Raw genomic sequence first — 144,179 nt, 5'->3', positions numbered from 1 at the left:
CAGACTGAGGGCTGCGAACTGTCTAACTGCACATCTACAGGAGCAGATAACTCCGGGTCTAGCGGAGACCCATGGCCCAGAACTAGGGCATGTGGTTTGGCATGTAGCAATGAGAGAGCTGACTGCTTGCTGACTGAGGCTGGGAGCTGCCGACTAACTGAGGGCAGATGATGCAGACCTAGTGGGGCAGAGAACCTATAGCCTGGCAGAGCAGTGGACTGAGGGATGACTAGAGCTGGACACAGCGAAACTAGAACGGCTGAAGGCTCGGAGCCTAGTACTGATTACTTTGGACCTGACAGGGAGATTTGACTCTGAACCTGACAGGGAGATCTGACTCTGAACCTGACAGGGAGATCTGACTCTGAACCTGACAGGGAGATCTGACTCTGAACCTGACAGGGAGATCTGACTCTGAACCTGACAGGGAGAACTGACTCTGAACCTGACAGGTAAACTGGTCTTGGAAAATAGTAGAGCTCTGGTCCTACTAGAGAAACTGGTGCACCCGAGTCTAGAGGGGCAGGAGCCCGATGACGCACCTGGGCTAGGGACTGAGGGGTGACAATGCTAGAGACAACAGACCTAGTCCAGCTGGGGACCAATGACCTAGTGCAGCTGGGGACCAATGACCTAGTGCAACTGGAGACCAATGACCTAGTGCTTGGGACTGAGGGCAGACAAGGGCTGATGACTGAGAACCTAGCACAGGTAACTTGTGGATTAGCAGTGCAGGAGGCTCTAAGCTTTGTGAACTAAGGAGATGTGGGCTGACTATGTCTAGAGACTGCAAGCCTAGTACAATGAACTTGGAGCCTAGTAAGGCAGGAGGCTCTAAATCTGGTGGTATAGGCAACTGCCTAACAACTAACACAGGGGGCTGGGATCTGAGTAGGGCAGGAGATTGCAGACGGGGCAGCTAACTTATGGCCTAGCATGGCAGGCAGCTCTTAGCCTGGCGGGATAGGATGCTGCATACCCAATAGGAAGGGATCTGTGGTTCATACAGGGCAGGACATACTAGACCTACTTGAAGGTCAGGACATACTTGGCCTACTGGGAAGGCAGGGAACTCTGACCCTACTGGGAAGGCAGGGAACTCTGATCCTACTGGGAAGGAAGGGAACTCTGACCCTACAGGGAAGGAAGGGAACTCTGACCCTACTGGGAAGGCAGGGAACTCTGACCCTACTGGGAAGGAAGGGAACTCTGACCCTACTGGGAAGGAAGGGAACTGTAACCCTACCGGGAAGGATAGAGACTTTAAACCTACCAAGGACGCTAGATACACTGGACCTACTTGAGGGGCAGGAAACTCAAAGCTTGGACACTTTACACCTGCCAGGTAGGCCAAAAACTGCAACTCTAACCCTCCCGGGTGAGAAGGGAACTCTAACCCTACCAGGAAGAAAGGGAATTGTAACCCTACCAGGAAGGAAGGTAGCTCTGACCCTACCAGGAAAGAAGGGAACTGTACAGCTAGGTCAGGGGAGACATCAGGGATGACTTCTGGTGGGTCACCCGGGGTGATGTCTTGCAGGTCCACTGAGGCGACGTCTGGAGGTAGCGGGACCCTCGGGCCTTGAACTATCACAGTGGTAGCAGGTGGGGCAGGGCAGGGACTCCAGGCCTGGAACCAGCAGGTCCCACCAGGCTGTCACTGAAGATGCCCCAACATCTGGGCTGTACTTGACCTCAGCAGTAGCCACAGGCTGTGGCTCCATTCAAGGAGCAGGCGACAAATTCAGCGCAGGCTTGGGCTCTGGGCCAGGGGAAGTGAGGGGCTCCTGAGGGAGAGTAGGTGGAGTATTGAGGCTGAAGGTTCCAGGGTAGCAGACAGTCGAACCTCGGGCACCCGAGCGTCTGCCTCGACTAGGAGGGGATCCGCACTGGGAGGAGAGGACGACTCTGCAACGGCAACCAGAACAGGCCCCATGGCAGCCGCTGGCTGTGGCTCCATGACTGGAGCGGGAGTCGAGGAGCTGGCTGAGGAGGGTGCAGACCTTGGTGTTGTGGACTATGCACTCTGGAGTCTTTATCTGTTTGGGAGCTAGGCCGCTCAGGGGAGTAGAAGTGGTCCCAACACTCCAGTGCCTCTAGCCGGTGGGGCCTAGAGTGATGTCGGTCGGGAGAGTGGTTGGACCACCTCAGGGGGAGGTGGTGCTCCTGACGCTCTGGCAGATACGACGTAGGCTCCAGCCGGGTAGGCCTGGAGCGACGAAGATCTGTTGAATAGCTGGGCCACTTCGGAATGTAGTGGGGGTCCCAATGGTCCCGTGGAGGTGGTGAACACTCAGGCCGGGAGGGCCTGGAGTAGTGTCTCTCAGGGGAGTAGCTGGTCCGACTCAGAGATTACCGGCAGTGATGGCGCTCCCGTGGCAGTGACGATGGCTCTAGCTGGGGAGGCCTAGAGCGGTGGTGCTCAGGAGATTAGCGCCGGTACCGGTGTTCCCGCAGCATTGACTCAGGCGGGAAGGGCCTAGAGTATGCCCTCCTGATCTCTTGCTGCTCATGACACAGGTACACGTATTCCCTCATCAGCTCCCAACTGGTGAAGCTGTGGTCACTCCTTGACCACTGAGGCGTGGTTGCTAAAACTATTGATCACTAAATCCGGAAAAATTACGGACCATGTAAAAAACTGTTGGTCACTAAATCCATCTAGAAGGACCACGTAAAAACAGTTGGCTGATATGCCCTCATCCGTCTGAGTGGACGGCTGTGAATGCCCTCACCCGCTATGTACTTATAACTGATTGGTCTGGTTCTGTCCTCTATAGTGCTGTCTGTTTAGAACATGATGTTGAGGCTCATCACTGTACTCTTGATAGTCACTATCACACACACACATGCAGAGAGAGAAACAAATTGCTTGGATTGACAAAGGGTCACGATTTATGGCACCTTTTCTCTCCAGCCTTGTATAAGAATCTGCCAGTCTGAGACCTTATCAGTTCTGCCCTGGCGCCACAGGGTCATAAATTACTCTGCGGATGAGCAAGCTCCAAGAACTGTCTGGGATGACTCTAGAAGCTCACCCATGCCAGTACAATGAAACACCTTAATAAAGGCCACTATGGAAAACGGTGTGATAGCGTGTGCATGCAAAATACTATGTTTATCAATACAATAATTAAACAACTTCTGCAAAACCAATGGAATAACACTTATAGCAGTATGGAATAATACTGCGTATGATAAGCAATACGCAAAGCAGTATTGGCAACTGTAACATTAAAGATACTAACAGGCATACAGTAGGACATATGGCTGAAACTTATCAAAGTAACATGAAGTAATTAGTGGTAATTACCTATTATTACACAGCATGTAAAATCCCCAATAAAACCCCACTGCAACAGTGGCGATTTTAGCATGTAAATCTTGGTGGGGCAAACTCCCTCCAAAATGTGTAGATGCATGCCAGCAAAGCCACTACACAACACAACACTAAACAATACATTAATTGGACTATAACGTGACAAACGGTCGCCACAAACTGTTAGGGCCTACATAAAGCTGTCCCAACAACAGAGTCCCAACACCTTACCACTGTTACACTTGGCTATCAGCGGAGCCTTGTCTGGCAGCAAAACAATTAATTCTGCCTCATTTACTGCCTTTAAAAAAAAACAAAGCTCAAATGGCTGACTTGCTTTAACAAATATTGTTTCTACTGACAATTGAGATGTACAAACAATGGCATAAGGGGACGACGAGTGGATAAGAGGCAACCCGTCATTTTGATTAAGACATTAATGAGCGTGCTAAAACGGACGTGGTCAATATAACTATTTGTTCAGCACTTTTTAAATGTACAGCGACAGAATTCAGAACATGGCCCGTTCTTACACTATTCTCTGTGTACACCAAGTCAGAACCGTAGGATAAATAAAGGGGGCATATAAGCAGACATTGAAAGCTCTTACAATATTCGATGATGATATTTCTCTAAAACAGGCTATAGGCTACATGTGCACCACCAAGTCAGAACAATAGGCTGAACTATGAGGGGAAAAGGGACCAAATTATTAGGGTGAAGCACATGGGCTACTAATAGATCACTATACAACATACACTTAGTATTACATTCTTAGCTACAGTATACCGTTGAAGTCGGAAGTTTACACACTTAGGTTGGAATCACTAAAACTAGTTTTTAACCACTCCACAAATGTCTTGTTAACAAACTATAGCTTTTGCAAGTCTGTTAGGACATCTACTTAGTGCATGACACAAGTAATTCTTCCAACAATTGTTTACAGACAGATTATTTAACTTATAATTCACTGTATCACAATTCCAGTGGGTCAGAAGTTTACATACACTAAGTTGACTGTGCCTTTAAACAGCTTGGAAAATTCTAGAAAATGATGTCATGGCTTTATAAGCTTCTGATAGGCTAATTGACATAATTTGAGTCAATTGGAGGTGTGTGTACCTGTGGATGTATTTGTCACGATCGTCTTGAGGATAATGAGTGGACCAAGGCGCAGCGTGTGAAAAATACATTCTCTTTTATTTAGAGACGAGAGAAACACGAAGCGAACACTAAAAACAAAACAAAACAAAACAAAACAACAAACGACAGTGACGCTACAAACGTAAGTGCAATACAAAAGCTACAAACGTTCTACATAGACAATTACCCACAAACGCATAATGCCTATGGCTGCCTTAAATATGGCTCCCAATCAGAGACAAATGAAAGACAGCTGTCTCTGATTGAGAACCACTCAGGCAACCATAGACATACCTAGACACATTTACTAAACACAACCCCATACACTAAACCCAACACCCCCTTTACCATATAACCCAAGACAAGACAAAAACACAAACATTCCCCATGTCACACCCTGACCCAACTAAAATAATAAAGAAAACAAAGAATACTAAGGCCAGGGCGTGACAGTATTTCAAGGCCTACCTTAAAACTCAGTGCCTGTTTGCTAGACATCATGGGGAAATCAAAAGAAATCAGCCAAGACCTCAGAAAAAAACAAGTCTGGTTCATCCTTGAGAGCAATTTACTGTACAAACGCCTGAAGGTACCACGTTCATCTGTACAAACAATAGTACGCAAGTATAAACACTATGGGACCACGTAGCCATCATACAGCTCAGGAAGGAGACGCGTTCTGTCTCCTAGAGATGAACATACTTGTGCGAAAAGGGAAAGTCAATCCCAGAACAACAGCAAAGGACATTGTGAAGATGCTGGAGGCAACAGGTAAAAAAGTATCTATATCCACAAAAATAGAACTGTTTGGTCATAATGACCATCGTTATGTTTTGGAGGAAAAAGGGGGATGCTTGCAAGCTGAAGAACACCATCCCAACCGTGAAGCACGGGGGTGGCACCATCATGTTGTGGGGGTGCTTTGCTGCAGGAGGGACTGGTGCACTTCACAAAATAGATGGCATCATGAGGAGGAAAATTATGTGGATATAATGAAGCAACATCTCAAGACATCAGTCAGGAAGTTGAAGTTTTCCAAATGGACAATGACTCCAAGCATACTTCCAAAGTTGTCGCAAAATGGCTTAAGGACAACAAAGTCAAGGTATTCGAGTAACCATCACAAAACCTTGACCTCAATCCTATAGAAAATTTGTGGGCAGAACTGAAAAAGCGTGTGCGAGCAAGGAGGCCTACAAACCTGACTCAGTTACACCTGCTCTGTATGGAGGAATGGGCCAAAATTCACCCAATTTATTGTGGGAAGCTTGTGGAAGGCTACCCAAAATGTTTGACCCAAGTTAAACAATTTAAAGGCAATGCTACCAAATACTAATTGAGTGTATGTAAACTTCTGACCCACTGGGTGTGTGATGAAAGAAATAAAAGCTGAAATAAATCATTCTCTCTACTATTATTCTGACATTTCACATTCTTAAAATAAAGAGGCGACCCTAACTGACCTAAGACATGGGATTCTTACTAGGATTAAATGTCAGGAGTTTTGAAAAACATAGTTTAAATGTATTTGGCTAAGGTGTGTGTAAACTCCTGACTTCAACTGTACATACACTGGCTTGCAAATGGTTTCCCCCCCCCTTGGCATTTTTCCTATTTGGGGCCTTACAACAGGAATTAAAAATTGATTTTTTGGGGGGTTTGTATCATTTGATTTACACAACATGCCTACCACTTTGAAGATGCAAAATATTTTTGTATTGTGAAACAAACAAGAAATAAGACAACAAAACAAAACTTGAGCGTGCATAACTATTCACCCCCCCAAAGTCAATACTTTGTTGAGCCACCTTTTGCAGCAATTACAGCTGCAAGTCTCTTGGGGTATGTCTCTATAAGCTTGGCACATTTAGCCACTGGGATTTTTACCCATTCTTCAAGGCAAAACTGCTCCAGCCATTTCAAGTAGGATGGGTTCCGCTGGCGTACAGCAATCTTTAAGTCATACCACAGTTTCTCAATTGGATTGAGGTCTGGGCTTTGACTAGGCCATTCCAAGACATTTAAATGTTTCCCCAAAAGCCACTTCAGTGTTGCTTTAGCAGTATGCTTAGGGTCATTGTCCTGCTGGAAGGTGAACCTCCGTCCCAGTCTCAAATCTCTGGAAGACTGAAACAGGTTTCCCTCAAGAATTTCCCTGTATTTAGCACCATCCATCATTCCTTCAATTCTGACCAGTTTCCCAGTCCCTGCCGATGAAAAACATCCCCACAGCATGATGCTGCCACCACCATGCTTCACTGTGGGGATGGTGTTCCTCGGGGTGATGAGGTGTTGGAATTGCACCAAACATAGCGTTTTTCTTGATGGCCAAAAAGTTCCATTTTAGTCTCATCTGACCAGAATACCTTCTTCCATGTGTTTGGGGAGTCTCTCACATGCCTTTTGGCGAACACCAAACATGTTTTTTTATTTTCTTCTTTAAGCAATGGCTTTTTTTCCTGGCCACTCTTCCGTAAAGCCCAGCTCTGTGGAGTGTATGGCTTAAAGTGGTACTATGATGGTCTGTGAGTTTTGATGGGCGGCCCTCTCTTGGCAGGTTTGTTGTGGTGCCATTTTCTTTCCATGTTTTAATAATGGATTTAATCGTGCTCCGTGGGATGTTCAAAGTTTCTGATATTTTTTTATAACCCAAACCTGATCTGTACTTCTCCACAACTTTGTCCCTGACCTGTTTGGAGAGTCCTTGGACTTCATGGTACCACTTGCATGGTGGTACCACATGCTTGGTGGTGTCCCTTGCTTAGTAGTGTTGCAGACTCTGGGACCTTTCAGAACAGGTGTATATATACTGAGATCATGTGACAGATCATGTGACATTTAGATTGCACACAGGTGGACTTCATTTAACTAATTAATGTGACTTCTGAAGGTAATTGGTTGCACCAGATCTTATTTAGGGGCTTCATAGCAAAGTGTTGAATACATATGCATGTACCAATTTTCCGTTTTTAATTCTTTTTAATTTTTGATTTCTTTTAATCGTTTCACTTCACCAATTTGGACTATTTTGTGTATGTCCATTACATGAAATCTAAATTAAAAAATCCATTTAAATTACAGGTTGTAATGCAACAAAAAAGGAAAAACGCCAAGGGGGATGAATACTTTTGCAAGGCACTGTATCTCCCTGGCATATTACATAATTTATGCAGCAGCATACAAGATTTTTGGACCTTGTTGTGCTCACTTGAACAGGAAGATGGAGCGACGATCCTTCGTGGGCAAATTGTGTCATCAAAATCTGGCATTCTCTGGGTTTATTGTGCTTTCAAGACAACTGGGAACTCTGGAGCTCTAGAAAGAGGCCCAAGTTCCCGACTCAAAATTCGGAGTTGGATGACCGTTCAAAACTAATTTTCCCAGTCGGAGCTCATTTTTCCCCCCCAGAGTTCCCAATTGTCTTGAACTCACTGAAGTTTCACCGAAGAGAACTTGATCTCAACTGGCCTACCTAGTTAAATAAACAAAATAAAAAGTCTGAGATTTCCCAGTTCCAAAAGCAGCAGAAGTCATGCTGGATTGACAGCATGGCCAATGTTGAATGTTTATCCTCTTAAGGTTGGAAAAGAGACCCTTACACCCAGAGTTGGACCACACATCCACTCCACTGAATAGAAGGCTAGTGATCGCTTTGCAATGCTTGCAGTTAGCCACTGATTCCATCCAAACCACTCATTGTTGAATGTTCAATTTACAACTTGTGTAATGTTTATGTCCAAATGTCGATGAACACCGATACGTTTTATCTATAATTTCTCTTCATATGACAAGGATTTGCCAGTAGATTGTCATCTTGATTCATGATGATGATTGCTAGCTTGCTAGCTAACATTTTGAAAGTATGATGTATGGTCAGTCCAATCAAAGCTACTGTAGATATAACGTGATTTGACGTCATTCTATCTGTGGCCAATGACCTTGAACCTTCTTGGATGGGCACTTCTAATGTATCTCTATGGCAGCACCCAAGGGGCTTGAATTTTCGAGCTCTCCCCATATATTTTGTGGTGAAGTAGTGTCCCCATGAGTGACAGAACACTGAGCCAATCACGGCGCAACTAGAGAACATTACCAACCCCTACGCTCCGTATTTTCCGCTTGCTGCCCCACCACTACAGAAAGCACTGAGCTGAGCTGAAGCACCTGCATTTTGGCGCTGCCTTACTCAAGAAAGTAAAAAAAGAGACCATGTTTGTATGCGGCTTTATTAACTCAGTAATACATTTTTTCAGTAATACATTTTTTTGCAAACTGATGTGACACGTATTCATGTCAAAATAACATATATACACACAAACACAGTGCATTCGGAAAGTATTCAGACCCCTTTACTATTCCCACTTTATGTTAGGTTACAGCCTTATTGTCACATTCCTGACCTGTTTTCTGTTATTTTTGTATGTGTTTAGTTGGTCAGGGCGTGAGTTGGGGTGGGCATTCTATGTTTTGTGTTTCTATGTTTAGGTCGTTTGTAATTAGCCTTATATGGTTCTCAATCAGGGACAGGTGTTTGACGTTTTCCTCTGATTGAGAACCATATAAAGGTAGGCTGTTCACACTGTTTGTTTGTGGGTGGTTGTCTCCTGTGTCCGTATATGTTACCACACGGGACTGTATCGTTTGTTTGTAGTCTGTACCTGTTCGTGCGTTCTTCGTTATATGTAAGTTCACATGTTTTAGGTCAGTCTACGTTCGTTTGTTATTTTGTAGTTTGTTGAGGTGTTTTCGGTTTTTCGTCTTTACTTTAATAAACTTCATTATGTCAAATCATCACGCTGCGCTTTGGTCCAATCCCTACTCCTCCTCTTCATCCGAAGAGGAGGAGGACGACCGTTACACTTATTCTAAAATGGATTCAATCGTTTTTTCCCCTCCTCATCATTCTACACACAATACCCCATAATGACAAAGCAAAAACAGGTTTGTAGAATTGTTTGCAAATTTATTAAAAATAAAAAACAGATATCACAGCTTGTATCCATTAAAAACGGGGGCTGAGGGGTTTTACATTGCAAACTTCCCTTGCTTGGCTAATCATTTGGACAGACCACAAATATGGCCGCGGGGATTCCCCCAAGGGCATAAGGTGAGGGTAAGTGGACGAGGGTGTGTATTTTATGAGTTTGAAACACAGCCTTTGAGGAGTAAAATTGTGGCTTACTATCTACATTCCGATAGAGTTGGGGAGCAGGTTGGCAAAATATAGCCATCTGCATTGTACTCGCTCAAGCTCCTTCTCTAACTATTTGGTGCAACTGACAAGCTGAACATCACCATACTCCAGCACAGCATACTTGAATACATGAGCCCTTGTAATATTGTTATAATATTCTTATACTCCATATACTGTATATCGTCACCAGGTCAAATTCCTGGTACATGTAAATGTTCTTGGTGAATAAAGTTTGCTCTGATTTTACAGCCCATTGTTACAAAGTTAGTTACAAACTGAAGCAAAATCCCCATATTAATAGCAACACAACACAGTAACATAACAATAGTGTACCGCATCAGCCAACATATCATGGAAACAACCTCACTTGTAAGTCCTAGCAATAATCAGTGGAGTAGGTTCTCAGTGTGTTAATGGCTAAGGGCACAAAGCTTATACTGAAACATGGCTTATTGCATCCTGGATGTGAATAATGTGACATCAGTATCATCTACCATAGGGTTTACCTTGCGTGTCATCTTGTATTATGCCTTATTTATTATGGTTCACTTATATGAAATCTGTTATATATACTGAGCCATATATAACACTGGATTATGATATGTCTTATGTTTTGTCATTCTGTTCTTAGGACAAAGAAGATCATCCATTTCTTCTGATCAAAGAGAGGTTTTGAAAGCCTTATTTAACCAGGGAATAATCAGGAGAGGGTTGCCTCTGCTGGCTAAGGCACCCACCAAAACTGGACTGTCGGAGGTGGTGGAGGTGAGGGTCATATCAGGTTTCAGGTATGACCCAGATGCAGACAGTGTCGAAGAAACAAAAGTGTATTTCTAGTACAGGGGCAGGCAAACGACAGGTCAAAGGCAGGCAGAGGTCAGTAATCCAGAGAGGGTGCAAAAGGTCCAGAACGGCAGGCAGTCTCAGTGTTAGGGCAGGCAGGGGTCAATAATCCAGTGAGGTGGGGCAAGGTATAGTACAGCAGGCAGGGTCAGTGCAGGTAGGGGTCAATAATCCAGTGAGGTGGGGCAAGGTATAGAATGGCAGGCAGGCTCGGGGCAGGCAGGGGTCAATAATCCAGTAAGGTGGGGTAAGGTACAGAACGGCAGGCAGGCTCAGGGTCAGGGCAGGCAAAACGGTCAAAACCGGGAAAGACTAGAAAACAGGAGCAAGAACATACAGGAACAGGGGAACAAACGCTGGTAGGTATCACAAAACAAACTGGCAACAGACAAACAGAGAACACGGGTATAAATACACAGGGGATAACGGGGAAGATGGGTGACACCTGGAGGGGGGTGAAGACAGGTGAAACAGATCAGGGTGTGAAGGTCATTCATGTTCTGTTTTGTATTCTGTGAACTTAAGAAATGTTTTTGTCTTTTTGTAATATCTCCTGTGTTTTGGCAAAACATTTGGTTTAGGATTACTTAAGAAACTTCCTATGGCTTTACTGATATTTCACCTTTTAAATAAGACATGAATTGAAAACATCCTAACCTTCTGCTTCCTTGGGCGGTATGGCTTGGCAGCGTCAAGTCTGAAAGCATCCCATCAATCTACAAATCAAGAACCATCCAGACAATTTTACTAAGACACCCACACTATATGACCAATACCAACTGCTGCTGTCAGGTCGAAGGTTCCTAACCTCACACTGTAGAACAAACCGGGGACATGAGTCATTCCTATCAATCCATCCTCTGCTGTTGTGATAATAATGGTGATTCTTCTGTTTAAACTTTTTCCAGTACCTATTTGTGTTTTGCCTCTAGTTTCATATTGCCCGGTAAAAGCTAGATTCAAAACACCCCTCACTGCCCCTCTGGTTGTGACACAATGCAGATAATTTAAACTTTTTTTAAACTTTTTTTTAACTTTTAACTTTTTTAACTTTGGAACACTTTCTAGAACCCCCAATAGCTAACCAGCTAATAAGCTACAAGCTAATTTAGCCATTTTTTTGCCACTGCTAGCAGCTTTTACCTTCTGCACAGACACCAGCCCTGTTATTAGCCTGGATATTACTCACCAATTTACCAGCATCGGACTGTCTCTCGACAACAACGCCGGATTCCTGCCGTAATCCCTGAGCCACTACTTCTGATCCTCACAGCTAGCTTGCAGCTAGCGCAGCTAGCGCCACTGCCACGAAGCTAGCACCAGTTAGCAAACACAATTCTACAATTCACAACCTCTCTTTCGCCATCGCCATCCAGCTTGGATTCTCTGTCGACACGACCACGTCTGGTCTGCAGACGAATACCCCATCCGCTGTGCCCTCAACCGGCCTCCGTCTGAGCAGACCACCCCCCGGGCTACTAACTTTAAACGCCGCGTGCTAGCTTAGTGGAGGCCTCCCTGCTCCATCTACGGCTGCCCCCTGGACACTATGATCACTTGGCTACATAGCTGATGCCTGCTTGACTGTCCATTAATTCACGGTACTCCATTCTGTTTATTTGTGTTTTATCTGTCGGCTCTGTGCTTTAACTCAGGATCTGTGTGTACTTAATCCGACCCTCTCTGCCTAGTCGTCGCCATTTCTACCTGCTGTTGCTGTGTTAGCTGACTAGCTGCTGTTATCTCACCTGTTGTTTTAGCTAGCTCTCCCAATCAAGACCTGCAATCACTTTATGCCTTATTGTATGTCTCTCTCAAATATCAATATGCCTTGCATACTGTTGTTCAGGCTAGTTATCATTGTTTTGGTTTGCAATGGACCCCGTAGTTCCACTCTCCGTACCTCTGATACCTCCTTTGTCCCACCCCCCACACATGCGGTGACCTCACCCATTGAGACCAGCATGTCCAGAGATACAACCTCTCTTATCATCACTCAGTGCCTGGGCTTGCCTCCGCTGTACCCGTGCCCCACCATACCCCGGTCTGCACATTATGCCCAGAATCTATTCTACCACGCCCATAAATCTGCTCCTTTTATTCCTTGTCCCCAACGCTCTAGGCGACCAGTTTTGATAGCCTTTAGCCGCACCCTCATCCTACTACTCCTCGGGTGATGTGGAGGTAAACCCAGGCCCTGCATGTCCCCAGTCACCCTCATTTGTTGACTTCTGTGATCGAAAAAGCCTTGGCCTCATGCATGTCAACATCAGAAGCCTCCTCCCTAAGTTTGCCTTACTCACCGCTTTAGCACACTCTGCCAACCCTGATGTCCTTGCCGTGTCCGAATCCTGGCTTAGGAAGGCCACCAAAAATTCGGAGATTTCCATACCCAACTATAACACTTTCCGTCAAGATAGAACTGCCAACGGGGGAGGAGTTGCAATCTACTGCAGAGATAGCCTGCAAAGTTCTGTCATACTTTCCAGGTCTATGCCCAAACAGTTCGAACTTCTAATTTTAAAAATTAATCTCTCCAGAAATAAGTCTCTCACTGTTGCCGCCTGCTACCGACCCCCCTCAGCTCCCAGCTGTGCCCTGGACACCATCTGTGAATTGATCGCTCCCCATCTAGCTTCAGAGTTTGTTCTGTTAGGTGACCTAAACTGGGATATGCTTAACACCCCGGCAGTCCTACAATCTAAGCTTGATGCCCTCAATCTCACACAAATCATCAAGGAACCCACCAGGTACAAACCTAAATCCGTAAACATGGGCACCCTAATAGACATTATCCTGACCAACTTGCCCTCCAAATACACCTCTGCTGTCTTCAATCAAGATCTCAGCGATCACTGCCTCACTGCCTGTATCCGCCACGGGTCCGCGGTCAAACGACCACCCCTCATCACTGTCAAACGCTCCCTAAAACACTTCTGCGAGCAGGCCTTTCTAATCGACCTGGCCCGGGGACCCTGGAAGGATATTGACCTCATCCTGTCAGTTGAGGATGCCTGGTCATTCTTTAAAAGTTACTTCCTCACCATATTAGACAAGCATGCTCCGTTCAAAAAATGCAGAACCAAGAACAGATATAGCCCTTGGTTCACTCCAGACCTGACTGCCCTCGACCAGCACAAAAACATCCTGTGGCGAACTGCAATAGCATCGAAGAGCCCCCGCGATATGCAACTGTTCAGGGAAGTCAGGAACCAATACACGCAGTCAGTCAGGAAAGCAAAGGCCAGCTTTTTCAAGCAGAAATTTGCATCCTGTAGCTCTAACTCCAAAATGTTCTGGGATATTGTAAAGTCCATGGAAAACAAGAGCACCTCCTCCCAGCTGCCCACTGCACTGAGGCTAGGTAACACGGTCACCACTGATAAGTCCGTGATAATCGAAAACTTCAACAAACATTTCTCAATGGCTGGCCATGCCTTCCTCCTGGCGACTCCAACCTTGGCCAACAGCCCCGCCCCCCCCGCTGCTACTCGCCCAAGCCTCCCCAGCTTCTCCTTTACCCATATCCAGATAGCAGATGTTCTGAAAGAGCTGGAAAACCTGGACCCATACAAATCAGCTGGGCTTGACAATCTGGACCCCCTATTTCTGAAACTGTCCGCCGCCATTGTCGCACCCCCTATTACCAGCCTGTTCAACCTCTCCTTTGTATCATCTGAGATCCCCAAGGATTGGAAAGCTGCCACGGTCATCCCCCTCTTCAAAGGGGGAGACACCCTGGACCCAAACTGTTACAGACCTATATCCATCCTTCCCTGCCTATCTAAGGTCTTCGAAAGCCAAGTCAACAAACAGATCACTGACCATCTCGAATCCCACCGTACCTTCTCCGCTGTGCAATCCGGTTTCCGAGCCGGTCACGGGTGCACCTCAGCCACGCTCAAGGTACTAAACGATATCATAACCGCCATCGATAAAAGACATTACTGTGCAGCCGTCTTCATCGACCTGGCCAAGGCTTTCGACTCTGTCAATCACCATATTCTTATCGGCAGACTCAATAGCCTCGGTTTTTCTAATGACTGCCTTGCCTGGTTCACCAACTACTTTGCAGACAGAGTTCAGTGTGTCAAATCGGAGGGAATGTTGTCCGGTCCTCTGACAGTCTCTATGGGGGTACCACAGGGTTCAATTCTCGGGCCGACTCTTTTCTCTGTATACGTCAATGATGTTGCTCTTGCTGCGGGCGATTCCCTGATCCACCTCTACGCAGACGACACCATTCTGTATACTTCCGGCCCTTCCTTGGACACTGTGCTATCTAACCTCCAAACAAGCTTCAATGCCATACAACACTCCTTCCGTGGCCTCCAACTGCTCTTAAACGCTAGTAAAACCAAATGCATGCTTTTCAACCGTTCGCTGCCTGCAAAATGGCTGCTCTTTGTCGTTTCATTCTTCTTTACATAGAATTACATTTCTTTTTAAATTAAATCACCCTTTTAGCTTAGATCAGCTTTGTTCAGCCCGACTAGCATCACCACCCTGGACGGTTCCGACCTAGAATATGTGGACATCTATAAGTACCTAGGTGTCTGGCTAGACTGCAAACTCTCCTTCCAGACTCATATCAAACATCTCCAATCCAAAATCAAATCTAGAGTCGGCTTTCTATTCCGCAACAAAGCCTCCTTCACTCACGCCGCCAAACTTACCCTAGTAAAACTGACTATCCTACCGATCCTCGACTTCGGCGATGTCATCTACAAAATAGCTTCCAATACTCTACTCAGCAAACTGGATGCAGTTTATCACAGTGCCATCCGTTTTGTTACTAAAGCACCTTATACGACCCACCACTGCGACCTGTATGCCCTAGTCGGCTGGCCCTCGCTACATGTTCGTCGTCAGACCCACTGGCTCCAGGTCATCTACAAGGCTATGCTAGGTAAAGTGCCGCCTTATCTCAGTTCACTGGTCACGATGGCTACACCCACCCGTAGCACGCGCTCCAGCAGGTGTATCTCACTGATCATCCCTAAAGCCAAAACCTCATTTGGACGCCTTTCCTTCCAGTTCTCTGCTGCCTGCGACTGGAACGAATTGCAAAAATCCCTGAAGTTGGAGACTTTTATCTCCCTCAACAACTTTAAAAATCTGCTATCCGAGCAGCTAACCGATCGCTGCAGCTGTACATAGTCCATCTGTAAACTACCCACCCAATTTACCTACCTCACCCCCCATACTGCTTTTATTTATTTACTTTTCTGCTCTTTTGCACACCAGTATCTCTTCTTGCACATGATCATCTGATGATTTATCACTCCAGTGTTAATCTGCTAAATTGTAATTATTCAATTTATTGCCTGCCTCATGCCTTTTGCACACATTGTATATAGATTATCTTTTTTTCTACCATGTTATTGACTTGTTTATTGTTAACTCCATGTGTAACTCTGTGTTGTTGTCTGTTCACACTGCTATGCTTTATCTTGGCCAGGTCGCAGTTGCAAATGAGAACTTGTTCTCAACTAGCCTACCTGGTTAAATAAAGGTGAAAAAAAATAATAATAATAATAATAATTCATAGGATATAAGAGCACCTTTTTCAATCTCCTACAAGATAAAAAGCTGCGTTGGTGGAGCAATATTTTTGTGTCCACTCTTTCCATGACATACAATAGACTGACCAGGTGAATCCACACACACCTCAACCACTTTCATCTTCTGAATTACTGTCCTCCGATTTACTGTCCTTCTCTACATCTGTGCTGACTGAGCCATCACCAGCCAACATTGAAAATGCTTGCTGGAGCTTTAATATGTTCTGCATTTTATTATAACAGCACAGAGGCACCCAGGTGAAAGCATGTTGGCTCGGCCTCACACTGCCCAAGAGAAACAAGGACCTCTTCCAAAAGCCCCAGCTCTCTCTGGCAATACAAAAGGCTATTGTGTAGGTCTGCCTGTACAAAGGTGCCTCTCCTCTGCTGTCCTACGACACATGTTATGCAGAATTACTGCACCCTGCTTTGCCCAGAGCAGACTGCCACCCCAGCTGTTGTACACCTGGGACCAGACTGGATGGTCTTGCTAGAGAACATCCACATACTCCAGTCTTGGAGGGAATTGAGGTGACTTGTTTCTTCCATTGTAGGCGGTGATCTGCTGTTTTTTCCCTCTCCGATGTCTGCTTGATTTTTCTGGAGAGCCACACAGCAGTGGTTTGTCCATCCTTCTTTTTTAAATTTTAAAATGAAAATCTTGAAGTTTGATAGAAATCTTTCATATAGTTCAAAACACCTGGGTGAATGAGACTTAGATAGCAACAGCAGTGATATCTCAGGGTGTGACGACACTGAATTGGCTGCAGTACCTGCATACTTTCTGACCAGGCCACAATAGAAAGAGCGCTCCAGGACAGTGAGTCTTCTTAGTCTGCAGAGTTTCCAAAATTGCTGCACAGTGTTGAAGAGACCAGCGTACAATCCAGTTTCTCTTCTCCATGCCCTTCAACCTTTTCTCCAGGCTGAAATGTGAAAATATATGTTAAAAGGTTTAAAACCTATATTAACTAGCCCCAATACAGTGTGGCAAATATGATGGAGACAACATCCTAAAAAAGTGATTTACTTTTCAAGCCGAGTAGTCAACTGAGTGTTCCTATCATCAGTGACTGACGGGGACATCACCTCAGATCTAGAAAATATTATACAAATATATGAGCAAATATATAACAGTATGAAAGCATCTCCACATAAAACTAACCAGTTATGAAGGCAAAATCCATTTGAGTGTAGATTTGAGTGTAGAGTGGATTATGCAGCAAGAAGTGTTGGCACACAGGTTAGAAGACTTCATGTAAAATAGATTAAGCAGGGGAGAGGGGCACTCAGTCTCTGGGATATGTAGAGGAAAAGAACAAGTGAGGGCAGGAGGTGGTGATAAGAGTATAAAGTAACAGGGAGTAGCTAAGCAGATCCAGGAGATGGTGGGACCAGGATACAGGACACAGTAGGTTATAGGAACGTGTCAGTCATGACTGGTAGGGCTAAGCCAGACAGAAAGGGCTGTTTAGAGATGGGGTAAAACCTAAGGTCAGAGATGTAGCAACTAATAACGCGACTCGCTGTTACTCTGCCAGAGTTTCCACATCTCTCTCCTGTCGGGTAAGGGACAACGTCTTCTTGTTTATGAGGGTCTTTTTAATCTGACGGGTCCAAACATCCATGTCCGATTATGTGCTGCCTACGACAGGAGCCTAATTAAATATATTGCAGAACAAATAAAACCACACTGCCAGTTTTGTGCTGAGTTCTACATGTGCAACTCACAAGCTACAGAAAAATCTCTTATTGAAAATGTTAGGAATTTGACTAAAATATTGAATTGTCAGTGAAACCACAGCAAGGATTTCATCATCGAATCAATCAAATGTATTTTATAAAGCCCTTTTTACATCAGCAGTTGTAAAACAGCATCACAAAGTGCTTTACAGATACCCTAACTAAATCCCCAAAGAGCAAGCAATGTAGAGGCAGAAGCACAATAAAAGCGGTTCATGGTGTGCGTGTTTATCAGACTAATTGATAACCAGAACAGGATAGAGCACACAAAAACACGTTCAAACGCAGATAGATGACCAGCAGGGTCAAGGGAAAAGACCATAATGGCTATAGAGGGTGCAAACACTTCAAGACTAGGGTCAGATAGCTTTCATGTTTTAGGAAGTCAAGGTTTATGGGTGGGGTGGGTTGTGGGCCAGACTACACGCAATCATAGGACTAACAGAAAAGTAATGTCTTCCATCTAGACTTGTAGGTTGAGACCGAGTCTGATTCTCTCACAATGGCAAACCATTCCAGAAAGAGGCGCTCTGTAGGACAAAGCCTCCAGCTACTGAAGCCCTGCTTCTAATTCATCTGATTGAATTAGTAGAAAATAATCATTACATATAAACAAAAATTATGAGCAAAACACATGGAATCTAAAATGGAATGCTGTTTAGCAACACCATCAACTCCTCTTTTGCCTTGGTTTCCTCCTTCAGGACCTTCCACCGACAGAGTTCTATTGCCGGTGCTATAATATATGAAGGTGAAGATACATTTCATGTATTGTTTTAGGAGGGCATCAGTGAGGGTGTCAATACGATGAGACGGTGTCATCTCTTTTGTGATCTTCCCACATTTTCAAAGGTAGGACCATAACCCCTCCATCTGTTCTCCGTCAGCAAGCCCACTACCAGTCACATACCTGGTACCATCAGTGGCTTGAAATGGAAAGTACAATCAGAAACCATAATGAGCATTACAATGGGTGATGATGATTAATTAAGGTACTAGAACAAATTACAACTAGCTGTTTCTTAATACTGTCAGGGTAACTGTCTACAACTACAAAGAAGTGGTGTTTAACAGAATAAATGATAAAATAAAAAAATATTTGTTACCTGATAGTCAGCATCATGAGCATAGGCATGAAAGGCTCGCACTGCAAATATGGTGTTTCAGATCGGGACTGTTTATCAAAATGCCAAATCAATTTAGTGTACGAGCAGTTATTTTGGTGCATTTTTGTGTAAAACATTACTTATGATTACAAAGCAGGTATGGAGCGATCTGTTTCAAGCCATTCATAAAACCGTATCAAAAGATTCATGAATCTCTTACTACAGGGTGGTGGTTAAATATTCAATCAAATCGTATTTGTCACATGCGCCAAAAACAACAGTGAAATGCTTACTTACAAGCCCTTAACCAACAATGCAGTTTTAAGAAAATACCACAAAAAAAAGTAAGCGATAAGAATAACAAATAATTAACTTTTTAGGGATAGGGGGCAGCATTTTCACTTTGGATGAATAGCGTGCCCAAAGTGAACTGCCTCCTACTCTGTCCCAGATGCTAATATATGCATATTATTATTACTATTGGATAGAAAAGACTCTGAAGTTTTTAAAACTGTTTGAATGATGTCTGTGAGTATATCAGAACTCATATGGCAGACAAAAACCCAAACAGGAAGTGGGAATTCTGAGGCTGGACGATTTTCAACTCAACGCCTATTAAAATCCCAGTGGGATATGGATCTGTTTGCACTTCCTACACCTTCCACTAGATGTTAACAGTCTGTAGAACGTTGAATGAAGCTTCTACCATGATGTTGAGCCGGATGGGAGCTGTTTCAGTCAGTGGTCTGGCAGAGTGCCAGGTCCTGCTCACGCGCATTCCAAATGATATCGACTTGCGTTCCATTACTTCTACAGACACAAAGGAATTCTCCGGTTGGAACGTTATTGAATATTTAGGATAACAAGATCCTAAAGATTGATTCTATAGTTAGTTTGACAAGTTTATTCGACCTGTAATATAACTTTTGTAAATTTTCGTTCGACGTTCGCCTGGACTTGCACGAGCGTTTTGGATATGTGTACTAAACACGCTAACAAAAGTAGCTACTTGGACATAAATAATAGACATTATCGAACAAAACAACAATTAGTGGAACTAGGATTCCTGGGAGTGCATTTTGATGAAGATCATCAAAGGTAAGGGAATATTTATAATGTAATTTCGTATTTCTGTGACTCCAACATGGCAGAGAATTTTGTTTTCTATCTGAGCGCCTTCTCAGATTATTGCATGGTTTGCTTTTTCCGTAAAGTTTTTTTGAAATCTGACACAGCGGTTGCATTAAGAACAAGTGTATCTTTATTTCTATGTAAAACATGTATCTTTCATCAAAGTTTATGATGAGTATTTCTGTTATTTGATGTGGCTCTCTGCAATTTCTCCGGATATTTTGGAGGCATTTCTGAACATGGCACCAATGTAAACTGAGATTTTTGGATATAAATATGCACATTATCGAACAAAACATACATGTATGGTGTAACATTATGTCCTATGAGTGTCATCTGATGAAGATCATCAAAGGTTAGTGATTAATTTTATCTCTATTTCTGCTTTTTGTGACTCCTATCTTTGGCTGGGAAAATGGCTGTGTTTTTTGGACTTGGCGTTGATCTAACATAAACATATGTTGTGTTTTCGCTGTAAAGCATTTTTTAAATCGGACACGATGGGTAGATTAACAAGATATGTATCTTTCATTTGCTGTATTGGACTTGTTAATGTGGGAAAGTTACATATTTCTAAAAAATATTTTTTAATTTCCCGTGCTGCCTTTTCAGCGGAATGTTGTCGAGGGGTTCGACTAGCGGAACGTGTGTCCTAGAAAGGAGCAGGAGTAAATAACAATAGTGGGGCTATATACAGGGGGTACCGGTACAGAGTCAATGTGTGGGGGCACCGGTGTCGAGGTAATATTTACATGTAGGTAGAGTTATTAAAGTGACTATGCATAGATAATAACAGAGAGTAGCAGCAGTGTAGAAGAGGGGGAGGGGTGAGAGAGAATGCAAATAGTCTGGGTAGCATTTTTGAGTAGCTGTTCAGGAGTCTTATGGCTTGGGGTAGAAGCTGTTTAGAAGCCTCTTGGACCTAGACTTGGCGCTCCGGTACAGCTTGCCGTGTGGCAGCAGAGAGAACAGTCTATGACTAGGGTGGCTGGAGTCTTTGACAATTTTTAGGACATTCCTCTGACACTGCCTGGTATAGAGGTCCTGGATGGCAGGAAGCTTGGGTGGCAGGAAGCTTGGCTTGGGGGTAGAAGCTGTTGAGGAGCCTTTTGGTCCTAGACTTGGCGCTACGGTACCGTTATATAGGTCCTGGATGCAGGAAGCTTGGCCCCGGTGATGTACTGGGCCGTACGCACTACCCTCTGTAGTGCCTTGCAGTCGGAGGCCGAGCAGTTGCCATACCAGGCAGTGATGCAAGCCGTCAGGATGCTCTCGATGGTGCAGCTGTAAAACCTTTTGACAATCTGAGGACCCATGCCAAATATTTTCAGTCTCCTGAGGGGAAATAGTTTTTGTCGTGCCATCTTCACGACTGTCTTAGTGTGCTTGGACCATGTTAGTTTGTTGGTGATGTGGACGCCAAGGAACTTGAAGCTCTCAACCTGCTCCACTACAGCCCTGTCGATGAGAATGGGTGCGTGCTCGGTCCTCCTTTTCCTGTAGTCCACAATCATCTCCTTTGTCTTGATCACGTTGAGGGAGAGGTTGTTGTTCTTGCACCACATGGTCAGGTCTCTGACCTTCTCCCTATAGGCTGTCTCATCGTTGTCGGTGATCGGTGTCGGTGATTGAATACATTATCTAATCGCATCACCAAGGATAAATGGCTTCTCCTGATATTAATCAAACCTTTTAATGTCTCCAACATTAGCCCAGCTGTTGGTTATACACACAAAAACACGTCACACAGAAGAGGGCTAGTGAAACTAACTGATTGTGAGATACATCACATTCTTCAAAATCCAGTATACCTCAGTTGGTGTGTCGGATGCTCTTCCTACAAAGCAGTTGACTTTGTCTTGGTCAGAAAAGAACTGCCCAGCATGTTTGGGACCCTCAATGCTGGTCCCAGATGATATTTTCCTGGCAAGCCCAAATAGGGCATCAGTTGCAATAATTTGATAAATAATTAATTATACAATTATTAGGGATACAGGGAAGGGACATTTGCAAGGGCGTTACTTAAACGCTTTTGCTCTTTGGGAAGCATAGGTAATTTACACTGTAGGTCAATGAATACGGCTGCACAGTATTGTTTCTTATCGATGGCGGTTAGGATATCGTTTAGGACCTTGAGCGTGGCTGAGGTGCACCCATGACCAGCTCTGAAACCAGATTGCATAGCGGAGAAGGAATGGTGGGATTCGAAATGGTCGGTAATCTGTTTGTTGACTTGGCTTTCGAGGACCTTAGATAGGCAGGGCAGGATGGATATAGGTCTGTAACAGTTTGGGTCAAGAGTGTCCCCCCCCTTTGAAGAGGGGGATGACTGCAGCTGCTTTCCAATCTTTGGGAATCTCAGACGACACGAAAGAGAGGTTGAACAGGCTAGTAATAGGGGTTGCAATTATCTGCAGATAATTTTAGAAAGAAAGGGTCCATTTTGCAGCTCTTTTAGAACATCAGCTGACTGGATTTGGGAGGAGAAATGGGGAAGGTTTGGGCGAGTTGCTGTGGGGGGTGCAGTGCTGTTGACCGGGGTAGCCAGGTGGAAAGCATGGCCAGCCGTAGAAAAATGCATATTGAAATTCTCAATTATAGTGGATTTATCGGTGGTGACAGTGTTTCCTGTCCTCAGTGCAGTGGGCAGCTAGGAGGTGTTCTTATTCTCCATGGACTTTACAGTGTCCCAGAACTTTTTTGAGTTTGTGTTGCAGGAAGCAAATTTCTGCTTGAAAAAGCTAGCCTTGGCTTTTCTAACTGCCTGTGTATATTGGTTTCTAACTTCCCTGAAAAATTGCATATCACGGGGGCTGTTCGATGCTAATGCAGAACACCATAGGATGTTTTTGTGTTGGTTAAGGGCAGTCAGGTCTGGAGTGAACCAAGGGCTATATCTGTTCCTGGTTCTACATTTCTTGAATGGGGCATGCTTATTTAAGATGGTGAGGAAGGCATTTAAAAAAAATAACCAGGCATCCTCTACTGACGGGATGAGATCAATATCCTTCCAGGATACCCCGGCCAGATCGATTAGAAAGGCCTGATCGCTGAAGTGTTTCAGGGAGCGTTTGACAGTGATGAGTGAAGGTCGTTTGACCGCTGACCCATTACGGATGCAGGCAATGAGGCAGTGATCGCTGAGATCTTGGTTGAAAACAGCAGAGCTGTATTTAGAGGGCAGGTTGGTTAGGATAATATTTATGAGGGTGCCCGTGTTTACGGCTTTGGGGTGGTACCTGGTAGGTTCATTGATAATTTGTGTGAGATTGAGGGCATCAAGCTTAGATTGTAGGATGGCTGGGGTGTTAAGCATGTTCCAGTTTAGGTCGCCAAGCAGCACGAGCTCTGAAGATAGATGGGGGGCAATCAGTTCACATATGGTGTTCAGAGCACAGTTGGGGGCAGAGGGTGGTCTATAGCAGACGGCAACGGTGAGAGACTTGTTTTTAGAGAGGTGGATTTTTAAAAGTAGAAGTTCAAATTGCTTGGGTACAGACCTGGATAGTAGGACAGAACTCTGCAGGCTATCTCTGCAGTAGATTGCAACACCGCCCCCTTTGGCCATTCTATCTTGTCTGAAAATGTTGTAGTTAGGAATGGAGATTTCAGAATTTTTGGTGGTCTTCCTAAGCCAGGATTCAGACACTGCTAGAACATCCGGGTTGGCAGTGTGTGCTAAAGCAGTGAATAAAACAAACATAGGGAGGAGGCTTCTAATGTTAACATATATGAAACCAAAGCTATTACGGTTACAGAAGTCATCAAAAGAGAGCGCCTGGGGAATAGGAGTGGAGCTTGGCACTGCAGGGCCTGGATTCACCTCTACATCACCAGAGGAACAGAGGAGGAGTAGGATAAGGGTATGGCTAAAAGCTATGAGAATTGGTCGTCTAGAACGTCCGGAACAGAGAGTAAAAGGAGGTTTCTGGGGGCGATAAAATAGCTTCAAGGTATAATGTACAGACAAAGGTATGGTAGGATGTGAATACAGGGGAGTTAAACCTAGGTATTGAGTGATGATGAGAGAGATATTGTCTCTAGAAACATAATTGAAACCAGGTGATGTCATCGCATGTGTGGGTGGTGGAACTGAAAGGTTGGATAAGGTATAATGAGCAGGGCTAGAGGCTCTACAGTGAAATAAGCCAATAAACACCAACCACAACAGCAATGGACAAAGCATATTCACATTGAGGAGAGGCATGCTTAGTCGAGTGATCATCATGGTCCAGTGAGTAGTGAGGTTGGTCTGGGTAACGGCGATTCAGACAGCTAGCTGAGCCATCGGTAGCAAGCTAGCATAGGATGGAAGTCTGATTTTAGCCACCTCGTGCGTTTCCGACGGTAGATTAGTGGGGTTCCGTGTGGTAGAGGGGATCAATCCAATTGGCAAAATAGATATAGTTATAGTGACCCAAGAAAAATTGTCTGATTGATAGACCTATTCAGATAGCAGCCGATAAGACAGCTAACGATTAGCAGCCCGCAGATGGGCGTTCAGGTAAAGTCGCGACGGAGGGGCCAGTTGGATAACTCCCTCGGGCAGATAACGTCGGTAGTCCAGTCGTGAAGGCCCGGTGGGGCTCCGCATCGGCAGTAAAACGGCTCCGGATAGGTGATTGTAGCCCAGGAGTGGCTGATGGAACTCTTCAGCTGGCTAGCTCTGGAATAATTTATGTTTGCTCCGGGATCGACGTAAGCCAATAGTCACACTGATAGCAACTAGCTAGCTGCGAGATCCAGGTGTAAATGTCCAGAGCTTGCGGTTGAAATCCGGGGATATGGAAAGAAAAATAGGTCCGGTATGTTCTGGTCTGAGTCGCGTTGTACAAAACTGGCGATAGCTTTTCGAGCTAAAGGATAGCTGATGACCACAAACCGTGGTTAGCTGAATACTAACGTTAGCCAGTAAACTGGCTAGCTTCTGATTAGCTTCTGGCTAGCTTCTGATTAGCTTCTGGCTAGCTTCTGTTTAGCTTCTGGTTTGCTTCTGGCTAGCTTCTATTGTGGATTTCAGATTTGAGGTAAATAATACTTTAAAAAAATAATTGGTGAGGCGGGTTGTAGGATAGTGTTTTGAAGTTTAGTTTTTGGAAAATAAAATATATAAAAGATATGCGAAGAAAGATGTAAATATATAGACGGGACACGACAAGACGAGGATAAAGGACGTCTGACTGCTATGCCATCTTGGGGCATTTAGAAGGCCAGCATCCCAGAGTCGCCTCTTTACTGTTGACTTTGAGACTGGTGTTTTGCGGGTACTATTTAATTAAGCTGTCAGTTGAGGATTTGTGAGGAGTCTGTTTCTCAAACTAGACACTCTAATGTACTTGTCCTCTTGTTCAGATGTGCAGCAGGGCCTCCCACTCCTCTTTCTGTTCTGGTTAGAGCCAGTTAGCACTGTTCTGTGAAGGGAGTAGTACACAGCGTTGTACGAAATCTTCAGTTTCTTGGCAATTTCTCACATGGGATAGCCTTCATTTCTCAGAACAAGAATAGACTGACAAGTTTCAGAAGAAAGTTATTAGTTTCTGGCCATTTTTAGCCTGTATTCAAACCCACAAATGCTGATGCTCCAGATACTCAACTACCGTAATTGCTGGACTATTAAGCGCACCTGAATATAAGCCGCACCCACTGAATAAAAAAAAAAAAGTATTTTGTACATAAATAAGCCGCACGTGTCTATAAGCCGCAGGTGCCTACCGGTACATTGAAACAAATGAACTTTACACAGCCTTTAAACGAAACACGGCTTGTAACAAAAATAAATAGGCTTTAACGAAACACGTCTTGTAACAAAAATAAATAGGCTTTAACAAAACAGGCTTGTAACATTTTTTTTTTTTTAAATAGCAGTAAACAGTAGCCTACCAAGAAAGTCCTTGGTCACTATCTTCCTCCTGTGCACTGAAACCACTGAAGTCATCTCCTTTGGTGTCGGAGTTGAATAGCCTCAGAATTGCTTCATCCGATGTTGGATCGTTTTCATTGTACTCTCCTCACTTTCATCCGGAGGCAAATTCCCCGCTGAGCTTATGCTGCCCTCTTCAATACGCAGCAGCTCCACGCTGTCAGGACCCACTGGCAGACTTGACCATAAGTCGCTCTTCGCATGCGGCCCGTTTTAGTGAAGGATTTCTCCCCACTTGTCATCCAAGCCTCATTTTCTAGTTCGGGCCATCTGCTTTTCTTTCCTCTGAAAGCTTTTGTTGTCTTTTTGCACTAAGTCAGTTTCTCACGCTGCTGTTTCCAACGTCTTATCATCGACTCATTAAGGCCAAGCTCCCGTGCAGCAGCTCTATTTCCTTTTCAAACAGCCAGATCGATCGCCTTCAAATTGAAAGCTGCATCATATGCATTTCTCCGTGTCTTTGCCATGATGAGGGTGACAAAATGACTACCGTAATCAGAATGATGGAAAGTTTGAGCGCGCTCGATTTACTTCACATTATGTGACCTGCTCAGTTTTTTTGGCAGCATGAATTTGTGAAAGCGGGAAAAATCCATAAATTAGCCACGTCATTGTATAACCTGTCTAGGATGAGCGTGCCGCTAGCGGCACACCCCCCCCACCCCCACTGAAAAGGCAGAGCCGCGAAATTCAATTTTTTTTTTTTTTTTAAATATTTAACTTTCACACATTAAAGTCCAATACAGCTAATGAAAGACACAGATCTTGTGAATCCAGTCAACATGTCCGATTTTTAAAATGTTTTACAGGGAAGACACAATATGGAAAGATGTACATCTATTACCTAAAAACACATTAGCATAATCCACCATCTTTTATTTGTCCACCAACACCAGTAGCTATCACCAATTCGGCTAAACTAAGATATTTATAGCCCCTAACCAACAAAAAAACTCATCAGATGACAGTCTGATAACATATTTATGGTATGGGATAGGTTTTGTTAGAAAAAAGTGCATATTTCAGGTAGATGGCATAGGTTACAATTGCACCCACCGTCACAAATGGACTAGAATAATTACAATGAGCAACGTGTTTACCTAACTACTAATCATCAAACATTTCGTAAAAATACACAGCATACACGAATCGAAAGACACAGATCCTGTGAATACAGACAATATTTCAGATTTTCTAAGTGTCTTACAGCGAAAACACAATAAATCGTTATATTAGCATAGCACATAGCACATAGCAGCCCAGCATTGATTCTAGCCAAAGTGAGCGATAAAAGTCAACATCGCCAAAAGATATTAATTTTTTCACTAACCTTCTCAGAATTCTTCCGATGACACTCCTGTAACATCATATTACACAATCCATATAGAGTTTGATCGAAAATGTTTATATTTAGCCACCAAAATCATGGTTAGACAATGTGAAATGTAGACCAGCTGGTGAGAAAATGTCCGTGCGCCACTTAGACAGTGATCTACTCTTATACATAAATACTCATAAACGTGACTAAAAAATATAGGGTGGACAGGGATTGATAGACAATTTAATTCTTAATACAATTGCGGAATTACATTTTTTAAATTATCCTTACTTTTCAATACAGTTTGCGCCAAGCGAAGCTACGTCAAAAAACATGGCGTCCTAAGCCACTAATATTTTTCGACAGAAACACGATTTATCATAATAAAAATGTCCTACTTTGAGCTGTTCTTCCATCAGTATCTTGGGCAAAGGATCCTTTCTTGGGAGTAATCGTCTTTTGGTGGAAAGCTGTCCTCTTGCCATGTGGAAATGCCAACTGCGTTCGGGATGAACTGAAAAGCGTGCCCAGCTATTCACATCGTTTCAAAAATAAATGTCCCAAAATCGCACTAAACGGATATAAATTGCTATAAAACGCTTTAAATTAACTACCTTATGATGTTTTTAACTCCTATAACGAGTAAAAAGATGACCGGAGAAATATAACAGGCTAAACTAACGCTTGGAACAGGAGCGGGTCGGTGTCCTCCACGCGCGTTACGCACCAAGAAAAGACTTGCTAGCTACAGGGTTTTTTAATTTATAGGGCCTGTGAACGCGCAATCGACCCCGTTGAAATCGTCATCACGTAAAGGCATCCAGGGGAAGACGTAAGCAGTGTCCGTATAGTCATAGCAATAACAGTGCCCTTTTAACTGACTCCAGAACAGTGGCCAACATTTCTGAAATCTGACTCCATGTCAGGGAAATTGCTGTAGAATGGGCTCTGTTCCACTTAGAGACAAAATTTCAACTCCTATAGAAACTATAGACTGTTTTCTATCCAATAATAATAATAATATGCATATTGTACGATCAAGGATTTTGTGGGAAGCCGTTTCAAAAATTACCCAATTAGCATAAATAGTCACAACAGCGCCCCCATCCTCAACAGGATAAAGCGCAAGGTTCATAGCGTGGGAAAAAAGTAGCGGCTTATAGTCCGGAAATTACGGTAATCTAAAGGACAGTTTTATTGCTTCTTTAATCAGAACAACAGTTTTCAGCTGTGCTAACATGATTGCAAAAGGGTTTTCTAATGATCAATTAGCCTTTTAAAATGATAAACTTGGATTAGCTAACACAGCGTGCCATTGGAACACAGGAGTGATGGTTGCTGATAATGGGCCTCTGTACGCCAATGTAGATATTCCATTAAAAATCTGCCGTTTCCAACTACAATAGTCATTTACAACATTAACAATGTCTACACTGTATTTCTGATCAATTTGATGTTATTTTAAAATGGTAAAAAAGTGTTTTTCTTTCAAAAACAAGGAAATTTCTAAGTGACCCCAAACTTTTGAACGGTAATGTAGATGATGAGTACCTTAGACAGAAAATCCTAGGAGTGGTCAGTGCACGTCGCCTGACCCGTATGGTAAATGGATGGAAGGAGAAAAGCCTGTGGATATTATTGTTGTTTGAGTAACTCTACCTGAATATGTGAAGCTTGGATATGTGAAGTATGCTGTGAGACTGTCTGTGTCCAAACCATTACAGTGTGGAAATTGTAAAGGATATGGTCATGCGTCAAATGTTTGCAGACAGGAGAAGTATGATATTGAATAATATGTGAATGGAAAATGTTGCAACTGTGGTGGGGATCATACTCCGGACTTCAACGAGTGCCCTGTTAGGCTGAAGGAGGTAGAGGTGTCTATGATCAGGGCTGTGCAGCAGATCTCTTATTTGGAGGCGGTGAAGAGGTTCGAAGGGGCAAGAGACAACAGCGTTGAAGATATGGCAGTGGATACATTGCAACCAGCTGCTAGTGTTTTAAGTCAATCAGGTGATCTCGAAACAATCATTGTGAAGAGGGTGGATTTTGTGTCATTTATAGCCACAGTGATTAATTGTACAGCACAAGTGTCTAAGAAGCTAGATATCATGATATCTGCAGCCGATACGTTTTTGGGGCTCCAAGACTTTACAGAAGCACTACGGACTTTTGTCGCTAGGAAATGTCTCGCTCTCAGAAGAGGCTTCTGAGCCTGTGTTGGGACCTGATTAGAATGATTTTTTAAATTTTTTTTTACAGAAAAGCAGATTGATTTTGTTTAGTAATTAATTATTTTTTGGTAGTTGGTATGATATTTTATTTATTTTACCCAAATATTTAAATTTTGTTGGATCTTTATTATTCACCTACAGGTGGCGGAATGCACATTTAATGTATGCTAAATCTATTATACCATAGAAGCAGAAGCAGGATTATTATTTTTGCCTACTCGTAAATTACGATACAAAACGTTGACCCTTCTGAACAAATACTAAACCAGGCGGCGCCCTACTATCTGATTCATATCGCGTGATTTCTGTATTAGTGTGGACGAAGCGAACTGGATGTCCAACAGCACAACAATTCGAAGGTGCGAACGGACGGAGGTTAGCGCGATCCGCTCATACTTACATTTCTAGCACGCTGTGGTTTTCTGTCAAATTCCTAAAGATAACAACGCATGGAGAAATGGGTCCCGAGCGACATGGTAGGAAAATTCGATGCGTACTTTGTAAAAGTTCCAAGGAAAATCTGACAACTGGACCGCTATCGACGAAAGATTCCGTCACCGCTCATCAGAACTGCTTGGTAAGATTCGAAAAGCTCTGCCGTGACCTGTAATTTTGCTTTGGGGAAATAGTTTGGCACTGCTAGGCTAGCCACGATAATTTTTGGAAAGGAACTAAAACGAGTCAATCAAATTTGCAGATTTAGTAGACAACAGCATGTGGTAAACAGCTGTCGATTGACACAGTTAACAGTGGGGCTCTGACCCTACCTAGTGTTATGATTTGTCTATTGCAGCCAGGGGTTCTCAAAGTGGGGTTCTCAGACCCGAGGTACTGCATTAAAAAAAAATTATATTACTAACAGATTAAACGAATTTTGGCAAAGGGATTTTAGGAATAAGTTTAGAGTTATACAATGTAATATTATATACAATTGATGTTATTAACCCTGGGCAACATGGGCCCGGAAGGCTCACAGGGATATTGGTATCCACAGTACTTATTAATTTGACATCTCAATTATTTTTATATTCCCCAAAATGTTATTGTATTTTTTTTTTATTTTTTTTTACATAAATGCACTGTAATGTAAGCTTTAAAACTGAAAAGTTTTCTCTGCCTCATGGCAAAATGTGTAGAATTGCAGGATATTAGGTTTAAAGCTGCAACAACAAAATATCTCTCTGCCCCATGACAAAATGTGTAGAATTGCAGGAAATTAGCTTAAACTGCAATAATTTCTCTACAATGCCAAGAGATGGGCCTTTAAAATGTTACTTCCCAGGGCCCGAGACTTGGTTCGTCCGGCCATGCACTGACAGTCATAGTAGAACTTCTTGTATGCTATTTATCTCACTTGAGTTGTGTTCTGATTTATGAGGGGGTCCCTGAAGAATTTGATATCACGAAAGGGTTCACTGGACTCAAAAAGTTTGAGAACCCCTGGTTTATTGACTCAAAGGGAGTGAACACTACAGAATGACACCTTACCTTATATGATCGTCTTTGTCGTTTCCTTTCCCATTTAAATCCTGAATGCAGTTTGTTTGGGGACACTGATTTTCCTATTATGATAATATAATTGACATGCCTTATGAGCCATCTTACCCCATCAGAACCCCAAATAACATTGTATTTCTTTGTTTATAAACAATGTGATTTGTAAACAAACACTGTATATCTTCAAAACATGGTTAAAACTATCATTTTGATCCCATGAATGGCCAGTCCATGCATCCATAGCTCCATCTATGAATTTGATTGGTTGCATAATATTTATCAAATAAAACTGTTGGGGCTGCCATTTGGTGTTTGAATCCCAGATTGCCCCTTTAACTCTTCCATGTGTTTGAATTGCAGCTTTATTCATCTGGGGTTATTTGCCAGAACTCGCCAGAGCTTGACGACTTGTTTGGTTTCACTGTAAAAGATGTCCAGAATGAGATGAGGAGGGGAAACAGACTGGTGAGGTTATTTTAATGTTTTCCTTAGTTGTTTGAACAAATTAAGTCAAACACTATCATGGTTTGAACAAAGTTTGAAGTAATTAAGTCCTGTGTGTGTTATATTTCAGTAATGTCTGATGGTTTTATTGGCCTAATGTCACTGTACAAGCAAACTGTACCCCCCCCCACAGATTTGCTACAGGTGTAAGAGGAAGGGTGCCACGGTGGGGTGTGAGGTGAAATGCTGTCAGAAGTCCTACCATTACCCCTGTGCTGTGGAAGACGGGGCCCACAACGTCGAAGACCGTATTGAAGGGAAGTATACGTAAGTGCAAGGCATAACGCGTTTTCTTCCTAAACAACTGTGAAATATTTTTTTGAACTTCATTGTAAAGGACAATGGGTCTCAACTGACCAATTTAATAGATAAAGTTAATGAACATGTTATTGACTGGGTCTCTATGACCGTGTCTCTGTGTTTGTTACAGGGTGTACTGTCAGAAGCATAATCCCGAGATAGCAGGTGAGGTGGCTGCTGGTTAGTTTTATGTGTCCATCTGATTCATGCCTGTAGGCTAGTTTGAGTGGTATCCAGATTTCCAAACCTTCAATACCATTCTCCTATACCATACTGGGGAATACGGTATTTCCAGCAGTGCCCACATCTCTTAAACTAAATAAAAAGCTAAAAGCTAACAAGCGCTAGCGAAAATAAACTAAATGCAAGGACAGACAACCCAGTGCATAAAGTTGTACAATTATCTCAAAAGGCTATTCACACTTGATCCAGGAGGGGATTGATTTTCTCTGCTGTAGCCAAGAAGCTTGATCTTGCAAGCTAGCCACCTATAGCTAGCAAACCAAATAGACAGCTGTAACCCTGAGCTGGAGAAAATGTACGGTGCCTATAGAAAGACTGCACCCCCCTTGGATGTCTTCATTTTATTGTTTTACACAGTGGGATTAAAATGGATTTGTCCTTTTTTTTGTCAACGATCTAAACAAAATAGTGGAATAAAGTCTCACATTTTTTCAAGATGAATGAAAAATAAAATGCTAATATACCTTGATTAGATACTGTAAGTTTTCACCCCCTGAGTCAATACATGTTAAGGTGTTAAGCTCATCTTGGCGGGTCATGTTTCGGAGGATGCATGACTCGACATTCGCCTCTGCCGAGCCCGTTTTGTAGTTGCAGCGATGAGACAAGATCATAACTACCAATTCCATATCATGAAAAAGGGGATACAATTATTATAATTTTTTATAGAAAATATATTAAACAAAGTAATAATACTTGACTGAGGGACCTTACAGATGTTTTATGTATGGAGGACAGAGGAATTAAAAATGTATTTCACACAGAGGGAGTCCAGATAACGTATTATGTGACTTGTTAAGCCAAATTTTACTTCTGAACTAATTTAAGCTTCTGAACTATACTTATGCAATGACTATATTTTTGTTTATTCATTTGTACAAATGTGTCGAAGTATTTTGTGTAGATCAATGACAAAAAATACAATTCAATCTATTCGATTACACTTTTTAATGCAACAAAATGCGAAAAAAGTTCAAGGGGTGTTCCGTTTGCTCCATGAGTTCTTTGTAAACAAACATACCATGTGACTGGCTCAGTATCATTTTTTTGGGGGGGACATGACAAAATACATTGGGACGTTATTGAAAAATCATACCGTCCGTATTTCAAAATACCACAGTATACCACCCAAGCCTATAGCAGGAATCAATTAATTGTCCATCCCAATACTCATCTGGATGTATTTAGTTTATTAAGTAGCTGTTAGTCCATCAGGGCAAATCTTCCTGGCTTGGTACACAAACACGCAGCCTCTGCCAGTCCAGCTGGCAGTTTCAACGAAAAACTATAAGTTAATGAGGTGTTACTTTGACTTGTTCTTGAGGATTGTTTCTGTCTCAACACAGCATCCAATGGTAGAGCTTTGTCCTGCAGCGGTGATTCAGACACAGAGAAGAACAACAATGGAGAAACATCATCCAAGGTCTGTATGCCACTGACTACAGTGTAATGTAAGAATTTAATAACACGCACACAGGTCATTTATGAAAATAGATAGTTAATAGCTAGGACTATGTATGGTTGATTAGCTGGTCAATATTCCAGTCGTCTGGTCATCATTGAACAACATCATCTAGCTGAAGGCTCAGAAATGAATACAAATCACATTTCTCCCTCCAAATAATGGTCCTGTAAACTCAGCAAAAAAGAGAAACGTCCCTTTTTCAGGACCCTGTCTTTCAAAGATAATTCGTAAAAATCCAAATAACTTCACAGATCTTCATTGTAAAGGGTTTAAACACTGTTTCCCATGCTTGTTCAATGAACCATAAACAATTAATTAACATGCACCTGTGGAACGGTCGTTAAGACACTAATAGCTTACAGACGGTAGGCAATTAAGGTCACAGTTATGAAAACTTAGGATGCTAAAAGAGGCCTTTCTACTGACTCTGAAAAACACCAAAAGAAAGATGCCCAGGGTCCCTGCTCATCTGCGTGAACGTGCCTGAGGCATTCTGCAAAGAGGCATGAGGACTTCAGATGTGGCCAGGGCAATAAATTGCAATGTCTGTACTGTAAGACGCCTAAGACAGCGCTACAGGGAGACAGGACGGACAGCTGATCATCCTCGCAGTGGCAGACCACGTGTAACAACACCTGCACAGGATCGGTACATCCGAATATCATACCTGCGGGACAGGTACAGGATGGCAACAACAAATGCCCGAGTTACACCAGGAACACACAATCCCTCCATCAGTGCTCAGACTGTCCGCAATAGGCTGAGAGAGGCTGGACTGAGGGCTTGTAGGCCTGTTGTAAGGCAGGTCCTCACCAGACATCACCGGCAACAACGTCGCCTATGGGCACAAACCCACCGTCGCTGGACCAGACAGGACTGGCAAGGTGCTCTTCACTGACGAGTCGCGGTTTTGTCTCACCAGGGGTGATGGTCAGATTCGCGTTTATCGTCGAAGGAATGAGTCTTACACTGAGGCCTGTACTCTGGAGTAGGATCGATTTGGAGGTGGAGTGTCTGTCATGGTCTGGGGGCGGTGTGTTACAGCAGCATCGGACTGAGCTTGTTGTCATTGCAGGCAATCTCAACGCTGTGCGTTACTGACATGACCCTCCAGCATGACAATGCCACCAGCCATACTGCTCGTTCTGTGCGTGATTTCCTGCAAAACAGGAATGTCAGTGTTCTGCCATGGCCAGCAAAGAGCCCAGATCTCAATCCCATTGAGCACGTCTGGGACCTGTTGGATCGTAGGGTGAGGGCTAGGGCCATTCCCCCCAGAAATGTCTGTGAACTTGCGGGTGCCTTGCTGGAAGAGGGGGGTAACATCTCACAGCAAGAATTGTCAAATCTGGTGCAGTCCATGAGGAGGAGATGCACTGCAGTATTTAATGCAGCTGGTGGCCACACCAGATACTGACTTACTTTTGATTTTGACCGGCCCTTTGTTCGGTGGGCCGGTCAAAATTATACCATTATACCATTATACCATTTCTGTTAGTCACGTCTGTTGAATCTTGTTATGTTCATACAAATATTTACACATGTTAAGTTTTCTGAAAATAAACGCAGTTGACAGTGAGAGGACAGATCTTTTTTTGCTGAGTTTATAACCTAAAATAATATAACCTAAAGTTAATCAATATTCATTCCCAATTGCAGCAGTTTTGTCTCATCTGTGAAATGAAAGAAGAGAGCGTCAGTCTAGAACACATCGACAGTGGCATTTTCAAGTGAGTATGAGGAATCTTTTATTCCAAAACCAATGGCTTTGCTCATTCATTTCTATCATTGATGTCAGTAAGGGTGATTTATTATGTTGTTGTAAGAGCCTGGAATGCCTCTGTCACAGGTTGTATTGTGAAAAGCATAAACCACTGTCGTTGCAGAAAGAGCTGAATGGTAAGTCATTCTGTCTCCACTGACTTACACCAACAGACTCTTCCTTTGGTTGTGTGTTACACAAAGGTCTTCTCTGTAGATCAGATACATCATTTACAAAAGTATGTTTTGGATATGTTTTAATTTTAAAGGACATGCACTGTCAGTTCCCTCATCTTGCAAGAGTGACTCCAACACGCCTGAAAACCAACGGCAGACACAAACACGCAAGGTGTGTATGTAGCTTTTAAACATGGATGCATATCTTCTGCAGTAAAGAAAGCCACTTAATATGTTCATGTAATGATATGAAAATATAGTGAATCGTAATCTCTTTGCTTTTGAAACAGAGACGGTTGAGCTTCTCTAGCAAGTAAGTATGGAATTGAGGTATGCATGTGGTACGGTGGTCTGGTTCTTTGATTCTGTCCAGCTGACCTGCTCTGTTCTGAGTGTGGAGTTCATGCTGCTTTATGTATATTCTTTGCTGACAAACAGTTCAGTAAATGTGTCTCTCTCATACATAAAATATGGACTGGATTCTTTGGGGTACTATTTTCTGAACACTGCGCCTGTTCTCACTTTTTTGTCAGACAGGAAGTGACATCATCAAGAAAGTCCAAACACAGGAGGATACTGGATAACTCCTCAGACTCAGGTTGCTTTATTGTTCCTGTAGCCTCCTTTTTAATTTCCTTGATTGTTGTCATTTTTTAAATCAAGTTTATACAAAGACATGAGTGACACATTGCATTGATTAGTATGTTGGTGTGTTCTGTGACAGATGGAGATGTGAATAGGATTGATATGGAGTTTTCCCCTCTGGAGTCCAATCTAGAAGACCGTCTCAACTCCGAACACAGGTAATGGTGATAGTGCTCTCATCTAGTTTCAATTAAACTACTTTCAATGAAGGCAGCGCATGTTTTTTAATTGTTTAAATTTTTTAACCAGGTAGGCCAGTTGAGAACAAGTTTTCATTTACAACTGCGACCTGGCCAAGATAAAGCAAAGCAGTGCGACAAAAACAACAGAGTTACATATGGGATAAACAAACGTACAATCAATAAAATAATAGAAAAATCTATGTAGTGTGCAAATGTAGAGACATTAGGCCATAGAGGCGAAATAATTAAAATGTAGCATTTACACTGGAGCAATAAATGTGCAGATAATGATGTGCAAGTAGAAATACTGGGGTGCAAAAGAGCAAAAAAATTCAATAATAACAATATGGGGATGAGGTAGATGCGTGTGCTATTTACAGATGGACTGTGTACACTGATCGGTAAACTGCTCCGACAGCTGATGCTTAAAGTTAGAGAAGGAGATATAAGTCTCCAGCTTCAGTGATTTGAATTTTTTTAAATAATTCGTTCCAGTCATTGGCAGCAGAGAACTGGAAGGAAAGGCGGCCAAAGGAAGAATTGGCTTTGGTGATGACAAGTGAGATATACCTGCTGGAGCGCGTGCTACGGGTGGGTGCTGCTATGGTGACCAGTGAGCTGAGATAAGGCGGGGCTTTACCTAGCAAAGACTTATAAATGACCTGGAGCCAGTGGGTTTGGCAACGAATATGTAGCGAGGGCCAGCCAACGAGAGCATACAGGTTGCAGTGGTGGGTAGTATATGGGGCTTTGGTGACAAAACGGATGGCACTGTGATAGACTACAACCAATTTGCTGAGTAGGTCGTTAGAGGCTATTTTGTAAATGACATCGCCAAAGTCAAGGATCGGTAGGATAGTCAGTTTTACGAGGGTATGTTTGGCAGCATGAGTGAAGGAGGCTTTGTTGCGAAATAGGAAGCCGATTCTAGATTTAATTTTGGATTGGAGATGCTTAATGTGAGTCTGGAAGGAGAGTTTACAGTCTAACCAGACATCTAGGTATTTGTAGTTGTCCACAAATTCTAAGTCAGAACTGTCCAGAGTAGTGATCCTAGTCGGGCGGGTGGGTGCGGGCAACAATCGGTTGAGAGCATGCATTTAGTTTTTAAAAGCAGTTGGAGGCCACGGAAGGAGTGTTGTATGGCATTGAAGGTCGTTTGGAGGTTTATTGGTTTATTCTGACAAATTTCTTTACCTACCAAGGCTCTCTGTTGTCAAGGTTGTTCAAATAGCATGTTATCATTTCAGTGTTGAGGCGTGTACGCCAAATGTTCAGTGAAAAGGGAAGGAGGTAGCGTACAGTGACACAAGATTATTAATTTTGCTCTCTTACTTCACAGTAATCATGCTGAGACCCCCATAGCTTCCACCACAGGTAAAACATGTCAGGACGGACATTAACACACCACATTACCAGGATGTTTAATATGAAACCTAATAATATCAAACCAACTGTCATTTTCCTTAGGAAATCAGCCAGCACCTGAAGATGGGGACTATACATTCATCGACTCAGTGAGTTACATAGCTTTATTTTTCTGACTACTTGTCCAATACTTCTCCTGTGGCATTACTGTATCTCTATACTGGTCCTAAACCATTGATTCAACCATAAGGTGCTACAGAGGTTGGTGAGTACGGCCCAGTACATCACTGGGGCCGAGCTCCTTGCCATCCAGGACCTCTATACCAGACGGTGTCAAAGGACCAAACATTTTTCTGACTCCATCCACCAAAGCCATACTGTTCTGTCTGCTACTGCACAGTAACGGTACCAGTGCACCAAGTCTGGAACCAAGAGGACCCTGAACACCTTCTAACCTCAAGCCATGAGGCTACTTTACAAGACTAAATAGCTAATCATATGTCTACTCAGCCTACCTTTTATTGTCCCTTTTTTTGCACTCTCTATGCACACACACACAGTCTACATAAACATAATATATGCATATTGAAGCCACACACACACACACTCACCACATACGCTGCTTCCTACTGTCCATCTATCACTTTAACCCTACCTATACAGTGGGGAGAACAAGTGTTTGATACACTGCCGGTTTTGCAGGTTTTCCTACTTACAAAGCATGTAGAGGTCTGTAATTTTTATGCTCTGTAAGAAGCATCTCAAGGTCCTGGAGTGGCCTAGCCAGTCTCCAGACCTGAACCCAATAGAAAATCTTTGGAGGGAGCTGAAAGTCCGTATTGCCCAGCGACAGCCCCGAAACCTGAAGGATCTGGAGAAGGTCTGTATGGAGGAGTGGGCTAAAATCCCCGCTGCAGTGTGTGCAAACCTGGTCAAGAACTACAGGAAACGTATGATCTCTGTAATTGCAAACAAAGGTTTCTGTACCAAATATTAACTTCTGCTTTTCTGATGTATCAAATACTTATGTCATGCAATAAAATGCAAATGAATTACTTAAAAAACATACAATGTGATTTTCTGGATTTTTGTTTTAGATTCCGTCTCTCACAGTTGAAGTGTACCTATGATAAAAATTACAGACCTCTACATGCTTTGTAAGTAGAAAAACCTGCAAAATCGTCAGTGTATCCAATACTTGTTCTCCCCACTGTATGTACATATCTACCTCAATTACCTCGTACCCCTGCACATTGACTCGGTACTGGTACTCCCTGTACATAGGCATGTTATTTCTACTCGTTATTCACTGTATTTATTCCTTGTGTCACTGTTTCTATTTTAAAAAATCTTTATCTTTAACCCTGCATTGCTGGAAAAGGACCCATAAGTAGCCATTTCACTGTTAGTTAACATCTGTTGTTTATGAAGAATGTGACAAATAGAATTTGATTTGATCTCTCTCCAGGATGCTGGGTCCCAGAGTCTTTTGCTGCCAGTGATGCTGTGTGTTGCATCTGAAGAACCCTCTCAGGCCACAGGTAGTTACAGCTCCTCACCTCTCACCTGTACGCTCACTTTTCATTTTACTAAATTCTTACATACAATCCCTCCCTACTAGCCAGGAAGGAAAAACTCAAATGGTTGAGTTCTCTATCATCTCGCTCCCTCTGTGTTCTCTCTATCCTCTCAGTGTGCAGTTCTGCGTCTTGTCATGGTTCTGTTCCGCACTCACCTGGTTCACCACACGGCAGCTCTCACTCACCTGGACCTGCTCAGGATCCCATCTTGCCTGTCCACTCACCTGACTGCTCATCCGTACACTCTGGTCCACTCAATTTCACCAGCACAGCTATTGTGTGTTATGGCCCAGTGTCCTCTCCATCTCCCGCTACTCCCTCTCCACACTCTGTCTCCCAGTGTCCCCTGGCAAGGCCTGGAGGCCCGGGTTCACCTGGTGGTTCTGGCAATGCAGCCAGCAGTGTGTTCTGGAGGAGGTGTAACGAAGCAGGCTGTACAGAGTCCATCTTCACCACCTTCATCTCTGACATGGTCGGCATCTCCAAGAGGATACTGTCAGATCAGGCCAGTCAGGAGGGTGAGTGGAACGGCTGGGGGGGTTGGCTGGTATATTAAATAAAACCGTCACCAATTGAACACTGTTAGGAGCATATAATCAGAATTGCAGGCTTCATTTATTTTCTTTCGTATGTTTTTGCTTTCTCTGTCTTCCTTCAGATTATGATCTCTCTCTGAGAGTGATTGAGGCCTCTGGAAAATTATCACAGATGCTTTCACAGCAGGAGAGAGGTGAGAATTAGTGGATTAATAACAGGGTTATAGGAGTTTTTATAGCGTTGTGCAAATGTTAAGTCTTCTTATTTTCAAAGCTTGTGAAGCCTGTATTCATATTTTTCTAGCCCACATCCCATTGTTTGTTGTATGCTCTAAGTTGCTATACATGCACTTCGTGTGCCTTTAAACAACTAAAATGATGCAAATATAAATCAAATGTATTCTCCCTCCTTTGTTCAGAGTTTAAGAAGAAGCAAAGGGAGCTCCAGAGAGCTACGGCAGCCATAAGAGAAGCCAGGTCAGCCCTGAAAAGATGAGCAGCACTGCCAGATAAATTAAAACACTCAAAGTTCAATTCACCTTTCCTCATTTTTAAAGGTGCATTATTCAGCCATAAATTTATCATTTGATTTCTCAATGTTTAAAAAAAAAAAAGTTGTTCCGCTTTCTTACCTTATCATAATACCAAACGCATAACCTAATATTATATTACCACCGTGTTCATATTTATATATAGTAGAAGCAATTGTCAAACAAGAAGAGGCTGGCTTTTTCACTTGCCAGAAAAGGGACTTTATAGCTTCACCAATGGAAAAAATGTATGTATGGAAAAAATGTACACTACCAGTCAAGTTTGGACACGCCTACTCATTCAACAGTTTTTCTTTATTTGTACTATTTTCGGGGGGTATTTTTTTATTGTAGAATAATAGTGAAGACATCAACTAGGAAATAACACATATGGAATCATGTAGTAACCAAAAAAGTGTTAAACAAATGAAAATATATATATTTTAAATTCTTCAACGTAGCCACCCTTTGCCTTTGACAGCTTTGCACACTCTTGGCATTCTCTCAACCACCTTCACCTGGAATGCTTTTCCAACAGTCTTGAAGGAGTTCACACATATGCTGAGCACTTGTTGGCTGCTTTTCCTTCACTCTCCGTTTCAACTCAAACCAAACCATCTCAATTGGGTTGAGGTCAGGTGATTGTGGAGGCCAGGTCATCTGATGCAGCACTCCATCACTCTCCTTCTTGGTCAAACAGCCTGGAGGTGTGTTGGGTCATTGTCCTGTTGAAAAACAAATGATAGTCCCACTAAGCGCAAACTAGATGGGATGGCGTATCGCTGAAGAATGCTGTGCTGGCCATGCTGGTTAAGTGTGCCTTGAATTCTAAATAAATCACTGACAGTGTCACCAGCAAAGCACCATCACACCTCTTCCTCCATGCTTCACAGTGGGAACCACACATGCGGAGATCATCCGTTCACCTACTCTGCGTATTACAAAGACAATAGCTCACATTTGGACTAATCAGACCAAAGGACAAATTTCCACTGGTCTAATAATGTCTATTGCTTGTGTTTCTTGGCCCAAGCAAGTCTCTTCTTATTATGGGTGTATTTTAGTACTGGTTTCTTTGCAGATATTTGACCATGAAGCCCTGATTTTACGCACGGACACACCTACTCACCCCTCTGAACAGTTGATGTTGAGATGTCTGTTACTTGAACTCTGTGAAGCATTTATTTGGGCTACAATCTGAGGTGCAGTTAACTCTAATGAACTTATCCTCTGCAGCAGAGGTAACTCTGGGTCTTCCTTTTCTGTGGCGGGCCTCATGAGAGCCAGTTTCATCAGCTCTTGATGGTTTTTGCGACTGCACTTAAAGAAACTTTGAAAGTGGTTAATGTTCTGCATTGACAGACCTTCACGTCTTAAGGTAATGAGGGACTGTTGTTACTCTTTGATTATTTGGGCTGTACTTGCCATAATATGGACTTGGTCTTTTACCAAATAGGGTTATCTTCTGTATACCATCACTACCTTGTCACAACACAGCGTATTGGCTCAAATGCATTAAGGAAAGAAATTCAACAAATTAACAACCACACCTGTTAATTTAAATGCATTCAAGGTGACTATCTCATGTAGCTGGTTGAGAGAATGCAATGAGTGTGCAAAGCTGTCATCAACTTAAAGGGTTGCTTACTTTGAAGAATCTCAAATAAAATATATTTTGATGTAACACTTTTTTGGTTACTACATGATTCCATGTGTTTTCATAGTTTTGATGTATTCACTATTATTCTACAATGTTTGAAAATAGTAAGAATAAAGAAAAACCCTGGAATGAGTAGGTGTCTTGACTGGTACTTAATAAATACAAATATATATTTTCCCCTAACCCTACCACCTCTCTCCTAATTGGAGTAAAGTAATGAACAACAACACTTTGGCTTCTACTTCCAATTTATACATACTATATACATTTTACGGAAACAATTTTCTTTAATCCCATCCTTCAGCTACCATCAACCCCTCCCATCTAGCTCCAGTTTGATTTCTATTTTGCCATATTTTTAACTGCTGTTTTACAAAAGTTCTGAAACTATATACATTTTAATCACACCCTTCAACCCCTCCCATTTATCTCTTATCATCCATGTTTTATTTATATTTGCCATATTTTTCAATTCAATTTTTCAATTCAACTTTCACAAAAGTTCTGAACCTTTCTATTTCCATAGTTTCTACAGATTGTAAATTAAAGAAACATTTTTGACAAAAGTATTGACTAGAACTTTTCAAATCACCAAGTAGTGCTATCTGCAGAGTTAGCTCCAGGTAAATGTTGCACTTCAACCATTCATGGACATGTGACCAAAAACAAGCTACATATAGACAGTACCAAAACAAACGATCTAATGATTTTGTCTCTTTGGACCAAAATCTGCAGAGCTGGGGAGGTTGTATTCCCCCATATATATATAACATTCTATTGGTCGCAAGAATTTTGTGTAATTTAAATTGAAAAATTCAGCGTTGTTTTGCGTATCGGTTCATAAACCATGTGTCTTGGAATCGGTACATCAAAAAATGTCTTCCCAACTATTTTGCAATCGATATGGCACATGTCAATTTTTTGGTCCTTAAATTAAACTGGTGTGTATATATATTTTTTATCACAATTTTCTTTGACCAATTTTGGTCTAATGCATGGCCAGCGGACAAGCTCCTTAATTTTCCCCTCTTCCCCTACTGTTCTGTGGTCTGGGGAAATGCATCAGCAAGTGACATTAGGAGGCTGCAGATTGCACAGAACAAAGCAGCAAGGATTGTTTTAAGGTGGAGATATGATTCTTCTGTTGTAGTCATGCTGCCATGCAATAAAGAAATTGAATAATTTATCTGAGCAAACCAGAAACCTTTCAATATATACATTGACACAATACAGGAAAATTGTGCTGGACTATGGTAGATGAAGGGTCAATATGTTAGTGTATTATGTCTGTAACAGTGTGTTATATATAAAATTATTTTCAAATAACAAAGTGAGAAGTAATCTGAATAAAGCGAAAAAGGCCATTCTTGAACACGGGGTGAGACATTCTTACTAATCTGCTAGAGAACCAGTTCGGAATGTAATAACTTTTGTATGAATGACGCCTTTAGTGAGGTCTAACGCTTTAATATTTAATCATTTCTGCCCTCCGAATTCAAAATCATTATGTAGGCCCGTTTCATTTTGTCTGGCTTGTCGTTCCAAGTAAAATTGAATATTTTTTGCTCATGTAATTTATAAAACTAGGTTTTATAAAGGTGTAGGCAAGACCATAAACAAATATGTAAACTGTGATATGACTAAAGAGTTAATCAGGCTGACTTTTCCTTTTCATGGTAGCAATATATTTTTGCTAACTTTCTATTAGGAGTGAGTTCATTTCTTTCTTTTGGGAAATATATACTGAGTATGTCCACATCACCATCTGACCATTTTATTGGTAAACTATACAGTAATGTAAAAGTTGTATTTTGTGATCCAATACGTAATTTAGTACACGTATCATAATTTGGTTTTAATCCAGAGAGGTTAGAAAAATTATCTAGATCGCCTGAGGTTGTGCAAGGATCCATACTGTTGATTTAAAAGAACATGAGTCGTCTGCGTACAATGACACCGTTATTTTTAAGCCCTGGCTTTCTAACCCTTTGATATTGTTGGATCTGATTTTTAATAGTTAATATTTTGATGGCAATAATATATAGATATGTCGATAGTGTACAACCTTGTTTTACTTCGACAGTTTAAAACTTTGAGAAGTAGCCATTATTTACATCTGTTACTATACTTAACTTTAACCCATTTTATAAGAGATTCTCCAAAATTGAAATATTTCAGGAATTTATTTATAAACTCCAGTCAACTTTATCAAAAGCTTATTCAAAGTTATGAATACCAGGCCATATTTTTCAGGTTTCTGTTTCCAGTACTTGTCTTATATTATGTCAACCATGTAAAAAAATGCACAATGCATCACAATGTTTCCGTGGTAGCGGAGACTGCATAGACGTTAAACGCTGCATATGTCGGCTCAGTCAAACTACCGCTATAGTGCTGACCTTTGGCGGTGGGATTGAATCGAGCCCTTGTTTTGCAACCAGTCTTACACCCACCTCCAGCCTACCACCCTTTTCTTTGACTCCACCCACTGATCTGTCACTTTAGGCTCTGCCCACAGAGCTTCTATCCAACAGATCAACTGTGTGCTGCCCTCAGAACAGGATCCAATAAGGACAACTTGGTCATATTGAGGAAAGTTAACTGGCACTCCGATCCACAGAATTGGCATAGTTATAGAAATGAATTACTCAGTTGGAATCATTATAAAAACTCAACTGGAATCTCAGCAGCTCCTCACAACAAAGCAGCCTTCACCCAGCTTTCTCACACTCAGTGTGTGTCACTAAATATCTACAAGTTGTCTTTAATGATCATAAAAATAGGTGATTATCATTTCTGTATAATAGTTCTGTACAGCTGAGATAGTGCAAACATTACTGAAAAGTAACAATACCGTAAATGTCTGAAGTCATCTGTAACATCTTTCAACATAGGCTGAAAATATTGCGTTCAAAAACCCAGCCAACCCAATGTGCTTCACAGACAATGTTCTCCAAGAACTCTCATGGAGTTTACATTGACCCTATGCACAGGTTTTTTTGTTACTCTTTTTAGGAATGATGTGATTTCACAAGTGGAACATTTGTATTGCTCAAACAGATTAAGGCCTAGATTGAATCAGATCAAGCGTTACCAGGCAATAACAGACACCAGTATAGCGGATGTTTTGGAGGTTGAACTGTGTTGGAGCCATTAGATCGGTGAGCAGCTGCTCTTGATCATTGTCACGAAGCCACACCTGTCCCAGTCGTGTTAGAAGTTCAGAACAAGAAGGTGGGCAGTCAAATTGAAAAATCATGAAACTAAATAATGAGGATTTCTATAGTCCTAATCGACGTGTAGATTACATCTCACATTCCAGTGTTCAAACTTGTACACAAGGCTACATGGGGTTACTGTTAATGGGACTCCGTGCAGCCAATGGCAATGTCCGCTTTAGGTTTAAGGCCGGGAACCACTTGTGGATTTGACAGCTCTAACGCAGTTCCACCTCCGACACCCCAAAAACAACCACTATGCAGATGTTGGCTAAAGCAGATCTGATTGAATCAATCCCTAAGACTGGATCTAATAACATGAGACCCACTGTTCAATTGGAACACTGAAGACCGCTATCTGTCAGTAGTGACAAGTTATATAATCAATCTCACACAGGCTTTCCCAGAACCCACTGCACCATATCAGAAAGTGCAAACGTGCTCCTCACTCGTCAAGAAGAACTCAATCCACACGTATGATTGGAAGGAAAAAATGGAAACAAAATACTTGCAAAAAAACTCTGGCCTCCAAAGCTGCAAGATGTAACTACCAACCCACAATGGGAGATGGAAGATTATATAACTATCTAGTAACACCCCTTATACAGGGTTTAGGGTAACTACTTAACATCCTTTGCCACCCATCTCATGTGCAGTAAACAGACAACCACTGGCAGGAGCTACAGCTAACGGAACAGCCTGGTGTCTCGTATCAGATGGCAGACCAGAGCGTGGTTAGCCTAGCGTAGCCCCCTGTGATGGAGACAGATGAGCCAGTTCAGCGGTCAGTTCTTGAAGGCTCCACAGCGGCTGGCTCGGCAGATGAACTCTTTGAGAAGGTTGCCTTCGATCTGCCAGAAGGCTGCAGTCTGGGTCACCTCCGTCAGGTGGTTCACACAGAACTTAAAGCAGAACTCCTCCAGGTCCTAGATACGCCACATGGTTAAACAGGAAATATGAAGTTAGCACTTGTCCAATAACAAACGCTCGTTTTAGTTTTCCTTTGCTATGGTGTGCCCCAATGAACACAACCCTGGTAGAGTAGGCTTGGTAGAAGTTGCTCCTAGCCACTGGTACAGGGTCAGATGTGTTAATCCACCTAAAGGTTAAGATTGGGTGAAGGGTTACCTGTTGCTAGGTGTGGAAGCGGGACTGACCTCTGCGTCGTAGCGCACGGCGGCAGCGAGCAGAGAGAAGGCGTTCTCTATGGTGATGCCTCTCTTGATGATGTGCTGACAGAGACGCTTCAGGCGGTTCTCACAGTAGGATGTGGCCAGGTCCAGCAGACCTAACACAACCATAGACAGTCTGGATCACTGTTGGCCTGGGATGTTTGCATACATTGTATCTGCATCTGTGTTGTTTCTGGACTTTTATAAAACAATGACCCTTGGTCTACAGATGAGGTACACCCCAATATGAGCTTGACTGGTAGCACTGTCACAGCCTTTAACCCTCCCCTATTGATTAATTGCCTTGTCAGTAAGGCATGGCTAGGTGTGGGACTGACCAATAGCATCCTCTGGGGGCAGGTCTATGTTGTCTGTGTAGAGGAACTCTAGGAAGGAGCGGTAGACGGGGTAGGTGAACTGGTCGATCTCTATCACCTCCTTCATGTCTTCATTCCAATGGGACTGGAACATGGACCTGAAGTGCTCACACCTAGCAGTGGAGAGGGGTAGAGAGGACAGCCGTCACTAAATATCCTCAATTTAAAGGGATTGTTCAGGGTTTTGGCAATGAGGCCCATTATCTACTTAGTCACGAACTTGTGGATACCATTTAAGCATGCTAGCTGTACCCAAACACTTTGAGTCTTTGTGCCAAGCTAGTTAGCATTGGCACATGAATCTACCTCTAACTTCCTTCATACTGGACGCAGATACATAGAAATATTATCCACAAGTTCACCTGACTGAGGAAGTAGATAAGGGGCTTCATACCAAAATCCTGAACTATCCCTTTAAGTGTCTTTGGGTCTTTGAAAAGCACTAATGTAAAACAACACCACATTTCCTCATTCGCTAGGAGAGAAACTTGTAATGGGTCTGGTAAAACAACTTGACTCAATAATAGACCATTCAACTTCAATCTTTCCCAATAATCCAAAAAGGTACTTAGATTTGAAAATAATTTATTGATGTTAGCTGGGTAATTTGATAGTGCTGTGTTAGAGCCCAGTGAGCAACCTGCCTGACCTGATCTTGAGCACAGCCTTGTGCACATGGATGTATTTGCCGTCCACGCTGAACTTGAGGTCGGCCGTCTCTGGGCTGTCAAACTCCTTCTTTAAAGACTGGGACACTGTCAGGAAGTCATCATGCTCTGGAGAGAACACACAAACACAATGAAAGTCATCACGCTCTGCCAAAAGTAGAGGACGTACTCAGTCACACACTCTTACCCATAGAGAGCAGCCTCCACATGACGGAGGGCGTGGCGAAGCAAGCAAAAACGTCATCAGTGCAGGAGAAGTGTGTGAGGAAGGGCAAGACGATGGACTGACCCCTACACTGGCCCCACATGTACACCTGGCCACTCTGAGTCTTAGCTGCTGAGGTGTGTGTGGAGTGGCATGCTGCAATCTCTACAATCCTGCTGGAGAGGAGGGAGGATATCAGTCTGTATTCTGAGACTGCCTCATCTCTTTCTCAGCCATGATGTGTACTGTGTCTGCCTGTGTATATACACATTTCTCACCTCTCCTTCTCAGCCATGATCTGGACTGGGCTGAGTTGGTTGCTCTTGTTGCCTGTGCCCAGCTGGCCATAGGTGTTGGTCCCCCAGGCATACAGCAGCCCCTCGTCCGTTAGGGCCAAGGAGTGGGCATAGCCAGACACTATCTGGACGGGAAGAGAGGGGTTAATGTTAGTGGAGGTAGTGTGTGTGTGTGTGTGTGCACTCACCTGTAGCACACAGAGACTCTGCAAGCCCACCAGGCGACAAGGTGTCAGCTGATTCCCATTGTTGCCTAGCCCCAGTTGGCCGTTTCCGTTATATCCCCAGCCGTACACCTGAGAGAAACAAACGCACAAACTCTCTTAGCTGTCCTGCAAGGTTGCTGCATACTTGTGAACCTACTAAGTTAAAGTACACCGGCTGATTGAATACAACAAATACTTAACATATTTAATATCAAACCCACATTCAAACCGTGGTCACTCACCTCTCCATTCTCAACCACAGCCAGAGAGGAGGTTTGACCACATGTGATGCTGACGACCACCTTGTTCTGCAGACAGTTGGACACTCTCCTGGGGGTGGGCTGGTTGGCCGTGGACCCTGACCCCACCTGGCCACAGTTATTGTAGCCCCAAGCATACACCTGGACAGGGAGGTCAGAGAATCACATTTCACTGAATATCTTGATTTTCTTCAGGTATAATAATATAGTTCAAAACACTATAGAACATCACACATCTAACAGCAATACAAGTCCAGCCCACTTCCCTAATAATACAACAGGTTCACTCTAGAGTGGTGTCAGTCACTGGACCAGTGACATAAAGCTGACTCAGTGAAAGAACAGAGGGTAACAATAGGGCCTTTATATCAGAGCTTAGATTTACCGGGTCACAGTCAGTTGGTTTAGACTAGGGCACGGTGGTAAGGGGGCTTAGAGCAGTGTTTCTCAATCCATGGTCTGTGGAATGTTGTTGGCCAGCCCCTCAGAAGTTTCTGACAGACACAAGTGTTACTTTCAATATAAGCAGAACCCCACACACACACCTCTCTCCTCTTTCTATTCTTTCATCTTTTAACCTCTCCAGCATTAATAGGGATCACGGGGTGAGGAGTCACGGGGTGAGGAGTCACGGGGTGAGGAGTCCCGAGCCACCTATCTCCCACTACCCCTCACTTTGCCTCTCTCACCTCTCCAGTGTTGGTCAGGGCCAGGGAGTGATGTGAACCACAGGCCACTTCCGTCACCCTCTTGTTGAGCAGGCTGGCAGACACCAGCACAGGAGCGACCCCCTGGTTGGTGGTCCCATTCCCCAGCTGACTGTAACCATTGTGGCCCCAGGCAAACAGCTCGCCCTCTGACACACAATGGAGAAAACGGTGAGTTAGAAACCCCAAATAGTGGTAGAAATCCTTTGAACAGACATCTGGGATAGGGATTAGGGAATCATGTCAGTTCTATTGAAGACATTTCTATGTCCAACATTCTGTGCCATCCTCTTGAACGGTGTATCCCTGTTATGTGCTGTAGTACCCTCAGTGGCCAGGAGGATGTGGGGTCCGCTGCCATAGCTGAGGCTGACCACTTTCCTCCCACTCAGAAAGTCCAGCTTCTTAGGTAGGATGGTGCTTTGGCTATCCCCTGTTCCCAGGCAGTTACTGCAGTTCAGCCCAAACACATACACCTAAGGAAGAGAAAGAGAGATGGGTCACTGTTTGAACAAGCAGACACCAGTCAGCATGTGCTGTGCATGTGTATTCCAGAAGAGAGACCTAGGGGTCACTCCAGATAAAACACACTGACTACACCAATCATCTGACCACTTACGTCATCATTGTGGGTGATGTAGATGACCTCGTTGGCGGAGGTTCCAAACACGCAGGCCTGTCGTATGGACGAGAGCTCCTCGCCTTCCATCAGGCTAAACAGCGGCCATTTTGTCACATCCACCATAGTGCGTCTTGATCTCCGTTGCGACGGTGGAGGGGTGTGTCCCCGGCTACAGGGAGGAGCAGGTGCGTAGTCTTGGTGGGTGATGCTATCCCTGCTTTTCACACTGAATATTAGTCAAGAGACATCGAGAGAACACACAGAGAGAGCTTACACAACCACCAGAGAACACACAACTCGAAGTCAGAGATCAAACACACACGCATTCACAATCATCAGAGCACATGTGGGCACAAACAGTGACACGCACACACATACTGTATAACTCAGATACTCTGCAACCTCAGACCACCAGTGTTTTGAGTTGGTGAAATTGAGCAGACAGAACAGAGAGAACAGACCATTGTCCTGGCCTATAATCTCTAAACGTTTCCAGATTATAATTTAATCTGTTCCCCACGAACCGCAGGGTTTCACATTTTTATTCTATCCCAGCACAAACCCGAGTAATTGCCAAGCACTATATGAATCCAGTGGGTTAGTGTTGGGGTGGAATAAATATGCGCAATCCTAGGAACAGATTTGGAAACACTGACCTTACATGTGGTGGGTTCTATATCCAGTGAACTGAGACATATGTAAAAAAAATTACTTGATACTGTTTTAAAGCAGGCAGCTAGGCTGGGAATAGTTGCTCAGTTAGAGCTTTGCTTTAGGATCGATTGCAGACCCTTGATTTTACCCCTAGGGATTACCACACAAAACACGTCAATCGAAAAAGATCAAGACTAGAGTCAATTTTCTGACTCTACACAAGCAAAACTCTCGACTAGCCAGTTTAGTGTATCAGAAAAGAGAGTAAATAATGTTAATACTACAACCGAAAACGCATACACATTTTATTGAGTCTATTGATGAAATTAGTAGCTAGTTAGCTAGTGGAACTTTAGCTGATTAGTTAGCCATCTAAAGTTACCTATACAGTGATCAGAGATTTCACACAGTGCCACACTCGCCTTAAATTACTGTGAACCTGGCTAGATAACGTTATCTAGAAAGCAAGCCAACAAAACATTCTAGTTGTAGCTAAGTTAGCTACTGCTAGTAAACGAGTATGCCGGCTGACAACAACGTGCATTCACTGACCTACAAGAGCGTTCCATAGTCAATAATGACAACTTTTCCGGGGAGGAAAACAAAATAGATCAAAATGAAAGTATGTTTAAAAGCGTAACACCACCAAGCCTACCTATGAGATGCGTTAGTTTGGTGCTATTACCGGTGGACGGGTAGCTAGCATCCCGGTCACTGAAACGCTTTCTCCTGCCGCCGCCGCTACCACCTCTCCGATAATGTTAGCATCTCCCTCCGATGTTGGTGTGTCCGGAAGTGAGAGCCAATACATGTCACGTGATCAACATTCAACCAAGAGAGGCCTAACTCGATGGAAAATCTGTCACCCTCCAGCAGGTGGCGTTTTTTTCGTTGTTTCGCCCAGTTGTTACGAGTGCACTGATAGAAATAGGACACGTGACATTACTGCAACTTTGTGAAAAAACACTTTATATCAGTCTCGAGATAGCTATGCATATTCATGACATGAGGCTAGTAGTATAGCATCTCTCAATTGAATACAGGCGGTTGACAACAACAACCCTCATGTCGATTTCAAAAACAAGGTTATCCATCAACCTAAAGAAAAGACAGGAGGGCGCTAGATCGTGGACAATGACTCCCATTGTTGGGGCGGAGATATGTATATTGTCAATATACCCTAAATAAATAGAACAAAGGTCACTAGATGGCTGTCTGACCATATAATAAACACCCCCAAAACATATGTTAAACATTTACATTTCAACATAATCCTCTTATTTCAGGTTTTGCAAGAAGCCTGATCGCTTTCCTGATCCAGTTTTGCTCTCAGTTAATCATGGGGGTTGTCAGGTGATTCAGTGGGTGATTCTTTTGTTTTGTTTTCTCTAATCAATACCAGAGCAGAGGTGAATTTCATCTTGACTCTGCCCTTCTATTTGTTTGATTAAACGAGCACGTTTTACTCATGTTGTCCCGCCTCATGTTGTTGTTCCTTATGATATCCTCATGTCAGTCAATGGCACATCCATCTACCATTTCTTTAGTAGCTCTGAAATAAACAAACCACACAAACAACTTATCAACTCATTGAACTATTTAATTTCACTTCAGCTGGTGCCACAGGTATAACCAGGTGAAGCTACTGCCATGGTTACCATTCCCAGTGATTGAAATCCCAGTCAGCTGGGTAGATCAGTCCAAGGGAGATAGAGCTGGTTAAGAAAGCTGCATGCAAACACATGAAAATAAGTAGATGTTATCTCCTTATTTGGTTGACTGATCAGTGGCATTCAACTCTGCTTGTAGGACCATCTATTTCAGCACAGAGGTGTAATGGCAAGCAACTGGATCACAAACCAACACTACGAAGAGGAATCAGGACCTTGCTGATAACTGAAGCTATTATACATTTCAAGGCCTTGGATGCTTGACTGATCTGCTCCACTCTTTGGACTATTAAGGGAAAAGCTTGGATGGACTCCAAACATCAGATCTGCAGAAACCTGTCCTGTCTGTCATGGGCATGGCCCTGTGCAGACAGTCTCACATGCATACATCCAAAGTGGTTCTAGTGGACCTGGATGGGGAAGTGAAGTCCACCCCTCCACTGTCTTCAGAAGGGTGACCCCCAAACAGGACTTCAATGTTGGCTCGTTGGAGCTGGACTCTGGCCCGGAGCTTACCGTGTGGGACACGCAAGCCCTGTGGAAAGACATCATGGAGGGCTGCGATGCCCTGGTGTTGGAGTAGACTGGGGGAGGCATTGGGGAGAGTGCTTGGGGACGAGAGGGTGCGGGGGGGGGGGTCTCTCCCTTGGTGTTGGTTAGTAAGATGGACCTCGCCGAGGCCATGGGGCTCCAGGAAGTGATGGATGGATGGACTGGAGCAGTCCTGGGACATAGACTGGGAGGTGCAGATGCCCTGGGCTCACTGGCCACTCTCAGAGACCGCTGAGGGGTAACACACACGGATATGAAACACATTCACAAATACACAATGCAAACTGATCAATAGACAAAGCATGGATGCCCATACGGTTTGGGTTAAACGCGAAAGACATTTCGGTTGACATTTCAGTTGTGCAACTGACTAAGTATCCTCTTGCCTTTTCATACACACACAGAGCTAAAAGGGTAGGCACACAACCAATATGAGGATGTGAAGCTTTTCATAAGCATACTGTGTTCCTATGACTAACTAGCTCCATGCCTCAGAATGTATCAGGCCAGTAGGTTATTTTAATATAGAACCAGTTGTGACATTCACTCTAAAGGAAACTCTTAAAATGGGACACGAGAATTGTTTGCAGAGAAGATTGGAATGAAATATCTACTTATCAAAAGGACAAAAATCCAATGGGATTATCCACCCTTTTTTTACACTCATTGTAACAATTATACATTAAACAAATCTCCTCACAGCAATGTCACTTGAGTGCCACTAATTTGTACCATTTACAGAAGATGCAGTACCCCTCTACACCACAATGTGGTCTCCAACTCAACCCTGCTGGTTAATGTAGTTTCTCCCTGGAAATTGGATTAATGGTTACTACTGATTTACATATTGACACTGCCAGTCTGAAGGGACTGGTGACATACAATGACTTTAAAATAAAACCTTTAGTCGTACTTTCAGTAAAGCTTATGATTATTGATTGGTATTTTACATCAGGTATATTTCTCTAGGTACCATGGACAGCAACTCAATCACATACATGCGAGCATAGTCACTTTGTCCCTTAATACGACGCTTTCGCTCTCCCCTTTTTTCCCCCCCAGACACACATGCCTTGATTTTAGTGTACAAATCAGAACACTTGCAGCGGTGAGGATCCAACAGCTAACAGGAAGTTTATTTTGGTTAGGATCAGTAATACAGAGACCATGTCCTGCGGGCGAGATGGGAGGAAGTGATATCATAATCCCCTTATTGGTTAGCAGATTGTGGCATTGATGGGTTTGTTTGTGGTGAATGTAGGTATGGGTGGATATGTCATAATAGGTTACAATGCTCAGCCCATAGAATTAGGAATTAGAATAGTATTAATAGGATCTCTATGGCTCAGCCAATAAAATAGGAGTAGAACAATCACTACAGCAGAGAGCAGCATTGACTAATCCCATGGCAGACTCCAGTAATTAGGGAGACAACACACCAATTTCAGATGCGCCAACAGCTTCTAGCATTTTTTTTTCATAATACATCTGAGAAAAAACTTGTTTGTTTTGTATAAATGAAAAACAAAAAGGCACAATGTCAATGAATTTCAACTCATTCTCGTTTTTAATATGCACAAGAGTTGAAAGTATCAGTGAGCCACCTTAAAGAGAAGAATTCAATCAAAAATTTATAAAAAAGATATAAACATTGGAGGCCAAAACACAGTCTGTTGCTATTTCTCTCTATTCTCTTATTTAAAACAACTTTTCTCCAGCAAGTAAAAATCTTGCAAGTAACATAAGCTTGTATCGTTTTCCGATACAAGACAAAGAAATTGTAATTCTTTAAAGTGGCTCGGTCCGTCTAGGCGGATAGTTCATGACTGTACACCCCCCCCCAAGGTTTTGTTCATTAGCAATAAACTTTCCCCCACCCCTAATCCAAACCCACTCCTGCCTCCCCCCACCCACTGTCTATCAGTAGTTAGCAGCCTAATGGCCCATTCAAACATACAGCTGCAAAAGAGTATTATGCCTTGTAGTGGCAGAGTAGCAACTTATTTGACCATCTACAGTAGTGACCAGATGACTGGACCTTCATTGCTACTGCTGCCAGGCTTCCATTGAAAATAACAACTTCCTGCTTTTGCTGTGCACTGTTTGAACAGGTCATAAACAGAGGAAAACAAGCCCAGACCAGAGACCAACTGGGACGGCTCTGATGGCAAAATGACACAGTCAGTCCCTGCAGATAGACAAGCAGGTTCATCAGCATGTCATCATAATACACATGAATGTTAAAAAATAAAGACAAAACAAAAATCCAAAAAACTGAACACCCCGTCCGTCTTTGATAGTACGTAGGTTATCGTTCTGCAGAGTGAGTCCAGTTCCAACAATGACTTGTCAGCTGCTGCAGCTTTGTACAGGCATTATGGAAATATATATTTGTATATTCTCAAGAGACTCGTTTAAGAGATACACATTGCATTTTGTACAATTATTCAGGTTGTTGATGACGTGACAAAATAAAAAGCACCAAAAAAAAAAAAAAAGTTCTGCAAAGGTCAGAGGTCGTGTTCTATCCTCAGTCCTGTCTTCAGTATCTGTCTCTTTCCGCAGAAAGAGAGAAAAAAAAAAAATACCCCTCAGACGTGTGCGTAGGACGAAATGATAAAAGTAAAAATGGCAAATCTGGAAGCTCCACAGCCTGGACCAGAACAAGCCAAGTAGATATTTTTCAATATCAACATAAAGTACATTTTTAAAAGAATGGGAGAATTTAAAAAGAGAAACCCCCCCCAAAACTCTGATTTGTCAAATGGTCCGTGCAAGCCGGAATCCTTGAGACGTCAATAACCCCCATTGAAGTAGATATTTAAAATGGGTAAAGGTTATGTTTAAGATTAGGGTTAAGGGTAGGGACGTCCCAAGGATCCCGGATAGCACTGAGCATTTCCAAATATAGTTTTTTTTTAGTTTGATTGTTCTGGTGTTGAAGAATTCAGGTGATATTCACCTGTCAACTACTTTGTTGGATATCCCAACAGAGACATCACTACCCACCCTTCCACAGGACGTGACATCACAGCAGAATTTAATGTCCTCTAGGGAACAGGGCTACAGTAGCGATATTCCATCACAATACCCAGAGGTATTTTTCTCCAACTTCAGGTTGCTTTTTTATTTTGCTCTCTCCTGAATTAGAGCAAAATTGCAAAACAATTGTATACTTTTTTATGTAGGAGTTTTGCAGTATAAGTATATTCAAGAGAAGTGAAAAGGGGGAAAAAAGGGAAAAAGTAATAACATGTTTCAGTCAGTCACAGAATCCTCTTCCTGCCTAAAGCCCGCCCTTTCCTGTCCTAAGTCTTTGGGAAGGGGGGTGGGGTCCGTGGCTATTCTTTGCTTAGCTCTAGGGTTAAACGTCTTCAATTGGGGGGCACTGTGTGTGTGTGTCTGGCTGTGTGTGTCTGTGCGTGTAGCTGGCTGTGTCTGGCTGTGTGCATGTAGCTGCCTGTGTCTGGCTGTGTGCATGTAGCTGCCTGTGTCTGGCTGTGCGCGTGTGCGTCTGGCTGTGTGCGCGTGTGCGTCTGGCTGTGTGTGCGCGCGTGCGTGCATGTCTGGCTGTGTGACTGTCTGTGTGTGTGTGTGTGTGTGAGAGACTGTCTGTGTGTGTGTGTGTGTGTGTGTGTGAGAGACTGTCTGTGTGTGTGTGTGTGTGTGTGTGTGAGAGACTGTCTGTGTGTGTGTGTGTGTGTGTGTGAGAGACTGTCTGTGTGTGTGTGTGTGTGTGTGACTGTCTGTGTCTGTGTGTGTGTGTGTGTGTGACTGTGTGTGTGTGTGTGTGACTGTCTGTGTGTGTGTGTGTGTGTGTGACTGTCTTTGTGTGTGTGTGTGTGTGTGACTGTCTGTGACTGTCTGTGTGTGTGACTGTCTGTGTGTGTGACTGTCTGTGTGTGTGTGTGTGTGTGTGTTTGAGAGACTGTCTGTGTGTGTGTGTGTTTGAGAGACTGTCTGTGTGTGTGCGTGTGTGTGTGTGTGTGTGTGTGAGAGACTGTGTGTGTGTGTGTGTGTGTGTGTGTGTGTGAGAGACTGTCTGTGTGTGTGTGAGAGACTGTCTGTGTGTGTGTGTGTGTGTGTGTGAGAGACTGTCTGTGTGTGTGTGTGTGTGAGAGACTGTCTGTGTGTGTGTGTGTGTGTGTGTGTGTGTGTGTGTGTGTGTGTGAGAGACTGTCTGTGTGTGTGTGTGTGTGTGTGTGTGTGTGAGAGACTGTCTGTGTGTGAGACTGTCTGTGTGTGTGTGTCTGTGTGTGTGTGTCTGTGTGTGAGACTGTCTGTGTGTGAGACTGTCTGTGTGTGAGACTGTCTGTGTGTGAGACTGTCTGTGTGTGTCTGTGTGTGTGTCTGTGTGTGTGTCTGTGTGTGTGTGTGTGTGTCTGTGTGTCTGTGTGTGTGTGTGTGAGAGACTGTCTGTGTGTGAGACTGTCTGTGTGTCTGTGTGTGAGACTGTCTGTGTGTGTGTCTGTGTGTGAGACTGTCTGTGTGTGTGTCTGTGTGTGAGACTGTCTGTGTGTGTGTGAGACTGTCTGTGTGTGTGTGTGTGAGACTGTCTGTGTGTGAGACTGTCTGTGTGTGTGACTGTCTGTGTGTGACTGTCTGTGTGTGACTGTCTGTGTGTGTGACTGTCTGTGTGTGTGACTGTCTGTGTGTGTGTGTGTGACTGTCTGTGTGTGTGTGTGTGACTGTCTGTGTGTGTGTGTGTGTGACTGTCTGTGTGTGTGTGTGTGTGACTGTCTGTGTGTGTGTGTGTGTGACTGTCTGTGTGTGTGTGTGTGACTGTCTGTGTGTGTGTGTGTGTGTGTGTGTGTGTGTGTGTGTGTCTGTGTGTGTGTGAGAGACTGTCTGTGTGTGTGTGAGAGACTGTCTGTGTGTGTGTGTGTGTGTGTGTGTGAGAGACTGTCTGTGTGTGAGACTGTCTGTGTGTGTGTGTCTGTGTGTGAGACTGTCTGTGTGTGAGACTGTCTGTGTGTGAGACTGTCTGTGTGTGAGACTGTCTGTGTGTGTCTGTGTGTGTGTCTGTGTGTGTGTCTGTGTGTGTGTCTGTGTGTGTGTCTGTGTCTGTGTGTGAGAGACTGTCTGTGTGTGAGAGACTGTCTGTGTGTGAGAGACTGTCTGTGTGTCTGTGTGTGAGACTGTCTGTGTGTGTGTCTGTGTGTGAGACTGTCTGTGTGTGTGTGAGACTGTCTGTGTGTGTGTGTGAGACTGTCTGTGTGTGAGACTGTCTGTGTGTGAGACTGTCTGTGTGTGTGACTGTCTGTGTGTGACTGTCTGTGTGTGTGACTGTCTGTGTGTGTGACTGTCTGTGTGTGTGACTGTCTGTGTGTGTGTGTGTGACTGTCTGTGTGTGACTGTCTGTGTGTGTGTGACTGTCTGTGTGTGACTGTCTGTGTGTGTGTGACTGACTGTCTGTGTGTGTGTGTCTGTGACTGTCTGTGTGAGACTGTCTGTGTGTGTGAGACTGTCTGTGTGTGTGTGTGTGAGACTGTCTGTGTGTGTGTGTGTGTGTGAGTGTGTGTGTGTGTGTGAGTGTGTGTGAGTGTGAGACTGTGTGTGTGTCTCTGTGTGAGACTGTGTGTGTGTGTGTGTGTCTCTGTGTGAGACTGTGTGTGTGTGTGTGTGTCTCTGTGTGAGACTGTGTGTGTGTGTGTGTGTCTCTGTGTGAGACTGTGTGTGTGTGTGTGTGTCTCTGTGTGAGACTGTGTGTGTGTGTGTGTGTCTCTGTGTGAGACTGTGTGTGTGTGTGTGTGTGTCTCTGTGTGAGACTGTGTGTGTGTGTGTGTGTCTCTGTGTGAGACTGTGTGTGTGTGTGTGTGTCTCTGTGTGAGACTGTGTGTGTGTGTGTGTCTCTGTGTGAGACTGTGTGAGACTGTCTGTGTGAGACTGTGTGTGTGAGACTGTGTGTGTGAGTGTGAGACTGTGTGTGTGTGTGTGTGTCTCTGTGTGAGACTGTGTGTGTGTGTGTGTCTCTGTGTGAGACTGTGTGTGTGTGTGTGTCTGTGTGTGAGACTGTCTGTGTGTGTGTCTGTGTGTGAGACTGTCTGTGTGTGTGTGTGTGAGACTGTCTGTGTGTGAGACTGTCTGTGTGTGTGACTGTCTGTGTGTGACTGTCTGTGTGTGACTGTCTGTGTGTGTGACTGTCTGTGTGTGTGTGTGTGTCTGTCTGTGTGTGTGTGTGTGAGTGTCTGTGTGTGTGTGTGTGACTGTCTGTGTGTGTGTGTGTGTGACTGTCTGTGTGTGTGTGTGTGACTGTCTGTGTGTGTGTGTGTGACTGTCTGTGTGTGTGTGTGTGACTGTCTGTGTGTGTGTGTGTGTGTGTGTGTGTGTGTGTGTGTGTGTGTGTGTGTGTGTGTGTGTGAGAGACTGTCTGTGTGTGTGTGTGTGTGTGTGTGTGTGTGAGAGACTGTCTGTGTGTGAGACTGTCTGTGTGTGTGTGTCTTGTGTGTGAGACTGTCTGTGTGTGAGACTGTCTGTGTGTGAGACTGTCTGTGTGTGAGACTGTCTGTGTGTGAGACTGTCTGTGTGTGAGACTGTCTGTGTGTGAGACTGTCTGTGTGTGTCTGTGTGTGTGTCTGTGTGTGTGTGTCTGTGTGTGTGTGTCTGTGTGTGTGTCTGTGTGTGTGTCTGTGTCTGTGTGTGAGAGACTGTCTGTGTGTGAGACTGTCTGTGTGTGAGACTGTCTGTGTGTCTGTGTGTGAGACTGTGTGTGTGTCTGTGTGTGAGACTGTCTGTGTGTGTGTGAGACTGTCTGTGTGTGTGTGTGAGACTGTCTGTGTGTGAGACTGTCTGTGTGTGTGACTGTCTGTGTGTGTGACTGTCTGTGTGTGTGACTGTCTGTGTGTGTGACTGTCTGTGTGTGACTGTCTGTGTGTGTGACTGTCTGTGTGTGTGACTGTCTGTGTGTGTGTGTGTGACTGTCTGTGTGTGACTGTCTGTGTGTGTGTGACTGTCTGTGTGTGACTGTCTGTGTGTGTGTGACTGACTGTCTGTGTGTGTGTGTCTGTGACTGTCTGTGTGAGACTGTCTGTGTGTGTGAGACTGTCTGTGTGTGTGTGTGTGAGACTGTCTGTGTGTGTGTGTGTGTGTGAGTGTGTGTGTGTGTGTGAGTGTGTGTGTGTGTGTGTGTGTGTGTGAGTGTGTGTGAGTGTGAGACTGTGTGTGTGTGTGTGTGTCTCTGTGTGAGACTGTGTGTGTGTGTGTGTGTCTCTGTGTGAGACTGTGTGTGTGTGTGTGTGTCTCTGTGTGAGACTGTGTGTGTGTGTGTGTGTCTCTGTGTGAGACTGTGTGTGTGTGTGTGTGTGTCTCTGTGTGAGACTGTGTGTGTGTGTGTGTGTCTCTGTGTGAGACTGTGTGTGTGTGTGTGTGTCTCTGTGTGAGACTGTGTGTGTGTGTGTGTCTCTGTGTGAGACTGTGTGTGTGAGACTGTCTGTGTGAGACTGTGTGTGTGAGACTGTGTGTGTGAGTGTGAGACTGTGTGTGTGTGTGTGTGTCTCTGTGTGAGACTGTGTGTGTGTGTGTGTCTCTGTGTGAGACTGTGTGTGTGTGTGTGTCTCTGTGTGAGACTGTGTGTGTGTGTGTGTGAGTGTGAGACTGTGTGTGTGTGTGTGTGAGTGTGAGACTGTGTGTGTGTGTGTGTGTGTGTGAGTGTGAGACTGTGTGTGTGTGTGTGTGTGTGAGTGTGAGACTGTGTGTGTGTGTGTGAGACTGTCTGTGTGAGACTGTGTGTGTGTGTGTGAGACTGTCTGTGTGAGACTGTGTGTGTGTGTGTGAGACTGTCTGTGTGAGACTGTGTGTGTGTGTGTGAGACTGTCTGTGTGAGACTGTGTGTGTGTGTGTGTGTCTCTGTGTGAGACTGTGTGTGTGTGTGTGTGTCTCTGTGTGAGACTGTGTGTGTGTGTGTGTGTCTCTGTGTGAGACTGTGTGTGTGTGTGTGTGTCTCTGTGTGAGACTGTGTGTGTGTGTGTGTGTCTCTGTGTGAGACTGTCTCTGTGTGTGTGTCTCTGTCTGTGTGAGACTGTCTCTGTGTGTCTCTCTCTGTGTGTCTCTGTCTGTGTGAGACTGTCTGTGTGAGACTGTCTGTGTGTGTCTCTGTCTGTGTGAGAGACTGTCGCTGTGAGAGACTGTCGCTGTGAGAGACTGTCGGTGTGTGAGACTGTCTCTGTGTGAGACTGTCTCTGTGTGAGACTGTCTCTGTGTGAGACTGTCTCTGTGTGAGACTGTCTCTGTGTGAGACTGTCTCTGTGTGAGACTGTCTCTGTGTGAGACTGTCTCTGTGTGAGACTGTCTCTGTGTGAGACTGTCTCTGTGTGAGACTGTCTCTGTGTGAGACTGTCTCTGTGTGAGACTGTCTCTGTGTGAGACTGTCTCTGTGTGAGACTGTCTCTGTGTGAGACTGTCTCTGTGTGAGACTGTCTCTGTGTGAGACTGTCTCTGTGTCTCTGTGTGAGACTGTCTCTGTGTCTCTGTGTGAGACTGTCTCTGTGTCTCTGTGTGAGACTGTCTCTGTGTCTCTGTGTGAGACTGTCTCTGTGTCTCTGTGTGAGACTGTCTCTGTGTCTCTGTGTGAGACTGTCTCTGTGTCTCTGTGTGAGACTGTCTCTGTGTCTCTGTGTGAGACTGTCTCTGTGTCTCTGTGTGAGACTGTCTCTGTGTCTCTGTGTGAGACTGTCTCTGTGTGAGACTGTCTCTGTGTCTCTGTGTGAGACTGTCTCTGTGTCTCTGTGTGAGACTGTCTCTGTGTCTCTGTGTGAGACTGTCTCTGTGTCTCTGTGTGAGACTGTCTCTGTGTCTCTGTGTGAGACTGTCTCTGTGTGAGACTGTCTCTGTGTCTCTGTGTGAGACTGTCTCTGTGTCTCTGTGTGAGACTGTCTCTGTGTCTCTGTGTGAGACTGTCTCTGTGTCTCTGTGTGAGACTGTCTCTGTGTCTCTGTGTGAGACTGTCTCTGTGTCTCTGTGTGAGACTGTCTCTGTGTCTCTGTGTCTCTGTGTCTCTGTGTCTCTGTGTCTCTGTGTCTCTGTGTGAGACTGTCTCTGTGTCTCTGTGTGAGACTGTCTCTGTGTCTCTGTGTGAGACTGTCTCTGTGTCTCTGTGTCTCTGTGTCTCTGTGTCTCTGTGTCTCTGTGTGAGACTGTCTCTGTGTCTCTGTGTGAGACTGTCTCTGTGTCTCTGTGTGAGACTGTCTCTGTGTCTCTGTGTGAGACTGTCTCTGTGTCTCTGTGTGAGACTGTCTCTGTGTCTCTGTGTCTCTGTGTCTCTGTGTCTCTGTGAGACTGTCTCTGTGTCTCTGTGTGAGACTGTCTCTGTGTCTCTGTGTGAGACTGTCTCTGTGTCTCTGTGTGAGACTGTCTCTGTGTCTCTGTGTGAGACTGTCTCTGTGTCTCTGTGTGAGACTGTCTCTGTGTCTCTGTGTCTCTGTGTCTCTGTGTCTCTGTGTCTCTGTGTGAGACTGTCTCTGTGTCTCTGTGTGAGACTGTCTCTGTGTCTCTGTGTGAGACTGTCTCTGTGTCTCTGTGTGAGACTGTCTCTGTGTCTCTGTGTGAGACTGTCTCTGTGTCTCTGTGTCTCTGTGTCTCTGTGTCTCTGTGTCTCTGTGTCTCTGTGTGAGACTGTCTCTGTGTCTCTGTGTGAGACTGTCTCTGTGTCTCTGTGTGAGACTGTCTCTGTGTCTCTGTGTGAGACTGTCTCTGTGTCTCTGTGTCTCTGTGTCTCTGTGTCTCTGTGTCTCTGTGTCTCTGTGTCTCTGTGTCTCTGTGTCTCTGTGTGAGACTGTCTCTGTGTCTCTGTGTGAGACTGTCTCTGTGTCTCTGTGTGAGACTGTCTCTGTGTGAGACTGTCTCTGTGTCTCTGTGTGAGACTGTCTCTGTGTCTCTGTGTGAGACTGTCTCTGTGTCTCTGTGTGAGACTGTCGGTGTGTCTCTGTGTGAGACTGTCGGTGTGTCTCTGTGTGAGACTGTCGGTGTGTCTCTGTGTGAGACTGTCGGTGTGTCTCTGTGTGAGACTGTCGGTGTGTCTCTGTGTGAGACTGTCGGTGTGTCTCTGTGTGAGACTGTCGGTGTGTCTCTGTGTGAGACTGTCGGTGTGTCTCTGTGTGAGACTGTCGGTGTGTCTCTGTGTGAGACTGTCGGTGTGTCTCTGTGTGAGACTGTCGGTGTGTCTCTGTGTGAGACTGTCGGTGTGTCTCTGTGTGAGACTGTCGGTGTGTCTCTGTGTGAGACTGTCGGTGTGTCTCTGTGTGAGACTGTCGGTGTGTCTCTGTGTGAGACTGTCGGTGTGTCTCTGTGTGAGACTGTCGGTGTGTCTCTGTGTGAGACTGTCGGTGTGTCTCTGTGTGAGACTGTCGGTGTGTCTCTGTGTGAGACTGTCGGTGTGTCTCTGTGTGAGACTGTCGGTGTGTCTCTGTGTGAGACTGTCGGTGTGTCTCTGTGTGAGACTGTCGGTGTGTCTCTGTGTGAGACTGTCGGTGTGTCTCTGTGTGAGACTGTCGGTGTGTCTCTGTGTGAGACTGTCGGTGTGTCTCTGTGTGAGACTGTCGGTGTGTCTCTGTGTGAGACTGTCGGTGTGTCTCTGTGTGAGACTGTCGGTGTGTCTCTGTGTGAGACTGTCGGTGTGTCTCTGTGTGAGACTGTCGGTGTGTCTCTGTGTGAGACTGTCGGTGTGTCTCTGTGTGAGACTGTCGGTGTGTCTCTGTGTGAGACTGTCGGTGTGTCTCTGTGTGAGACTGTCGGTGTGTCTCTGTGTGAGACTGTCGGTGTGTCTCTGTGTGAGACTGTCGGTGTGTCTCTGTGTGAGACTGTCGGTGTGTCTCTGTGTGAGACTGTCGGTGTGTCTCTGTGTGAGACTGTCGGTGTGTCTCTGTGTGAGACTGTCGGTGTGTCTCTGTGTGAGACTGTCGGTGTGTCTCTGTGTGAGACTGTCGGTGTGTCTCTGTGTGAGACTGTCGGTGTGTCTCTGTGTGAGACTGTCGGTGTGTCTCTGTGTGAGACTGTCGGTGTGTCTCTGTGTGAGACTGTCGGTGTGTCTCTGTGTGAGACTGTCGGTGTGTCTCTGTGTGAGACTGTCGGTGTGTCTCTGTGTGAGACTGTCGGTGTGTCTCTGTGTGAGACTGTCGGTGTGTCTCTGTGTGAGACTGTCGGTGTGTCTCTGTGTGAGACTGTCGGTGTGTCTCTGTGTGAGACTGTCGGTGTGTCTCTGTGTGAGACTGTCGGTGTGTCTCTGTGTGAGACTGTCGGTGTGTCTCTGTGTGAGACTGTCGGTGTGTCTCTGTGTGAGACTGTCGGTGTGTCTCTGTGTGAGACTGTCGGTGTGTCTCTGTGTGAGACTGTCGGTGTGTCTCTGTGTGAGACTGTCGGTGTGTCTCTGTGTGAGACTGTCGGTGTGTCTCTGTGTGAGACTGTCGGTGTGTCTCTGTGTGAGACTGTCGGTGTGTCTCTGTGTGAGACTGTCGGTGTGTCTCTGTGTGAGACTGTCGGTGTCTGTGTCTGTGCGCGACTGACGACGTGCGTGTGTGACCATGACTGAGGGAGAATGAGAATCCAAGGGACAATCCAGGGGTGAAGCACAAAACGAACCCGTAAACAAACGTCAGTATCTTTTCCCCATCTGTGATATATTGGCTTCTAAAACAAGTCTGCACAAATTCTTCCCAAGTGTCTTCAACTGTGTTTCTGTGCGTGTGTACGTGTATAAATCGTGACATTTGGCAATTCAAAAATATTGCCCCAAAAGGCTTTTTCTTCCGTCCATAGGATTTTTACACGACATTTCAAAGCATCGGCTACGACTGCCTGAGATCAGATTGTATTGGTGCAGGATGAATTACCTGGACCCGCCTGGGTTACCAGGTTGTGATGGATGGTGGTAGTTGTTAGGGATCCTTCAGTACAGAGGTGGAGTATTGTAGTGGTGGTGGGTGAATCCTTCAATTGCAAGATGGGTGGCCATGTTGAAGTAATAGTAGGTGTGTACAATCCTTCTGTAGCAAGTTGCCAGTTTGGTGGGGAGATAGGTGGATGAATGTCTGAGGTGGGTTTGACAATACCCGTGCAGCTTGATGGACCGGCTCCTAGAACTTGAACTCCTTCGTCTGCAGGTTGGAGGCGGGGTCAAAGTTGAAGGTCCCCCCTTGGGTGGCTTCAGGAATTAAACTGGGATCCTCATCAATCTGAGGGAGAAAGAAGAAATGTAAGAGGTGTGTGTGTGTGTGTGTGTGTGTGTGTGTGTGTGTGTGTGTGTTTTATAACTCACATCGTCGCCTGAGAAGTACTGGTCGATGATCTCGAAGGCTAGTTTGTAGATGTCCTCATTCTCATGTTGCTGCAGATTCTCTATCTTCTCCAGACCTTAGAGCAGAGCAGTGGAGGCGCAGTCAGACAACAGAAACATTCCCCTCAGACACACCTTCAGCCATGATGGCAATATACATACACACACCTCCAGACTCCTCTATGATCTCAGCGATGGTGCTGGCCTCGTCCCCGGCCATGATGAGGACGTTCTTGAGGCCGTCTAGGACCACCTGAACCACCTGGGAGTCCTTCACTGACAGCAGGCTGCAGAACGGAGGGATCACATTCTGCTGCACCAGGTACTCCACCTACACATCAACATATCAGAAAATACAGATGTAAGAATTTCTGACAAATAACTCCTGACACGTGTGATTGTGTATCAGGTTCAGTCACTGGGTGCCTACTAGTTCATAAACTCACTGGTATGAATGCTCCAGCTACAGAGGCCCTAGCCTGACAGTGCTAGCCCCATACCTGTCTCTTGTACCTCTGTCCAAGTCAATAGTCTGGCTGATATTGAGGTTGCAGTGTGTGTGTGTGTTACTTTCCTGGTCTTTCCTGCCACTGATGGTGAGGTTGCTGATGGCCCATGCTGCCTCCTTCTGAGTGCCAAAATCCCCCTGCAGACACACAGGCTGTCAGCACTACAGAACAACTCAGTACACAGCAATGACAGAAATATCATCTCTCGCACAGTCAAACGCACACACCAACCACACACCACGGCTCTCACCTTGGCCAGTTGGTGGATGATCAAGGGGACGAGTCCTGCGTCGATCACTGCCTGAACCTGCTGCTGGTTCCCAGCCGTGATATTGGACAAGAACCATACTGCTTCCTGTAAACGAACCAATCACATGCGGTTATGACAGAACACTTTCTGTTAACAGTCTAACCACACACAGTCAAATCAAACAACTTCTTATTGGCAGGACAATCATAGAAAAGCCTTGACATATTGACATAAGCGTCTTCCCTCCTCCCCGTTTCTCTTGACTTTCCCGTTCCCTCTCCTAGGAGAGTGTGCGTGTTCTACCTTATTGATCTTTTCTTTGGGGTGTGTGAGCAGGTTGGGGAAGTGGGAGAGGACGTCACAGTTGAGCACCACCTGTGTCTGCTCGTCTGTCCCAGTCACAATGTTCCCCACCGCCCTCAGAGCAGCCGTCTGCAGGAAGTGACATCACAGCAAGTCAACACCCACAATGTCAGCGTTTCAGAAAATGCATAGAACACCCTGAATGTATTACTTATAAAATGCACAATTTCCTCCCTCCCTTGAAATAAAATCACTGAGCTTTTCCTGAACATATGGCTGCATTTTTCTGCAAAAACTCATAACCATAGTGATCTGTAGAGCCAAGATTTGTTGCTTTTATCAATCCAATCTTAGTAAATCAGTGTTTTTTTCTTCTTCCAGATAGGAAGGAGGTAGGAAATGATGCATTTTATAAGTTCACCATACCAAAGTTTGTTACAGTCTTCTAAAATCAGAATGTTATCAGTTGACGCCTTACCTGAACTTTGACCTCCTGGTGGCTGAGCAGGGGGACAAGGAAGGGGACCACACCAGAGTCTATCACCATCTGAATCTGCTCGTTCCCACCGTCTGTCAGGTAGGACAGAGCCCACACCGTGTCTACAAGGATCTACAAACACACAGTGTTAACCAAGGAGTCCAATAAGTGTTGTTCACTAAAGCAGCTGAGTATGGTAGGGCTTAACATGATGTCAAACTTATGGCAAACCGTTCATTTAGTTGTAATAAACATGTGCAGTGCTTTCAGAAAGTATTCACACCCCTGGACTTTTTCCACATTTTGTTGTTACAGCCTAAATTTAAAATGTATTAAATTGAGATTTGTCACTGGCCTACACACGATAATACCCCATAACGTCAAAGTGGAATTAAGTTATTCAAAATATTTACAAATTAATAAAAAATGAAAAGCTGAAATGTCGTCAGTCAATAAGTATTCCACCCCTTTGTTATGGCAAGCCTAAATAAGTTCAGGAGTAAAAACTTGCTTAACAAGTCACATAAGTTGCATGGACTCACTCCGTGTGCAATAATAGTGTTTAACCTGACTACCTCATCTTCGTACCAAACACATACAATTATCTTTAAAGGTCCCTTACTAGAGTGAATTTCAAACACATATTCAACCGCAAAGACCAGGGAGGTTTTCCAATGCCTCGCAAAGAATATTGGTAGATGGGTAAAAAATAAAAGCAGACATTGAATATCCCGTTGAGCATTATGAAGTTATTAATTACACATTGGATGGTGTATTAATACACCCAGCCACTGCAAAGATACAGGCGTCCTTCCTAACTCAGTTGCCGGAGAGGAAGGAAAATCGCTCAGGCATTTCACCATGAGGCCAATGGTGACTTCAAAACAGGTATAGAGTTTAATGGCTGTGATAGAAGAAAACTGAGGATCGATCAACAACAAGGTAGTGAGTGGCCGAGTTACAGTTTTGATCTAAATCTACTTAAAAATCTATGTCAAGAACTGAAAATGGTTGTCTAGCAATGATCAACAACCAATTTGACAGGGCTTGAAGAATTTTGAAAATAATAATTTAAAAAAAGAAAAAAAAGAAATGAAAAAAATGGGCAAATGTTGCACAATCCAGGTGTGGAAAGCTCTTAGAGATTTACCCAGAAAGACACACACCTGTATTGGCTGCCAAAGGTGCTTCTACAAAGTATTGACTCGGGGGTTTGAATACCTATGTCAATGAGATACATTTCTGCATTTCATTTTCAATAAATGTGCAAAGATGTCAAAAAACTTTTCACTTTGTCATTATGGGGTATTGTGTGTAGATGGGTGAGATATATATATTTTTTAAAGTATTTAATACATTTTGAATTCAGGCTGTAACAACACAATGTGGAATAAATCAAAGGGTGTGAATACTTTGAAGGCACTGTATGCTCTCATACTTACATTTATATCTGTGTGGTATATAAGAACACACAGCGCTGGGAGAAGCTGGGAAAGAGACGAAAAACAAGTGGAGAGAGGAGAGTCAAAAGCAGACTGGAAATGTGGCCATGTAAAGTCATGTAGCTAAACATTCCCCCTAGTGATACGTGATTTGTCTGACTAGCTGGAGAAAGCACCACTATAACTCTACTCATAAATTGGAATACCTAATGGCACTGGAGGAGATGACTGACATTTTACGGGCCCCTAACCAATTGTGAGTTTTTTCACATCGTTTGTAACTTATTTTGTACATAATGTTGCTGCTACTGTCTCTTACGACTGAAACGAGCTTCTGGATATCAGAACAGCGATTACTCACCTCGCACTGGCCAAATTTTTTCTTCTTTAATTAGTCTGACGTGAAGGAAATACGGTTTCTCCCGGACCAGGCCCAAAGCCCCGTCATTCGTATGAAGAAAAAGACGGAATACAGGGGGTGCAGATCCGGGTGCCTTGTGAGAATTTGTTGGCGTGTGGGTAACCCGCCTCTACCATCTGTTCTATTGGCCAACGTGCAATCACTGGAGAATAAACTGGATGAGCTCCGTTCGAGACTATCCTACCAAGGGGACATTAAAAACGGTATTATCTTATGTTGTTTCACTGAGTAGTAGCTGAACGACGACATGGATAATAGAGCTGGCTGGGTTTTCCGTGCACCGGCAGGACTGAACAGCTACGTCCGGTAAGACGATAACAACTGGTGCGCGATGTCTCGAGGTACTGCTTATCTCATGATAAGCTGCAGATCACACTATCTATATCTTTCGTAGCCATCTTTTACCACCACAAACCAATGCTGACACTAAGACCGCACTCAACGAGCTGTATAGGGCCATAAGCAAACAAGAAAATGCTCACCCAGAAGCGGCGCTCCCAGTTGCCTGGGACTTTAACGCAGGCAAACTTAAATCTGTTTCACCTCATTTCTACCAGCATGTTACATGTGCAACCAGAAAAAAAAAAAACTAGACCACCTTTACTCCACACAGAGACGCATACAAAGTTCTCCCTCACCCTCCATTTGGCAAATCTGACCATAATTCTATTCTCCTGATTCCTGCTTACAAGCAAAACTAAAAACAGGAAGTACCAGTGACTCACTCAATACGGAAGTGGTCAGATGACGTGGATGCTATGCTACAGGACTGTTTTGCTAGCACAGACTGGAATATGTTCCGGGACTCATCCAATGGCATTGAGTACACCACCTCAGTCATCGTTCTCATCAATAAGTGATCGTACGTACATAAGCCATGGATTACAGGCAACATCCACAACGAGCTAAAGGCTAGAGCTGCCGCTTTCAAGGAGCCAGACGCTTATATAAGAAATCCGGCTATGCCCTCAGACGAACCATCAAACAGGCAAAGCATCAATACAGGACAAAGATTGAATCCTACTACACCGGCTCTGACGCTCATCAGAAGTGGCAGGGCTTGAAAACTATTACAGACAACAAATGGAAACCCTGCCCAGTGACACGAGAGTACCAGACAGGCCAAATGCCTTATATGCTTGTGTCAAGGTAAGCAACACTGAAGCGTACATGAGCACCAGCTGTTCCGGAGGACTGTGTAATCACGCTCTCTGTAGCTGATGTGAGCAAGGCCTTTAAACAGGTAAAAATTCACAAGGCCAGATGGATTAACAGGATGTGTACTCAGACCATGCACGGACCAAGTGTCTTCACTGACATTTTCAACCTCACCGAGTCTGTAATACAGCAGGCTTCAAGCAGACCACCATAGTCCATGTGCCCAAGAAAGCAAAGGTTACCTAAATGCCTACCGCCCGTAACACTCCCATCAGTAGCCATGAAGTGCTTAGAAAGGCTGGTCATGGCTCACAACACCATCATCCCAGAAACTCTAGACCCACTCCAATTTGCATACCGCCCCGACAGATGACGCAATCTCAATTACACTCCCCTTTCCCACCTGGAAAAAGGAACACCTCTGTGAGAATGCTGTTCATTGACTACAGCTCAGCGTTCAACACCATAGTGCCCTCCAAGCTCATCACTAAGCAAAGGACCCTGAGACTAAACACCTAACTCTGCAACTGGCTCCTGGACTTCCTGACGTGCCACCCCCAGGTAATAAGGGTAGGCAACAACACATATGCCAGACTGATCCTCAACACGGGGGCCCCTCAGGGGTGCTTAGTCCCTTCCTGTACGCCTTGGTTACCCATGACTGCATGGCCAAGAACGACTCAAACGCCATCATTAAGTTTGCTGACAACACAACTGGTAGGCCTCATCACCGATAACAATAAAACAGCCTATAGGGAGGAGGTCAGAGACCTGGCAGTGTGGTGCCAGGACAACAACCTCTCCCTCAACGTGGTCAAGACAAAGGAGCTGATCGTGGACTACAGGAAAAGGAGTGCCGAACATGCCCCCATTCACATCGACGGGGCTGTAGCCGAGCGGGTGGAAAGTTAAGTTCCTTGGTGTCCACATCACCAACAAACTATTATTGTCCAAACACACCAAGACAGTCGTGAAGAGGGCACGACAATGCCTTTTCCCCCTCAGGAGACTGAAGAGATTGGCATGGGTCCCCAGAACCTCAAAAAGTTGTACAGCTGCACCATTGAGAGCATCCTGACCGGTAGCATCACCGCCTGGTTTGGCAACCTCTTGGCATCCGACCGTAAGACGCTACAGAGGGTGCCAAAACAGGCGGCAAGCGGTGCCGGAGCGCCAAGTCTGGGACCAAAAGGCTCCTTAACCTGTTGAGGACAGAGGGCGCTGTTTTCACTTTGGGGGAAAATCGTGCCCAATTTAAACAGCCTCGTACTCAATTCTTGCGCGTACAATATGCATATTATTATTACTATTGGATAGAAAACACTTTAGTTTCTAAAACCGTTTGAATTATATCTGTGAGTAAAACAGAACTCCCTTTGCAGCAAACTTCCTGACAGGAAGTGGAAAATCTGAAATCGATGCATTCTTCTAGGGGCTGCCTATTAAAGTCCTTGTTATTTATTAGTTTAGATGCACTTCATACGTCTTCCACTAGATGTCGACAAGCAGTGAGAGAAGAAATTGAGTGTGTAACTTGATCTGGACTCGAATTATAGCTCTTGGCATGAAGTGTCACCAGTTTCCTGTTTTCTGGAGAGCGCGAGGAGGGACCTGGATTTGCCTTTTGATAAGCTGCCGTTATGGAAGACTAATATACCCGGCTTTGATTTTATTTGATACATGTGACAATATCATCGTAAAGTATGTTTTTTCAATATAGTTTAATCAGATTATTGAAAATTTTTCGGGAGTTTTGCCGTGTTCCGTTCTCTTCCGTTTGTTGACATGGAGAGATTCGCGCCACTTGGCAAGTGTGCTTGCTAAATCGAGAGGGAAAAAGGCCGTTCTAAATCCAAACAACGATTGTTCCCGACAAAGGACCCCTTGTACAACATTCTGATGAAAGATCAGCAAAAGTAGGACCCATTTTATGATGCTATTTCATATATCTGTCGAACATGTTGTGCTAGTCGTTTGCGCCCAGCTTTTGGGTACTCTCTCGCTATACCTAAGCTGGATGTCGTAATGAAGTTATTTTTAGAATTCTAACACGGCGATTGCATTAAAAACTAGTGTATCTATCATTTCCTATACAACATGTATTTTTTAGTTATGTTTATGAATAGTCATTTGGTCAGAATACGTGTGTCAGAAAAAGTGTCAGAAAAATATCCGGACGTTGTGGGAAAAATATGCTAAGTTAGCACAATGTATAACCACTGATTTCAGCTCTAAATATGCACATTTTCGAACAAAACATAAGTGTATGTATAACCTGATGTTATAGGACTCATTTGATGAAGCTTATCAAGGTTAGTCAAAAATTATATATCTTTTGCTGGTTTGTCACGATCGCTAACTTTTACTACTGGGGAATGGCTTGTGTTTCTGGCTATTGTGGTAAGCTAATATAATGCTATATTGTGTTTTCGCTGTAAAACACTTAAGAAATCGGAAATATTGGCTCGATTCACAAGATGTTTGTCTTTAATTTGCTGTACACCATCGATTTTTCAGAAATGTTTTATGATGAGTATTTAGGTATTTGACGTTGTGTCTGTAATTATTCTGGCTGCTTTCGGTGCAATTTCTGACTGTAGCTGCAATGTAAACTATGATTTTTACCTGAAATATGCACATTTTTCGAACAAAACATAGATTTATTGAATAACATGTTATAAGACTGTCATCTGATGAAGTTGTTTGTTGGTTAGTTTGGTTGGTTCTTGGTTAGTTAGGTTGGCTTTGTGCATGCTACCTGTGCTGTGAAAAATGTCTGTCCTTTTTTGTATTTGGTGGTGAGCTAACATAAATATATGTGGTGTTTTCGCTGTAAAACATTTTAAAAATCGGACATGTTGACTGGATTCACAAGATGTGTATCTTTCATTTGCTGTATTGGACTTGTTAATGTGTGAAAGTTAAATATTTCTAAAAAATATATTTTGAATTTCGCACTCTGCCTTTTCAGTGGAATGTGGGAGGAGTTCCGCTGGCGGAATGCCAGAGCCAGACAGGTTAACTTCTTGACGCTAGGGGCCAGAATAGTTTTTTATTTATTTTAAAATAACGTTCCCAAGGTAAACAGACTTTCTCAGGCCCAGATCGTAGAATATGCATATAATTTACAGATTACGATAGAAAACACTACAAAGTTTCCAAAACTGTCAAAATATTGTCTGTGAGTATAACAGAACTGATTCTGCAGGCGAAACCCTGTGGAAATCCAACCCGGAAGCACTTTTTCATTTTTTAAAAATCCCTGTTTCATTGCCTGCCCCTCTTCCATTTAAAGGGGTATCAACCAGATTCCTTTCCAATGGCTTCCTCAGGCTGTGACCAGGCTTTAGACATAGTTTCAGGCTTTTATTTTGAAAAATGAGCGAGATTTTTCAAAACGAGTCAGGTGTCCTTTGATTAGTTCCTGCGCGCAAGAGGGGATGCTCGACATTTTCTTTCCCTCTTTTATTGAATAGTTTACCGTCCGGTTGAAATATGATCGATTATGTATGTTAAAAACAACCTGAGGTGTGATTATAAAAAACATTTGACATGTTTCTACGAACATTAGAGATACGTTTTGGAATTGTCTGCCTTTCAGGAACGGAACAAGGCTGTGGTTTTCTGAACATAACGCGCAACCCAAATGCCGTTTTTTTGTTATAAAACTAATATTTATCGAACAAAAATAACATTCATTGTGTAACTAGGAGTCTCGTGAGTACAAACATCCGAAGATTATCAAAGGTAAGCGATTAATTTTATTGCTTTTCTGACTTTAATGACCAAGCTAATTTTAGGCTAACTGTTCTAGCATTGATTGGTACACTCACAAACGCTTGGATTGCTTTCGCTGTAAAGCATATTTTCAAAATCTGACATGATAGGTAGATTATCAACAACCTAAGCTGTGTTTTGGTATATTTCACTTGTGATTCCATGATTATAAATATTTTTAGTATTATTTTTGAATTTGGCGCTCTGCAATTCAGTGGTTGTTTAGGAAAATGATCCCGGTAACGGGATCCGTAGCGTCAAGAAGTTTTTAACAGCTTCTACCCCCAAGCGATAAGACCGCTGAACAATTGAACAAATGGCCACCCTGACTATTTGCATTTGATCGGAATACACACGTACCTCCTGTACTGTTTCCATGGGGGGCGGTGGGTCCTTGTTGCGGCAGAGGTTGACAATGACCCAGGTGACGTTACGGAGGAAAGTGATGGGGATGGAGGGGTTAATGAAGGACAGCAGGGGCTTGACCACGCCCAAGGAGATGACGTAATCCCTGCACTGTGGCCCGTCGCCTGGAGGAGGAGCATCACAGGTCAAAGGCCATCATTGGGGCACCAGTTTTTCCTGGTCCGGTCACATGGTTAGTCATTACAGAAGAAACACACAAACATAACTTTAAAGATGTGTTAACTGTATCAGCCATACTCACCTATGATGTTGCCTAGCGCCCACACGGCCTGTTCACACACATTGTGATGCGGAGAGTGGAGCAGCCGCAGGAACAGGGGAACAGCATCTGTGCATGAGTACAAACACAGTTAGGAATTGACAATTTAACACACACAAAGAGAAACATTAGCAAAGCCCAGACAGTTAGAATAACAGCGGAGCAGAATGACCGCAGGGTGAACTTACTGGATTTGACCACAGCCTGGGTCTGTTGTGACGTGCCAGACGCTATGTTGGTCAGGGCCCAGGCTGCCTCAAACTGAAGAGACGGACTGGAGGAGAGAAAGGAGGGGGGAGAGTGAGAAAGATCATTCTAGGGCTTCCATGAATATGAACGTGTCTTTCTCCTAACCCTGCCCTCGCTTCTTCCTCCTCTTCAGTCCACACCAACACACAATGTGTGTGTAAACAATGGTGTGTTGGGTTGCAGTGCCCGCTGTGCTCCAGGAATTTCAGTGTCTGTCTGACAGACTGCAGCAGTCGCCATGACAGCTGTGCATCCGCAGCTCATCGCTCTGGTAACCCTCCAACCCCTGCGCCCTCCTGTACTGACTCCTGGGTGTGTGCGCGCGTCTGTCCCTTTCATGACCACAAGGTCCTGTGTGTGTGTGTGTGTGTGTGTGTGTGTGTTTGGCCCTGAACACAACAAGGTCCTGGGAATGGGGGAAATCCAGAGGACAGGAATGCTCTTTTATTTGGATTGGCACTGGACGGCAGGGCCAACGGACCACCCTGTGCCTCACACACACACAAAGAAGCATGCACGCACACACACACACACACACTAGTAGCCCCTCTACATCATGTATCCTAGCCAGTCTTCAGTAATCCCAGTAAAATGTCCCAACAGTGCATTAGTAGAGACCATCCAGGGGAGGACATTGGGTTAACGCATCAGCAGACTCACTTGTCGTCTCTCTCCAGACATTTGACTAAGATGGGCAGGATGCCAGACTTTATCAAGTCATCAATGGGAGGGTTTCTGTCACTGGAGAGGAGTTTTCTGACAGACACAAAAACAGGAAAATTTATGTTTCAAATCATGGAATACAAAACAGGGTGAGAGGTTCAAAACAGAGAAGAGATCTCACACACACTTACCTGGCAGCCTGTACGGCACTAAGCTGGACCACAGCATTATCACTGGTGGCGTTCTTCAGAGAGAGAGAGAGAACAAGTTACAGCATCACACTCTCACAGGAGGAGGGAGAACAAAGGAGATACAAGTTGTCACTATTCTTTGTTTGTACACAAAGTTGAGCCTTACCTGTAAGATGGCCTCCAGTGTGACATTTTGCTGCAAATGGGGGGAAGGGATGGGACAAAAGCAGTACCAAGTTACAGATAAACAACATCAGCAACATGGGGGAAGGGGATACAATTCACATAAACATCTGGCTACTTCACACTGATCGGTCAACATGTCAATGATACACACACAGTCTGTCCCTCTCGGTCTCGCTCCACACGCCAGTGTTTTCAGAGCGCTGTGTTTCCTGTGCTGCCAAGTTGGTGTGTTGGCTGGCTGGTTGAGGCTGAATGAGCTCACAGGCTGAGAATGCCATGCTACTCCATCATAACCATACATCACCTGGTAGCAGCTAGGTCAGGTCAGGTCAGGCCAGGCCAGACCCTATTCCTCATCTCATTAGCTCAATGACAGGGCTCCAGTCAGCAGGGTGACAAGGCTTTGAGCACGATACATTATACAAACCCTAGAGAAGCCATGGGGGCATTGGAGAGACCAGGGGGGCTTAAGGACGCATGTCTAGATTACAACATCATACATAGAAACGTATTGTATAGAGCTGACACAATGTCCAATGCCAGTAGCTCTTCAGGAGAAATGGCCACACCTTCCCTGTCCAAACAGACAGAAATGTACTGCCTAGATTCTCTATCTGGAACAAGCCTCTCATCCCACTGCAATGGCAAATGGGTCGCTAAAGTGGAACACAGACATCCCACATACCCCTTTGAAGTCGGAGTCGAAGTCGGAGTCCTCCAGACTGTCCTCCTGTGGGACATTCCTCTTCTTCAGGAGATGCTCGTCTCGTTTGTTCTGACGGAAGAGAGGGGAGGGACAAGAGAATAAAACACACTGATGAATACTCAAATACGCGACAGAGTAGCAGCGCAAACTCCTACAGCAAACTTTTTGTGACTGCGAGACAGATAAAGGTTGAAAAACAGCTGGCCCTCGCATCAATAGAATGTGTGTACTGGTGTATGTTGGGGTCATCTCTGGAACCTTTGTCCCCTGTACGGAGAGACTAAGTACAAACCCGGTGTTGTTATGAGGGATGTCCCCTATAGAGACACACTAATCAAAACACCCCCAATTAAAACACACAAAAAACATAGGCATACACTCCTAGAAAGTTGAGGAGCAGGCACCGTGAGACACACCCATACTGGTGTTGAATAGAGCGTGAAAAAGACAGACACAGCCGGTCGGCATGTGAGTCAGTGGTAGGGAGGGAGGGAGGGAGGAGAATCCCTTGGCCTACATTCCAGTGTGTGCTGCAGTGCTGGGCCGTGCGTCACTGCTGGTGACTAACCATCCCTGTGCTGCTCTCTGCTCTGGCATAATGGAATGTGGAGCCAGACTACGGCAGCACACTAACTCGGCTCTTTCTTTTTCGCTCTCTCACTGAATTAGGCCCTAAACTAGTTTCTAGCCATGTCTCCCTCTCTTCCTCAATGGTAACTTAGCAACGACTACAGGCGATTGTTTTAACCTCAGAGAAAGAAAAAAAAACGTGTGAAGAGGAAGGAGAGTGAGGAGTGTGTCAAAGCCCTGAGGGGGGTTTACAGGGGAAGAGTTGGGGGAGGGGGAAGTAAGATTCAAAGCCCTGACCAGGGGACTCGTGTCAGAGATCACCAAGTCAACATGAGAGCAGCGAATTGTTGGATGTATGACTGACAGGGATACCTGCCAATCACCGGAGAGGAGAAGAGAAACCCTTCAGTCTCTGGCTCGTCACAACACAGGGCTGCACGATATGGGCAAATCATCTAACAGGTTTTTTTTGTGAAGAAAATTGTGACTGCGATTTTGATCAAAACACTTGGGTGAACTGTTGAAATCATAAAAATAAAATTGGTATTCCGATTCTATGGTTGGCATTGTGTGGCATGACAACTAATGACAAAGACAGGTAGAGTAGAAGTTGTGACAGGGTATGACCCAAAGTGTTAGTCAAAGTTTCCCAGGGGACCCTTATTATATTTGAATGTTACATTCATGGTGTTGCACATGTCAATATTGCAATTTCGATTCAACTTTGATTCATTGTGCAGCCCTATTACAAAGGTGTAAGTAAATGCATGACAACCATACTAATTGGGTGTATTGTAGCCATTACACGGTTCCGATTTAGGCATCCACATCAAATAGGCAAGCACAGCGAGCACCTCAGGATAGATTACATCTGGATATTGTTGTAAATCTCTGCTAATCTCCATGGACTGCCATCTAATCTAGGTTTCAGCATCCTGATGATGTTGTCTGTTAATGTTCACCAAATCTGGATAGTACAGTGACATTACATAGGTATGCAGATCAAGGCGAATGGTAGTGGGCATGTGGAGGGACTTAGGCATGGACTGTATATTTGGAAATAGCCACGGGATGGTTTATCAATTCCATTGAAACCATTTTTTTTTTAAATACACTTCAATATTTTTAGCTACTTAAGTAAATACCTGCAGTCAACTTGTGCAATATGTTAGTAGATAAAGAAGATTGCGTTCTTCATTTCACCGGTCACATCATTTTTGATTATGAAGCTTAACGGTAGTACCCGTTCACGTGGTGTTTGTTTACAAGCACACAACAATGAGAGACCGGAGCCTTGTGACTCACTTGCTGCTGTGCAGCACGAGCCAGGTGATCTAGTTCCAGTGTGGAATTCACAACTAGCCCAGTTAGCCCTGTTAGATATCTGATAACTATTAATTTAACTGTCTAAAATGTGCTAAATGCCCTACAGTTGTGCATTTGGTTTGCTAATTTAGTAGCTAGTTAGCTATCTAGCTAAGTGGTTAGCTTCTTCCAAAATCAAGCTTTGCTTGCTGGTAACAGCAGAGAACCCCCTCCTGGAGCAAGAGCCTTGCTGTCAAATATTTGTTTTGTGCGTGCAGCAAACTGGGCAGCATTCTTTTGTTACTTGTATAACTGGGATGAGCTGGGATGTCTGTCCTGAAAAGAGTTTAGGTCAGAGACTGTATAAAATGTTTGCAAAGCACTCGTTAGCATTTAATGGGATTTTACATGTACTTGTTAGCACTGCTAACATGCAAATTAAAAAGGCTCAGTGGGGGTTGAAAATTGCGCCCTTTGTGTTCAGTTATAACCAAATATACCGGTACGGCACAAGGTCAGTGTGACAATCTGGATACTGCCCAAGCCTAGAGGGAGCAGCTGAATGACAAAGGCAATATCTACCTGCAGCAAATCACCGCAGTGGGCAAAACAAAGAAACCTAACTACTTAGTTTACGGTTATGGAAAAAGAGGAGTAGGCAGTTTACAGGGATCAGAGGCCAATCCAGAGAGGTGAAATATCATGTTTGGGTCATGGTCAGAAAATGAGGGGGTCAAATTGGGGTTAGTGCCCCCATAGAGGAATCATTCTGGATGGATTGAGACGAATACCAAGTCTGTGTCTGGGGCAAGACACAGGGTGAGAAAGGAACAGCCCGTCTATTGATCTGTGTGTGTGTGTGTGTGTGTGTGTGTGTGGTAAGCAGGGAGGTCAATATTAATATAGGGAGCCGTGGAAGTACGCCCACAAATTGTGCATCACCAAAATATAAAATCAGGCTTCTTCTCTCACCTTCCTCAGCTCGACTGTCACGTCATTTCGATGTCTTCTCATAGACTGGAACACAAACACACAGGGAGCAATATGAGACAGACACGATAATTCATTGATAACACATTTTAAAAATATAACATCCCTCTCTCTGGACTTCTTAATGGCACAAATTGCTTTTGGAAGCAGCATGAAGAGATACTAGAAAGTAATATAGGTATAGGTCAGAACATAGGAATTGAGGGGTAAAATGTGTAAGCAATAGGCTAAAAGCATAAGTTACACACACCACTTGATATCGTAATGGTTCAGGTTAATCAATGTGTGTTTGTGTAATGGTAATGTGTTCTTAGTACACTCATGACTGTGAGCTGGTCTCAGATCTTGTGACTGTGCGCTGCGGTTCATATTGCCATCCTAAATAGCCCCTTACGTCACGTGGGCCAGTCACATCATCCCAGCCTTGGTCTGGTCTTGACCCTGTCTGGGGAGGCTGAGGAGCAGAGAACCAGAGGGAGACCCCTCCTTTCTCTAACAACCAAACATTGACCCAGCCAAAGCACCTGTCTCTCTCAGAGCACCTTTCTCACCTAGATCAGCAGAGGGCAAGTGTGGGTCTGTGCAGGCTTTTGTTATAGCCAAGCACTAACACACCTGATTCAGATTGAAGACTATGATTAACAGATACAGGCCTTCAGAAAAGTATTCACACCCCTTGACGTTTCCACATGTGTTACAGCCTGAATTTAGATTTTTATTTACAAATTCACTTGAAATGAAAAGCTGAAATGTCTTGAATCAAGTATTCAACCCCTTTGTTATGGCAGGCCTAAATAAGTTCAGGAGTAAAAATGTTCTTAACAAGTCCCATAAGTTGCATGGACTCACTGTGTGCAATAATAGTGTTTAACATTGGTTTTGTACGACTACCTCATCTCTGTACCCCACACATACAGATAATTGTAAGGTCCCTCAGCCGAGCAGTGAATTTCAAACACTGAGTCATCCACAAAGACCAGGGAGGTTTTCCAATGCCTCGCATAGGTCACCTATCGGTAGATGGGGAGAAATAGATAAAAGGTAACATTGAATATCCATTTGAGCATGGTGAAGTTATAAATTACACTTTGGATGGTGTTTCAATACACCCAGTCACTACAAAGACACAGGTGTCCTTCCTAACTCAGTTGCTGGAGAGGAAGGAAACCACTCATAGATTTCACCACGAGGCCAAACGTGACTTTAAAACAGTTGCAGAGTTTAATGGCTGTGATAGGCGAAAACTGAGAACGGATCAACAACATTGTACAGTACATTCAGGAAATTCTTCAGGCCCCTTTACTTTTTCCACATTTTGTTACGTTACAGCCTTATTCTAAATCATCAAATCTACACACAATACCCCATAATGACAAAGCGAAAAGAGGTTTTTAGAAATGTTTAAACTGAAATACCTTATTTACTTAAGTATTCAGACCCTTTGCTATGACACTTGAAATTGAGCTCAGGTGCATCCTGATTCCATTGATCATCTTTGAGATGTTTCTATAACTTTATTGGAGTCCACCGGTGGTAAATTGTCTATACAAGGTCCCACAGTTGACAGTGCATGTTAAGAGCAAAAACCAAGCCATGAGGTCGAAGGAATTGTCCATAGAGCTCCGAGACAGCATTGAAGGTCCCCTCCATCACTCTTAAATGGAAGAAGTTTGGAACCACCAAGACTGTGCAATCGGGGGAAAGGGTCTTGGTCAGGGAGGTGAACAAGAACCCAATGGTCACTCTGACAGAGCTCCAGAGTTCCTCTGTGGAGAATCTTCCAGAAGGACAACCATCTCTGCAGCACTCCACCAATCAGGCCTTTATGGTAGAGTGGCCAGGCGGAAGCCACTCCTCAGTAAAAAAGGCACATGACAGCCCACTTAATGTTTGCCAAAAAGACTCTCAGACCATAAGAAACGAGATTCTCTGGTTTGATGAAACCAAGATTGAACTCTTTGGCTTGAATGCCAAGCGTCACGCCTGGAGGAAACCTGGCACCAAACCAACAATGAAACATGGTCATGGCAGCATCATGCTGTGGGGATGTTTTTCAGCGGCAGGGACTGGGAGACTAGTCAGGATCGAAGGGAAGATGACAAGAGAAAACCTGCTCCAGAACGCTCAGGACCTCATACTGGGGTGAAGGTTCACCTTCAACAGGACAACGACCCTAAGCACACAGCCAAGACAATGCAGGAGTGGCTTCAGGCCAAGTCTCTGAATGTCCTTGAGTGGCCCAGCCAGAGCCCGGACTTGAACCCAATCTAACATCTCTGGAGACCTGAAAATAGCTGTGCAGCAACCTGACAGAGCTTGAGTTGATCTGCAGAGAACAAATGGGAGAAACTCCTCAAATACAGGTGTGCCAAGCTTGTAGAATCATACGCAAGAAGACTCAAGGCTGTAATTGCTGCCAAAAGTGTTTCAACAAAGTACTGAGTAAAGGGTCCGAATACATGTGTAAAATGTCATATTTCAGGTTTTTTTTTACATTTTAATACATTTGCAGAAATTTCTAAAAATAAAAATATATGTTTTTGCTTTCTCATTATGGGTTATTGGGTGTAGATTGATGAACATTTTTATATTCAATTTTAGAATAAGGCTGTAATGTAACAGAATGTGGGAAAAGTCTAGGGGTCTGAATACTTTCCGAATGTACTGTAGTTACTCCACAATACTAACATAAATGACAGTGAAAAGGAACCCTGTACAGAATAAAAATATTCCAAAGCATGCATCTTGTTTGCAATAAGGCACTAAAGTAAAACTGAAAAAAAATGTGGCAAAGAAATTCACTTTATGTACTGAATACAAAGTGTTGTTTGGGGCAAATCCAACAACACGTAACTGAGTACCATGCTTCATATTCTCAAGTATGGTGGTGGCTGCATCATGTTATGGGTAGGCTTGTCGTCGGCAAGGACTGGGGAGTTTAGAATGGAAAGAAACAGAATAGAGCTAAGCACAGGCAAAATCCTAGAGGAAAACCTGGTTCAGTCCGCTTTCCAACAGACACAAGGAGACAAATTCACTTTTCAGCAGGACAATAACCTAAAACACAAAGCCAAATATACATTGGAGTTGATTACCAAGACGACATTGAATGTTCCTGAGTGGCCTAGTTAAATGTTTTCAAAAATGTTTTCACTTTGTCGTCATGGGGTATTGTGTGTAGATGGGTGAGAAAAATATATATTTAATTCAGGCTGTAACACAAAATGCGTAATAAGACAAGGGGTATGAATACTTTCTGAAGGCACTGTACATATATTAGGCTGTAGTCTAAATATAGCTTGACCGGTGAGCAGTGTCCTGAGCCAACAGTGAGTGTTACTCCTGGATATGGTGTACTGGGGTGAACATTAAGGCACAGAACACTGACTGAGCAAGTTCAAACACATTAGAATTTACAGAGAAAAACAGATATCTGATAAGTAATGCTCATGGCTCAACCATAAGCTGAGCTGCATCTCACATGATATCCCATAAGGCTGTTCATCGAGAGACTGTTGAACAGAGGAATTGGTCAAAGCAGTCCCTTCTGCTGGTGCAGTTTCAGATCATCCTAGAGGTTAAGGTCAGGATTAGGTAACCTCATCCTAGATCTGTGGTTATGAGCAAGTTCATCCTAGATCAAACCACAATGATTGATTTTCCCAGTACTCACCATACTGACGTACTATAGAGTGGGTGCCAGACTGTTTCTGTATTCAACTAAGCTACATTGTGTCCTTGCCAAGACAACGGCACTTTGGCCAGAGCAGAAACACCCATACTACCATTCATATAACGATAGCTACAGTATTCATACTCAGTAGCCTATTTGTAAAATCTAGCAGAAACACTTAAGTTAAATTCTGAAGGGGGAGGATGATGCATTTCTTGACTAATCCTAAAAACCATTGCAGGAACACATAACTCCCAGGTCATAGATCAGTGCTGCTAAGGGGCTTCTTCTACCTCCTGGCCCCTCTAGAGGGCCACAGATCGGGTTGTACCTCCAGTGAGAACCCAAGCCAGACCTCCAGGATGCCCGAAATAGCCCCAGTGGTGCACGTGGCCATGTCTGTCATAGTAGCCATGTGTTTGTCACGTTGGCTCTAAGCTTCAAAACAACAACCTATGAGACTGGTCCACTTCCCATGGTTTTAGATGGCTCCCAAAGACAATCAACTCTAATTCAACAATTACTCAGAAAACCCATTCATTCATACAGTGGGGGTATCCCAAATATAACTATTTGTACAACTCTGTAAAGAGAGAAATGTGTGTGCTATTGTCGAATATGGCACGGCTAACCACTATGAATGCATGAGGTCAGCATGCCATAGTTTTTAATAAGGTTACCACTACTAGCATCGGCTGAAAACAATGACAGCTTTCGTGATGATGACTACACAGCCACGAGATACAGAACAATACAGATAACAAGCTATTGATGGTGGAAGCGGCAAGTAAACAGATTCAGGCAATTAACAACATCATCACCTAGTTAGCTAGCTACATAAGAATATTTTCTGCACAGGCCGTTGTTCAAATGACAATTTTAGCTGGCTAGCTTGCTAGTTCACAGTTCATTACGGCAGGATGATTCTGACCTTGCCTGACAGACTGATACCTCAGATTAATGCCATACATTTGTTTGGAAAATTTACTGTCACAAGCTTTAGAAGCAAGAATGTTGAATACAATTATATTTTAATGTACTGCACCAGTTGAATGTGCTGTTGATCCTCTTGTTTACACTGAGCTGCACTGGGATCGGAAAGTCATCAAGGTTATATTAAGACACTGCAGAGCAGGCGCACAATATAAAATGTACATCAATGCAGGGATGGGATATACCACTGTACATTTTACCTTTACCCAAACTGATATATCGAAAAGATTGAAATACAGCTGGTTTTCCGAAAAGCTGCCCATTTCATCCTCATGCTAGCTAGCAGTAACCACAGCAGCCATTATGGAATGGCACATGGCATTGAACAACAAAGGAGCTGATTGGCTGACGCTGCCATTCCAAAATGGTTGCTGTGGCTACTGCTATGACAATGAGGACGGAAATGGGAGTTTTCTGGAAAAATTTGCAGTATTTCAATCTTCTCCATGTATCATTTTCGATCAAGGAAAATGTGGAGTACAGTGGTATATCCCATTCCCTACATTGAGGTACGTTTTCCGACCCATATCTCACACCTGCTAGGCCGTGTGTCCCTGATGGCGTTCCGACCCCAGTGTAGGTCAATGTAAACAAGCGTAACTGTAGGGTCGGAATCATCGGTCTAATTATGGTTGGATATAGGTGCTAGCAAAAAAGACAAGTTATCAAGGGGGTCTAATTAGCTAATAGATAGCCAAACCAGCTAGATTAGCTAGTTATCGACATATACTCTAGCTACTCTGGCTTATGCTAGTTGGGCTGTCAACTCTAACGTGAGTTTGCTTTCAAAACCGGTGGTACGATAGCTTAGTTAGGTAACGTTAATCAGCTAACATTAGTTACCTAGGCTAGAGCTTTTCGTTGTCGGTGAAACCGGCTGACATTTCAAACTATTTGATGGAGAATAAGGGCCGTAAACCACGCCCGTTCGTTATGATGACGAATAAAAGGAGGATATTCCGGATAAACTCAGCACACAACAGCAGGCTGGCGGTGAATAGCTAGCTAACTTAGTTGACTAGCCAGGCTTCATCAAAAGAATGGCAGACAAGGCCGGGGAAGATAGCCGGTGTCTTAAAATAAAATCCTACACGTCTCATTGTCTAAACCACCCTATCGAAATGCACTCCTACCTCGACATCGCGTCCCTTGTTTTTGAAGCTCTTGATACGGTGGTTATCCAAGCCGGCGTTTTCTGCCATGGCTGTTTGCTGGTTAAGAGTACTCCGGCGTTCGTGATCTCCAGTGAAAGACAGAGCAACTACGCGTCGGAGTACAGGGAGTGGGCGGCTACGGTAGCAGAAAGGGAGGAGCTCCGAGACCGGTTGTCCTATTTTTGATGGACTCCCTGACGTCGCACAGAGACAGATGCTATGTTAACGTGCCAGTCGGAACTAAGAAACTCAGAAATGTCCGACATGCTAACTGGTTGTACTTATACACGTGTCGCGTTCAACGAAATTGCAAGTCGGAAATATCAGAGTTTCCTAGTTCCGACTAGAATTTGAACGCGGCAAAAGCATCACCAACATAGAGATCGTTCGTCAAGATACTTCTCCGGTGCGGTATGTGTGGTTAATCACGTTACATTTTGTGATACAATTTTTAAAGGGGACAATTTAAAATATGCACCACGAACTAACCCTACACTTAGAGTGCTTTCGGGAAATATTCAGACCTCTTTACTTCTTCCACATGTTATTACATTACCGTCTTATTCTAAAATGGATTAAATAGTTTTTTCCCTCACCAATCTACACACAATACCACATATGACAAAGCAAAAACAGGTTTTTAGAAATGTTTACAAATTAATTACAAATAAAAAAATATCACATTTACATAAGTATTCAGACCCTTTACTCAGTACTTTGTTGTAGCACCTTTGGCAGCAATTACAGCCTCAAGTCTTCTTGGGTATGATGCTATAAAGTTGGCACACCTGTATTTTGGGAGTTTCTCCCATTGTTCTCTGCAGATTCTCTCAAGCTCTGTCAGGTTTGCCGGGGAGCTCCTCTGCACAGCTATTTTGAGGTCTCTCCAGAGAAGGTCGATCGGCCTCAAGTCCGGGCTCTGGTTGTGCCACTCAAGGACATTCAGAGACTCCTGCATTGTCTTTGTTGTTTGCTTAGGGTTGTTGTCCTGTTGGAAGGTGAACCTTTGCCCCAGTCTGAGGTCCTGAGCGCTCTGGAGCAGGTTTTCATCAAGGATCTCTCTGTACTTTGCTCCGTTCATCTTTCCCTCGATCCTGACTAGTCTCCCAGTCCCTGCCACTGAAAAACATCCCCACAGCATGATGCTGCCACCACCACGCTTCACCGTTGGGATGGTGCCAGGTTTCCTGCAGACACGACGCTTGGCATTTAGGCCAAAGAGTTTCAATCTTGGTTTCATCAGACCAGAGAACCTTGTTTCTCGTGGTCTGAGAGTCTTTAGGTGTTTTTGGGCAAACTCCAAGTGGGCTGTCATGTGCCTTTTACTGAGGAGGGTCTTCTGTCTTGCCACTCGACCATAAAGGCCTGATTGGTGGAGTGCTGCCGAGATGGTTGTCCTTCTGGAAGGTTCTCCCATCTCCACAGAGCAACTCTGGAGCTCTGTCAGAGTGACCATCGGCTTCTTGGTCACCTCCCTTACCATGGCCCTTCTCCCCCGATTGCTCAGTTTGGCCGGGCGGCCAGCTCTAGGAAGAGTCTTGGTGGTTCCAATCTTCTTCCATTTAAGAATGATGGAGACCACTGTGTTCTGTGGGACCTTCAATGCTGCAGACATTTTTTGGTACCCTTCCCCAGATCTGTGCCAATCCTGACTCTGAGCTCTACAGACAATTCCTCCTACAAATCTTGTATTGTCTCTGAACAGTTGTTGTGTTTTGTATCTTCTCTCTTTATCTGTCTCTATCTAATACTTGTTTTATTCACTGAATTGTTGACAAAGTAGACTACTATTTCAACATTTTGTGTCAGACCTGGTCTGTACTAAATCTTATTGAGAGAGGTTACCTACACTTTTAAATAGTCTCTGAATAGTTGTTTGCATTCTTACATTGTTACAAAAGTAAGAATCATTGTCAATCAAATAGCCTACTTTGTGTGGGTTTTGAAACACTTTCTGAACAATGTCACATTTTGGATATTTCATTTATTTATATATTTTTATAATATATTATATAATATATTAATATAATATATTATACTTGGTACATTTTGAGTGAGTAATTTTGTCAAATGTACTACAATTTAAATACTCTAGGGTGTTGTGTTGCGTGCTAATTGTTTTTTGAAAGTGAGTGTCTTTACACAATGGAAGACAAAATTACTGTTATTCCTGTTGACATGAATCTGGTGTCATATTAAATAATAGGTTGTGCTCTTTAAAAGTAATTTGTAATTGTCATTTGTTCTTTGTTGTTGAACTATGTCTGTTTGAAATGTGTGACAAAATTATCTTTATCTTGAAAGTGTTCAGTAATCTACAGCAGCACTCTAGAATTCTATTGGGGTCTAAAGGGTTAAATCATTACAATTTTGAAAATCTGCATACACCTTACAGCCACTCATGTACCATGGCCTAACCAATTACATTTTTCCCATCAGGATTTTGTCCCATTCACTACATAGTGATATTGTTAATGACACAGCTAGTGCACTAAGAGAGAGGCCTGTGAAGTGTTTGTGTGCTTACTGTTCACATCAAATTGTCAAAAAGGGGAAACAATACAAGATATTTGTCTAGAGTCTATGATATGTAGCTGCAACCTGGGCTCTGGGGTAGACGTAACATAGTGAAAAATAGATCCGGGACACTCAAATGAATATGATGTGTTACGATTCGTATGGTATGTATTAATTTGTGGATGTACATCATCCATTTTGTATATGTTACGAATTGCAATTTGTACAATAGTTACAAATTTCCTAAACATATACACTACCGTTCAAAAGTTTGGGGTCTCTTCAAAATGTTATTGTTTTTGAAAGAAAAGCACATTTTCTGTCCATTAAAATAACATAAAATTGATCAGAAATACAGTGTAGACATTGTTAATGTTGTAAATGACTATTGTAGCTGGAAACGGCAGATTTTTTATGGAATATCGACATAGGTGTACAGAGGACCATTATCAGCAACCATCACTCCTGTGTTCCAATGGCACATTGTGTTAGCTAATCCAAGTTTATCATTTTAAACGGCTAATTGATCATTAGAAAACCCTTTTGCAATTATGTTAGCACAGCTAAAAACTGTTGTTCTGATTAAAGAAGCAATAAAACTGGCCTTCTTTAGACTAGTTGAGTATCTGAGGCATCAGCATTTGTGGGTTCGATTGCAGGTTCAAAATGGCCAGAAACAAAGACGTTTCTTCTGAAACTCGTCAGTCCATTCTTGTTCTGAGAGATGAAGGCTATTCCATGCAAAAAATTACCAATAAACTGAAGATCTCATACAACACTGTGTACTACTCCCTTCACAGAACAATGACAACTGGCTCTAACCAGAATAGAAAAAGGAATGGGAGGCCCCCGTGCACAACTGAGCAAGAGAACAAGAACAGTAGAAGTCAGAAGTTTACATACACTTAGGTTGGAGTCATTAAAACTTGTTTTTCAACCACCCCACAAATTTCTTGTTAACAAACTATAGTTTGGCAAGCCGGTCAGGACATCTACTTTGTGCATGACACAAGTAATTTTTCCAACAATTGTTTACAGACAGATTATTTCACAATTCCAGTGAGTCAGAAGTTGACATACACTAAGTTGACTGTGCCTTTAAACAGCGTGGAAAATTCCCGAAAATGATGTCATGGCTTTAGAAGCTTCTGATAGGCGAATTGACATAATTTGAGTCAATTGTAGGTGTACCTGTGGATGTATTTCAAGGCCTACCTTCAAACTCAGTGCCTCTTTGCTTGACATCATGGGAAAATCAAAAGAAATCAGCCAAGACCTCAGAAGTAGAAAAATTTGACATCCACAAGTCTGGTTCATCCTTGGGAGCAATTTCCAAACGCCTGAAGGTACCACGATCATCTGTACAAACAATCGTACGCAGGTATAAACACCATGGACCACGCAGCCATCATACGGCTCAGGAAGGAGATGCGTTCTGTCTCCTAGAGATGAACATACTTTGGTGCGAAAAGTGCAAATCAATCCCAGAACAACAGCAAAGGACCTTGTGAAGATGCTGGAGGAAACAGGTACAAAAGTATCTATATCCACAGTAAAACGAGTCATATATCGACATAACCTGAAAGGCCGCTCAGCAAGGAAGAAGCCACTGCTCCAAAAACGCCATAAAAAAGCCAGACTCCGGTTTGCAACTGCACATGGGGACAAAGATTGTACTTTTTGGAGAAATGTAATCTGGTCTGATGAGACAAAAATAGAAGTGTTTGGCCATAATGACCATCATTATGTTTGGAGGAAAAAGGGGGACGCTTGCAAGCCGAAGAACACCATCCCAACCGTGAAGCACAGGGGAGGCAGCATGTTGTGGGGGTGCTTTGCTGCAGGAGGGACTGGTGCACTTCACAAAATGGATGGCATCATGAGAGAGGAAAATTATGTGGATATATTGAAGCAACATCTCAAGACATCAGTCGGGAAGTTAAAGCTTGGTCACAAATGGGTCTTCCAAATGGACAATGACCCCAAGCACACTTCCAAAGTTGTGGAAACTGGCTTAAGGACCTTAAAGTCAAGGTATTGGAGTGGCCATCACAAAGCTCTGACCTCATTCCATAGAACATTTGTGGGCAGTACTGAAAAAGCGTGTGTGAGCAAGGAGGCCTACAAACCTGACTCAGTCACACCAGCTTTGTCAGGAAGAATGGGCTAAAATTCAACCAACTTATTGTGGGAAGCTTGTGGAAGTCTACCCGAAACGTTTGACCCAAGTTAAACAATTTAAAGGCAATGCTACCAAATACTAATTGAGTGTATGTAAACTTCTGACCCACTGGGAATGTGATGAAAGAAATAAAAGCTGAAATAAATCATTCTCTCCTATTATTCTGACATTTCACATTCTTAAAATAAAGTGGTGATCCTAACCGACCTAAGACAGGGAATGTTTACTCTGTTTAAATGTCAGGAATTGTGAAAAACTGAGTTTCGACTCCGGGATGCTGTCCTTCTAGGCAGAGTTGCCAAGAAAGAGTTGCCAGCATCCCGGAGTCGCCTCTTCACTGTTGACGTTGAGACTGATGTTTTGCGGATACTATTTAATGAAGCTGCCAGTTGAGGACTAGTTAGACGTCTCACTAGACACTAATGTACACTAATGTACTTGTCGTCTTGACACTAATGTACTTGTCGTCTTGCTCAGTTGTGCACCATGGCCTCCCAGTCCTCTTTCTATTCTGATTAGAGCCAGTTTGCGCTGTTCTGTGAAGGGAGTAGTACACAGCGTTGTACGAGATCTTCAGTATTCTTGGTGATTTCTCGCATGGAATAGCCTTCATCTCTCAGAATGAGAATAGACTGACAAGTTTCACCATGTTGAGCCTGTAATCGCACCCACAAATGCTGATTTTCCAGATACTCAACTAGTCTAAAGGCCAGTTTTATTGCTTCTTTAATCAGAACAACAGTTTTCAGCTGTGCTAACATAATCGCAAAAAGATTTTCTAATGATCAATTAGCCTTTTAAAATTATAAACTTGGATTATCTAAAACAACGTGCCATTGGAACACAGGAGTGATGGTTGCTGATAATGGGCCTATGTAGATATTCCATAAAAAAACTAAAAAAAACTGTCGTATCCAGCTACAATAGTCATTTACAACATTAACAATGTCTACACTGCATTTCTGATCAATTTTATGTTATTTTAATGGGCAATTTTTTTTGCTTTTCTTTCAAAAACAAGGACATTTCTAAGTGACCCCAAACTTTTGAACGGTAGTGTATATTACAAATTCCAATTTGTGGCTAACGTTAGCTAGGCTAGGGGTAAGGGTTATGAGTTAGGTTTTAAAGGGTTTAGGTTAGGGGAAGGGTTAGCTAACATGCAAAGTAGTTATATAGTAGCTAAAAATCTCCATGATGAGATTCGAACGCGCAACCTTTGGGTTGCTAGACATTTGCGGTATATTAAATAAAGTAGTCCCAAAAGAGGATATGCTTTCAGAGACAAGTTTCTTTATTGTATTTGGTTTAATATTCAACATACATCTCATTAGTGCAAACAAAAATAAGCATTTAACATTTAAGACCGTTTTCACGCTTCAAAGGAGGATATGCATTTATCTGACCGGTGAAATACAGTAGGGTTGGAAAATGTCACATCCCCGAATACAGCCAATGAGCAGAGCTTCGCCAGATTGCTGACATTTGGAATGCCAATCAGAGCCGTGACAAATTACTTTTAAAGACAGATCATAATCAAAATAACAAATCAAAATACATATAATTAAATCTAGAATTAGAAGTAAATTATCAGGGAAACAAAACATTGAACATTAGTGTCAGCTTTTAACAAATAAATATAAATAAGAAAACACCTATACATTGTTTAAACTCTCTTTTCTGAAAGAAGCAGCAACCATAAAAGATTGAGGCAATGCAGGATGATTATAACTGAATAAAATAAATATTGACTGACTTGACTGTCTTTCAGTTGCAAATGCACACCACACTTTGTCTACTCTATGCCATTCACTGCTGTCTGGGGATCTGTTTTCTTACTGCTCCAGTGTTGGCATCAAACAAGAGCTAAACTACCCACATTGACCCAGAACAGCATTAAAGCAGAGAGTAACCAGGACGCAACACAACACACACACACACACACAAACAAAGGGATACTCAAACCAGACGGAACAAAGAGGTCACAGATTTCTGCAGACCAAGAAGGAGCACTTTTAGCTGAGGGTTGTGTGCGTGTGTATGTATAAAGGTCTGGAGGTATACGGAGGTGATGCTCAGAAGATCTGCTGCTCAAACAGAATTTTCTCGAAGCCTTGCGGTGCCGTATGGTAGAAGTCACTGAACTGGCAGTCTAAGATGGCGCTGTCATCCACTAGAACAGAGGACAGATCAAATCAACATTGGTTCAGTCAGTGTTTCATGAGGGTACTTTCGCATGCATAACTCACTGACTACAACAACAACAACAACTAGTAGTGTTCAATTGCTTTTACATCATATGCTTCCAACCAAAAAGAAGGATGTCAGTTTCAGCTATGTACGAACTGCCCTCTTGTGGCAGAAAAATACCACAACCATAAAGACAATTTTGTGGCAGATTTACTAGGCATTTGAGCCTGTTTTTTCCCACTGGGAATTAAAAGGTAGAGCATGGGTTACTATATATAATGTAAATAAAAGTTAAGAGAAACATTCACAAAATAAAATTGTTTATTTATGTTTGGTATTGGTGGTCTTCCCTCCGGAGAGGGAAAGTCTGTCCCTGTGCATGCAGCAGTGTACACACACACACACACACACACACACACACACACACACACACACACACACACACACACACACACTCACTCACCATAAACCACCGGGAACACGGTGCCTCTGATCCCTGAAGCTGGACAGTGCATATTCTTCCCATTCAGATAGAGATTCATCTCCACGTGGTCATATGTGATGCCCTGAGATGGAAAACAAACAACTGATTAGATCAGTGTTGATTGTGTTGGTCAGTTTATTCTGATTCACTTAGGCCATATCTTTAGAAGTATTTAAACATCAATACAGCTGATCAGTGATCAATTCAGTAAGAATTAGATTAGAGAACTTTTTGGTGGTCATTTCTTTGATAATCTCGCCCACCAGCCGGTTCTCTCTGTTGAGATGTCTGGTTTCCGAGCGCCTCAGAACGGGACTTGACTGGAAGCCTATGGCAGGAGCAGACGAAACATCCGCTGGTTTTAATTGGCTGATCTCTCAGTCCATCGCCATCTAGCGCAACCCTTAGAACCTCCATCTAAGTGTACTGCATCTGGGGGCCAGTATTGTTTTTGTGTTTCCCCACCCCCCTGAAAAATAGTATTATTATAAAAATGTTTAGGAACTCAGTCCGGCTTTCAACATACTCTTGAAAGTTGTAATAGTGAATTTGGGTAGTGCAGCAAGTTTTCCTCTCATGTCAGTCATTGCATACCTTAGAGAGCTATTTATAACTTGTCAGAAATGTCCAGATCAATTAGCCTATTTCAGCTAATGTTTTTTTAGCTCATAGATTTTGTTGTAATGTTTGAGTCATTCAAAAATCACATGAATACACATTAGACATGGCAAGAAAATGAGCTTTAAAACGGCTACATTTTCTCTGCAACCCATGACAAAATGTGTAGAATTGCAGGAAATAAGATTTAAAACATGCAAAATCTTCTCTCCACACACAAGAGAGGTGTGAACAGTTTGTCATGAACAGTGCTTGTGCCCATAGAAACAGTGCTTGTGCCTATTGTTCTGCACCACTGCCATTGATACGGAAAAGACTGCTTGTAATTTTTACTGGGATAGTGTTCTGCACAACCACAACATACATTATCAACTGCCTTTGATGGCGTGTTTACTTTTTCTATTTGAAGACATTAGTGTACAGTGTATAACGTGTTACAGGACAGCTAGCAGAGTTACCCTGGTTAGCGATTAGCATGAACGGTGATATGCTCCTACTACCTCGGGTTCCGGGGAATTATTTCTGTGGTGCACCATAACAAACACTTTTTAGCCTCAATTTGGAGCCACGCCTCATAGTTATGTGTATCTCTCAAAATTGGAATGATCATGTCACTCAATAAATCCACACAGTGATGGAGTGCTGCATCAGATGACCTGGCCTCCACAATCACACAACCTCAACCCAATTGAGATGGTTTACGATTTTTTTATTTCACCTTTATTTAACCAGGAAGGCTAGTTGAGAACAAGTTCTCATTTACAACTGCGACCTGGCCAAGATAAAGCAAAGCAGAGCGACACAAACAACAACACAGAGTTACACATGGAATAAACAAGCGTACAGTCATTAACACAATAGAAAAAAAAGAAAGTCTATATACAGTGTGTGCAAATGGCGTGAGGAGGTAGGCAATAAATAGGCCATAGTAGCGAGGTAATTACAATTTAGCAGATTAACACTGGAGTGATAAATCAGCAGATGATGATGTGCAAGTAGAGATACTGGTGTGCAAAAGAGCAAAAAAATTAAAAACAATATGGGGATGAGGTAGGTAGATTGGGTGGGCTATTTACAGATGGACTATGTACAGCTGCAGCGATCGGTTAGCTGCTCAGATAGCTGATGTTTAAAGTTGGTGAGGGAAATATAAGCCTCCAGCTTCAGCGATTTTTGCAATTCGTTCCAGTCACTGAAAACGTATTGGAAGCTATTTTTTAGATGGCATCGCCGATGTCGAGGATCGGTAGGATAGTCAGTTTTACTAGGGTAAGTTTGGCGGCGTGAGTGAAGGAGGCTTTGTTGCGAAATAGAAAGCAGATTCTAGATTTGATTTAGGATTGGAGATGTTTAATATGAGTCTGGAAGGAGAGTTTACAGTCTAGCCAGACACCTACGTATTTGTAGTTGTCCACATATTCTAGGTCAGAACCGTCCAGGGTAATGATGCTAGTTGGGCGGGCGGATGCCGGCAGCGAACGGTTGAAAAGCATGCATTTGGATTTACTAGCATTTAACCTCTCTAGGGTATGTGGGACGGTAGCGTCTCACCTCGTCAACAGCCAGTGAAACTGCAGGGCGCCAAATTCAAAACAACAGAAATCCCATAATTACAATTCCTCAAACATACATGTATTTTACACCATTTTAAACATACACTTGTTGTAAATCCAGCCAGTGTCCGATTTCAAATAGGCTTTACGACGAAAGCAAACCAAACGATTGTTAGGTGAATGCCTATTCACAGAAAAACACAGCCATTTTTCCAGCCAAAGAGAGGAGTCACAAAAAGCAGAAATATAGATCAAATTAATCACTAACCTTTGATGATCTTCATCAGATGACACTCATAGGACTTCATGTTACACAATACATGTATGTTTTGTTCGGTAAAGTTCATATTTATATCAAAAAATCTCAGTTTACATTGGCGCATTATGTTCAGTAGTTCCAAAACATACGGTGATTTTACAGAGAGCCACATCAAATTACAGAAATAGTCATCATAAATGTTGATGAAAATACAAGTGTTATACATGGAATTTTAGATACACTTCTCCTTAATGCAACCGCTGTGTCAGATTTCAAAAAGACTTTACGGAAAACGCAAACCATGCAATAATCTGAGTACGGCGCTCAGATGACAAATCAACCCAAAGAGATATCCGCCATGTTGGAGTCAACATAAATCAGAAATAGCATTAGAAATATTCACTTACCTTTGATGATCTTCATCAGAATGCACTCCCAGGAATCCCAGTTCCACAATAAATGTTTGTTTAGTTCAATAATGTCCATCATTTATGTTCAAATTCCTCCTTGTTGTTCGCAAGATCAGTACACAATCTAAACTCAGGATGCGCGTGCAAGTCCAGCGGAAAGTACGGACGAAAAGTCCAAAAGGTTCCGTTACAGTCCGTAGAAACATGCCAAACAATGTATAGAATCAATCTTTAGGATGTTTTTAACATAAATCTTCAATAATGTTCCAACCGGAGAATTCCTTTGTCTTCAGAAATGCGATGGAACGCAGCTAACTCTCACATGAACACATGAACGCATGGTCAGTGCATGGGCAGCTCCTGACACTCTGGGAGAGACCTTACTCAATCTCCTCTCATTCGCCCCCACCTCACAGTAGAAGCATCAAACAAGGTTCTAAAGACTGTTGACAATCTAGTGGAAGCCTTAGGAAGTGCAACATGACCCCATTTCCACTGCATCTTGGATAAGCAAAGAGTTGAAACACTACAAACCTCAGATTTCTCACTTCCTGGTTGGATTTTTTTCTCAGGTTTTTGCCTGCCATAGGAGTTATGTTATACTGACAGACATCATTCAAACAGTTTTAGAGTGTTTTCTATCCAAATATACTAATAATATGCATATCCTAGGATCTGGGCCTGAGTAGCAGGCAGTTTACTCTGGGCACGCTTTTCATCCGGACGTGAAAATACTGCCCCCTACCCAAAAGAAGTTAAGAGCAGTTGGAGGCCACGGAAGGAGTGTATGTCATTGAAGCTCATTTGGAGGTTAGTTAACACAGTGTCCAAAGAAGGGCCAGATGTATACAGAATGGTGTCGTCTGCGTAGAGCTGGATCAGGGAATCACCAGCAGCAAGAGCGACATCATTGATATATACAGAGAAAAGAGTCGGCCCGAGAATTGAACCCTGTGGTACCCCATAGAGACTGCCAGAGGTCCGGGCAACAGGCCCTCTGATTTGACACACTGAACTCTGTCTGCAAAGTAGTTGGTGAACCAGGCGAGGCAGTCATTTGAGAAACCAAGGCTGTTGAGTCTGCCGATAAGAATGTGGTGATTGACAGAGTCGAAAGCCTTGGGCAGGTCGATGAAGACGGCTGCACAGTACTGTCTTTTATCGATGGCGGTTATGATATCGTTTAGGACCTTGAGCGTGGCTGATGTGCACCCGTGACCAGCTCGGAAATCGGATTGCACAGCGGAGAAGGTACAGTGGGATTCGAAATGGTCAGTGATCTGTTTATTAACCTGGCTTTCGAAGGCTTTAGAAAGGCAGGGCAGGATGGATATAGGTCTCTAACAGTTTGGGTCTAGAGTGTCACCCCCTTTGAAGAGGGGGATGACCGCGGCAGCTTTCCAATCTTTAGGGATCTCGGACGATACAAAAGAGAAGTTGAACAGACTGGTAATAGGGGTTGCAACAATGGCGACGGATAGTTTTAGAAAGAGAGGGTCTAGATTGTCTAGTCCAGCTGATTTGTACGGGTCCAGGTTTTGCAGCTCTTTCAGAACATCTGCTATCTGGATTTGGGTGAAGGAGAAGCTGGGGAGGCTCTGGCAGGTTGCTGGGGAGGGGGGGGGGGGGGGGGGGCAGAGCTGTTGACCGGGGTTGGGGTAGCCAGGAAGAAAGCATGGCCAGCCGTAGAGAAAGGCTTATTAAAATTTTTGTTTATCATGGATTTATCGGTGGTGACCGTGTTACCTAGCCTCAGTGCAGTGGGCAGCTGGGAGGAGGTGCTCCTGTTCTCCATGGACTTTACAGTGTCCCAAAACGTTTTGGAGTTAGAGCTACAGGATGCAAATTTCTGTTTTAAAAAGCTAGCCTTTGCTTTCCTGACTGACAGCGTTTATTGGTTATTGACTTCCCTGAACAGTTGCATATCGCGGGGACTATTCGATGCTATTGCCGTCCGCCACAGGATGTTTTTGTGCTGGTCAAGGGCAGTCAGGTCTGGAGTGAACCAAGGGCTATATCTGTTCTTAGTTCTACAATTTTTGAAAGGGGCATGCTTATTTAAGATGGTGAGGAAATTACTTTTAAAGAATGACCAGGCATCCTCGACTGACGGGTCAATATCCTTCCAGGATACCCGGGGCAGGTCGATTAGAAAGGCCTGCTCGCAGAAGTGTTTTAGGGAGAGTTTGACAGTGGTCGTTTGACCGCGGATGCAGGCAATGAGGCAGTGATCGCTGAGATCTTGATTGAAAACAGCAGAGGTGTAATTTGGAGGGCAAGTTGGTCAGGATAATATCTATGAGGGTGCCCATGTTTACGAATTTGGGGTTGTACCTGGTTGGTTCCTTTATGATTTGTGTGAGATTGAGGGCATCTAGCTTAGATTGTAGGACTGCCGGGGTGTTAAGCATATCCCAGTTTAGGTCACCTAACAGAATGAACTCTGAGGATAGATGAGGGGCAATCAATTCACATATGGTGTCCAGGGCAAAGCTGGGAGATGAGGGGGGTCTATAACAGGCGGCAACAGTGAGAGACTTATTTCTGGAGAGATCTTTTTTTTATTTTTTTTATTAGAACTATTTGGGCACAGACCTGGAAAGTATGACAGAACTTTGCAGGCTATCTCTGCAGTAGATTGCAACTCCTCCCCCTTTGGCAGTTCTATCTTGACGGAAAATGTTGTAGTTGGGTATGGAAATTTCAGAATTTTTGGTGGCTTTCCTAAGCCAGGATTCAGACACGGCAAGGACATCAGAGTTGGCGGAGTTGAGCTGAAGGCAGAGTGAAGGAAAAGCAGCCAACAAGTGCACAGCATATGTGGGAACTCCTTCAAGACTGTTGGAAAAGCATTCCAGGTGAAGCTGGTTGAGAGAATGCCAAAAGTGTGCAAAGCTGTCATCAAGGCAAAGGGTGGCTACATTGAAGAATCTAAAATCTAAAATATTTGTTTAACACTTTTTTGGTTACTACATGATGTTATTTCATAGTTTTGATGTCTTCACTATTATTCTACAATGTAGAAAATAGTTTTAAAAAATCAAGAAAAACCCTTGAATGAGTAGGTGTGTCCAAACTTTTGACTGACTGGTTCTGTGTGTGTGTGTGTGTGTGTGTGTGTGTGTGTGTGTGTGTGTGTGTGTGTGTATACAGTGGGCTCCAAAATTACTGCCACCCCTGACTGGCAATGCACAAACAATACTTAAAAAAATATGAACAATATAATTATAGACATCAACTCAAAATACCAACATGTGAGAAATACTGTACTTTATTAATGTTTCAATGGAACCCACCAAAATCAGATAATTAATTAATACAAAATACATTTCACCAAAATCAAGGTTTCATAATTATTGGCACTCCTCATTTAGTACTTAAGTGCCACCACCTCTGGCAAGGATAACAGCATGGAGTCTTTTCCTGTAATGTTTGACAAGGTTATGGAACACATTTGGAGGGATTTTGGACCATTCCTCTATGCAGATCCTTTCAAGATCCTTCACATTCTTGGGTTTGCGCTTATCAACTGCCCTCTTCAACTCAGCCCACAGGTTTTGGATTGGATTGAGGTCCGGCTACTGAGATGGCCATGGCAGAACATTGATTTTGTCACAGAACCATTTCTGTGTGGATCTTGAGGTATGTTTTGGCTCATTGTCTTGTTGGAAAGTCACATACGGTCAAGTTCCAGCCTTCTGGCAGAGGCAACCAGATTGTCACGCAAAATTGCCTGGTACTTGGTGGAATTCATTATGCCATCAATCTTAACCAGTGCCTCTGGACCTCTGGAATTAAAACAGCCCCAAAACATCACTGACCCACCACCATATTTCACCATGAGTATGAGGTGCCTCTCCTTGTATGCATCTCTGTTTCGACGCCAAACATGCCGATGCTGTATCTGACCATAACGTTCAATTTTGATCTCATCAGACCAGAGCACCTTCTTCCAATCATAATTTAAATAACGTTTGGCAAACTCCAAGCGCTTGCGTCTGTGTCTTGGGGTCAGAAAGGGCTTTCTTCTGGCAACCCTTCCAAAGAGCCTGTGGCTGTGGAGGTGGCGTCTGATGGTGCTTTTTAAAACCTGGTGACCCAAAGACGCCACCAAGGCCTGCAATTCTTTCACAGTGATTCTTGGGGATTTTGTTGCTTCTCTCACGATCCTCCTCCCTATCCTGGGGGTACCCGTGAGGTTTAACTGTTCCATATCTTTAGAATTTTTAAATAATTGCCCTGACAGTGCTCAGTGGTATATTCAATCGTTTGTGGATCTTCTTGTAGCCATTACCAGATTTATGAAGGTCTACGACCATCTGTCTCTTTTGAACTGCCAGTTCTTTTGTTTTCTTCATGGTGTTGGATGACAAAAGGTACATTTTCATTAGTTGTTTTTAGTTTTTATCCCACACTACGGTTCCCCTCAACCGCTCCCATCTATCTCTAAAAAAACATCCAGTCTTGATTTCTAATTGCCAAATAACTGTCAATATTTTGGTCCTTAAATGGAACTGGTATACTTTATTTATTCATCTTTTTTTATACCAATTTTGGCCTTTAATACAGGACTGACAAACAAGTTCCTTACCTTCTCTCCCTTCCACTTGCCTCCTCCATTTTTGCGGTAATGCTGCAATCAGTTGATTGTAATTTTGGATAGAGCAAACATTTCCATATATTTCTGTTAGCTGCATGTGTGACAATTCCCCAGTCCTATTTTTAATATCATTAACAAAGATTATACTGTTTTTTTTTTTTTAATCCCCAAATAATGGTTTGTCAGCTAGTCTATTTGAGTTTGACCAGAATATTGAACAATAATATTTGTGGTAATATCTAATATGTATTTTCCGGTGGATTACTGAAATTGCAACCAGCTTTAGTGATATTTTGGAGGTGTGATATTTAATAATGATACTAGGGAGAGGTTGTAATCTGAATAAATGGAAAAAGGCCATTTTTGAACATAGGGTGAGCCATTCTTACTAATCAGCAGGAGAATCAGTTTGGATAACTTTATTATGACTGAAGCTTTTAGTGAGAGGTTCAATGTTTTAATATTTAATACATTTTAGCCCTCTGAATTTATTTGAATTATATAAATAAGCCTGTTTAATTCTGTCTGGCTTGCCGTTCCAAATAAAGTGGAATAGGTTTTGCTCATATAATTAAAAAAACAAGTTGTCCTGTGTAAGCAGGGCCATGAGTAAATATGTAAACTGGGATATGACAAAATAATTAAATCAGGGTGATTTTTCCACAACTAGACAAGTATTTACCTTTCCATGATAGCAAGATTTTATCTATTTTTGCTAACTTTCTGTGAAAATGCATTGTATTGAGATCATTTCTTTCTTTCGGGATAGAATACTGAGTATGTCCACTTCCCCGTCGGACCATTTTATTTATAAACTAAACAGTAATGTAAAAGTTGTATTTTTTAGCAATCCAATACGTAATATGGTGCACTTATCATAGTTTGGTCGTAATCCAGAGAGATTAGAAAAATGATCACGATCGTCTATGACGCTGTGCAGGGATCCATATTGCAGATTTAAAAGAAAACATGAGTCGTCAGCGTACAATGACACCTTTGTCTTTAAGCCTTGTATTTCCAGCCCCTTGATAGTAGTTGGACCTTATTTTAATAGCTAACATTTCTATGGCCATAATAACTAGATATGCCGATAGTGGGAAACCCTGTTTTACTCCTTTTGACAATTTAATACTTTGAGAAGTAGCCATTATTTACTATTTTACAACTGTGGTTACCATACATAACTTTAACCCATTGTATAAGAGATTCTCCAAAATTAAAATAGTCCATGCATTTATATATAAATTCTAGTCGTACTTTATTTGGTTTTTTCAAACTCAGCTCTGAATACCAGGCCTATTTAACATTTTTCACTATATTCCATCTACCGGTAGTTGGCTTTATTTTTTATAATATATTACACTTGATCGTTCTTGATTATAAGTTCCTCTTTCTTTTAGCTTTTCCTCTACCTTTTCTGTGCCCCTTTTACAGTTATCGCTATCTATCTGTATGTTAGAACTATTTTGACCTAAATTGTTATTATTTTAAAGATGAGTATTGAATTGCATGGCCTCTAAAGGCACATTTAAAAGTGTCCCATACAATATGGGGGTCTGCTGTACCTATGTTATGTCAGAAAAAGTAAGTTATAAATTCTTCTGTCTTGGTTAAAAACAAGTTGTCATCCAGTAGGCTTTGGTTAAATTTCAAATATCCTCGCGGAAATTCTGTAAGAGTAATGTGTATACCAATTATTTGGTCTGACCGCATTCTGTCCCCTATCAACACTTAAAACTTTTGGTTCCAGCAAGAATGACATAAGAAAGTATTCAAGATGACTAGCTTGATGGAGCATCTGCCATAATCAGAACCAGTCAAAAGTTTGGACACACCTACTCATTCAAGGGTTTTTCTTTATTTGGACTATTTTCTACATTGTAGAATAATAGTGAAGACATCAAAACTATGAAATAACATGTGGAATCATGTAAACCTTCTTCGGGACCGGTGTCCCTTCCACGGGATGGTTGAGCTAACATAGGCTAATGCGATTAGCATGAGGTTGTAAGTCACAAGAAAATTTCCCAGGACAGACATATCTGATATTGGCAGAAAGCTTAAATTCTTGTTAATCTAACTGCACTGTCCAATTTACAGTAGCTATTACACTGAAAGAATATCATGCTATTGTTTGAGGAGAGTGCACAATTTTGAACATGAAAAGTTATTCATAAACAAAAATTAGGCACATTTGGGCAGTCTTGGCACAACATTTTGAGCAGAAATGCACCTGGGCTGTAATAGTATATTATGGCCTTTCTCTTGCATTTCAAAGATGGCGCAAAAAAAATACTATAGAACGTTTAAAAAAAAAGTGTATTATCTTTAGCCAGATCTATTGTGTAAAGTGTTGACTTTCAAATGGTACCAAGAATATGCATATCCTTGCTTGATGACAGCTTTCCACACGCTTGGCATTCTCTCAACCAGCTTCATGAGGTAGTCACCTGGAATGCATTTCAGTTAACAGGTGTGCCTTGTTAAAGTTCATTTGTGAAATTTCTTTCCTTCTTAATGCGTTTGAGCCAATCAGTTGTGTTGTGAAAAGATAGAGCTATATTCTGTATACCCAGCCCTATTTGGTAAAAGACCAAGTCCATATTATGGCAAGAACAGCTTAAATAAGCAAAGAAAAACGACAATCCATCATTACCTTAAGACATGAAGGCCAGTCAATGCAGAACATTTCAAGAACTTAGAATGTTTCTTCAAGAGCAGTCGCAAAAACCATCAAGCTCTATGATGAAACTGGCTCTCATGAGGACCATCACAGGAAAGGAAGACCCAGAGTTACCTCTGCTGCAGAAGATACGTTCATTAGAGTTAACTGCCCCTCAGATTGCAGCCCAAATAAATGCTTCACAGAGTTCAAGTAACAGACATCTCAACATCAACTGTTCAGAGGAGACTGCATGAATCAGGCCTTCATGGTCGAGTTGCTAAAAAGAAACCAGTACTAAAGGACACAAATAAGAAGAGGAGACTTGCTTGGTCCAAGAAACACAAGCAATGGACATTAGACCGGTGGAAATCTGTCATTTGGTCTGATGAGTCCAATTGTGAGATTTTAGGTTCCAACCGCGGTCTTTGTGAGACACAGAGTAGGTGAACGGATGATCTCTGCATGTGTGGTTCCCACCGTGAAGCATTGAGGAGGTGTGATGGTGTGGGAGTGCTTTGCTGGTAATTGAATTAGAATTCAAGGCACACTTAACCAGCATGGCTACCACAGCATTCTGCAGCGATATGCTATCCCATCTGGTTTGCGCTTATTGGGACTATCATCTATCTTACAGTAGGATGGCGCCGACAGAGATGGTCGCCTCGCTTCGCGTTCTTAGGAAACTATGCAGTGTTTTGTTTTTTATGTATTTTTTTCTTACACTGTTACCCCAGGAAATCTTAAGTCTTATTACATACAGCCAGGAAGAACTATTGGATATAAGAGCAACGTCAACTTACCAACATTACGATCAGGAATACGACTTTCCCAAAGCGGATCCTCTGCTTGGACCACCACCCAGGACAATGGATCCGATACCAGTAGGCGACCCAAAACAACAACACCGCAGAAGGGCCAGACGGAGCGGTCTTCTGGTCAGGCGCCGTAGACAGGGACATCGCTCACCGCTCCCGAGTATACTACTCGCCAATATCCAGTCTCTTGACAACAAGGAAGACGAAATTCGAGCAAGGGTTGCCATCCAGAGAGACATCAGAGATTGTAACATTCTCTGTTTCACGGAAACATGCCTCACCTCGGGATACCCTATCAGATTCGGTACAGGCACCCGGTTTCTTCACTCATCGCACCGACAGAAACAAACATCTCTCTGGTAAGAAGAAGGGCGGGGGTGTATGCCTTATGATTAACGAGTCGTGGTGTGATCATAACAACATACAAGAACTCAAGTCCTTTTGTTCACCTGACCTAGAATTCCTTACAATCAAATGCCGACCGCATTATCTACCAAGAGAATTCTCTTCGATTATAATCACAGCCGTGTAAATCCCCCCCAAGCAGACACCTCGACGGCCCTGAAAGAACTTCATTAGACTCTATGTAAACTGGAAACCACATATCCTGAGGCTGCATTTATTGTAGCTGGGGATGTTAACAAGGCTAATCTGAAAACAAGGCTCTCTAAATTGTATCAGCATATTGAATGCGCGACCCGGGCTGGCAAAATTCTGGATCATTGCTACTCTAACTTCCGCAACGCATACAAAGCCCTCCCTCTCCCTCCTTTCGGCAAATCTGACCTCGACTCTATTTTGTTGCTCCCAGCCTATAGCCAGAAACTAAAACAGGAAACACCCGTGCTCAGGTCTGTTCAACGCTGGTCCGACCAATCTGATTCCACGCTTCAAGATTGCTTCGATCACGTGGCATGGGATATCTTCCGGACAGCCTCAGACAACAACATTGATGTATACGCTGATTCGGTGAGCGAGTTTATTAGCAAGTGCATTGGTGATGTTGTACCCACAGTGACTATTAAAACCTTCCCAAACCAGAAACTGTGGATTGATGGTAGCATTCGTGCAAAACTGAAAGCACGAACCACTGCTTTTAATCATGGCAAGGCGACTGGAAACAGTTCTGAATACAAACAGTGTAGCTATTCCCTCCGCAACGCAATCAAACAACCCACGCGTCAGTATAGAGACAAAGTACAGTCGCAATTAAACGGCACAGACACGAGACGTATGTGGCAGGGTCTACAGTCAATCACGGATTACAAAAAGAAAACCAGCCCCGTTGCGGACACCAACGTCTTGCTCCCAGACAAACTAAACAACTTCTTTGCTCGCTTTGAGGACAATACAGTGCCACTGACATGGCCCACTACCAAAACCTGCGGGCTCTCCTTCACCGCAGCCAACGTAAGTAAAAAACCCTTGCAAGGCTGCCAGCCCAGACGGCATCCCTAGCCGCGTCCTCAGAGCATGCGCAGACCAGCTGGCTGGTGTGTTTACAGACATATTCCATCAATCCCTATCCCAGTCTGCTGTTCCCACATGCTTCAAGAGGGTCACCATTGTTCCTATTACCAAGAAAGCTAAGGTAATTGAGCTAAGGTAACTGAGCTAAACTACTACGCCCCATAGCACTCACTTCCGTCATCATGAAGTGCTTTGAGAGACTAGTCAAGGAGCTAAATATCACCTCCACCCTACCGGACACCCTAGACCCACTCGAATTTGCTTACCGCCCCAATAGGTCCACAGACGACGCAATCGCAATCACACTGCCCTAACCCATCTGGACAAGAGGAATACCTATGTAAGAATGATGTTCATCGATTACAGCTCAGCATTTAACACCATAGTACCCTCTAAACTCGTCATTAAGCTCGAGACCCTGGGTCTCGACTCCGCCCTTCTGACGGGCCACCCCCAGGTGGTGAGGGTAGGAAACAACATCTCCACCCCGCTGATCCTCAACACTGCGGCCCCACAAGGGTGCGTTCTGAGCCCTCTCCTGTACTCCCTGTTCACCCATGACTGCGTGGCCATGAAACGCCTCCAACTCAATCATCAAGTTTGCAATCGACACTACAGTGGTAGGCTTGATTACCAACAACGACGAGACGGCCTACAGGGAGGAGGTGAGGGCCCTCGGAGTGTGGTGTCAGGAAAATAACCTCACACTCAACGTCAACAAAACAAAGGAGATGATCGTGGACTTTAGGAAACAGCAGAGGGAGCACCCCCCTATCCACATCGACGGGACAGTAGTGGAGAAGGTGGAAAGTTTTAAGTTCCTCGGCATACACATCACGTACAAACTGAAATGGTTCACCCACACAGACAGCGTGGTGAAGAAGGCGCAGCAGCGCCTCTTTAACCTCAGGAGGCTGAAGAAATTTGACTTGTCACCTAAAACCCTCACAAACGTTTACAGATGCACAATCGAGAGCATCCTGTCAGGCTGTATCACCGCCTGGTACGGCAACTGCTCCACCCACAACCGTAAGGCTCTCCAGAGTGTAGTGAGGTCTGCACAACGCATCACCGGGGGCAAACTACCTGCCCTCCAGGACACCTACACCACCCGATGTCACAGGAAGGCCAAAAAGATAATCAAGGACAACAGCCACCCGAGCCACTGCCTGTTCACCCCGCTGTCATCCAGAAGGCGAGGTCAGTACAGGTGCATCAAAGCTGGGACCAAGAGACTGAAAAACAGCTTCTATCTCAAGGCCATCAGACTGTTAAACTGCCATCACTAACATTGAGTGGCTGCTGCCAACATACTGAGTCATCTCTAGTCACTTTAATAATCAAAAATTGGATGTAATAAATGTATCACTAGTCACTTTAAACAATGCCACTTTATATAATGTTTACATACCCTACATTACTCATCTTATATGTGTATACAGTACTCTATACCATTTACTGCATCTTGCCTATGCCGTTCGGCCATCGCTCATCCATATATTTATATGTACATATTCTTATTCATTCCTTTACACTTTTGTGTATAAGGTAGTTGTTGTGAAATTGTTAGATTATTTGTTAGATATTACTGCACAATCGGAACTAGAAGCACAAGCATTTCGCTACAATCGCATTAACATCTGCTAACCCTGTGTATGTGACCAATAAAATTTGATTTTCAACAGGACAATGACTCAAAACACACCTTCAGGCTGTGTAAGGGCTATTTGACCAAGAAGGAGAGTGATGGAGTGCTGCATCAGATGACCTGGCCTCCACAATCACCTGACCTTAACCCAGTTGAGATGGTTTGGGATGAGTTGTACCGCAGAGTATAGGAAAAGCAGCCAACAAGTACTGAGCATATGTGGGAACTCCTTCAAGACTGTTGGAAAAGCATTCCAGGTGACTACCTCATGAAGCTGGTTGAGAGAATGCCAAGAGTGTGCAGAGCTGTCATCACGGGAAAGGGTGGCTACATTGAAGAATCTCAAATATAAAATATATTTTCAACTACATGATTCCATATGTGCTATTTCATAGTTTTGATGTCTTCACTATTATTCTACAATGTAGAGAATAATAAAAATAAAGAAAAACCCTTGAATGAGTAGGTGTGTCCAAACTTTTGACTGGTACTGTATATCTCACTTGGTTAGGATATTTAAGCCTCCAAATATCCACTAGTTCCAATATATCCATAATATTCAGGATTTCCTTGTGTGCATGAGGTGCATGAGGGTGATCGTTTTGTAGTGCGATTTCCTTTACGGTCCATTGAGGTACTTAAAACCGTATTATAATCTCCCACCATAATAATTGAGTCATGTATTGCTTGTAAGATCGATCAATTATTATATATATTTTCAAAGAAGGGTGGATCATCATTATTTGGACTGTATAGATTAATGAGCCAAATCTGTTTATGGTTCAATAGCATATTTAAAAGGATCCACATTCCTTGCAGATCCATTTGAACAGTTTGCACGTTTGGATCGAAATTATTGTTCATTAATATCATCACCCCTTTTGAGTTTCTTTGCCCATGGGAGAAATATACCCCCCCCCCCCCCCAGTCATTTTCCACCTCAACTTCATCTAAAAGGTATAGAATGAGTTTCCTGTAAACACCAGATATTATATTCCTTCTCTTTTAGCTAGGTAAAGACTGATCATCTTTTCATATTATCTGCTAAGTCATCACAATTATAATCACAATTATAACTAGTTGTACTTATTTCACCACTTACCATAGAGATACAAGTTTTGATTATACTTGCCATAACATATGTTTGTAAACTTACCATTAAGAAGTACCATGATAATGGAGTTTCCATATAGCTGTTCCATGATATTTGCACTGTTAGTTTATAGTTCTTACCTTTTGAAGTTTATTCCCTTCATTACCTGGATGCATTATTGAGCAAGTAAGTTTTTTTGCCTATGTATCTGGAGTTGAGGACTTCCTTTTGTTTATTAGAATATAATAATATGCCTATGTTTGTCAAGTATGCCATGTGCTTTCCTTGCTTTGTTTGAGTTGTTATAGCTCATGTTTATTGACACTTTATATAGACCTTGAGTGTGTTTCGTATGACTTTGTTGCGCTCCACCAAACCAGTCCACTCACCACGATGTCCCCCTCCTGTGGAAGACTGTTGGCAGGCAGGCGGTTTTTCTCCTCGTTGTTGTGGTACACCGAGCCATCATGCCTCAAGACAAGGCTGTTGATGTCCCGCCCCATGGGAACCTGGTTCAGGTTCACCTTCTGAGTGGCCACACCTATCCCCCATATACCTGCACACAGAGTTCAGAACCTTAAAAACAAGTTTCCCAACACAAACCGTACTGTGCTGCTTTTTAAACCATTTCACAAGAAGTTTACAGAGGTGCAAATAAGGTGCCTTCAGAAAGTATCCATACCACTTGAATTAATCCACATTTTGTTGTGTTCCAGTCGGAATTCAAATGGATTAAATATATGTTTTTCTCACCCATCTACACACAATAGCGCATAATGACAAACTAAACATGTTGAAAAAAATATTTGCACATGTATTTAAAATGAAATACAGAATAACATTTACATAAGTATTCACACCCTTGAATCAATACATGTTAGAATCACCTTTGGCAGTGATTACAGCTGTGAGTCTTTCTGGGTCTCTAAGAGCCTCTCTTCTAGGTCTCTAAGAGCTTCCACACCTGGATTGTACAATATTTGCCCATTATTATTTTCAGAATTCTTCAAGCTCTGTCAAATTGGTTGTTGATCTTTGCTAAACAACCATTTTCAAGTCTTGCCATATATTTTCAAGTAGATTTAAGTCAAAACTGTAACTAGGCCACTTAGGAACAGTCAATGTTGTCTTGGTAAGCAAATCCAGTGTATATTTGGCCTTGTGTCTTAGGTTATTGTCCTGCTGAAAAGTAAATTTGTCTCCCAGTGTCTGTTGGAAAGCAAACTGAACCAGGTTTCTCTCTAGGATTTTGCCTGTGCTTAGCTCCATTCTGTTTCTTTTTTTATCCTGAAAAACTTCCCAGTCCTTAACGATTACAAGCATACCCATAACATGAGGCAGCCACTACTATGCTTGAAAATATGGAGAGTGGTATTCTGTAATGTAATGTGTTGTATTGGACTTGCCCCAAACATAACAGTTTGTATTCAGGACCAAAAGTTAATTGCTTTGCCACATTTTTTGCAGTATTATTTTCGTTCCTTGTTGCAAACCGGATGCATGTTTTGGAATATTTTTGCTCTGTACAGGCTTCCTTTCCTTTTACTCTGTAAATTAGGTTAGTATTGTGGAGTAAATACAATGTTGATGATCCATCCTCAGTTCTCCTATTATAGCCATTAAACTCTGAAACAAAGGTTTTTTTAAAGTCACCATTGGTCTCATGGTGAAATCCCTGAGTGGTTTCCTCCCCCTCTGGCAACTGAGTTAGGAAGGACGCCTGTATCTTTGTAGTGACTGGGTGTATTGATACACCATCCAAAGTGTGATTAATAACTTCACCATGCTTAAAGGGATATTCAAATGTCTGCTTTTTAAAAATGTTTTACCCATCTAACAATAGGTGCACTTCTTTGTGAGGCATTGGAAAACCTCTCTGGTCTTTGTGGTTGAGTCTGTGTTTGAAATTCACTGCTCGACTGAGGAACCTTACAGATAATTGTATGTGTGGGGTACATAGATGAGGTAGTCGTTAAAAAATCCTGTTAAACACAATTTTTACACACAGTGAGTTCATGCAACTTATTATGTGACTTGTTAAAAGTGTTTACTCCTGAACTTATTTAGGCTTGCTATCATTGTATTTAGGCCGTCATGGTAAATAAGAAGTTCTTCTTAACCAACTTAAAATAACAAAGGGGATGAATACTTATTGATTGAAGACATTTCAGCTTTAATTAATTAGTAAAAATTGAAGAACATAATTCCACTGTGACTTTATGGGGTATTGTGTGTAGGCCAGTGACCAAAAATTGAAATGTAATCAATTTTAAATTCAGGCTGTAACACAACATAAGAATTCAGACCCTTTACTCAGTACTTTGTTGAAGCACCTTTTGGCAGCGATTACAGCCTTGAGTCTTCTTGAGTATGATGCTACAAGCTTGGCACACATGTATTTGGGGAGTTTCTCCATTTGCAGATCCTCTCAAGCTCTGTCAGGTTGGATGGGGAGCGTCGCTGCACAGCTATTTTCAGGTGTATTCAGAGATGTTAGATTGGGTTCAAGTCCAGGCTTTGGCTGGGCCACTCAAGGACATTCAGAGACTTGTCCTGAAGCCACTCCTGTGTTGTATTGGCTGTGTGCTTAGGGTTTTTGTCCTGTTGGAAGGTGAACCTTTGCCCCAGTATGAGGTCCTGAGTGCTCTGGAGCAGATTTTCATCAAGGATCTCTGTACTTTGCTCGCTTCATCATTCCCTCGATCCTGACTAGTCTCCCAGTCCCTGTGGCTGAAAAACATCCTGACAGCATGATGCTGCCACCACCATGCTTCAGCGTAGGGCTGGTGCCAAGTTTCCTCCAGACGTGACGCTTAGCATTTAGGCCAAAGAGTTCAATCTTGGTTTAATCGGACCAGAGAATGTTTCTCATGACCTGAGAGCCTTTAGGTGCCTTTTTACAAAATCAGAGTGGTCTGTCAAGTGCCTTTTACTGAGGAGTGGCTTCCGTCTGGCCACTCTACCATAAAGGCCTGATTGTAGGAGTGCTGCAGAGATGATTGTCCTTCTGGAAGGTTCTTCAATCTCCACAGAGGAACTCTGGAGCTCTGTCAGAGTGACCATCTGATTTCTGGTCACCTCCCTGACCAAGGCCCTTCTCCCCCGATTGCTCAGTTTGTCCGGGGGGGGCAGCTCTAGGAAGAGTCTCGGTGGTTCCAAACTTCTTCCATTTAAGAATGAGGAAGGCGACTGTTTTCTTGGGGACCTTCAATGCTGCAGACATTTTTTGGTACCCTTCCCCAGATCTGTGCCTTGACACAATCTTATCTCGGAGCTCTACAGACAATTCCTTCAACCTCATGCCTTGGTTTTTGCTCTGACATGGACTGTCAACTGTGGGACCTTGTATAGACAGGTGTGTGCCTTTCCAAATCATGTCCAATCAATTGGATTTACCACAGGTGGACTCCAATCAAGTTGTAGAAACATCAAGGATAATCAATGGAAACAGGATGAGCTCAATTTCGAGTCTCATAGCAAAGAGTGTGAATATTTATGCAAATAAGGCATTTCTGTTATGCATTTTTTGTACATTTGCAAAAATGTCTAAAAACCTGTTTTCACTTTGTCATTATGGGGTAGTGTGTGTAGATTGATGAACATTTTTTATTTATTCAATTTTAGAATAAGGCTGTAACGTAACAAAATGTGGAAAAAGTGTAAGGGGTCTGAATACTTTCCGAATGCACGGTATATTGGCATATGGTCATTTTGAGAGCTTTCCTTCTAGTCAATGTTTTGGCTAGTGTGATGTAAATATGTAATCTTTCTCTGATTTGTTGGATATTTGACAATTCTATACCTAACTAAACAGTAGACATTTAAGTTCTATTAAATGTCTGTGTGAACTGAGAGGAGCCTAAAAACCTAAAGCTGGCATTCCATAGATAGAATGTGTTGGATGTCACCAAGATAGCCTGGAGGAACAGAACGAAGGCCTCAGTATTCCTAATAGTCCTGGCATCTGGGAGACAACAGAAGCAGATCACCAGAGGATGAACCCAAAGTGGCTTATGGTGCCCCCCCTTCTATATGGAAAGCGTTGAACCAGCCATGACTGAGCATTCTTGGTATCAGCTACAGTTGAAGTCGGAAGTTTACATGCACCTTAGCCAAATAAACTGAGTTTAAATGTTTCACAATTCCTGACATTTAGTCGTAAAAATTGCCTGTTTTAGGTCAGTTAGGATCACCACTTTATTTTAAGAATGTGAAATGTCAGAATAATAGTAAAGAGAATGATTTATTTCAGCTTTTATTTCTTTCATCACATTCCCAGTGGGTCAGAAGTTTGCATACACTCAATTAGTATTTGGTAGCATTGCCTTTAAATTGTTTAACTTGGGTCAAACGTTGCAGGTAGCCTTCCACAAGCTTCCCACAATACGCTGGGAGAATTTTGTCCCGTTCCTCCTGACAAAGCTGGTGTAACTGAGTCAGGTTTGTAGGCCTCCTTGCTCGCACACCCTTTTTCAGTTCTGCCTACAAATTTTCTATAGGATTGAGGTCAGGGCTTTGTGATGGCCAGTCCAATACCTTGACTTTGTTGCCACAACTTTGGAAGAATGCTTGGGGTCATTGTCCATTTGGAAGACTCATTTGCAACCAAGCTTTAACTTCCTGACAGATGTCTTGAGATGTTGCTTCAATATATCCACGTAATTTTCCACTCTCATGATGCCATCTATTTTGTGAAGTGCACCAGTCCCTCCTGCAGCAAAGCACCCCCACAACATTATGCTGCCACCCCTGTGCGTCACGGTTGGGATGGTGTTCTTTGGCTTGCAAGCCTCCCTCTTTTTCCTCCAAACATAACGATGGTCATTATCGCCAAATTGTTATATTTTTGTTTCATCAGACCAGATGACATTTCTCCCCAAAAAATATGATCTTTGTCCCCATGTGCAGTTGCAAACCGTAGTCTGGCTTTTTTTAATGGTGGTTTTGGAGCAGTGGCTTCTTCCTTGCTGAGCGGCCTTTCAGGTTATGTAAATATAGGACTTGTTTAACTGTGGATATAGATACTTTTGTACTTGTTTCCTCCAGCATTTTCACAAGGTCCTTTGCTGTTGTTCTGGGATTGATTTGCACTTTTCGCACCAAAGTACATTAATCTCCAATAGACAGAACGTGTCTCCTTCCTGAGCGGTATGACGGCTGCGGCTGGTTCCCTGGTCTTTATACTTGCGTACTATTGTTTGTACAGATGGGAAATTGCTCCCAAGGATGAACCAGACTTGTGGAGGTCTACAATTTGTTTTCTGAGGTCTTGGCTGATTTCTTTTGATTTTCCCATGATGTCAAGCAAAGAGGCACTGAGTTTGAAGGTAGGCCTTGAAATACATCCACAGGTACAACTCCAATTGACTCAAATGATGTCAATTAGACTATCAGAAGCTTCTAAAGCTATGACATCATTTTCTGGAATTTTCCAAGCTGTTTAAAAAGGCACAGTCAACTTAGTGCATGTAAACATCTGACCCACTGGAATTGTGATACAGCGAATTATAAGTGAAATAATCTGTCTGTAAACAATTTTGGAAAAAGTACTTGTGTCATGAACAAAGTAGATGTCCTAACCGGCTTGCCAAAACTATAGTTTGTTAACAAGAAATTTGTGGAGTGGTTGAAAAACAAGTGTTAATGACTCCAACCTAAGTGTATGTAAACTTCCGACTTAAACTGTATATAAGAAACAGCATGGTCTGTAACGGGTAGGCTACTCGGCCCAGTTTCATTATTGTAATAATTCATCGATGTTAAATAAAGATGATTATAAAGAATGAATTTCCACGACACTAGCCTTGACATTTTTTTAAAACTTTCCAGTATGGTTCCAGCAACTATGGTGGGTGTGTAACCAAGCTGGTGCAGTATAGCTCGGCTTGGCTCAAAAGGGGTATTAGCAATGGTGTAGTGGAGGGTATATGCAGGTATACGCCATATACCCACTTATCTTTCAGTGGGCATTGCGTATACTCACTTAAATCCCCACGATATGTTTCAAAGTAGTGTAGTGGAGACATATACGCCGTATCAATTAATAAAGGCTGATGAAACAGATCAGAATGTTTAGCTTAAACTATTATTTCTTCACATTTTAAAATCGCTACAGTTACATATCGGGATATTATTTTTGACGATATATCGTATCTTACCGTTTTGACTATCGCAATATTAGTTTACTCTAGTTGGCTTTAATTGTATTTTTTCTTTATAACTTGTTCTCCATCTTCTTTTTACATATGTAGCCAATTTGTTTTCAGCAAACTTATTTCCATGACTGATCAAAACATGGCTCCCTCTTGTCCCTTTGCAGCAGACATATGGTGGGCAATATGTTTGGAACATAGAATCGCAATAAAGAAAATACAGTTTTGAATTGGGAAAATTGCAATAGATATCGTATCGGCAACTAAGTATTGTGATAATATCGTATTGTGAGGTCCCTGACAATTTCCAGCCCTATTCAATAGTAGGCCTACTATGAGCCTATTTGCACAGTACAGCTTGGGTTGGCCTGACTGTGAAAGACCAATATGGGATTTATAATTTTAGATCATTCAGAGTGTATGTCACTGTTTCTCATTTAATTTTTCACACAGGGCACCTTTCCATCGCCGGGCAGGCCATTTGGGAAGTTTTTGGCAAAATTAGAGTATATCCACTTCTCCAGGCAACACTCCACCACTGGTATTAGACTCTTCATCACACACTGCTATACCAGAAGTCAGGACAGTATGTACAGTGGCTTGCGAAAGTATTCACCCCCTTTAGCATTTTTCCTATTTTGTTGCCTTACAACCTGCAATTTAAATGTATTTTTTGGTGGGTTGTATCATTTGATTTACATAACATGCCTACCACTTTGAAGATGCAAAATATTGTTTTTATTGTGAAACCAAGAAAAAAAAAAAAAAAAACTTATGTGTGCATAACTATTCGCCACCCCCCAAAGTCTAAACTTTGTAGAGACACCTTTTGCAGCAATTACATCTGCAAGTCTCTTGGGGTATGTCTCTATAAGCTTGGCACATCTAGCCACTGAGATTTTCTCCCATTCTTCAAGGCAAAACTGGCAAAACTGCTTTTTTTATAACCCAACCCTGATCTGTACTTCTCCACAACTTTGTCCCTGACCTGTTTGGAGAGCTCCTTGGTCTTCATGGTGCCGCTTGCTTGGTGGTGCCCCGTGGTATTGCAGACTCTGGGGCCTTTCAGAACAGGTGTAGATATACTGAGATCATGTGACACTTAAATAAAGTCCACCTGTGTGCAATCTAACTAATTATGTGACTTCTGAAGGTAATTGGTTGCACCAGATCTTATTTAGGGGCTTCACAGCAAAGGGGGTGAATACATAATCATGCACCACTTTTCGTTTTTTTAAAGTTTGGACACACTTACTCATTTTTTTAATACTATTTTCTACATTGTAGAATAATAGTGAAGACATCAAAACAAAACTTTTTTTAAACAAAATCTAAATGTATTTTAGATTCTTCAAATTAGCCACCCTTTGCCTTGATGACAGCTATACACACTCTTGGCATTATCTCAACCAGCTTCGTGATGAATGCTTTTCCAACAGCCTTGAAGACGTTCCCACATATGCTGAGCACTTGTTGACTGCTTTTCCTTCACTCTGCTGTCCAACTCAACCCAAACCATCTCAATTGGGTTGTGGTCGGGTGATTGTGGAGGCCAGGTAATCTTATGCAGCACTCTATCACTCTCCTTGAGAGAGCCGCTCAGCAAGGAAGAAGCCACTGCTCCAAAACCTCCATAGAAAAGCCAGACTCCGGTTTGCAACTGCACATGGGGACAAAGATTGTACTTTTTGGAGAAATGTCCTCTGGTCTGATTAAACACAAATAGAACTGTTTGGCCATAATGACCATCGTTATGTTTGGAGGAAAAAGGGGGATGCTTGCAAGCCGAAGAACACCATCCCAACCATGAAGCACGGGGGTGGCAGCGTCATGTTGTGGGGGTCCTTTGCTACAGGAGGGACTGGTGCACTTCACAAAATAGATTGCATCATGAGAGAGGGAAATTATGTGGATATATTGAAGCAACATTTTAAGACATCTGTCAGGAAGTTTAATCTTGGTCGCAAATGAGTCTTCCAAATGGACAATGACCCCAAGCATACTTTCAAAGTTGTGGCAAAATGGCTTATGGACAACAAAGTCAAGGTATTGGACTGGCCATCACAAAGCCCTGACCTCAATCCTATAGAAAATGTGGGCAGAACTGAAAAACCGCGTGCGAGCAAGAAGGCCTACAAACCTGACTCAGTTACACCAGCTCTGTCAGGAGGAATGGGCAAAAATTCTTATTAAACTTATTGTGGGAAGCTTGTGGAAGGCTACCCGAAACATTTGACCCAAGTTAAACAATTTAAAGGCAATGCTACCAAATACTAATTGAGTGTATGTAAACTTCTGACCCACTGGGAATGTGATGAAAGAAATAAAAGCTGAAATAAATCATTCTCTCTACTATTATTCTGACATTTCACATTCTTAAAATAAAGTGGTGGTCCTAACTGACGTAAGACAGGGAAATTTTACTGGGATTAAATGTCAGGAATTGTGAAAAACTGAGTTTAAATGTATTTGGCAAAGGTGTATGTAAACTTCCGACTTCAACTGTATATCCATACTATCATTTATTCCTTTTTTACCCTGCATTATTTCATTTTGGGGATCTTTATTATCCACCCGCACAGTAGGTGGCGGAACGCACATATTGTTACGAATGCCTTTATACCAAAGAAGTTGATGAACTACACTTCCTCTCCAGTTACACTTACACACAGGTGTTCAGAGCAGGCTAGATAGCCAATTAGCACAGGTAGCAGCCTATGTCTTCTGTAACCAAGCGATGTGACATGGAATATGTAGTAATTTAACCTTTTGTTTTTTTGAAGATTATTTCACACTGATATGAAAGATACGTTTTTGGAAACATAAGGAATGTATCGCAAGCAATGGGTGTTAATGTTTAGACTAGCATCGGGGCGCTTAACAAAACACCCCCGGTCAGAAGCTACTATTGTCAATAGGTGCTAAAACAGTTAGCATCTACAGTATGAATGGGGTACATAGTACATACCCTGCCTTCTGTGCACGCACACCCACACCAAAAGACATTACCCTTAGTAACTTATCTATTTTATCTCCCACACAGACAGACACAGTGGCGACCCGTCATTCAGGGCAGGTAGAGCCCCACCTGTTTAGCTTTAAAAATATATATATATAAATGTGTGATTTGCATGCGTGTCACATATCAGTTTGCAAACAATGTAAAAAAAAAAAAGTAGAATAATAATAATCATTGAGTTAATAAAGCCGCATACAAACATGGTCTCTTTTTTGCTTTCATGAGTAAGGCAGCTCCAAAATGCAGGTGCTTCAGCCTAGCTCAGTGCTTTCTGTGGTGGTGGGACAGCCAACGGAAAATACGGAGCATAGCGGTTGGTAATGTTCTCTAGTTGCGCCGTGATTGGCTCAGTGTTTTGTCACTCAGGGGGACACTACGTCACCGCAAAAATCTACCGGTGCTGCCAGTAGAGTTAGAAGTGCCCATCCAAGAAGGCTCAAAGTCATTGGCTACAGATAAAATGACATCAAATCACGTCAGTGTTTCCTCTGCGTTCATTTACGTGTGGCGCTACGCCAGGGCAGAATCATTGCCGCCACACAAAAATAAACATCCTATTTCTACCAAACACAGTTTCAATAAAGTTCTGTAAAGCAAATTCGCTTTTCTTGGTAAATAGATAATCTGTCTGGGTTCAACATAGTTCTGAAGGTTATTTAGCTCTGTGAGCTGTGGCAGGCAGCCTGCAACTCAAGAAACACAGCACGCCAGTGACCAGCGCTCTGCGGTGCGAAACACAATAACTTCAATCACTTCAGAGTGAACCTGCGCGAGAAACGGCACGCCAGGGACCAGTGCCCAACACAGAAGCTTTGCGGCACGAAAGACAATTCACTTGAATCACTGTCAGAGTGCACCTACGTGAGAACCTGCAAGAAAGGTACTTTAGCTAGCCAACTAGTTAACTACATAAGCTAGCTATAACCTAAAAACTCTAACATCATTTAGATCTATAATATTATCGATAGAAACATGGTTAACAAACGTTACTAGTCTAGCAAGTTAGCTAGTTCATATGGAAGATTCAAGTGCAAGCAAGATAGCTACATTTATCGGTCACGATTAGATTTTTCCCCCTCATTAGTTTATTGAAATATTTCCCGCCACAGCAACGAAAGAGAAATGGGGCGCAGAGAAAAGTGTCAGGTAACAACTTAGCTAGCTGTCAAATCAGCCTGAATGAAATGAAACTTTTTTTAGTTAGCTAACGTAAACTCACCCCATTCCATACAAATGTGCGCAACCGCAACATTCAAACGAGGCTACAAAGAAAACTAATGGGACTGTAGCAACTGTGTTGACTTCAAAATCTGGGGTGTGAACTACGTTTCTATTCAAGCATTGATCTACATGGTAATGGCTCTATAGTATTGGAGAAAAGTTGAAAAAAACTGACCCTCCGTTACATCGTGACGTGTCATGCCGTAACATACAGCAACTATTTCTGTCTTACAATCTCTCTCCACCAGGTGTAGCACTTCTCTCATCGTTAAAAAACAAGAAATGGACGGTGACTGAGTAAGGGGGATACCTAGTCATTTTTTGCGTCATCACTGCATGCGATCATCATTCTCAAAGCAGCTGTTTACTTCTGTGATCACTTTAGCACCGCCCTAAAAACCCGATTCAAATTCGACACAAACCTTCAAATAGGTATGTAATGACACATTATATAAACTCTTTATGGTGTTTTATTTACATTTTAGAGGTGATAAGTTGGACAGATTGAGTGAAAAAAAAGAAGCAATTTTCCCACACAACATCTCTCTAATTCACTATCACGCATTAGTTTTGCTCTCCCACCCGCCATTTTTAAAAAGACCCGACGGGGCTCATTGCCTTCTTGAATCACGCAGAAACAGGCAGTGTGGGGGTCATGTAATTGATTATGTTGGAAAGGGGGGGAATTGTGCTTTACAATGGTATTGACATTACAGTTGATCTGGAAGTATTACGTTTTTGGGGAGCTAAAATAAGGTCAATTGTACGGACCAAGGCAATGTACAAAAGTGAGTGAGTTTACGTTAACTCCTTAAAAGCTTAAGCTATCGTTTTTATAAGTGTATGGCTTACTTTACTAGACAGAGTTTTCTCTGTCTAGTAAAGTAAGCCATACACTTATAAAAACGATGCCTTTTGGCAGAATCCCGGGAGTGATGTAGGGATGCATAAGGGACAGAGTGGAGCAGAGGAGAGAGCCAGGAGGGGAGATGGAAGGAGAAAAGAGATGAGTAAGGCCTACAGCATTATGTGTAGTTTTGTAATGCTTGCTATCTGTAATAGGTATTGCCCCAGACACCAGTAATTCCACTAAACTACACTCTACATCCCATCTAGGAATGTTCTGCTGCCTGTGCCGTCAACATAGACAGAACTGCTAAGAGGGGTGTGTCAAAGCACCCTTTTATTGAAATAGGGGCCCAGATTCATCGGCTGGACTATATTAACTGGCACTCGGGGACAGAGCATCACATGGAAAGTGTGAGGGCTCATGCAATGCTGGCAAAAGGTAAAGATTGTTCTATTGGATCCTTCCATTTCTCAAAATGTCTTCTAATGTAAAAGATGTCTCAGATTGTGCACTAACCGTGGCTCAGTAATAACGCATTGTCTGTTGCTGTTCACATGCTCCTCAGTCATGGTTGCATTCGAGCCAACCACAGTGTGTGAGCACGAGGCCGTCATTGTGGGTTTTAAATATCTGTACCATCTAACAAAGCGGGAGCAGGCCCATCACACAAACTTCCCAGAACTGCTGGACCTTGCTGAATTGCTGGGTTCTGACTACTTCACAAAAGCTCAAAGCGTTTTTGTTCATATTTTCTTCACTTGTTATTTAAATGTCACCTGACTTATTTCACATTGTTCTCATTTACTTGAAGATAGGCAAGAACACAAACTACAGGTCACACAATAGTGGACGAAATGTTGAAGATTCTGGCTCAAGTTGTGGAGGAGCCTATCCTCCATGTCATCTAGACATCTGTAGCCAATGGCCTGGAGCCTGATGAAACTACAGATGTGGCAACTAATAAGTACCTGGATTTACATGTCAGGTATTATTTCAATTAGAGTTGTACAATTATTTTTAATTGTGATATTCTACAGTCATCCATGAGTAATAATGCAATTGTGTATGGATTTTTGTATGTTTTCCAGATACATGGATCAAGAGGGACACCTTTACAACCAGTTCCTCGACCTGGTCTCAGTCCCTGATGGTAAGGCAGACACCATCGTTGCCGCCATCAAGGTGGTGCTGCACATCAAAAAGATACCAACAGAGATTGTACGTCCTGGGCACTGATGGGGCTGCAGTGATGACTGGTATGGACACAACACAGTCTTAGCATTAACAATTTCTTCCATTTTTTTTTTACAGTATGTCCTGTGATACAAACATGACAACATAGTGGTGTGGCAAAACAGCTAAAGGATGCCTTCCCGTGGACGGTGCCTGTGGCTTGTGCTGCCCACTGCCCTGCTCTGGCCTGTAAAGATGCATCAGCTGAGGTCCCCTATATGGACACTATCAAGGAGCACCTGCAGCAGCTCCATAGTTACTTTGCCAAAAGCAGTAACAAGACAGAAGTCTTGGGCCTTCAGTACTTAAAAGTGAAGGTGAGATTATGCATCACATTTCTTCATTTGGCTACTCTGGTCTCCTCTTGTTTACCTACTGCATCTATTCTACACTCAAAATAAATGTATTTTGCAGGAAGTGAAAGATGTTTGCTGGCTGTCCCAGCACCTGGCCGTGGCTAATCTGCAGCGCAGTATTGGCTGAGGTGGAGGTAAACCGGTGCCCACGCTGTCTGTGCCACGTACAGGTAGGCCTACATGTATTATAAATTATAGTGGACTCAAAACTGTATTTGAATGGTCCACAATGTGGCTTTTAAAACCTGTTTTGTATTGTCAATTGATGTATCATTGTGGAGTGACAAACTTTTCTAACTCTCAGATGTGGCAGCACGGACGTGCTTTCAAAAGTATTCCAAAAGGAGGATGTAAACTTCCTGGACATAAAAGAGCAGGTACATTCTTTTCTATCTTCATGTTCAAACATGTGCAAATGTGTCAGTTTAACAGTCACAGGAGAGCACTACGCAATGAAATATTTAAGAACTATTGACACTTCACTATAATAACTTCAAGCAAAACAACTCGTTATTTTACAGCTCATGCTGGTTTGCCTGAGGCTGATGCCGTGCAGGTGTTTGAACACATGCATATACAAACCCTCTCATTCAAATAAACACATACAAGAACACATACATACATGTAATAGTGCCAGACATGCACACAAACATATACAGTTGGCATTGCTGTTATGATTTTAGTTGTCCTTGATGTCCTTTGTTTTTTATTTTGGGGTTTGGTAAAAAAAAAAAAAAAAATTTGCATTGTTTGCCGTTTTCTTCTGCCTTTTCCTTTTTTCTCTTTAGTTCATTCTCTTGGTTGTTGGTGCATTGGGGGGGTTCTTGGGGGTGGGGAATGGAATGAATTGTATTTTTATTCTTGGGGGGGGGACTGTGGGAGGGCTCTCGAATGGTTGAGAGACAGCTATTGGGGAACTGTGGGGGGAATCTTGGAGGGTTCGGGCTCAAATATTTTGGCCTGGTGGGAGATCTGTCAACGTGCCCTTGAGCAGGGCATTGACACTGGATGCTTCTGTGTGTCACTCTGAATGGGTGTCTGTTGGATGACTGATATGGTGTAGTTGTTGAGCGGCTTCACTGCAAGTATATTGTATGTTTCAAATATTCAATCCAAAAAATATATAATTACAATTAAAAAAGGAAGACATCCTCTTTCTAGAGCTCCGACCTGAAGATCACTGACGTAATCATGATTCAACATTGTTTATTTCCGAGTTCCCAGTTGTGTTTAAATCACCATAAATCCAGAGAATGCCAGACTTTGATGACAAAATTTGCCCACTAAGGACTGCCGCGCCACCTTCCTGAGCACATCAAAACAAAGTGAGTCCAAAAATGTCTTGTATGCTGCTACATAAATGATGTAATATGCCAGGGAGATAGTATTACTTTCATAGCTACAGTATACGTAAGTGTTTGTTGTGTAGTAAGCTGTTAGTAGCCCATGCACCTCACCCTAATAATTTGGTCCCTTTATCCCTCAATTTAGCCTACTGTTCTGACTTGGTGGTGCACATGTATATCTATAGCCTGTTTTAGAGAAATGTCATCTAATATTGTAAGCACTTTCATTGTATGCTTATATGCCCCCTTTATTTATCCTAGGTTTCTGACTTGGTGTGCAGGGAGAATACTGTAAGAACGGCCTATGTTCTGAATTATGTCGCTGTACATTTCAAAAGTGCTGAACAAATAGTTATTGACTACGTCCGTCCTAGCTCGCTCATTGTCTTAATCGAAATTACAGATTGCCTCATAGCCGCTCGTTGTCCCCTTACGCCATAGTTTGTACATCTCATTTGTCAGTAGAAACCACATTTGTTTAAGCAAGTCAACCATATCAGCTATATATTTTTTAAGGCAGAAAATGAGGCTAAATTAACTGTTTCGCTGTCAGACAAGGCTCCGCTGATAGCCAGGTGTAGCAGTGGTAAGGTGTTGGGACAGTTTTATGTAGGCCCTAACAGTTTGTGGGCACTGTTTGTCACCATTATAGGGACACTGCCCTGTGTAGGGTGCCGTCTTTCGGATGGGACGTTAAACAGGTGTCCTGACTCTCTGAGGTCATTAAAGATCCCATGGCACTTATCGTAAGAGTAGGGGTGTTAACCCCGGTGTCCTGGCTAAATTCCCAATCTGGCCCTCAAACCATCATGGTCACCTAATAATCCCCAGTTTACAATTGGCTCATTCATCCCTCTCTCCCCTGTAACTATTCCCCAGGTCGTTGCTGTAAATGAGAACGTGTTCTCAGTCAATTTACCTGGTAAAATAACGAATAAATTACAACAACAAAAAAATAGTGCAATCATGTATTGTTTAGTGTTGTGTAGTGGCTTTGCTGGCATGCATTAAAAAAAAGTTGGGAGTTTGCTTCACCAAGATTTACATGCTAATATCGCAACTGGACAGATAGGTGGACAGTATATGGACTAATTTTCAATAATTTACTTACCTGTGGACTGGATCTTGAGCTCAAAGTAACTCTTGTTTTGGTGCAGGGGAGCGTTGGCAAGGCAACAACCGGTGCCACATATTCTCCGGCCACTCTTCACTATGACTACATCGGTGCCTGATGGAGAAAGAAATCTAATTTTTTATTTTATTTACGACTGCAGTGCCGAAAACAGCCTGGTGGACGTTAGACCCCTAGCAAGCTACGTTGATTTGTTAGCCAAGCTAGGCTAACCAGACCGGCCTTTACTGCTTAAAACACAACCGTCGGAAAGTTTTTGCCTCTCACCCATATGATGCGTGTCTAACTGGACGGTGGGCATTTCTTTGAGAGGAATATGCCCGGTTCCCCCATCTCCGCAGCATCCCAGACAACACGTAAACATTGCAGCAATTTTTACACGGTCGTCTCTACTTACCACAGCCACAAAGTCATAAACCCCGCGTATTTCTACAATGTAACTTCTATAAATGTGATTTTTAAACCTAAACTATACTGCTAACCTTATGCCTAATCTTAAATGAAGACCACAAATCACATTTTAGTTTTCATTAATTTTACGATATAGCCAATTTGTGGCCATGGTAACTAGTGGAAACCTTCCTTGCGCTGAAATATTATCCGGAAACAGAGTCACATCGACGAAGACAACGAGCTCTGAAAAGCTACCATCATTATGAAACAGGGACACCTGGTGGGATCCATAACACAGTGTCATGAGCCAAACATACGCTCCTCTCAAATGCGTCCAATCGCATTGCTTGCGAAGATACGCAGATGCTCCTGATGGCATGGAAACAAGGGAAGAAAATCAAAGTCAACACATTTTTTTTTACACGTGACTTAGTAGCTATTGGTTATCAATAGGTCAAGCATTGGGACACATGACATAATCGTGTGTGGAGTGGCAATTCCATCTCCTGTCAAAAAAAGGGGAAAATGCCTATAATGAACACCCCTATTGTTGCTGGGTAGACCTATATGTAGTGAGTTAAAAAATAAATAATGTAAAGAGCACTTTCAGTTGCATATCACATCAAGTCCTTTGATAGTGCTTCCAATTGGCTACTTTGTATCCATGCACTGAGCATTGGTGGGGTTGAACATTAATTTACAATGCAAACTCACATACCTGATGTTCATATATATATCTCTATATATCTATACATACATCATATATAATACATACATACATACATACATACATACATACATACATACATACATACATACATATATGTATATATATGAATGCTAATTGCCTGAAAGCCGTGGTATATGAGACCATATAGCACGGGTATGACAACATTTATTTTTACCTATCTAATTACGTTTCTAACCAGTTTATAATAGCAATAAGGCACCTCGGGGGGTTGTGGTACATGGCCAATATACCACTGGTAAGGGCTGTATCCAGGCACTCCACTTTGTGTTGTGCTTAAGAACAGCCCTTAGCCGTGGTATATTGGCCAATTACCACACCCCCTCGTCCCTTATTGCTAATAATAGATTATCGTTACTACTTCATAATGATGTATAAAAGTGGAGCGATAGACACAGTGAACAAAAACCGGGTGACTAAAAACAGTGGTTGTGACAGTCTTTCATGCTGTAATGTTTTGCATGGCAACAGTCCCCCTTCCAACTCCAACTTGCAGGGATCCTCTGCATTTTTCGTACTGAAAAAGAAAACGCATCTTGTTTGTAAAACGTTCAAAAAATGTGTGCGTAAAACTGTTGTCCATTAATATTACTGAGATGGTTTCATTTTCTGCGCGCCCCTTGTATCGGGCGCTATTTGGAGCTGGAAGGTTCACCACAGCATAGCACTGTGATCATGAAATGGTTAATTTTTTCTCCCGGAAAGGGCGAAGTCTGCACAGCAACAAGAAGTATGATTACGTTGGACTGTGCGTCTCAGCAGCTGGTAAGTTTTTTTTTCTCCCAGTTGCATGTTGCTTTACGCCTGCAAAAGCTGTCATAACCATACCCAATACCTTGCCAATAGGACATACTCGTGTGTGATCTAAATTATACACTGCAACTCGTTTATACTGAGTGGTAATCGTAAATTTGTGTTTATGTAGCATAGCTTCTACTGCTAAGGAAACGTTTCAGCGGGCTTTTACCGTTGAGGCAGGGAACTTTAGTCGTGACCATCTCTTCTGCATATAGAACAGTTGGATGAAACGGTTGTGTTGTGCGTGCAACTTTAACGATTGCGTGATATGTCGTCTCAGAAAACAAAACAAATCTAGTGTGAACACTAAAAAGTAGGTCGTTGTACTTAGGTAAGGGTCCGTGGCGAAGCGTCTTTCAGACAAATAGCCAATGCAACTAGCATGATGTTACACAGCGCTTTCTATTTTCATCTTTTACGCGGACACATCGACGCTTCTCATTTTGACGGTGGCTGAATTTTAACACCAGTCGCAGGAGTTTCATGCGTTTTAGCCAAAGTGTTGTGTGTAATTCTAGTGATGTGCATTTCGACCATCACTGGCTCTGAATCATTGCGCTGCTAGGTGATGTAGATAAACGGGTATGTATGACTGATGAATAGTGTATTGACTTATTATTTGATTAGTTCTCCACTCAATCCTGGTTGTCTTTTTTTCCCAGAACACCATGGAGCTTCTCGAGGAGGACCTCACCTGCCCAATTTGCTGCTGTCTCTTTGAGGACCCGCGAGTTCTGCCGTGCTCACACAGCTTCTGCAAGAAGTGCTTGGAGGGGATTCTGGAGGGGAACAACCGAGGACCCGTTTGGAGACCCCCATTCAAATGTCCCAGTTGCCGCAAGGAGACCACTCAAAACGGCATAAACACCCTCCAGATCAACTACTCGTTACGCGGAATTGTGGAGAAATACAACAAAATCAGACTTTTACCCAGGATGGTGCTGTGCAAACACCACAGTGGTCAACCGCTTAATATATTTTGTGCCACAGACTTTAAACTTATTTGTGGATTTTGCGCAACAACTGGCGACCATAAAGGACATAAATTCTGTGCCCTGGAAGACGCATATGAGCAGGAGAAAGCTGCGTTTGAAGAGCTGTTCCAGGGAGTGGAGTGCTGGCGCCGCGCAGATACCATAACCTGCCTGGAGACACTGGAAGCCAGTAAGAAAAGTGCACTCCAGTTAGTTTCCAGGGATGCAGAGAAAGTAACGGACTATTTCGTCAAACTGATGAGCACCCTGGACCACAAAAAAAACGAGATCCTCTCTGATTTCGAGACGCTGAAGTTGGTGGTGATGCAAGCCTACGATCCCAAGATTAACAAACTAAGCGCTGCGTTGGAGGAGCAGAGCCGCGTGCTCAGCATCGCTGAGTCCTTCAGAAATGTGACTGACCCCCTCTGCTTCCTCCAGCAGATGCAGGAGTTCAGGGAGAAGTTGCGCGTTGTCCGGGAAACGACACTACCCTCCCGTATAGACATGGTTGTCGGTCACCTGGTCCGGAACTTCGACGTCAAAAATTGGGACTCGGTGAAGCTCAAAGATGTGGACAAGCTCTCGGTCCCCCAAGAGAGTAGCGCGTATTGCTCAACGACCCCGCGTGTCGGCGCCAGAACGCTGGGGAGAGTCATCGTGATTGTTGTGTGCCTGTTACTATACGCCCTGGTGCTTCCGCAGCTGGACAGCCTGACCGTGGTGTCAGCCCAAGTCTCCTCGCTCTGCCATAGTTGCCTGCCCGTGCTGTCTGGCTGGCTGGAGCTGGCTACCGGTGCGTGGCAGTGTTGGAGAGAGGTAGTGGATGCCTGGTGGGTGCGTGGCTGAAATGTATCCTGAACCTCTTTCACACAACTAGCTAATTTCTTTGACGTTGTAGGTTGCTTTAGATTTCCAAATATGTTATTTTTGGATCTGAAGCAAGCTGCAGCAGTCTGATAGGCCTATACTTTTACATATAGGCTTTCTAAGTAGATTTATAAAAAACACTAGAAAGCTATTCAAGTATTTACAAGCACATATGTATCATGATTTTAGTATTTTATATAGAATATATAAACAGAACATCCATAACACTTAACGAGAATCAAAACACTATTGCAGTACATTGAATGTTGTCAGATTTGAGAACAGCTTGTTTGGTGAATATTAAGCAGCAGCTCTGTCCTGGAGCACCAGCCATCCTTCTCCAAGCCATATGATCACACTAACACTTTGACAACTACAAGTCAAAGACTGAGTCACCTCATGTGCATATTAAAGTAAATAACAATCATGTCATAGGCTAGATAATTTAGCAAAGGCCTAATATTTACACCTAGAAAGTCTGAGTTTGATTTATTTTTTGCCTAAAGTTTTACGGACAGTCTGTCATAACGCCACATACCGTGTCATCAGCCTCATCTTTTGCCTAATAAAACTTCAATTTGGTCTTTTTCGTCATCTTTATTTTTGAGTGACTTATGGGGTTTCACCAAAATTGTCCGGCTGTTTTACACGCGTGCACTTTTCCTGGTAAACGTCAGAAGTGAAGCCTTCTCTATTGGTGTGCACACTGCTCAAGTGAGATGAAATACTGACATTATGAAATGCCATGCACTCGCTCAGGCGTTCCAAATTCTTGTTTGATGCTCGCCTTCCCTGTGGATCCGTCATCACTGTGCGATTTAACCTCCACGGGGGGCAAGGTTGAATGTTGCATAACTATACAGACATCGGCATGGTTTGTCTAAATATCACATTAGGCTATATAGCAATTTAATTTTCATTATTCCCCCCCAAAATTGGGGACTTTAGGCCTAGGATGCGTTATGAACACAGTACCAATTTATTTTTTGGCTTATGGCGACTTTTTTATTTTTGCAAAATTGAAAGGCAATAATTGGCCTAATCTAATTCTCAAATCCCATTCACAACAAATTATAGCCTACACATCGGGGATTAAATACAGATTGAATCAACTGTACCAGTCCCAGTCTATGTGTGCTCAATTTTGAATGTCATGGCTTGCCTACACTGCCTACACTGTGCAACTATGCAATCCATGCAAGTGGATCACAAAAGAGCTATTCTTACATCTTAGAACTCATCCTGTTTTTTTTTTATTCCAACATATAGAAAGCAAACCATGTCATAGGCCTACAACATTTCAATTGAAATTTGCAGCAGTGCATGTATATAGGTCCAATAAAAATTAATGTGCAGGCTCTACTGTCCATTGGTCATGTCCTGCAGTTTTGACTTTTCTGAAGGAACGAAATCCTGACTGAAATCCCGTGATCAGACAACAAACCTATCATGAACCTATGATGTAAGCACTGACCACAATTCAGGACCAATGTCACAGCATGTATATATATAGCACGACCGTTGCTGGGCAAATAAGGGATGAAAATGTAAAGTTGGTCTTTCTCTTTCCTATAATAAATTAATTAATATAACTAATACGACTTCAAACAAATGCAAATATGCCTATATATTATATAATTAGGCATAATGATGCATCTAGATGCACCCACAAGATTGGGTGCTGACATGACTTGATGAAATGGTGCCTGCATGCATAATGATCTTACATAAATCATTTTCTATCAATAATTATTCAAAATCCAACTAAATTCAACATATTGGATAACATTCCGTGGGTATAGCATATAGGCCAGGGTTTCCCAAACTTGGTCCTCGGGACCCAAAGGGGTGCACGTTTTGTTTTTTTCCCTAGCACTACACAGCTGATTCAAATAATCAACTAATAATCAAGCATTGATCATTTGAATCAGCTGTGTAGTGTTAGGGCAAAAACCCAAAACGTGCACCACTTGGGATCCGAGGACCGAGGTTGGGAAATGCTGATATAGGCTATACCTCTAATTGCATATGGTGCGCAAATTGCGCAATCAACAGAACTGTGCCTCAGAGAGACCTTTCTTTACAATAAAACATGTCCACTGATGTAGTTAAACCCCCAAAAAGTTAGCGACAAAATGTAGATATTTTATTTATGTTATGATAAACACTAGGTGTTTAAGAATATGCAATAGTTTAGGCCGAGTCTAACTAGTGAATTTTATTATTTCTAAAGTAAAATGATTTGTCTTATATGAAGGAACAAATGCGCACTTAAATGCGCACTTAAATTACCAGAATAAAAATAAATGTTAAAAATGATTGGTAGCCTTTATCAACGCGCAACGAGAGGTTATAATGCGCGGCCAACAATTTTCTATTCCCAAACAGACATGTTATTTTATATTTCAAAGGCACTCCATCTTCAGACGTACAAGTAGGGCCTTTCACTAAATATTCTCGAATAATTTCACAAAATAAAGCATGAAAAAGTCATGACAAAGACATGGGTGCTCTTCAAAATTGTTTTAAGAGAAAATACCCTTAATTAAAATGGCAATGCTTTTTTCGCTAATTATGTACAGTGACAAAGTTTGGGAAGTAAAAGATAAATGCATAGAACTATTTTCGACCAGTGTAAAGCATACTATACACCAACTGCCTGCATAAAGTAAACTCCCATGAAAACCCACCATAGTCGATACCCGAAATAGGTCTGTAGAAGTAATTTAGCAATTAAGTTTTTAGGCTAAGCATTTAATCGCAAAAAAATTTATCATATGTATCACTTAAATATTATTTAAATAGCCTTATAAAAACGTGCGGGACACGGAGCATCTCGGGATGGTAGTCTATAGTGCAATGTGTGTAGGCTAGGCCTATGTGTGTATTTGTGTATTATACTAAATTAACATATTGCTTTATATTCTTGCTTTAAAAAGTTAGAATAAGCCTAAAATAAGATATGGACTCAAACCATGCAAATCCTGACAATGCGTTTATCTGTCCATGGTAGCCAGTGATAAGCCCTTTTCCCTTCAATTGGCATTGCAGCGCTCTGCACCATTTGCTTGTCACAATAACGGTAGCCTCGGCTTCCAGGCCTCGCTCACGTTGAAAGTCTGGTAAAGGCTACAGAAACAGTGGCCCAAAAATCAAGCCTGTTATAGGCAAGCCAGAGATCATGAAATCAATTTGCTAAAGTTTCACAATAATACAAAATACACACTAGAATATAGGGCGTGGTTTGGTGGTTGACTGCATTCGCCTGAAACTTTCAATTAGATTTTAGGCCACAAGTGATATATAATGGGACTCATCTTGATAACAGGTGACGGGGTTTATTCCATGTGTGATAATTGATTTTATATAGGAATTTATCAAATTGATTTGTTTATGCTAGCTGGCACAATATATCATCTATGTAGACTATCCTCTTTTAAATTGCTGATAATATAGACACGCTATAGGTCAATAGACAGGTCACTTAGGGAATATCATTGGTACATTTCAATTTGGCCAAATTCCCCGAAAGGAACACTTAATAGGCTGATCACGCGTTGCAACGCCACAATAGTCTGAAGGACATTGACAAAAAAGTATAGATCAAGCGTTAGCATCGGTAGATTGCATGTTGGCGAGTGTGACCATGCATGGCCTTGCAGGAACTCGTAGGCCGTGGCTTGTAAATATATCACTGGCCTTTATCAAAGTTAGGCCTATCATCAGTAGCATATATGCTACGCTACAGTATAGCATGCCTTTCTGCCCACGATTAGCCCCAGATCTGTCAGTCCCAATAAGCCTATTCGGTGACTTTACCGCTATATGCAGGTGAAACTCGCTGTGTGATGTGATAAACTCGCAGGTAACATTCGCGATTGTTTAGGTGTTGACACAGGACTGGTGCTATAAATATAATAAGCTAATTGTAGACGAGCCACCATGAGTTTTGGACAAGTTTACGAGTCTTCTGTTGCCCATAACTTGCTAAAATATACATGCCAATTGCCAAATTCTACTCACTTAGCCAAATAAGCCTATTTTTCTCTGCCTCATTTAATTGTTAAAATAGGCAACCACCCCCAAAAGCTTCGAAATTAGGATTAAATTATTATACACATTAAGTTTACATTTAAAACGGATCAGCTGGAAATTAGTGTTTGGAATATTCCCAGAAATCAAAAAGCTAATTTACCCGAATAGGCCGACATAGCCTATGTTAGTCAGTCAAACTGAATGGATGTAAATTAGACAGTGGAACGTGCAGTGCGGCTCACTTGAGGCCTATACACAGGCTAGGAGGCTACTTCGTTTTACTAACTCTTGTCCAAGGCCTATCTTGACCAAAATAATGCTCAATTGATTTGCTCAGCAGTGTAAAGGTGAAGGTTCTAATGTGTATTCTTCTCCCACAAAAAAGGCATTGTAGGCGGTTGAAAAATTTGATTTTGTTACAGCACAGTAAAATGTTTTACCAAAAGCTGGTGCAGGAGGCCTATACACATTATAACCTTCATATAATTAAAATATGCGGTCAATTGATAAATCACGTCGCTATTTGTATCGTTTCAATAATTGGATTTTCTCTGAAGATAAGTGCATGGAGATATAATTAGCATTTGGCCTGAAAATACACATTAACAGCATGATGGTCTATTGTTGTATGGTAACTTTAAAACACTGCGAAGTGCGAACTTAATATAGTGAGAATATAAAAAAAGGAAAACGTGCATAATTTCAAAAACGTTTATTAGAGAATGCAATACAAATCAGTTTAAATACAAAAAAAACATGGGCCAGTCTAAATTATTACTTGTTTGCATGATTTAATGTGCAAAGAAAATGTTAATGTATGTACAAATATATGAACATAACCCCCCAAAAATTTACTATAAAATACAACATACATATCAAAAAGTGAAATGGACAAAAACAATTATGTACCTGTCATAAAGATGACGAAACACAGCGTTCCTCTCCATTCGGTGTCTTCTCTTGTGCACCGTTCTCCTGCGATGCACAGCAGAGGGACTGATGCATGCAGACTCTCCGTAAGTTAACGGTGGTAAGCGGTCAGCTTTGCTTCAGCAGCACGTTCAATACTGGAGGCTTCAGCAGTAGTTTTAACTCCAATATTTACGTGCTGCTACAGCAAGGCAGCCAGTGATGAGGCAGTCGGATCCCACACACACACACACTCTTCCGGGTAGTTCCACAGATGCCGTCTGTCCAGGCGTTACTGCGGCAGCACAGTACGGCCTGCATCTCTGTGTAACCCACAAACCATTCTGTGCTGCTACAGCACCACCACAACCAGCTCCATCTCTCATCATCTGATTCTCTCCCTTACACACACCTCTCACTCCTCAGCACTCCCTGCAAACACACACATCCTCTCCAACTCCCTCTCATGCATACCCTCATCCTCTGGCTCACTCTCTCCCCCTCACACATCAGAAGAAACGGTGATTCCACATGAAACTAGAACAAAAGGGAATTCTTTGGATTGTCACAATTTTATCCATAAAATGGTCCTTTGGATGAAGTATTGTTGACATGTATATCTAAATGCATATTTGAGAATTGTTATCCAAGTTAGCATATTTGACATTTCAGCCATACCCAGGAGCATTGCAAGATACCATAACTGTTGATCTATATGGGGCACAAACTGCATCTTGTCATTTGAAACCTCATTGTATCCACTAAAATGAGTAAAACATTTCATTATGCAAGATTTAAAATGTACATTTAATATTTGGAAAAGTATGGAAATTAATATCACAAATATAGCGACTTCAATTTCTCATATTTTACTGACAGAAGGTTAGAGTGGGAGCTCTGGGACTTTTTTAGTTATGACCAAATATGTGGGGTGGGGGTATGTAGAACTCCATTCTTTCTATTGCCAGTACAGAACAGCAGAGTAGCGTTCAGTACAGTATAGCTCACTACAGAAAAGTAGACTATAGGTCAGTACAGTACACCAGAGTACAGTATAATGTACTGTACTCTGCTGTTCTGTACTCGCAATAGGAAGAATGGAGTTCAACATACCCCCACCACATACATTTGGTCATAACTAACAAAAAAAGTCCCAGAGATCCCACTCTTACCTTCTGTCAGTAAAACAGTCCATAAAACACAATGAGAAAAATTGATAATTTTCATACTTTTCAAAAATCATAATACATTTACATAAATGTTTCTCATTTTAGAGCACACAATGACGTTTTAAATGACATGAAGATTATGTTTGTGCTCCATATAGATCAACAGTTATGGTGTCTAGGTAGGCCAACATGGATTGATTATTTCTCAAATATGCTTTTAGATACAAATTGTCAAATATATGCCAACAATACTTCCTCCAAAGGAACATTATATGGATTACATTGTGGAAAATAATAATTTGAAGTTTTGTGAGGAATCACCGAAAGCAGCATCCAGATGGTCTATCGGTGTCTGAAAGGAACTCCAGGACTCAAACCATCTGCAAAGCACAGGAGAGAATGGGGGTAAATAAATCAGCTAAATAAAAAGTACTGAGGTTGTACTTTTTTTCTCTCTTCTACAACAGATCACGTGTGTTTGTGTATTATGACAGGTTGAGACTGAATCAGCTAAATTGAAGGGGTGATGCAGTTTCAATCACTTCACTTTCAAATCACACATCAGGCCAGTTTTACTTAGCTAAACTATAGTGCAACGTTTATAAATCTGGCCCCAAGGCTTGGGTTAGAGTAAATATAATTCATCTTCATACAGCATTTTGTTTCCAAAATTACATATATTACAGCTCAGACATGTACATATTAATTATTCAACAATAAAAATCCGGCAATTGCTATACCTCTAGAAAATGCCAATTTTGAAAGTAATCAGTCAGTTCAAGAATGAAAATTCATTGCTCACTATATCCCCTAAGATCAGTAGAACAGAAGTACTATTCGACTGAACCACAGCATGACAAAGGGACATAAATATCAAATCACAATGTCAATGTCCAAATCACTTGACAGTTATCAAAAAAGACTAGTCCCCAACTCTGCTAAGTCACATTTATTTTACTGAAGAAGAAAAAAATGGTTGACTGCTGTTTGTATGAAACATCCTTAAACTTCCATCTGGTCAAAGGGGAACCTATTGAAAAGTAGAGCAGCAAACAGACAAACAGGGTTTATAAAGTGATACAGCAGTTATGGTGTGGTATTAACTAGCATCATAGGCACAATTATGGTTACCCTAGTTTCCAAATATCGCCTGCTTCCGCTGATTTGATCAGGTCCGATAACCACTCTCTGGTAATATCACTAATGCACTACGGCACAATTCAACAACTCTGATCAATGTCACCAACAGAAAAAAAGGGACGTCTGGAAGACCATTAATTAGTTGATGATCCACTCCCCCCTGGCCAGCCAGCGATAGCATCTTCATAAATGATTGGTGTAACTTATTAGAAGGGGACTGGGTTGTGTGTGAAAAATATGACCACAAATCTGTGTGTACAACAGAGGCATCCAAAATCCAAGGATATGAAGTCCATCGCCATGAAATACAACTGGACCTTGTCAGAGCTTAAAATAAAGCATTTGGAAAACACATCAGAAATGATAGAGAGAATAATGTGTGTTTTTTCTATTCTCTACGCAGGTGTTTATAATGATTAACAAACAATGACGCCATCTTGGACAACTGTGGGTGTATAAGGAAATAACCCAGCGTTAACAGTGCTGTGTCAGGAGATGGGCCCCGTTATTACAGGGTGGGAGCAGAGAAGTGAACACAAACATTTGGCATCTTACACAGTTTAATTACACTACAACTTCTAAATTAACAGCAGCACTGCCAGTTAGCTAAAAATACATTTGGCCTAGGGTTTTCTCACAGGATTTCATTTTCACTCAAGTTACACCATATAATGAGAAATAATATCTTTAGTCATTTACCCCCCAAAATATTGCAAGGTGAAATTGTACTAAACAGCTGATAGGCTGTGTTTTAATTTATTAGAATTTCAGATCATTGCGTCCTATGGCCTCCTAACACAATCTTTTCAGTTTTTCATATTTTTTACCATTTCAGTTTAAGATTTTGGTGAGCTTCAACTTGAAGCCTTTTTACTGGTACAAGACTCCACGGTAAGTATGATACACAAAATCTACATGACCAGGGGATAGTGTTGATCATTGATGGCAGTATCCCAGGTGTTCTGTGGCTGAGCACTTTTGGGTTACAAAGATAATGCCTGCTCCATTGTGTTCTGCTAAGTGTTCATAGAACAGAAAGTACTTAACCAGGACAGTGTGAGTGAGGGATACAAATACACACTCTCCCTCTCTGAGGCACAAATATTAATTTAGACAAGGTGGGTCGAAAGACACGGAAGAAAACTAATGATTAATAGATTTCCGTTTCCCTCATACTGAATACAAATTCTCTCAGAGAATTAGTTAAATAGCCACTGACAACTAAATGTGCAGCAAAGCAAACCACAAATGACTTCTAGATAGGTCACTTAAATTTGTCCCCTTTTTAAAAGAGGTTTTAAAATGGGGGCCTCAATTGCATGATGCCGACAAAACTAGAAATATAAGGTCCAAGTTTTATAGTGGTTTATCTAGAACACCAATTAAAAGTGAAAATCCATAGAATTTTTCAATGCGGTAGCAAAGGTGTATTCTGGTCACTATATAAATACAAACACGAGAAATTTTAATTATTGCCTGAATAATATTAAAGCTTCCAACTCATGTACATCGTAATAAAGAATTAAACAATCTGTACCACTTTAACCCACTTTCCATACCAGCAACTACAGTATACAGACTTACTTCATATCAGTTGATTACATTTCAAGTCAGGCATGTCATATTTTTATAATTATTCCCATTCCCGCTCTCCCAGTTGATTGAAAAATAAATCTAACCCGATGTGATCTAAAGAAAGAAGAATAATACACTTGTGCACTCCACACACACCACTCCCACTCCTTGAGACATTCTCTGGGTCTCTCTCGCTCCCGCTTTACCTTTATGAAAAATCATAAATTAACTCACGAACCAGGTGATTGAATGAGGCCTCAGACTGCGTCAGTGGGCCAAGAGGAGTCTTGACCAGTTGTCACTACAACCCAATATCCACACACACACACACCATTATGGCTTTAACCTTTCCCTGCTCTCTCCTCTGCTCCTCAGCCTTTTAATCCATTCCTATGGCTCGCACCCTCAATAATCAACTCAGAGTGACCTGACTCTCGGGGCAAAGGTCGAGTGACCCCTTTCACAAACCCTTCTCTTGTCAAGAGCAAATTTAGTTTAGCCTCGTTTGTAACACAAAAGTCTGTTCTGCTATGTGCGTATATGTTGTGTAGGCTATATGGTAAATTTCTAAGAAGTTTCTAAACTGTACTGACAATTGTTCAAATGTTGCTTTATTGTTATTCAAATGGGAGAATGATTGTCATTTAAATAATTAATTTGATAGAGTTGATACATCCAGACTTTAGTTGAGGGAAGTTATAATTTTTCTTTGATTATTTTAAGTAGGTTATGAGGATTGTATGCACAATGCTGTCGAGTATGAAAAGCAGTCACATCATAATTCAGTTTAGACAGCAACTAGTACCAAAAATGCAAATACATCTCAAATTACTGGACAAGTTATAGAAGCCTGATATTGCATTCTGGGAAAGGATTTTAGTTTTGAAAGCAGTCCCATGCAACTTCACATACATCTAAAATGGCACACTAGATAAATCTATATATTAAAAAAAAAAAAAAAAAGGTCAAACTTAACATAATAGGGCAATTTCCTTAGCTATGGCTTTATTATCAAGGATATCCCTCCATACACAACACAGATGTACTTCCAACTTTAGTCTAGTTACACCATGACATGGTGTAACTACATGGTGTAACTAGACTGAAGTTGGAAGAACTGGGTACTTGTGTATGGAGGGATGTTCTTGTCCATTATCTAAGAATGTTTGACTTTTTAAAGATGGCAATCACTTCTAAAATATAATATAGGCCTACATTTGAATTATACTTCAATGACACACAACCTACAAACACATTTCTTACTATCCCTCCCCCACACACGTGACACTGCGTTTTTCATAAAATCATTACAATAAATTGAACAGAATATAATCACTATTAACAGAACCCAACTACCAAAATCCAGTCACATTAAACAAAAATCACAATTCTCAGCATTCATCTAGAATGGTTAGGGACTTAAAGCTGACCATTCCACACTTGCTTTGGGTGTATTCATGTCTTTTAGAGAGTTCATTTCACCGTAAAATAGTAGAGTTTAATGTGGTGAGTAACTAGCCAGAGGTAACTGTTTTGGACAGGGGTGTGTGCAGGCAGGGAGGTAGAGGTTCAGTTTATTGTTTATAGTAATTTACACCAGGCCTGACATCTATAAATAGGAACCCTTCTAAGCCATAGAAACACCAGTCATGCAGTTGTGGGTGTTAATCCTGCAAAAACTCCAGCAGCCCATTCCCACTTGTCCAACACACAACACATGCCCAGTAGAGCACAAGGCAGGCAGAGTGACCGCAGAGCTAACTGACTGACCGGGGTTCCCTCTGCACAACACCAATGTCAGAGAAGGTACACACTCACACAAACAAAGCCTACACAGTCAAACACACAGTTTGTTCATTTCACACGACTCCACTAATGGAGACTTGCGAGTGACCTCCGAGCACCAATCTATCAGCCCAGTGTGCAATCTCCCCATTCACGGTCAGGCGGGTCTGTTACAGTAGGGCCCTTCTCACTCCAACACAGCACTAGAGAAAAGAAAGGAAAAAGATCAACTGGAAAACACTACACAATATATTTTCAGGTCAATTAATGTGTTGACTGAGAACACTGGGGAAGAGAAAAAAAAGCCTGGCAGGCCAACCATCTGATAATGCAGAAGAGGAGAGGTGTAAACAAAATTCAAACCCGGTTATATGTGGAAAACATAAAACCCAATTGAAAACCTTAACACAACCAGCCTTATCTCAACTCTACATACCAGTCCAGATGCATGTATAGTGAACTGGGGGGGAGACATCCAGTCAAGGTTAGGGAGAGGGCTTCCCATACAACTATTCCCATGACCAGCATGCGTCTGTGGAGAAAAAGCATGCCCCACACACCCGTCCCCCCTCACATAGCAAACATCCCAGTGTAGAACTGTAGAAAATCCCAGGCTCACACTACTGCCCTGCCTGTACGGTAAACCAAACACATGAACGTACATTGTACACAAAAATTGGTTAACTACCAAAACACTAGAACTAGGTGTTTCTCTTAACTACTCACCACTTCAATAGAGCTGCTCCATCTCCCCACTGTACCACTGCAGGGCCAGAAAACCCATCAACAGGAAGTAGACAAAGCAGAAGCAGTGTGACGCCGGCCATTTCAGAGCTACGTCCCGACCGACGCCTCCTCGGCACAGGACCCACAGAGAAATGACAGAGAAACTACCCTACGTACTGCAGCTCCATCACAACCCTCACCCGGCCATAAACACTGACACCAAACCAACGCCTGTCGCATTAGTAATCAACATGAGTCATCTCTCCATGAGAGGAGCAGGCCAGAGAACTAGCAGTGAGGGAGATTAGGATCCAAGCTCAGTGTGTGTGAGAGAGAGGAAGAGAGAGGGGTGTGTGAGAGAAAGAGGAAAAAAGAGGGGTGTGGATTTAAGAGACACACCCCCAGCGTATCCAAAGCACTCTCACACGTACACAGTGCACCCCATCAACACACGTGGGCCAAAACTCACTATCCCTTCTGACAAGTGTCTAAACTCACACACAAGCCCCAACTTACAGTTAAGCTGTTCTGCGATGCATTCCCACTAATTTGAGTCCTATGACAGTCTCTCCCTGCCCATCCCACAAGCTAGGTTTAGCATAGGGCCCCAAAATATAACACACATTGATACAAACATTTGATTTATCCACAGTTCCCGTTCGTGATGTGTAAAGAGGGCTATGCCGCTTTGTGATGCTGGGGGCCGGTGGAGTGGGGACATCATGAGACATCCACAAACCCAGAGGAAAAAAGAGGTCCAGCAGAGTGCCACTACGGTTACATTCTCACATCTCCCCCATGCGGTTGACTGACTGATAAGATACTCCATTTAATTTGATGTGGCCTAAAGAGAGTGACTATATCCCATAGTCATCTTACAGTTTTGTGGACTGGCACCCATACACAAACAATATGAATGATATATTTTTATACAATTAAGCTCAGGGACCGCTTGTTCCCGTTTGACTACAACCAGTGTAAAAAAGAAAGAAAAACAGTGAAAAGCCTAACTGGAAGGCTGAAGCTAGAAAGGACAACCATATTTTCAAATGTTACTACATAATATTCAGTAAGTATGAATATTTTAAGTAACTGGGGCAGCCATGTCTACCAGTAGCTTCCCTTAAGTCAAGCCTGAATTGACTTGTAAAATACACCATGTGTTTCAATAGGATGGAGTCAACCTTATTGTGGAGGATTTAAAAATGGTGCAACCTGACAGCATTAGTTCAAATGTAATGAGTGATGTTTTTATCAGCATCACTAATACATTAAATACTGCATTTAGACATGTCAGCAGTCTAGCACATCCATACAACCACCATAAGGTGTCCGCACAGCAAAGCCATAGAATTACAGCTTTAGTGCCCACAACACATTAATGTTGTCCATACAGACTGAGCAATATTTACTGGGATATAAAAGGTTTTGCACTGCACAGTACTATATATCCCCACACAGACACAGAAAGTATTCATACCCCTTGGCTTATTCTACATTTTGTTGTGTTAGTCTGAATTCAAAATGTATTCAATGTTCTCCCCACCCATCTACACACAATACCCCATAATGACAAAGTGAAAACGTGTTTTTAGAAATGTTTGCAAATTTATTGAAAATGAAATACACACCCAAGTGAATACTTTTCAGAAGCACCTTGGCCAGCGATTACAGCTGTGAGTTTGAGTTGTGCAACATTAGCCCATTATTCTTTAAAAAAAATGTTATTCAAGCACTGTCAAATTGGTTGTTGATCATCACTAGACAAATATTTTCAGGTTCTGCCTTAAATTTTAAAATAGATTTAATTCAAAACTGTAACTTGGTCACTCAGGAACATTCACCGTCTTATTGATAACCAAATTCAGTGTCAATTTGGCCACGTTTTAAGTTATTGTCCTGTTGAAAGGTGAATAAATCTCCAAGTATCTGGTGGAAAGCAGACTGAACCAGGTTTTCCTCTAGGATTAAGTTTCACCATAACATGATGCAGCCACCACCATGCTTGAAAATATGAAGAGTGGTACTCATACTTGTGTTGATTTGCCCCTAACATAGCGTTTTGTATTCCGGACATTAAGTTAATTTCTTTGCTGCAATTTAGTGCCCAATTTCAAACAGGATGAATGTTTAGGAAATGTTTTACTCCATACAGGGTTTCTTTTCACTCTGTTAATTAGGTTAGTATTGTTGAAAAACTACAATGTTGATCCATCCTCCGATTTCTTCCATCACAGACATTAAACTAAAGGTTTTTAATTCACCATTGGCCTCATGGTGAAAACCCAGAGCAGTTTCCTTCCTCACTGGCAACTACATTAGGAGGGACATCTGTATCTTTGTAGTGACTGGGTGTATTGATACCAATTGTAATTAATAACGTCACCATGCTCAAAGGGATATTCAATGTCTGCTTCTTTTTTTATATTTTTTATTATTATACCATCTACCAATAGCTGCCCTTCTTTGTGATGCATTGGAAAACCTCCCTGGTCTTTGTGGTTGAATCAGTGTTTGAAATTCACTGCTCGACTGAGGGACATTACATATAATTGTGTGGGGTAGAGATGAGGTAGTCATCCCCAAAAAAGTATGTTTAACACTATTATTGCACACGGAGTGAGTCCATGAAACGTAGGCATATTTTTACTCCTGAACTTATTTGAGGCTTCCCATAAAAGGGGTAGAATACTTGACACAAGACATTTCAGCTTTTCATTTTTAATTAATTTGTAAACACAATTCCACTTTGACATAGGGTATTGTCTATAGGCCAGTGAATCTCAATTTCAGCCATTTTAAATTCAGTCTAACAACAAAATGTGTAAAAAGTCTAGGGGTGTGACTATCTGAAGGGACTGTGTGTGATATATATATATGCAATAACTGCACAAACATCAACATTTTTCAAAACCTTCACTGATATACAAGTGGCATTGCCACTTCATCAGCATAAAAAAAGTAAGACTAATATATTTGCCCATCACACCAAGCGGAGATATAGTTTTTAGTAGGCCTACACTACAGGAATCGGCATTTAGTAGAAGGGGCAGATGTAATAATCTGCCGTGTGCAAATGTGACACTAGGATGCACTGTGGCCTATACAAAGACTGACGCCAATGCAAAACATGTCAAGAAAAATGTATGCATGACAGAAGCAACTTAATACGCTCCACATTATATAAGCACTTGTGACATTACAACAGCAACCATACACTTTGTGGGTAGAACATTTCAATACTACATTTTACATAATACCATAATACTCAATAAATCATTTCAAACATGGATTCCCCACAGTGAACCAGTTAAGAGTAAAAACTATTAGGATTTGTGAAGTAGTATCCTGTTTTATGAGGGAGGCACCAGTATTGCCTCTTTATGGCCTGCCTTTGACATGGCATAGTTGTGGAACCACACTCCACGACAGTGCCCTGGAAAATAACCAACAAAACATGTAAAAACCTGCTCGCATCATGGTGAATTTAAATACTACAGAGTTTGTGCTGCATGGGGTGGTTCTCTACAGACCGGCTATCACACGTGTGAGCAGGCCGTGCAAGCAGAGGAGGCACAACTTCACCAGGAAATGGGGGTGGGAGCCCATTTTGCCAGAGGGGCCTGAGAATACAGAACAATGAGTCACCAAATGTCATTAATGTTCTAGAACTACACAAACACTTGTGTTTCACGACCGGGCTCATCTGACTAACACTTGGTCAGATATTCCTTTTTTCAGCAATGATATAGCTAGTACCAATATTTCACATCCAAAAATATCCATTAACCTACATTTTTTGTTGGTGCAGATAATTAAAAATGTTTCCTATGCCACTGTGTTAATTTGTCTACTTCCTGCAAATGCTGCACTGCTAACTTTAGTATCACTTCTTGATAAAAATTTGCAAGACAAAACTACTGTAGTGAGCATGATATAGGCTGCATATGACACTCACAACTACACTTATGTTGCATTGGAGGGTCTCTTTTTCCGTTCTCTCTGGAGAACAGAGTTAAACTGGGCAAATGAATACTTGACACCAGTCTGCACTTGCCAGTTTAAGTAAACACAAACATACCAATAATCAACGATGGGGGAAAATTTTCACTTGATATCACTCAAAACGAGTAAAGTGTATTTCACATGGTGCATTCTACAAACCCAAAAGTTCTCTATTCAAATTCTGATGCGTTTTCTTATAGAATGACAACGTGAGAACTTCATATGCTCAAGATTGGGCTAGTAAAAATAAATAACAGAAAAGCTTCATGCATTACCACCTCCACAATGTGGTTTTCAGAGGGTTTCCCCCTCACGCTAGGTTTAGCAGAGATCACAGGAACAAAATTCTATTAGAATTACTTCTGTCTAAGCCCAGGGTTTAAAACTAACTCCCATCTGCTTTAACTGACCATAGTAGGGTGGCCTAATTGATACAAAATCAAATACATCTATATAATCTCTGTCCTGCTACAATGGTAGCTAGGAACAATACAGATTTGGTCTTAAGTTCAAGTATAATTGATATTTCCCTGTACATACGAGTCAGGCTATGTCACTAATACACGCCTTGAATTCAACAGGAGGCATTTCAATACATATGGTTATACTGTAGAAGTCATATGCAGTTTAGACAACCCAGGGACAGGGTTGCACCAAATCAAAATATTTAAAAAGAAAAGCCATCAAACCTGTTTTTGAGGGGGAAATTCCTTGAGAAAAATAAATGTCAAGAGTAGGTCATATTCAATTTGGAATGAATACAATTAGAAAAGCCTCAACTCTAGAGTAGGTAGAGTTCCCGAGGGGAGACACTGTCTAAATGCAATGTGCTTGGAACCAAGAGACGTGGAAACTGGCCCAAGTTTTAATTCTTGTTAACCCCATTTTGACATCACATGACAAGAGTAGAAACCTTTACATCAATTAAGATAATTGACCCGTCAGGGATATTTGACCCCTACTGCAGCAGACCAGTCGCCGCTTTTAGTTTTGTCGACAAGGAAGGGGGAGTTCTGAGTAGTTTGGTAGGCTACAAAACATAATCAGATGACTATAATTGATTGGTGGAAAGGAGCTCAGGATTAAAAAGTAAACTGAAATAAGTGGGTTATTCTGTATGAAGAGTTGTAGTAGCTAAAGGCCACGGTGGGGCAGGATTAAAATAACTGAAGTGTATATTACGTGGGGAAATAATATAATTTCCTTGTTGAGCAGGCCTAACAATACGGCACGCTTTTTTCTAGTTGGATATACAAGTTTTACACAGCGCCACGATTTCAGTACAGTGAACGACAGGACGAAAATAGTATGACTCGTATTAGAGCCTACCATATTGCATCGGTCTAGTGTCAGCAAGCCGCCTCCCCCGCCACGGAATAAAGCGCACAAGTAAATGAATTGGTAGTTTAAACTGCAGTAAAGGACTCACTCTGGTAACAAACGTTACATTATAGTATACTATTATTATTCAATGCGATTAATATTCTGACTACCTAGTGCAAGTCAATCAAGGCTGAAACATTGCATTGTATCACAGACATTCACGCAGCCTTGACAACACCGCTTGTACAATGTACATTTTAATTGTCTTAACTAACGTACTGGCTACAGTAGCCAGTAGTTTGGTAAAAGTTAAACCGTATGTTGCGAGCGCCACATTGTAAAGACTGACTGAGCAAACATCATCTCAATCATAGGAAAAAAAGTGAGTTCTAGGCCAGCTGATTTTTTGGGGGGGTCGCTTTGGAAATAACTAAGATGTTAAGTCAAGATACATTAAACGATAGCAAAACTTGGCAACTGTTCGGACAGACAATTAGACTACCTACACAACGTAACTAGTTATTCATTAGGCTAAAAATTGCATCGGGATGTCAAAACAAACGAGACAATCACTGAGTAAATAGAGGTATCACAAGCTGGTAGAATTGTCGATTTGGTGGCTGGATAACGAACGTTCTCTTGTTAGTTGAAACAGCAATCAATAGACACACTTACCATAAGAGGTTGTGAAAAGCTTTCCATCAGGCGAATCCACTAACGTTAACTTAACTAGAAAACATGATAAAATGAGTAGGTAAGCGACTACTTATACTTAAATTCCTCAAAAATAGAAAAAATGAACATATGAAACTGTGTCCTCAGCCTTACAAACCTTAAAAAGTATTTAAATCATTGGTATCATTGTATGTATTTCAAAAGGTAGCGATATCAAGCTACAGCTTGCTGTGCATTTGTTGTTGACAGCCGTGCCGACAGTCTGTTCAGTGCCTCCCGCTCAAACTGAACGTTCCAAAAAAGGACTATAATAGTAAAAAATCCACATTCCACCGGTCATACTCCACTCACTTGACCCTTAAATAATTTCTCAATTTTTTTATAATTTTTTAGAAAGGTCCACTAATTTGTCGCAAATGTATTTCTAAATGTTCCATTTCTCAAAATAGCCAAGTCAGACACCCCTTTCTTCTCGCTAGCATTCACTAGCTAACCATCTAACGTCTCCACCGGTCGATACGACGTACTCTTTTACTTATTTTCCTTTAATTCGTCCACCATCCATCGGTGTTCTTTTTCCGGGATAATTTTAATATGTTTGTGATATTTTTTGAGTGTCTGGGGGAAAAAAATCTTCTCTTTCGACAGCTCCAGCGCTTGACTTGCCTACCCTCAGCAGCCGCTCCTCACAGCTGTTGAAGCA

At 42.6% G+C, this 144,179-nt stretch overlaps 6 protein-coding genes across 17 annotated transcripts; 2 read left to right on the top strand and 4 right to left on the bottom strand.

Annotated features, from left to right (window-relative positions):
- Positions 1–15,844: 15,844 nt before the first annotated feature.
- LOC129816748 (uncharacterized) lies at positions 15,845–26,617 on the bottom strand. The gene is made up of 2 exons (XM_055871583.1): positions 17,094–26,617; positions 15,845–16,989 (listed from the first exon to the last, which is right to left on the bottom strand). Exon 1 carries the CDS (start codon positions 24,269–24,271, stop codon positions 22,694–22,696), a length of 1,578 nt encoding a protein of 525 aa, XP_055727558.1. The 5' UTR covers positions 24,272–26,617; the 3' UTR covers positions 15,845–16,989; positions 17,094–22,693.
- Positions 26,618–29,645: 3,028 nt separating this feature from the next.
- Positions 29,646–40,307, top strand: phf11 (PHD finger protein 11). Its single transcript, XM_055871582.1, has 17 exons — positions 29,646–30,092; positions 31,373–31,477; positions 31,650–31,783; positions 31,947–31,981; positions 33,406–33,482; positions 35,184–35,254; positions 35,374–35,423; positions 35,555–35,634; positions 35,753–35,775; positions 35,996–36,060; positions 36,187–36,265; positions 37,632–37,666; positions 37,760–37,806; positions 39,126–39,198; positions 39,351–39,755; positions 39,896–39,967; positions 40,193–40,307. The coding sequence occupies exons 1-17, from the start codon at positions 29,973–29,975 to the stop codon at positions 40,267–40,269; spliced, it is 1,548 nt and encodes a 515-aa protein (XP_055727557.1). The 5' UTR covers positions 29,646–29,972; the 3' UTR covers positions 40,270–40,307.
- Positions 40,308–40,599: 292 nt separating this feature from the next.
- Positions 40,600–51,174, bottom strand: LOC129816746 (RCC1 and BTB domain-containing protein 1-like). 6 transcript variants are annotated; one of them, XM_055871578.1, is made up of 13 exons: positions 51,034–51,174; positions 50,901–50,932; positions 49,692–49,920; positions 49,398–49,548; positions 49,055–49,221; positions 48,348–48,506; positions 48,088–48,195; positions 47,882–48,024; positions 47,586–47,779; positions 47,380–47,506; positions 46,692–46,843; positions 46,339–46,469; positions 44,684–46,107 (listed from the first exon to the last, which is right to left on the bottom strand). In XM_055871578.1, exons 1-13 carry the CDS (start codon positions 51,157–51,159, stop codon positions 45,967–45,969), a joined length of 1,860 nt encoding a protein of 619 aa, XP_055727553.1. In that variant the 5' UTR covers positions 51,160–51,174; the 3' UTR covers positions 44,684–45,966. The 6 variants fall into 6 exon arrangements, with proteins under 6 accessions (XP_055727556.1, XP_055727553.1, XP_055727554.1 ...); XM_055871579.1 differs by having other exon boundaries at positions 47,586–47,776; XM_055871581.1 differs by lacking the exon at positions 44,684–46,107 and adding an exon at positions 40,600–41,028 and having other exon boundaries at positions 47,882–48,195.
- Positions 51,175–63,951: 12,777 nt separating this feature from the next.
- Positions 63,952–84,850, bottom strand: LOC129816745 (importin subunit alpha-4). The gene is made up of 17 exons (XM_055871574.1): positions 84,518–84,850; positions 78,701–78,745; positions 75,833–75,922; positions 75,128–75,157; positions 74,962–75,014; positions 74,768–74,863; positions 74,047–74,132; positions 73,841–73,927; positions 73,534–73,703; positions 67,818–67,862; positions 66,376–66,507; positions 65,898–66,026; positions 65,595–65,699; positions 65,412–65,481; positions 65,004–65,168; positions 64,818–64,912; positions 63,952–64,734 (listed from the first exon to the last, which is right to left on the bottom strand). The coding sequence occupies exons 1-17, from the start codon at positions 84,584–84,586 to the stop codon at positions 64,636–64,638; spliced, it is 1,566 nt and encodes a 521-aa protein (XP_055727549.1). The 5' UTR covers positions 84,587–84,850; the 3' UTR covers positions 63,952–64,635.
- A 5,660-nt stretch (positions 84,851–90,510) lies between these two features.
- LOC129816743 (SPRY domain-containing protein 7) lies at positions 90,511–131,941 on the bottom strand. 2 transcript variants are annotated; one of them, XM_055871573.1, is made up of 5 exons: positions 131,079–131,941; positions 122,331–122,447; positions 107,432–107,598; positions 91,891–91,993; positions 90,511–91,410 (listed from the first exon to the last, which is right to left on the bottom strand). In XM_055871573.1, the coding sequence occupies exons 1-5, from the start codon at positions 131,083–131,085 to the stop codon at positions 91,313–91,315; spliced, it is 492 nt and encodes a 163-aa protein (XP_055727548.1). In that variant the 5' UTR covers positions 131,086–131,941; the 3' UTR covers positions 90,511–91,312. The 2 variants fall into 2 exon arrangements, with proteins under 2 accessions (XP_055727548.1, XP_055727547.1); XM_055871572.1 differs by lacking the exon at positions 131,079–131,941 and adding an exon at positions 122,619–123,704.
- Positions 116,729–126,716, top strand: trim13 (tripartite motif containing 13). 6 transcript variants are annotated; one of them, XM_055871567.1, is made up of 9 exons: positions 116,729–117,093; positions 118,551–118,722; positions 119,096–119,269; positions 119,373–119,434; positions 119,596–119,834; positions 119,932–120,043; positions 120,178–120,250; positions 124,198–124,257; positions 124,953–126,716. In XM_055871567.1, exons 8-9 carry the CDS (start codon positions 124,225–124,227, stop codon positions 126,111–126,113), a joined length of 1,194 nt encoding a protein of 397 aa, XP_055727542.1. In that variant the 5' UTR covers positions 116,729–117,093; positions 118,551–118,722; positions 119,096–119,269; positions 119,373–119,434; positions 119,596–119,834; positions 119,932–120,043; positions 120,178–120,250; positions 124,198–124,224; the 3' UTR covers positions 126,114–126,716. The 6 variants fall into 6 exon arrangements, with proteins under 6 accessions (XP_055727542.1, XP_055727544.1, XP_055727543.1 ...); XM_055871569.1 differs by lacking the exon at positions 116,729–117,093 and adding an exon at positions 117,612–117,866; XM_055871568.1 differs by lacking the exon at positions 116,729–117,093 and having other exon boundaries at positions 118,534–118,722.
- Positions 131,942–144,179: the final 12,238 nt, after the last annotated feature.

The sequence above is a fragment of the Salvelinus fontinalis genome, chromosome 19, assembly GCF_029448725.1.
Source record: "Salvelinus fontinalis isolate EN_2023a chromosome 19, ASM2944872v1, whole genome shotgun sequence".
Lineage (NCBI taxonomy): Eukaryota > Metazoa > Chordata > Actinopteri > Salmoniformes > Salmonidae > Salvelinus > Salvelinus fontinalis.
Note: the sequence above shows the minus strand (reverse complement) of the source record. Positions and strands in the feature narration are given on the sequence as shown.

What these genes read in the sequence shown, in the direction of transcription:
- trim13 (XM_055871566.1), top strand. Translation starts at nt 124,168, where the DNA reads ATGAAATGGTTAATTTTTTCTCCCGGAAAGGGCGAAGTCTGCACAGCA. An exon ending in ACTGTGCGTCTCAGCAGCTG is followed by an intron (nt 124,258 to 124,952) that starts GTAAGTTTTTTT and finishes TTTTTTTCCCAG; the next exon opens with AACACCATGGAGCTTCTCGA.
- LOC129816748 (XM_055871583.1), bottom strand. Translation starts at nt 24,271, where the DNA reads ATGATGATCACTCGACTAAGCATGCCTCTCCTCAATGTGAATATGCTT.
- LOC129816745 (XM_055871574.1), bottom strand. Translation starts at nt 84,586, where the DNA reads ATGGCAGAAAACGCCGGCTTGGATAACCACCGTATCAAGAGCTTCAAA. An exon ending in TGTCTGGAGAGAGACGACAA is followed by an intron (nt 74,133 to 74,767) that starts GTGAGTCTGCTG and finishes TCTCTCCTCCAG; the next exon opens with TCCGTCTCTTCAGTTTGAGG. An exon ending in AGTACTTCTCAGGCGACGAT is followed by an intron (nt 64,735 to 64,817) that starts GTGAGTTATAAA and finishes TTTCTCCCTCAG; the next exon opens with ATTGATGAGGATCCCAGTTT.
- phf11 (XM_055871582.1), top strand. Translation starts at nt 29,973, where the DNA reads ATGGGTCCCGAGCGACATGGTAGGAAAATTCGATGCGTACTTTGTAAA. An exon ending in GGATAACTCCTCAGACTCAG is followed by an intron (nt 36,061 to 36,186) that starts GTTGCTTTATTG and finishes GTTCTGTGACAG; the next exon opens with ATGGAGATGTGAATAGGATT. An exon ending in GCTTTCACAGCAGGAGAGAG is followed by an intron (nt 39,968 to 40,192) that starts GTGAGAATTAGT and finishes TCCTTTGTTCAG; the next exon opens with AGTTTAAGAAGAAGCAAAGG.
- LOC129816743 (XM_055871572.1), bottom strand. Translation starts at nt 122,715, where the DNA reads ATGTTTACGTGTTGTCTGGGATGCTGCGGAGATGGGGGAACCGGGCAT. An exon ending in CACAGGAGGGGGACATCGTG is followed by an intron (nt 91,994 to 107,431) that starts GTGAGTGGACTG and finishes TTTCCATCTCAG; the next exon opens with GGCATCACATATGACCACGT. An exon ending in CGTGTTCCCGGTGGTTTATG is followed by an intron (nt 91,411 to 91,890) that starts GTGAGTGAGTGT and finishes CCTCTGTTCTAG; the next exon opens with TGGATGACAGCGCCATCTTA.
- LOC129816746 (XM_055871575.1), bottom strand. Translation starts at nt 51,159, where the DNA reads ATGTATTGGCTCTCACTTCCGGACACACCAACATCGGAGGGAGATGCT. An exon ending in ACTATGGAACGCTCTTGTAG is followed by an intron (nt 49,921 to 50,900) that starts GTCAGTGAATGC and finishes ACTAATATTCAG; the next exon opens with TGTGAAAAGCAGGGATAGCA. An exon ending in AAGGCTGTGCTCAAGATCAG is followed by an intron (nt 46,844 to 47,379) that starts GTCAGGCAGGTT and finishes CTCCACTGCTAG; the next exon opens with GTGTGAGCACTTCAGGTCCA.